Source organism: Thalassophryne amazonica, chromosome 11, assembly GCF_902500255.1.
Source record: "Thalassophryne amazonica chromosome 11, fThaAma1.1, whole genome shotgun sequence".
Classification (NCBI taxonomy): Eukaryota; Metazoa; Chordata; class Actinopteri; order Batrachoidiformes; family Batrachoididae; genus Thalassophryne; species Thalassophryne amazonica.
The window spans coordinates 79149982-79294160 of NC_047113.1; the positions used below are offsets into that span (position 1 = coordinate 79149982).

Here is a 144179-nt window from a genome sequence, read left to right on the forward strand (position 1 = left end):
TAAACTCTGTAAGGGAGATAGAGTATCTCGTCAATAGTTTTACATCCTCATTGAAGACAACTTTGGATGCTGTAGCTCCTCTGAAAAAGAGAGCTTTAAATCAGAAGTGTCTGACTCCGTGGTATAACTCACAAACTCGTAGCTTAAAGCAGATAACCCGTAAGTTGGAGAGGAAATGGCGTCTCACTAATTTAGAAGATCTTCATTTAGCCTGGAAAAAGAGTCTGTTGCTCTATAAAAAAGCCCTCCGTAAAGCTAGGACATCTTTCTACTCATCACTAATTGAAGAAAATAAGAACAACCCCAGGTTTCTTTTCAGCACTGTAGCCAGGCTGACAAAGAGTCAGAGCTCTATTGAGCTGAGTATTCCATTAACTTTAACTAGTAATGACTTCATGACTTTCTTTGCTAACAAAATTTTAACTATTAGAGAAAAAATTACTCATAACCATCCCAAAGACGTATCGTTATCTTTGGCTGCTTTTAGTGATGCCGGTATTTGGTTAGACTCTTTCTCTCCGATTGTTCTGTCTGAGTTATTCTCATTAGTTACTTCATCCAAACCATCAACATGTTTATTAGACCCCATTCCTACCAGGCTGCTCAAGGAAGCCCTACCATTATTTAATGCTTCGATCTTAAATATGATCAATCTATCTTTGTTAGTTGGCTATGTACCACAGGCTTTTAAGGTGGCAGTAATTAAACCATTACTCAAAAAGCCATCACTTGACCCAGCTATCTTAGCTAATTATAGGCCAATCTCCAACCTTCCTTTTCTCTCAAAAATTCTTGAAAGGGTAGTTGTAAAACAGCTAACTGATCATCTGCAGAGGAATGGTCTATTTGAAGAGTTTCAGTCAGGTTTTAGAATTCATCATAGTACAGAAACAGCATTAGTGAAGGTTACAAATGATCTTCTTATGGCCTCGGACAGTGGACTCATCTCTGTGCTTGTTCTGTTAGATCTCAGTGCTGCTTTTGATACTGTTGACCATAAAATTTTATTACAGAGATTAGAGCATGCCATAGGTATTAAAGGCACTGCACTGCGGTGGTTTGAATCATATTTGTCTAATAGATTACAATTTGTTCATGTAAATGGGGAATCTTCTTCACAGACTAAAGTTAATTATGGAGTTCCACAAGGTTCTGTGCTAGGACCAATTTTATTCACTTTATACATGCTTCCCTTAGGCAGTATTATTAGACGGTATTGCTTAAATTTTCATTGTTACGCAGATGATACCCAGCTTTATCTATCCATGAAGCCAGAGGACACACACCAATTAGCTAAACTGCAGGATTGTCTTACAGACATAAAGACATGGATGACCTCTAATTTCCTGCTTTTAAACTCAGATAAAACTGAAGTTATTGTACTTGGCCCCACAAATCTTAGAAACATGGTGTCTAACCAGATCCTTACTCTGGATGGCATTACCCTGACCTCTAGTAATACTGTGAGAAATCTTGGAGTCATTTTTGATCAGGATATGTCATTCAAAGCGCATATTAAACAAATTTGTAGGACTGCTTTTTTGCATTTACGCAATATCTCTAAAATCAGAAAGGTCTTGTCTCAGAGTGATGCTGAAAAACTAATTCATGCATTTATTTCCTCTAGGCTGGACTATTGTAATTCATTATTATCAGGTTGTCCTAAAAGTTCCCTAAAAAGCCTTCAGTTAATTCAAAATGCTGCAGCTAGAGTGCTGACGGGGACTAGAAGGAGAGAGCATATCTCACCCATATTGGCCTCTCTTCATTGGCTTCCTGTTAATTCTAGAATAGAATTTAAAATTCTTCTTCTTACTTATAAGGTTTGAATAATCAGGTCCCATCTTATCTTAGGGACCTCGTAGTACCATATTACCCCAATAGAGCGCTTCGCTCTCAGACTGCAGGCTTACTTGTAGTTCCTAGGGTTTGTAAGAGTAGAATGGGAGGCAGAGCCTTCAGCTTTCAGGCTCCTCTCCTGTGGAACCAGCTCCCAATTCAGATCAGGGAGACAGACACCCTCTCTACTTTTAAGATTAGGCTTAAAACTTTCCTTTTTGCTAAAGCTTATAGTTAGGGCTGGATCAGGTGACCCTGAACCATCCCTTAGTTATGCTGCTATAGACGTAGACTGCTGGGGGGTTCCCATGATGCACTGTTTCTTTTTCTTTCTGCTCTGTATGCACCACTCTGCATTTAATCATTAGTGATCGATCTCTGCTCCCCTCCACAGCATGTCTTTTTCCTGGTTCTCTCCCTCAGCCCCAACCAGTCCCAGCAGAAGACTGCCTCCCTGAGCCTGGTTCTGCTGGAGGTTTCTTCCTGTTAAAAGGGAGTTTTTCCTTCCCACTGTAGCCAAGTGCTTGCTCACAGGGGGTCGTTTTGACCGTTGGGGTTTTACATAATTATTGTATGGCCTTGCCTTACAATATAAAGCGCCTTGGGGCAACTGATTGTTGTGATTTGGCGCTATATAAAAAAAAAAAAAATTGATTGATTGATTGAAGCGAGCTGTGAGCTTTTCATCCGTGGTTTTCTGGAGCAGCTACGACTCGTCCTCACCTCTTAAAGCGCGGTGACAACAGCACACCTGCACTGAGCTTTACAAAGACATTTTTATGCTTTTTTTCTCCTTTATTTAGAATTCTGAGCTGAGCCGCTCCGTATCTGCTCGCTAAAAACAGCTGATCCTCTACAATGCGTCAACAACTAACACTATTTTCCACTCAAACACACCTAAACTATCTTTCTGAGGACCACATGATGTGAAAACGCAATAAAACTTTCTTACCTGTAAATCTGGTCATGTTTTCTGCATAAATAAATGTTATCCATTCTTTGTGCTCAAACGCCAAAGCAGGGACGAATCCAGATGGAATGGGGGCATGGGGCAAGGATGTGCCCCCCACAACACCCCTAGATTAAAGGTCCAGTTTTGAAGCCTTTTTTTTACTACAACTACTAATACTACTTATAATAATTTTGACAAGTAAAATGTTTAAAGAGAATTTAAATGTTAGACAAATGTTAGAAAGAATTTAATAGTTACATTTATAAACAATGTAGGTTAGAAATGGCAAGTTTTACTGTTACAGTGCTATCAACAGTTAAATATGAGGTCAAGAAAGAGGTCTTTATTTTACTTTTTATAAAACAAGTATTTATTTTCATTGAAGTCAAGAAAGGGTGACTATAAAGTCAGTTTTGGCAAAACAAGCATCATTGTCATGTTGAGGTGGCAGAAGGTTGTTGTTGGCAGTTGGGGAAAGTAACTAAAAAAGTAACTAATAATCTAACTTAGTTACTTTTCCAATTGACTAATCAGTAAAGTAACTAAGTTACTTTTTCAAGGAGTAATCAGTAATTGGATTACTTTTTCAAAGTAACTGTGGCAACACTGGTGGTACCAAATGTATGGAACCAAATTTGCACTCTAGATGGAACCAAACTGCATTCTAAATGTAATGCAACACAAATGGGATGAATTATGTGACATACAAAGCACGAATCAAATGACAAGAATCCACTCTGCTGTTATATAATCAGAAATATTCCATTTATTAACCCTATTAACACACCTCATAATTTTCATCATTTTCTTAAACCAAAATTGGAGTAATTTTGACCTTTGATGCCTGTACAAACTGAAATTGACCATTGTCCCCTAGTTGCTCACGGTGTGTAGTGAGCACCTTGTATGGCAGCAACCTGACATCGGGGTGAATGTGAGGCATTAGTGTAAAGCACTTTGAGCGTCTGATGCAAAAGCGCTATATAAATGCAGTCCATTTACCATTTTTTTAAAAAACATTGTCATATTTTTTTATGTTTTTACCCCATAACTCCAGAACATTCAGTCCCAGATTGTTGGGGAAAGTGGGGAACACGGACCCACAACAGGGGGCGCAAATGAACGGACAATGAAGAAAGTCAAATAACAAAGCTTTACTGTTGTGAACACGCACAACAAACACAACAGATCACAATTGTGGAAAGAAACCAATTCCAATGGTGTCGTGTGGGCAGGCTCGACGATAGGAGACGTCTGTCCGAGTCGAACCGGAACCACCCGATTTCCTCTGCCACCGAACCCCGGGAATACTGGAGCCGCCAAGTCCCGAACTCCCAGGTGGCCACTGCCTCCGCTCGTCGGATCCGGTACTGCTGGCGAGGAACAGAGACAGTCAGATGTGGGTGCGGCTGCACCCAGCAACACGTAGGGTGGAAAAACCACCTCCACCTCTCGTCAGAAAAACACTGGTTAGTGCAGGAATGTGTGTACTTATCAATAAGGTCCAATACAGTCTCCTGCTGTTCCACTCGCAATCTGCGCAAAAGTAACAAGGTATTATGTCAAGAAGACAACACAATTGGCTGAGTATATTACCTCCTTGGTAGAGCGATATCTCGGCAATGAGGTGGAGATGCCGTCCAGCTGATATACCCCTCCGCTGTTGTATGTCAGCTGTCTCAGTTGATAGGTGACGGCTGTCACCTTGGCTGCTCCTGTGAGGCGGCAGCGCCCTCTGGTGCCTGGAGCCCGCACTCCAGGCAGGGCGCCCTCTGGTGGTGGTGGGCCAGCAGTACCTCCTCTTCAGCGGCCCACACAACAGGACCCCCCCCTCAACGGGCGCCTCCTGGCGCCCGACCGGGCTTGTCCGGGTGGCGGCGGTAGAAGTCGGCCAGGAGGGCCGGGTCCAGGATGAAGCTCCTCTTCACCCAGGAGCGTTCTTCGGGGCCGTACCCCTCCCAGTCCACCAGGTATTGAAAGCCCCGGCCCATCCGTCGGACATCTAGAAGCCGGCGCACAGTCCAAGCCGGCTCGCCATCGATGATCCGGGCAGGAGGTGGCGCCGGACCGGGAGTGCAGAGGGGCGAGGTGTGATGCAGTTTGAGTCTTGACACATGGAACACGGGATGGATCCGCAGTGAGGCCGGAAGCTGAAGCCTCACTGCGGCGGGATTGATGATTTTGAGGATTTTGTACGGTCGTATGTATCGTTCTTTCAATTTCGGGGAGGCCACTTGCAGTGGAATGTCCTTGGTGGACAACCACACTTCCTGCCCGGGGCGATACGTAGGGGCCGGGGTCCGCCGCCGGTCTGCATGGGTCTTCGCCCTCGTCCGGGCCCTCAACAAAGCAGAACGGGCGGCACGCCACACCCGACGGCACTTCCGCAGGTGGGCCTGGACCGAGGGCACACCAACCTCTCCCTCAACCACCGGAAACAATGGGGGCTGATACCCCAAACACACCTCAAAAGGGGAGAGGCCGGTGGCTGACGACACTTGACTGTTGTGGGCGTACTCGATCCAGGCCAGATGAGCACTCCAGGCCGCCGGGTGCGCGGCTGTCACACAACGTAGTGTCTGCTCCATCTCTTGATTGGCCCGTTCTGCTTGCCCGTTGGTTTGGGGGTGATACCCGGACGAGAGACTGACCGTGGCCCCCAGTTCCCGGCAAAAGCTCCTCCAGACATGCGAGGAGAACTGGGGACCGCGATCGGAGACGATGTCTGATGGTATCCCATGCAGACGGACGACGTGGTGGACCAGGAGGTCCGCTGTCTCCTGGGCCGTTGGGAGCTTCGGGAGGGCCACGAAGTGGGCCGCCTTGGAGAATCGGTCCACTATCGTGAGGATGACGGTGTTTCCCTGGGACGGCGGGAGGCCCGTGACAAAATCCAGGCCGATGTGAGACCAGGGGCGATGAGGTACGGGCAGCGGCTGTAGCAATCCCGAGGACTTGCGGTGGTCGGCTTTGCCCCTGGCGCAGGTGGTACAGGCCTGGATATAATCCCGGACGTCGGTCTCCAGGGATGCCCACCAGAAGCGCTGCCGGACGACTGCCACGGTTCTTCGCACCCCAGGATGACAGGAGAGCTTAGAACCGTGACAGAAGTCCAGGACCGCAGCCCTTGCTTCTGGTGGGACGTAGAGCCTATTCTTTGGCCCGGTTCCGGGGTCCGGGTTTCGTGCCAGGGCCTCCCGGACGGTCTTCTCCACGTCCCAGGTGAGGGTGGCCACAATAGTGGACTCCGGGATGATGGGATCCGGGGGATCCGACGACTCCGTTCTGACTTCGTCTTCGTGTACCCGGGACAAAGCATCCGATCTTTGATTTTTGGTCCCGGGACGGTAGGTGATCCGGAAGTCAAAACGGCCGAAGAACAGTGACCAGCGGGCTTGCCTGGGATTCAGCCGCTAGGCGGTCCTGATATACTCCAGGTTCCGGTGGTCAGTGAAAACCGTGAATGGCACGGACGTTCCCTCCAACAGATGTCTCCACTCCTCAAGAGCCTCTTTCACCGCAAGGAGTTCTCCATTGCCGACGTCATAGTTCCATTCGCCCGGGGTCAACCTGCGGGAAAAATAGGCACACGGGTGAAGGACCTTACCGTCTTCCCGCTCTGGGACAGCACGGCTCCTATCCCTCAGTCCGAGGCGTCCACTTCAACCACTAACTGGCGACTAGGATCGGGCTGCACCAGAACGGGTGCAGACGAGAAGCGCCGTTTCAACTCCTTGAACGCGGCATCGCAACGATCCGACCAGGTGAAGGGGACTTTTGGTGAGGTCAGGGCTGTCAGGGGGCTAACTACCTGACTGTAGCCCTTAATGAACCTCCTGTAGAAATTAGCAAAGCCGAGGAACTGTTGCAGCTTCCTACGGCTTGTGGGTTGGGGCCAGTCTCTCACCGCCACAACCTTGGCCGGATCAGGAGCGACGGAGTTGGGGGAGATGATGAACCCCAGGAAGGACAAAGAGGTGCGGTGAAACTCACACTTCTCGCCCTTAACAAACAGCCGGTTCTCCAATAACCGCTGCAGGACCTGACGTACATGTCGAACATGGGTCTCAGGATCCGGAGAAAAGATGAGTATGTCGTCAAGATATACGAAGACGAATCGGTGCAGGAAGTCCCGCAAGACATCATTAACCAATGCTTGGAACATCGCGGGAGCGTTTGTAAGACCGAACGGCATGACCAGGTACTCAAAATGACCTAACGGGGTGTTAAATGCCGTCTTCCACTCGTCTCTCTTCCGGATCCGAACCAGATGATACGCATTCCTAAGATCAAGCTTGGTGAATATCTTAGCTCCATGCAGGGGCGTGAACACCGAATCCAACAAGGGTAAGGGGTATCGGTTATGAACCATGATTTCGTTCAGCCCCTTGTAATTGATGCATGGACGTAATCCGCCATCCTTTTTCCCCACAAAAAAGAAACCCGCACCCATCGGGGAGGTGGAATTCCGGATCAACCCGGCAGCCAAAGAGTCCCGGATGTAGGTCTCCATTGATTCGCGTTCAGGTCGTGAGAGGTTGTACAGCCTACTGGACGGGAACTCAACACCTGGAACCAAATCAATGGCACAATCATACGGGCAGTGCGGGGGAAGGGTGAGCGCCAGATCCTTGCTGAACACCTCCGCAAGGTCATGGTACTGCACCGGAACCGTCCCTAGATTGGGCGGGGCTCTGACCTCCTCCCTGGCCTGGGAACCGGGAGGAACCGAGGAACCTAAACATACCCGATGGCAGGTCTCGCTCCACTGAACCACTACCCCGGACGGCCAATCGATCCGGGGATTGTGTTTCAACATCCAAGGGAACCCTAAAATCACACGGGAGGTGGCCGGAGTCACAAAAAACTTGATCTCCTCCCGGTGATTCCCCGACACCACCAGAGTTACTGGTGGTGTCTTGTGAGTGATTGGAGGGAGTAGGGAGCCATCTAGCGCCCGTACCTGCACAGGCGAGGTAAGCACCACCAGAGGGAACCCTATCTCCCTGGCCCATTTGCTGTCTAGCAAATTCCCTTCTGAGCCCGTGTCCACCAGTGCTGGGGCCTTCAGGGTTAAATCCTCATACAGGATGGTAACTGGGAGTCGTGTGGCGATGTGGGTGTGTCCCACGTGAATGTCTCGGCCCACCCCTAGCCCAGTTTCTAGGGGCGGGCGTTGGTGTTTAACCGCTCGGGGCAGTCTCTTAATTGATGCTCAATCGAGCCACAAACAAAACACGCCCCGTGGGCCAGCCTCCTTTGTGTAACCGGTGCCCTAAATGTTGCCCTACTCGTGTCCATAGCTTCGTCAGCAGAGGGGGCTGTAACCGCACGGAGCGCAGGGGCCATGGAGCGTGGGGAGGGCGGAACGCGGTCGGAACCGGAAGGGAGAGGGACGACGCGTGCCCGGCCACGCCCTTCGTCTCGTTCCCGACGGCGCTCTTCTAACCGATTGTCTAATCGTATGACAAGATCGATGAGCCCATCTAAATCCCGCGGTTCGTCCTTAGCCACCAGGTGCTCCTTGAGGACCAACGACAGTCCGTTTACAAAGGCGGCACGGAGGGCAGTGCTATTCCAGCCGGACCCCGCAGCCGCGATGCGGAAGTCGACTGCATAGGCAGCTGCGCTCCGGCGCCCCTGTCTCATTGACAGCAGCACGGCTGAAGCGGTCTCTCCTCTATTAGGGTGATCGAACACTGTTCTGAACTCCCTCACAAACCCATCATATGTCTGAAGGAGCCGTGAATTTTGCTCCCAGAGCGCTGTAGCCCAAGCGCGTGCCTCACCACAAAGCAGATTTATCACATAAGCTACTTTGCTAGCGTCAGTGCGAAGACGAGCGAACACTGCATAAGGAAATCCGCGCACGTCTCCACACAGCCTCCGTACGGCTCTGGGGGGCTTATGTATGCTTCAGGGGAAGGTGGGAGGGGTCGTTGAACGACCAGTGGAACGTCACTGTTATGCACAGGGTCGACGGGAGGGAGAGCTGCAGCGGCGCCCGGAGGGCGCGCTTCCACCTGCGCGGCGAGAGCCTCCACCCTGCGGTTCAGGAGGACGTTCTGCTCGGTCATCAAATCCAACCGAGTCGTGAAAGCGGTGAGGATCCGCTGCAACTGACCGATCACCCCTCCCGCGGACGCCTGTGCGCCCTGTTCTTCCATTGGCCGTTCAACAGCCGGTTGACGCCCCTCGGGATCCATGACGCTGGCCGAGATATCCTGTTGGGGAAAGTGGGGAACACGGACCCACAACAGGGGGCGCAAATGAACGGACAATGAAGAAAGTCAAATAACAAAGCTTTACTGTTGTGAACATGCACAACAAACACAACAGATCACAATTGTGGAAAGAAACCAATTCCAATGGTGTCGTGTGGGCAGGCTCGACGATAGGAGACGTCTGTCCGAGTCGAACCGGAACCACCCGATTTCCTCTGCCACCGAACCCCGGGAATACTGGAGCCGCCAAGTCCCGAACTCCCAGGTGGCCACTGCCTCCGCTCGTCGGATCCGGTACTGCTGGCGAGGAACAGAGACAGTCAGATGTGGGTGCGGCTGCACCCAGCAACACGTAGGGTGGAAAAACCACCTCCACCTCTCGTCAGAAAAACACTGGTTAGTGCAGGAATGTGTGTACTTATCAATAAGGTCCAATACAGTCTCCTGCTGTTCCACTCGCTATCTGCGCAAAAGTAACAAGGTATTATGTCAAGAAGACAACACAATTGGCTGAGTATATTACCTCCTTGGTAGAGCGATATCTCGGCAATGAGGTGGAGATGCCGTCCAGCTGATATACCCCTCCACTGATGGATGTCAGCTGTCTCAGTTGATAGGTGACCGCTGTCACCTTGGCTGCTCCTGTGAGGCGGCAGCGCCCTCTGGTGCCTGGAGCCCGCACTCCAGGCAGGGCGCCCTCTGGTGGTGGTGGGCCAGCAGTACCTCCTCTTCAGTGGCCCACACAACACAGATACTCCAAACTATAGCTGTTTGGAATCTTTATGATCAGACAGATGTGGTGGTTGAGGTTCAGGAACCTGGAAAAGCAACAGGTCTGGTGTTGGCCGTCTGTGGAGCAGACAAGTAAAAACCACCTCAGCATGTCCACATGATCAAAGTCTCTTCTGAGACTGTTTGGCTGTGTTGGCACTGGTTCAGGGTCAGAGTCGGGATCAGGGTCAGAATTGGGATCAGGGTCAGAGTTGGGATCAGCTTCGGATCAGGGTCAGAGTCAGGATCACAGTCCGAGTCAGGATCAGTGTCGGATAAGGGTCAGCATCGGATCAGGGTCAGAGTGGGGATCAGGGTCAGAGTCTGGATCAGGATCAGCTTTGGATTAGGGTCAGAGTCGGGATCAGGGTCATTGTTGGGATCAGAGTCAGAGTCAGATCAGGGTCAGAATCAGGAACAGGGTCACTGTGTTCCTCTGTCACAGGAACTGAACTATGGTTACAGTAACCTGAACTGTTACAAGAACAGGATCAGCAACTTTTGAATCAGTCTTTCAAAATGAACAATAAGAATCTTCTTACATCATCCAGACTGCAGGTTTAAACTGACAGAATTGAACAGATTCTGAAGAAGAAATTGGCCGTTTGAAGCTTTAACAGGATTAATCATTAAAATATTAGTAGGGGTGGTGGCCAAGTGGTTAGTGCACTTGGTTTCAGTGCAGAAGGTTCTGGGTTCAAATCCCTGCCACAGGGGTGGGATTTGGAGTTGTGTCAGGAAAAGCATCCGGTGTAAAACCTGTGCCAAAAATCAACATGAACCCGACGACCCCGAGTGAAAACTAGAGAGCAGCCAAAGGGAACAAAAAAAATAAAAATCATGAAAATATTAAATTTATAGAGCATCAAGTGACAACAGCGACTCGACGGTGTGAGTCAGATAAACCATTGTGGCCTTTGATCAGAGATGACGCCTTAAAGAGACGAGAACTGTGCATCAATGACAACCAGAAATCAGAGCTCAGCAGTGAGCAGGAAAAACACAGGACATAATAAAAAGACACTTTGACTGTTTTCTTCAATCTTTATCAGTGTCATACTCCTCACTCTGTGAGGTCACAAAGGTGTGACAGCTTTGACTGTGGCTGCTGAAGCTGAATGAGCTCTGAGTGTCCCGAGGGTTGAAACAGCATTTATCACACTGTAAACAAACAAACAAACAAACAAAGAAAAGTCAGTGGTACACTGACCAGTCTTATTGAAAGGTATGTTTGGTGTTTTAGCTCTTTTACTTTCACTCGCTGTAAAAAAGTATATGGATATGTATATATCACAGTTAGAAACAGCTGTACTGCCTCAACAAAATCTCTGAAACACATTCAATTTATTGATTGAGTTGGATATACAAATGAAATGCCTAAAAGTTTAAGTTAATTTTACCTTAACTTTACATTTATTATTTAAGTTATTTCACTGAAATAAATGAGCATTTTGTTAAGAAATTATATTTTTGAAATATCCTTAATTTGTCTGGTAAATTTCATTCAGAATATGTGGAAAGGACGATTTATATCGATACAGCAGGGCTGCTCTGTGTCAGCCTGATCCTGTCAGGTCTCAGAAGCTAAGCAGTGCGGCGTCTGGTTAGTACTTCGATGGGAGACCTCTTCTGAACGGCTTATGACCCCCCTAAGTCCCTATGGCTGATCCTGGGATTGATCGAAAAATGATCAAATGCAAGGACGCCCTCTGGTGTTGAAAGTACTGAAGTCTTATTTACAGAAATGCCATGTATGTATAAGGCCCACTTTGAAATCCACTTATCAGCTTTTTTTCCCATTGTTTGCATAGTTTGAGTTTACGTAGACTGATGAGATCCACATAGTGAAGCAGAAAAGTGGACAATCATTGCATTTTTGGCAGAAACTATAAAGGCAGTACAAATCTATTCAGTACACTCTCACTGGGCCTCATGTATCAATGTTGCGCACTTGTGGCGTAAATTTACGGTGTAAACTTGAAATACACCAAGGTCGTTGTGACATGTATCAAGCAGTGCGCACCTGCCCATTTCTGGCGTACGCCTGACAAGATCTTGATAAATGCGGCGGGTGGAAACGATCGTAATTATAATAAACACACCTATAAATATTCAGACTCCGCTTCAGACACACCCTCAATTTACGACATGGAAGCCGGGAAGACGGCAATGAAAAAGAACTCCACCAATCACGACGCATGCCAATAGAGCGTCAAAAGCGGCTGTCGTATCAATTGTTTTGTAGTATATAATCAATAAAGTGTTACAGTGGTCCCTCATTAATCGCTGGAGTTACGTTCTAAAAAATAGCCCGTAATACGCGAAACCGCGACGTAGTCAGCGTTATTTTTTACAATTATTATAGACATTTCAAAGCTGTAAAACCCCTCACTGCACAGTTTATACACTTTCTCAATCAGGCATGAACATTTTCTCACTTTTCTCTCGTGTGTAAACACTCTCAAAGTTCAAACCTTAGTAGGAAAATAATACCAAACTGTTTTCAGGCCCAAACATTTGTTTGAGAAATAAAAATAGAACGTTTTCCTATAAATAATTATGATGGCATTTAGAACTAACAAATTAATTTTAACGATCAATGAACGAGGTCAGACACATAAGAAATTATTAATAGTGACTCACCAGTATTTCACAGATCGGGTCTCTGCATCCTGGCGCTGCGCCTTTTCCCACTCACATCTCGCTGCAGCAGGTGTTTGTTTCCGTGTGACAAACACAGTTATGAGTAGTTGTTGGTGCTCTTTTCTCTTCCGGGCAACAAGATTCTTATAAACAGATACGCAGAACACAGAACACTGTAAAAAAAAAGGCATGCAAAATTGGACTAAATACTCCGCGAGACTCCGAGGCCACGACAGGTGAACGGCGTTATAGCGAGGGACCACTGTATTCTCTTTTCACATGTCAATAATTCCTGACGTGGATATTTGCTCGCTCAATTAATAAGACACGCCTAATCTGTCAGATTTCTTTATTTTTTAAATGTATTTCTGTATTTATTTTATTGTGACAACGGAATGGAGACGACAAAACCTGGTTGCAGCACGGGTGAATTAAGGGAATGACGAAACTACAGTTGTTATTATCAATTTCATAGTCTAAAACGATCACACCACATGAAGTTAAGCTCAGCACTGCTCTGGCTCCAGACTCGAAGTCTGGAGAAAAAGGCGTGCAGCGCTTTCCTTCCTGTCAGTGCTGTGGCCACGGATCGCGCTCCATAACAATCCCCCAAAAGCGGGATTTGTATTTATTATTATGTAGTATAATCAGGAAAGTGTTATTTATGTAACATATGCATTGATTTGTATAATGGCACTGTTTATCATGTTGATCATCTTAATTTCTATGTGGATTCCAGCACTGGTTCATTTTGGTGTATATTTATGCCACCTCTCGACCTGGTGTATATTTTCAGCGCAGCGTATGCCAACGACCACATTGATAAATGCCAAGTAGCACAGCCGTTTTGGAGTACACCCCATATACGCTCAAATATCGCCGTACGCAACGTTGATACATGAGGCCCACTGTGTGTGGAAGACAGTCTGAGTACTTGTAGTGACCACCCACGGGTTGGAGACCGCAGCGCCAGAGCAGCGCAGGAGCCATAGCAGCGCTGAGCTTAACTGTATGTGGTGTGATCGTTTTAGACAATGAAAATGATCATTACAACTGTAGTGTTGTCATCCCCTTAATTCGCCCGTGCTGCAATCAGGTAGGCTATTGTCGTCTCCATTCATTTGTCACAATAAAATAAATAAAGAAATACATTTTAAAATAAAGAAATCAGACAAATTAGGTGTGTCTTATTGATTGAGCGAGCAAATATCCACATGTCAGGAATTATATGACGTGAAAAGAGAATACAGTGCGGTCCCTCGCTATAACGCGGCCTCGCAGTCCCGTGGATTATTTAGTCCAATTTTGCACGCTATTAATTTTTTTTACATTGTTCTGTGTTCTGCGTGTCTGTTTATAAGAATCCTCTCGCCCAGACGAAGAAAGAGCGCCAACAACTACTCATAACTGTGTTTGTCACACGGACACAGACCCCTGCTGCAGCGAGCGAGTGGAAAAAGGCGCGGCGGCCCGATCTGTGGAATACTGGTCAGACACTATTAATAATTTCTTATGTGTCCGACCTCGTACGTTGATTGTTAAAATTAAATTTGTTAGTTCTAAATGCCATCATTATTATTTATAGGTAAACGTTCTATTTTTATTTCTCAAACAAATGTTTGGGCCTGAAAACAGTCTGGTTTATTTTCCTACTAAGGTTTGAACTTTGAGAGTGTTTACACACGAGAGAAAAGTGAGAGAATGTTCATGCCTGATTGTGAAAGTGTATAAAGTGGTTTTACAAGGGTTTTACAGCATTAAAACGTCTATAATAATTGTAAAAAATAACGCTGACTACATCTCAGTTTCGCGTATTACGGGCTATTTTTTAGAACGTAACTCCAGCGATTAATGACGGACCACTGTAACACTTTATTGATTATATACTACAAAACAATAAATACGACGGCCGCTTTTGGTGCTCTATTGGCACGCGTCGTGATTGGTGAAGTTCTTATTCTTTGCCGTCTTCCTGGCTTCCATGTCGTAAAACGCGGGTGTGTCTGAGGTGGATTCTGAATAATTATGGGTGTGTTTATTATAATTACGATCATTTCCACCCGCCGCATTTATCAAGATCTTGTCAGGCGTATGCCAGGACTGGGCAGGTGCGCACTGCTTGATACATGTCACGGCAACTTTGGTGTATTTCAAATTTACACCGTAAATTTACGCCACAAGTGCGCAACTTTGATACGTGAGGCCCAGTGTGTATTGACACCCCTTTTCGTCTGGGAGAAGATACAAAGACTTCTAATTACTTTGATGTATTGCTTGCTATGTCCCACTCTTGCCCCCGTATAGTGGTTTTATACAGGTTAGAAGTGGATTTATTCCAATAACTCAGGTAAGTATTCATATTCATTGAACCTGAGGTCAGAGCTGCGTCAGTCACAGTCAGTCAGAGCTGCGTGTCGTCAGAGTGAGCTGCAAAAAGTTTGTACCTGAGTTTTCAGAGGTGGTGTTTGTAGTTGCCATCTGCCACGCCGGTGTTTGCCAACCCGGACAGTGGGAATACCACCTCAACCGGCAACTTAGCCCCGCGACTGGACAGCAACAACGTCCGAGGCCCAACGTGGTGAATTCACTGAGGCCGCGCGCTGCGTCATTAGAGCCGCGCGTCACGAGTGCCGCTTCCCCGAGGCCTCGTGCAGCCACCGCGGATCCATCAGCGCGGAAACACCGAGGCCGCGCGGCACCAGCGCAGTGCAGATCCATCCCGGTGACAAACAACGCAGGCTGTTAACATCGGCGATCGACAAGCTGCTCATAAGCCGACCATGGGGCCTAAGAAGGTTCTGACAGCGGAGGAAGGTGACGATATTAAAAAATCTCTGGACTTTCTATCAGAGGAGATTTCTGTTGTGAAGCAGCAACAGAAATCAATCATGGATCTGGTGGAGGAGGTGAAGGCATTACGGCTCCAGAATGCCGAGAAAGACCGGCATCTGGTGCAGCTGGAAAATAGAGTGGCTGAATTGGAGCAGTACACCAGAATTAACGACGTCATCATCACAGGTCTTCACATCAAACCACGGTCCTACGCACGGGCGGGTAACAGATGAGAGCGGAGGGGAGCCCAGTGAACAGGAGGTCAGCTCTGTGGAAAAACAGGTTGCTGATTTCCTCCTATCTAAAGGTATAGAAATGGATTTAAATAACATTGAAGCGTGCCACCCTCTGCCCCGGAGAAATGACGGTGATAAACGAACCGTCATCATGAGATTCATCAACAGAAAACACAAAACAGCACTGTTAAAACAAGGAAGAAAACTGAAAGGGACAAACGTATTCATCAATGAACATCTCACCAAACGGAATGCCGACATCGCCAGGAAAGCACGCTTCTTGAAGAAACAGGGAAAAATCCAGCACACATGGACTTCAAACTGTAAAATATTCATCAAACTGAACGGATCACCAGAACAAGCAAAAGTCATGGCAATAAGGAACATAGAGGAGCTGGACAAATATGAACAATAGTGTTTCTTAAAGCGAGGATCTGGACAAATATGACCAATAAGGTATGAGGACACAAACACATCACAACACCATGACACAGACCAGAGGAACCTATTCATCTACTACCTATTCATCTACATCTGGAGACAAGAAGGATATAACTCAAAGGATTGCTGATCATGGAAAAGTAGAACTGAGAACATTTAAATACACAGACCACAATGTACTGGACTTGGAGCACGATATAGACCCGGACAATAATTTCTTCTCAAATATCAATGACAGTTGTTGCTATTATACAGATGAACAGTTTAATCGGATCATTAGAACGGATAACAAATTATCAATAATCCATTTCAACAGCAGAAGTCTATATGCAAACTTTAACAACATTAAAGAATATTTAAGTCAGTTTAAAAAAATATTTAACATAATTGCTATATCAGAAACATGGATCAATGAAGATAAAGGAATGGATTTTGAACTGGATGGATATGAATTTAATTGTGTAAACAGAAAAAATAAGAGTGGAGGAGGAGTGGCTGTGTATGTGGATAAGAACATGGATTATAAAATAGTAGACAATATGACAACTGTGATTGATAACTTATTAGAATGTATAACTATTGAAATATGTGAAGAAAAAAGCAAAAATGTATTAGTCAGCTGTATATATAGAGCACCAGGATCTAGTATTGAAACATTCACTGACTGTATGGGAAAAATGTTCTCAAAAACTAATCAAAAAACTGTGTTCATTTGTGGTGACTTAAATATTGATCTGCTCAATCCAAATAAGCATAAAATAACAGATGAATTTATCAGTATAATGTACAGTATGAGTTTATATCCAAAAATCACCAGGCCAAGCAGAATTACATCCCATAGTGCCACCTTAATTGATAATATATTCAGCAATGATATTGAGAATAACACTGTGAGTGGATTATTAATCAATGACATTAGTGATCATCTACCAGTTTTCATCGTTTATAATAGAAACCATCGGCGGAATCAGCCAGAGGAGAAAATAAAATACAGGCGAGTGCGGACAGAGGAAAACATGAACACACTAAAGAAGGATTTACAGGAGCAAAACTGGGAAAAGGTATACAGTGAAAGTGATGTTGATAGTGCATATGAAACTTTTTTACAAATATTTACATCATTATATGATAAAAATTGTCCAATTAAACAAGACTACAGAAAACAAAAAATCCAAGCTCGACCATGGATGACGAAAGGGTTACGAAATGCATGTAATAAGAAAAATACACTGTATAGAGAATTCATAAAACTAAAGACTAAAGAGGCAGAAAATAGATATAAGAAATACAAAAATAGATTAACTAATATTATACGGGTATGTAGGAAGGAATATTATAGTAACATATTACATAATAACAAAAACAATATTAAAGGAATATGGGATATATTAAATAGCATTATCAAAAATGGTAATAAAAAACAGAGTTACCCTCAGTATTTCATTGATAATAATGTCAAGAAGGAAAATAAGGATGAGGTAGTCAACGGTTTTAATAATTTTTTGTAAATATTGGACCAAGCTTGGCAGAAAAAATTCCCGATTCCCAATCTGAGGATTGGGATAATAATCTTATAGAAAGAAATCCCTGTTCAATGTTCCTCACAGCAGTGGATGGAAATGAAATTATAGACATTGTGAATAATTGTAAATATAAAACATCTACCGATTTAAATGAAATTGATATGGTGGTGGTAAAACAGGTCATTGAATGGATTGTAGAACCATTAACATACATCTGTAACTTATCATTTCAAACCGGTAAATTTCCCAATCAAATGAAAATAGCTAAGGTTGTGCCGCTGTATAAGACTGGGGATAGACACCACTTCACAAATTATAGACCTGTTTCTTTGCTTCCACAATTTTCCAAATTATTAGAAAAGTTATTCAATAATAGATTAGACAAATTCATAAATAAACATAAATTACTTACTGATAGTCAATATGGATTCAGAGCACATAGTTCAACATCACTTGCATTAATAGAATCAGTTGAGGAGATTACAAACGCCATAGACCACAAATTACATTCAGTTGGAATATTTATAGACCTTAAAAAGGCTTTTGATACAATTAATCATGACATATTAATCAATAAACTTGAACAGTATGGGATTAGGGGGTTGGTGTTGCACTGGGTGAGAAGCTACTTAAGTAACAGAAAACAGTTTGTGAAGTTGGGGGAATATACATCATCATGCTTGGACAATGCTTGTGGCGTCCCACAGGGGTCAGTATTGGGTCCACAACTGTTTCTAATTTATATAAATGATATTGTCAATGTTTCCAAAATATTAAAATTAGTATTATTTGCAGATGACACAAGCATTTTTTGTTCAGGGGGGGATTTGCAGGAGTTACTGAGGAGGATCAGTATAGAAATGGGAAAATTGAAAATATGGTTTGACAGAAACAAATTATCATTAAACTTAAGTAAAACAAAATACATGTTATTTGGCTATTGTAATACAGACATACAGGTTCAGTTACAAGTCGAGGGGGTAGATATTGAAAGGGTACATGAAAATAAGTTTCTGGGGGTGATAATAGATGATAAGATAAACTGGAAGACTCATATAAAACATATACAAAGTAAACTGTCAAGAAGCATTTTAGTTCTAAACAAAGCAAAACATATTCTGGACCACAACTCACTCCGCATTCTTTACTGCTCACTGGTTTTACCATATTTACAGTACTGTGCAGAGGTATGGGGTAATACTTATAAAGGTACAACACAATCACTATCAGTAATGCAGAAAAGAGCTATAAGAATTATTCATAATACTGGCTATAGAGATCATACAAATCCACTATTTTTACAATCCAAATTCTTAAAATTCACAGACTTGGTTCATTTTCAAACAGTACAAATTGTGTATAAAGCAATAAACAATTTACTTCCAGCAAATATTAAAAATATGTTTTTTAACAGATCAGGGGATTACAGTCTGAGGGGGAAATTTAATTTAAAGCATCAGTGGGCACGAACAACATTAAAAGGTTTCTGTATTTCTGTCTGTGGGGTGAGGATGTGGAACAGATTGGGAGTGGGGCTCAAGCAATGTCCAAGCATGAACCAGTTCAAACAGCGGTACAAAAATATGGTTTTTTCTGGGTATAGGGAGGAGGAAGGGTAATGAGGGTTAGGGTGTTTTTGTTTTTTGCTTCGGCTTGTAAATATATAGTATTTTGTATGTAAGTAGGTATGTGAAGGTGTATACTTATGTTTGTGTATATATATGTGTATATATGTATATGTGTATGTATATGTGTATGTATGTTGATGTGTGTATGTATATATATATGTGTATGTATATGTATATATATATATATATATTGATATCGATTTAGGTGTGTAGGAATCTATGTGTATATGTGGCAAAGGGTATTACTGGTTGTGGGGAAGAAGGGGTAGAGATAAATAAGCTGATGCTTCACCCTACCCCTTTTCGGACATGTTGGGTACACAGTAGGAACTTTTTTGTTGTTGTCTTTACTGATCTATCTTGTAATTGTTGTTGTATCAAATGTTCGAAATAAACAGTTTTCATTCATTCATTCATTCATATAGCTCAGGTAAGTATTCATAGTTATTTACAGGTTTTTACTTGTGATCTTGTTACCAGGTTTGCCAGGTTGGCCCCAAGGAACTTTCTTGATGAATTTGGAGGCAATGAGGCATCATAGCCAAAGTTATGATGTGTTAGTACAGTTATGATTAAGTTAGTACTACTAAGAGTTTTTATTAATAGTGTAAAATTATATTGTAAATGTATCAACATGTAATTTCTAAATTATATAAATAATACGTTCATTCAATTATATGAATAAATTTATTTACAGCATTTATACAATTTTAAGGTATTATTATTTAAGGTATAATTATTTTTATTGATTATAGTAACTAAAATATGTCAATAACATTTATAAATGAAGCAATTTATAAATATAATTTATATATATGTACTCAACAAAAATTTAAACGCAACACTTTTGGTTTTGCTCCCATTTTGTATGAGATGAACTCAAAGATCTAAAACTTTTTCCACATACACAATATCACCATTTCCCTCAAATATTGTTCACAAACCCGTCGAAATCTGTGATAGTGAGCACTTCTCCTTTGCTGAGATAATCCATCCCACCTCACAGGTGTGCCATATCAAGATGCTGATTAGACACCATGATTAGTGCACAGGTGTGCCTTAGACTGCCCACAATAAAAGGCCACTTTTACTTTATTTTTAAAAGCAGGAATATTACATATTAATAAAAAAGCAACTTATAAATATAATTTATAAAAACAACAGTATTATATATATATATATATATATATATATATAATTTTTTTTATTTTATTATTATTATTTTATTATTTTTAAAAGCAGGAATAGCTTTTGAACACAGTAACAATAGTGCACTTCTTTTTAGCATCTCACACCTAAAGAGTGCAAAGTATCCAGGCATGAGATGAGCCAAGGGCACAGGAACAAGTATTAGAGGTACAGTATATGTCAATATTACATATTAATAAAAAAGCAACTTATAAATATAATTTATAAAAACAACATTATATATATATATATATATATATATATATATATATATATAAATTTTTTAAAAACAGGAATAGCATATGAACTAAAGTAACAATAGTGCACTTTTTTAGCATCTCGCGCCCAAAGTGCGCTAAGTATCCAGGCATGAAATGAGGCAAGGAACAGGAACAAATATTAGAGGTACAGTCAATTGTTTTTCCTCTTCTCCAGTTCCTTGTCCACCACACTTTTAAAGTGCTCATAAGAGTTATATAGTACGCCTTCAAAACCAGGCGTAATTGATTTGTTGGTAGCAGGGCAAAATGTGAAAATTTTCTGGCTGCTTCCAGACGCTTTCTCCTTTGAAGGCGTGTACCTCTTTCGTGGGCCACCACATTGAGGTACTTGGCAAGCCCCACAGGGCCTCTCGGATTTCTTGGGCATTATGGGTTTGACGGTGAGTGCAGGAGGTGGGAAAACAGGAACAAAGACCTGACTGCAGGATGGCCCAGTAAATCTGATGGATGGAGCCTGTGGCTGGGCTGGAACCACCAGGAGAACTGGTGCTGCTGAAATGGCGGGTGGCATGTGGGAGGCAGCGGTAGCAGCAGCTGGCTTCGGCTGGATGGGCCGGTGCGAAGGCCCTGGCTCTTCAAAGTTCAACCTACAAATGTATAAAACACACAGGAGATGAGTATATATGTGGGTGCACTAAACCTTTGCTCTCCACACAAAACACAAGTGAAGTGCTTAAACAGCTTACCTCTGCTTCTCAACACGCCTTTGTCACCGCTGCCAGTTCTCTACACGATGTACTGCGTGGTGCCCTGGCCATCACCGTAGATCTTCTTGAGAAGCTTTAGTGAAAGACAAAATCAAAATGTCATTAGAAAATCTAAATTCATTAAGTCGTCATAATTAACAATATTTTTTTTCTGTGATGTACAATGCGATAACTGTATACATGCCTTTCTTGTGCCAACAATGCTCAGGATTTCACCGGTCACACTGAGGATTTGGTTGCGGCAGACAGGCATCATTTCCATCTCCAGGATTTGTTGTGTGTTGGGGGGGTGTGGCTGGACATTTTGGTGTTCTTTTCTTTTCTTTGCTCTCCAGGTGGTATGAAAACTGATTTGTCTGTGGAGAAGGTGCTGGCTGAAGAGTCCTTCACCCTCATCAACGTTATGTGCAGCACCTGTGGATGGTGCTCACATGCAACCTTAAAGACTTTCAGCTGAAGCAGATAATTAGATGGCGTTCTGCATTTAAGCCATGTGTGATTCAAGCAGAATTGCCGGGAACTCGACCTTGTGGTGTTCGTTTGTGAGACGCTGAGGACCGCGCCTGGGTTTGACATCGTGCCTGTGAAGGAAGAAGGGTGAGGGACACATGCTGTCAGCACACATCAGAGGTGAATAATTGTTTGACTAATTGTTGATAGTAACTTGGTATTTTGTTACGCAGTATATTTGAATTGTGATGAGAATTGTGCAGCTCGCTTCTCACTGCCGTGGCGTGCGGACAACTGATCCTCCACCTGTTGTGAGAAGCTGCTCATTTACATAAAGCTTAAATACAGACCTGAATGTGTTGCTGATAGTATGTGCCTTTTGAAGGATATTGCTTGTAGCTGCTGACTTACCTCACCTCTTCTATCCTTCAGAGAGAGTCGGTTTGTCGTGTCCACCTGGGGGGTGTTTGGCGGTAAAAGTGAGTCCAGAAGCGCCGGGCCTCGATCCTTTTGGGCGCTGGAGAGCGTACCAGCCTTCACTCCACCAGACTGACGCTGTTTTAGTTTGTACACGTTGTTATGCACCAAAGGGTGGAAGAAATAAATTGTTTTGTTATTGGAACCGCTTTCTGGTTATTTTAGCGCTGGGTTCCGTCAGACGCAGGTCCGCTCCTCAACCCGCATCGACGCATAACAGTAGTTCCCGGCCATTCCATAATGGACCCAGCGGCAGAGGCGGTTCCTTTCGCCGAAAGAGTTTAAGAACACTTGGAGAAAATATGGGAGCAATTACTGCATCTCGCAAACCAAATTAAACCAACAGACGCCCGTGTTACGGAGCTTGCAGCGCAAGCCGTTCCGCTTCCTGCTGCTCCAGCTGCGGCACCATCGATACCGGTGCAGATAACTCCGTCTCCCAGAGATTCGGCATCCGAACTGATTATTTGTCATCCGGAGCCTTATGCGGGTTGAAGCCTGTGCTTCGTTTTTGATGCAATGTTCTCTGGTGATGTATCTCCAGGTGTTCTGGGACAGGCGAAATAATACACACACACACACACAAAAAAAAACTTGTATGGGTTAATGTTTTGTTTCTGTGAATAGGGGTTATAATTTGTTTGGGGAGTCAGAGGCGTGTCTGGTGGAGTGAACGATAGGCGGTTAGAAGCCCGTCTGGACTCACTTGATCGTTGTTTTTTTTATGTGTATTTAGGTATTTTCTGTTTGGGTCTGGGGTCGTTTTGTTTTGTTGTTTTTTATTTCCCTACTTCCCTAACCCCAACCTCACTTGCCCCAAGACCGTTCGTCTTGTGGGTTGTGGGGTGGTGCAGGTTGGTCACGCTGAGCATTCTCAGAAGACCTCTGCACCTAGGGGGGGGGGGGTTGTTAGGGGCGTTTTTCTTGGTTTGGTTAGGGCCCGGTTCCACTCCAGCCTCGGTGGGCCTTTGTACCATTCGTCATTGGTGTTGCCGGGGTGTGGTGCAGCGGGGACATACCTCAGTCGGAGGGGTGGGCCGATCTGTTGCCGTTCGCCATTTCGGTAGTTCCACCCCTCCCGAGAGGCTGGGGTATGGTCGAGTTGGGGCACCGGACGTATTTCCGGTTTTCCGCTGCACCTAGGGGTTGGGGCTGGGTTAGTTTTTCCTGTTCCCTTCCCCGGCTTGATGTTTTGTGCCGTTCGCCAAAATTGAGCCGCCGAGGGGCTCTGGGAGGGACCTGGGGTCTTTCGGGGTGCCGGGGAAGGTAACAGGGTTTGACGGTTGTTTTATTTGCCCCCGGGGTTGTTTAGGGTAGTCCTCCGGGGGTTGGACTTTGATTTTGTTTTGTTTCCTTCCGGGTTCCACCTCCAGGGTTGATGGGACGGTCCTCTGGGGGGGAACTGGTTTGTGGGGCCGACTAGCCAGGTGTGGCCGGGTCTGGGGTTCCGGGGTTGTGGGGAGGGTGCCTCCTGGGGTTTGATGGTACGGTCCTCTGGGGGGCGCCGTTTGTTCCATGTGTACCTGGGGACCTTTGTGGGATTCCGGTTCTTGCTATTCCTCCTGGAACCGGCGGTAAAGGCCTTCTGGGGGGTATTGGGCTCTGCAAGTCGTTCTGGGAGGGTTGTTATATTTCTTTTATGCATATATGTTTGTATTGTGTTTGTGGGGCTGCGTTGGGTTTTTGCATTTGGGAGTTTTTCTTTTCTTCCCGGGGTTGGATGGGACGGTCCCCTGGGGAGGTTTTGGGTGGGTTTTATGTTTTTTCTTGTATGTTGGATTGTATTAGGGACTGTTTTGGGGTTTTTGTTGATGCCAGCCGGCCTTCCAGCTGCGGTGCCCTGTCCTGCTGTCTGTGGTGGACCTTGGGAGCGTTATGCTGTCTGCTTCCTGACGAGGACCCAGGAGGGAGGTGCTATTCTCGGACCTGGTCTGTTCGGTCGCTGGGAGGCTTCCCGTTAAAGGGGGGGTACTGTTGTGTGTTGGGGGTGTGTGGCTGGACATTTTGGTGTTCTTTTCTTTTCTTTGCTCTCCAGGTGGTATGAAAACTGATTTGTCTGTGGAGAAGGTGCTGGCTGAAGAGTCCTTCACCCTCATCAACATTATGTGCAGCACCTGTGGATGGTGCTCACATGCAACCTTAAAGACTTTCAGCTGAAGCAGATAATTAGATGGCGTTCTGCATTTAAGCCATGTGTGATTCAAGCACAATTGCCGGGAACTCGACCTTGTGGTGTTCGTTTGTGAGACGCTGAGGACCGCGCCTGGGTTTGACATCGTGCCTGTGAAGGAAGAAGGGTGAGGGACACATGCTGTCAGCACACATCAGAGGTGAATAATTGTTTGACTAATTGTTGATAGTAACTTGGTATTTTGTTATGCAGTATATTTGAATTGTGATGAGAATTGTGCAGCTCGCTTCTCACTGCCGTGGCGTGCGGACAACTGATCCTCCACCTGTTGTGAGAAGCTGCTCATTTACATAAAGCTTAAATACAGACCTGAATGTGTTGCTGATAGTGTGTGCCTTTTGAAGGATATTGCTTGTAACTGCTGACTTACCTCACCTCTTCTATCCTTCGCAGAGAGTCGGTTTGTCGTGTCCACCTGGGGGGTGTTTGGCGGTAAAAGTGAGTCCAGAAGCACCGGGCCTCGATCCTTTTGGGCGCTGGATAGCGTGCCAGCCTTCACTCCACCAGACTGACGCTGTTTTAGTTTGTACACGTTGTTATGCACCAAAGGGTGGAAGAAATAAATTGTTTTGTTATTGGAACCGCTTTCTGGTTATTTTAGCGCTGGGTTCCGTCAGACGCAGGTCCGCTCCTCAACCCGCGTCGACACATAACAGTATTAGGTGAGCACGCCTCAGCACTGGAACAGATGGAAGAGGAGAATGGGAAATGGGTGCGGTGTAGGTGCCAGCAGGTTTCACCATGGACAGGATGCCCCTCTGAGATGTCGATGAAGTTGACGATTCAAAAGATCCAGCTGTGTGGGCCTCGTACGGCAGAGTCTGGTACAGGGCTGAGTCGGATACTGGTGCTGCTTTTGATGTAAGTGCAGTTGGGGTTTGGTGGTGGTGAAACTCTTCCCACAGATGTCACAGTCATGCTGCTTGGATCATGGATCTTCATATGACGAGTGAGGTTTGACTTCTTAGTGAACTTTTTATCGCACACATTGCATTGAAAGGTCTTGTGGTCCATATTGAAAATTAATGTTGGTTGTCTGGTACAACAAAACATATGAGTCATTGGGGTGAAGCAGATAGTCATCCTCTCTCCTAACAAATGCATGCATGTACACACACACACACACACACACACACACACACACACACACACACACACACACACACACACACACACACACACACACACACACACACACACACACCATAGAAGGATATCATACAAGACAGAGCAAATTTTTTTTGTCAGAAATGACGATACCAGGTTTTTAAAAATTGCTTTGACATAAACCTCAGACAGCCTAAACATAACACTGACAATTCATCTACACCATAGGCACCAACACACAAATACTGTTTCTAATTTGTGATTTCAAGATGACACTCACCTAAGCAGTCAGAGACAGATGCGTTTTTTATAATAACGACGGGATAACAATTATAACACCAGCTATAGCGTTTAATTTTCTGAAAGAGACGTAGCTGCTACTACAATAATCGTCTAAAAGACGATGCATTTTTGATCATAACGACGGGATAACAATTATAACACCAGCTATAGCGTTTAATTTTCTGGTGTTTGTTTTCATCTCGTTTTCACCGATCGCTATGCTAACTAGCCCAGGCAGCTTATTACACATGAACAAGCTAGTAAACAATAACACCGCTACTGCAAGGCTAAAATCATAGTTGATTGCCCTCAATTGAAATTATTTCGACATATGATGGATGATTTCTCTCTGACAATCTTGTCCCAAATGTCTGGGCACACAATCTATGGTGCTGTTTGTTTGTTTTCATCTCGTTTTCACCGATCGCTATGCTAACTAGCCCAGCAGCTTATTACAGATGAATAAGCTAGCAAACAACAGCAGCAGCTAGTCGAGAGTTTCCAGTCAAAATTAGCACAGGCATAGCATTTATCGTATGGCTTTAATACATGCCAAAATTCCATGTTTTGCTAACAGCGAGAGATCATGAAGAAGAAATTACTTACTTTAGCGAATGTGTGTATTCTCTCATCCGACAGACGAAACTCGCGCTGGTGACTGCTGCCGAATATAACGCCTTTTACCATTGGTCTACTAGAATGGGAACACGTTGGCTGTTAGAGCTGCGTCTCAGGATTGGTCTTCCTGAGGACGAGACGCTGAGATGATTGGCTGTTGAGTGCTCAGCTTCGCTCCGCCATTGGCCGTTTGAGCACAGGATAAGGACTTGGAAGAGAATTCACTTGGGAACACCAGCAGGTGTGTGTGTGTGTGTGTGTTTGTCCAGGTGAAACTGGAGTTGCGTCAGCAAGGGCATCCGGCGTAAACGTGCCAAATACTTATGCGGATCTGGCTGTGTCCGCTGTGGCGACCCTGAACAAACGGGAGCAGCTGAAAAAACAACTACTTGTACTGATCATTTTTACTTTGACTTACCAAAATCATCAAGTGTATTTAAATCATTTCACAGATTTTTAATTTACTCAATGTTTGTAAGTGTAAAAAAAGTTTCACCAAAAACAACTGAGCAGAGCACAGTTAAGGTTTTTTGGAGTGGATTGATATGCACTTGCCAGCCACCATAGCACCAGCACCACTAAGGTGCTTTACTCAGTGGCAGCTTCACCATCAGAGAGCCTCGACCACAACCACCACAACAAGACTCCAAACTGTCACTGATGTTAACACGGTATGAAGAACAGGAGGATGGAAACTTTTCATCAGGGTCATTTGGGTAGTTTCTCTTGTCATTATGACTTAGCAGTGTTGCCACAGTTACTTTGAAAAAGTAACTTAGTTACTTTACTGATTACTCAATTGTAAAAGTAACTAAGTTAGATTACTAGTTACTTTTTTAGTTACTTTTCCCAGCTGCCGACAACAACCCTCTGCCACCTCAACATGACAATGATACCTGTTTTGCCAAAACTCACTTGATAGTCACCCTTTCTTGACTTCAATGAAAATAAATACTTGTTTTATAAAAAGTAAAATAAAGACGTCTTTCTTGACCTCATATTTAACTGTTGACAGCACTGTAACAGTAAAACTTGCAATTTCGAGCCTACATTGTTTATAAAGGTAACTATTAAATTCTAACATTTTTCTAACATTTAAATTCTCTCTAAACATTTTACTTGTCGAAATTATTATTATTTTAAGCAATATTAGTTGTAGTAAAAAACGGCTTCAAAATTGCACCTTTAATCTAGGGGTGTTGTGAGGGGGGCACATCCTTGCCCCACGCCCCCATTCCATCTAGATTCGCCCCTGCTTTGGCGTTTGAGCACAAAGAATGGATAACATTTATTTATGCAGAAAACATGACCAGATTTACAGGTAAGAAAGTTTTATTGCGTTTTCACATCATGTGGTCCTCAGAAAGAGAGTTTAGGTGCATTTGAGTGGAAAATAGTGTTAGTTGTTGACGCGTCGCGGAGGATCAGCTGTTTTTAACGACCAGATACAGAGCGGCTCAGCTCAGAATTCTAAATAAAGGAGGAAAAAAAGTATAAAAATGTCTTTGTAAAGCTCAGTGCAGGTGTGCTGATCACCGCGCTTTAAGAGGTGAGGACGAGTCGAGCAGCTGCAAAAAACCGCGAATTAAAAGATCACAGCTCACTTAAAGTGGGCAGTTCAGTCGAACCCCGACCTCCTGCCCACAGACCAAGTTTAATGCTGCTATCGACCCACAATGAAAAATAATAGTAACGCACAGTGACATGGAGAAGTAACTTTAATCTGATTACTGATTTGGAAAGATTAACGCGTTAGATTACTCGTTACTAAAAAAAGTGGTCAGACCGGCATCACTGTGACTTAGGGCTCTGTCCCACTGTCGTTTAGGAGGATTTGCGTATGGATTGCGCACAAAATTGGCCCATATTGGCCAAACATCCGCAATATCCGTGTAACATGCCTGTATGAGTCGGCCGTCATCCGAACACGCCCGTGATCATCCGCAGAGGCACGCATGTCCGCAGCCAGGATTTTTGAGCTGTTCAAAAATCTGGATGCGGATGACATCCACCTTACATACTCCATATACGAGGTCTGTCCATAAAGTATGGGTCCTTTTTATTTTTTTCAAAAACTATATGGATTTCATTCATATGTTTTTACGTCAGACATGCTTGCACCCTCGTGCGCATGCGTGAGTTTTTCCACGCCTGTCGGTGACGTCATTCGCCTGTGAGCACTCCTTGTGGGAGGAGTCGTCCAGCCCCTCGTCGGAATTCCTTTGTCTGAGAAGTTGCTGAGAGACTGGCGCTTTGTTTGATCAAAATTTTTTCTAAACCTGTGAGACACATCGAAGTGGACATGGTTCGAAAAATTAAGCTGGTTTTCAGTGAAAATCTTAACGGCTGATGAGAGACTTTGAGGTGACACTGTCGCTTTAAGGACTTCCCACAGTGCGAGACGTCGCGCAGCGCTCTCAGCCGCCGTCGTCAGCCTGTTTCAAGCTGAAAACCTCCACATTTCAGGCTCTATTGATCCAGGACGTCGTGAGAGAACAGAGAAGTTTCAGAAGAAGTCGGTTTCAGCATTTTATCCGGATATTCCACTGTTAAAGGAGATTTTTTTAATGAAAGACGTGCGGACGGATTGCAGCGTCGGCTCGCAGCCGCCGCGACGCTCCGCCACAGGAAAAACACCTCTGTTGGAAGCCTTAAGGACAAGTTGGAACATGTCCAGCTGTTAAACAATTTCTCATATACTCACTCCACTGAAAGCCATCAAAAGCCGCCTGGATTTTACAAATGGTTATCAACACGGAGGTGTTTTTCCTGTGCCGCCGCTCCGCGCCGGCTGCGTCCCAACGCGCTGACCCGTCCGCACGTCTTTCATTAAAAAATCTCCTTTAACAGTGGAATATCCGGATAAAATGCTGAAACCGACTTCTTCTGAAACTTCTCTGTTCTCTCACGACGTCCTGGATCAATAGAGCCTGAAATGTGGAGGTTTTCAGCTTGAAACAGGCAGATGATGCCGCCTGAGAGCGCAGTGCGACGTCTCGCACCGTGGGAAGTCCTTAAAGTGACAGTGTCACCTCAAAATCTCTCATCAGCCGTTAAAATTTTCACTGAAAACCAGCTTAATTTTTCGAACCATGTCCACTTCGATGTGTCTCACAGGTTTAGAAAAAATTTTGATCAAACAAAGCGCCAGTCTCTCAGCAACTTCTCAGACAAAGGAATTCCGACGAGGGGCTGGACGACTCCTCCCACAAGGAGTGCTCAGAGGCGAATGACGTCACCGACAGGCGTGGAAAAACTCACACATGCGCACGAGGGTTCATGCATGTCTGACGTAAAAACATATGAATGAAATCCATATAGTTTTTGAAAAAAATAAAAAGGACCTATACTTTATGGACAGACCTCGTATACTCAAAAAAAGCCGATGTATTACCAGAAGGGGGGTGAACCTATGGAATGCATTACAGGATCATTTGAAAAATGCTACAAGTATATTACAATTTAAAAGACTATATAAAATGTATGTATTTAAAGAGTATGCTAAAGATCAATTTGTGTGAAACTTACTAAAAGATCTATGGACAGACACCTGCACACTGTGGAGTGCATGTGGCTGGGATGGACCTTACTGGTTTACTGAATGAAGTTGGTTACAGTAGTGTTGTTAATCACTCAAAAATGTAAGTATAAAATCAATAATGAAAATTATTGCAAGAGCTTTGCGCAAAAGAAGCAGCTTATAAACAATGATACTGTAGAGGGGTAGGCTCATATAAGCAATAGCTTCAGCCTACTCCTTTTGAGCTGTATGTTTTCTTTTCCCTATAAATGTATATGAATGTATTGTTTAATCTGCTCAATAAACTTCTAAACTACTAAAAAAAAATTCATACACAATACATACTCACTCTATGCGCTGTATATCTGCCGTTAACCGCTGATATCCGCAACTGACGGGGATTTGCGGCTTGGCAGCGGACTGGGACAGTGTGTAAAACAGATATATACTGTGCCTAACACGTCCACATCACAAACTAAAATATGTTGTAGCAACTGCATACAAATTAGCCACGAATAAAGCATTTTTATTACATCTGCTTTGCAGCTGATTTGCGGACAATCTGTGAATGCATAACAAACACGTCACGTAAACCCAAAGTACTATATGTGGCAGAAAGCGACATACCTGGCAGTCGTGCTGGTCCAGCTGTGTAAATCCACAAAGACGTAGCTGCTGCAATCCAGGACTTTTATTTAACACCAACAAAAGGAAGAGTTGCTGTTTACCCACAACTCACTCAAAAAAAAAAAAAAAAAAAACTAGAAGCACTCAGAGAGTGCAAACCTCCACCAAGGCCATGGGGTCACTGATGCCATAACATCTACACGCCGTGGAATCATTGAACCTAAAAAAGTCTAACAATGATGTTTGCTCAGTAGTAAAAAAGTTTCATCTGCTGTGACTGGATAGCATGTATCCTTAGCGCTTGGCATCACAGTTTGCAACTTTCACCTTTCCCAGAAGCTACTGTCATCTGAGCACTGATATTGATATTGCATTATAGACAAAAACAAATAAGAGGCAAAATTCAATTTATTATTCAACTAAACTGCAAATTTATGAATTTTTTAACATTTATGAAACACTTCTCTAAACAAGGCCATAGGGTTACTGACCCTAAAGAGATTCCCTCCTTGGCACAGTGATCTATTTCTTTTTGTCTCTTTCTTTAAAATTGTATATAATAATCATTAGATTATTAATATATAAAAAAAATAAATTTAAGAAATATTACAATTTGAAAACAAATGCACCCGAACGTGATGACAGCTGCAACTGCTTAATGCTAACTTTTAACATTGAAAATGCCATAGACATGCTAATGTGTTAGCATCGGGATCCAGATCGTGATCCAGATCACCACTAAAATTTAATCACTTGTTCCTCTTGTCATTTCCAACCACTCCACAAAATTTCATCAAAATCCGTTCAAAACTTTTTGAGTTATCCTGCTGACAGACAGACAAACAAACAAACGCGACCGAAAACATAACCTCCTTGGTGGAGGTAACAAAGAAAACACCGTCTCACACCCCGAGCGGCTTCCCCCCTCCCGCTCCCCAAACTCATGAACAGTTAACCCTTGCATGACAACACTCTATCAACTTGTCCAAGTCCAGCAAATGCTCCAGAGGCTGTATTGTTGGTGTGAATAGTGATGCCGACAGCCAGAGTGCACTTCTTTTATGACCACAATGCAGATGCCGTGCACGCACAACACGTGCGCGATGCATTCATAATACACCTATAATACTGCCGTGATAATCTCAATGTGTCGGATCAGTTTCCTCACTACATGCGTTATATAACCGTGATTGTTCATCATATATTCGCTATATATTATTAATATAGCCGTAATTCATACTGGGACATTTCTCATTTTTGGCCATTTTTGTTTGCAGACGACAACGAACGCCCGCAATTTGTATGAGGGCTGTCAATAAAGTATAGGTCCTTTTTATTTTTTTCAAAAACTATATGGATTTCATTCATATGTTTTTACGTCAGACATGCTTGAACCCTCGTGCGCATGCGTGAGTTTTTCCACGCCTGTCGGTGACGTCATCCGCCTGTGAGCACTCCTTGTGGGAGGAGTCGTCCAGCCCCTCGTCGGAATTCCTTTGTCTGAGAAGTTGCTGAGAGACTGGCGCTTTGTTTGATCAAAATTTTTTCTAAACCTGTAAGGCGCATTGAAGTGGACACGATTCGAAAAATTAAGCTGGTTTTCGGTGAAAATTTTAACGGCTGATGAGAGATTTTGAGGTGATACTGTCGCTTTAAGGACTTCCCATGGTGCAAGACGTCACGCAGCGCTCTCAGGCGCCGTCGTCAGCCTGTTTCAACCTGAAAACCTCCACATTTCAGGCTCTATTGATCCAGGACGTCGTGAGAGAACAGAGAAGTTTCAGAAGAAGTCGGTTTCAGCATTTTATCCGGATATTCCACTGTTAAAGGAGATTTTGTTTAATGAAAGACGTGCGGATGGGTCCGCGCGTCGGAACGAAGCCGGCGTGGTGCGGTGGCACATGAAAAACACCTCCGTGTTGATAACCATTTGTAAAATCCAGGCGGCTTTTGATGGCTTTCAGTGGAGTGAGTATATGAGAAATTGTTTAACAGCTGGACATGTTCCAACTTGTCCTTAAGGCTTCCAACGGAGGTGTTTTTCCTGTGGCGGAGCGTCGTGGCGGCTGCGAGCCGACGCTGCAATCCGTCCGCACGTCTTTCATTAAAAAAATCTCCTTTAACAGTGGAATATCCGGATAAAATGCTGAAACCGACTTCTTCTGAAACTTTTCTGTTCTCTCACGACGTCCTGGATCAATAGAGCCTGAAATGTGGAGGTTTTCAGCTTGAAACAGGCTGACGACGGCGCCTGGGCCCGCTGCGCGATGTCTCGCACCGTGGAAAGCCCTTAAAGCGACAGTATCACCTCAAAATCTCTCATCAGCCGTTAAAATTTTAACCGAAAACCAGCTTAATTTTTCGAACCGTGTCCACTTCAATGTGTTTCACAGGTTTAGAAAAAATTTTGATCAAACAAAGCGCCAGTCTCTCAGCAACTTCTCAGACAAAGGAATTCCGACGAGGGGCTGGACGACTCCTCCCACAAGGAGTGCTCACAGGCGAATGACGTCACCGACAGGCGTGGAAAAACTCACGCATGCGCACGAGGGTTCAAGCATGTCTGACATAAAAACATATGAATGAAATCCATATAGTTTTTGAAAAAAATTAAAAGGACCTATACTTTATTGACAGACCTCATATACTCAATTCATGTGCAATTAATCCTCTCCCCAGTGGGACACAGCCCTTAAAAAGAGGAAACACAGCTGTTTGACAAAAAATGGCTTCAATCAACCACTAGCCATGAGGGGAAAAAGTTACTGTGTTATCATTCATATTCTCTGAAAAATTGCCAAAAAACCTAAAATTCTGCCAGAGTGTGTAAACCTTTGAGCACAACTGTACATAAAACTGGAGTTACATCAGGAAGAGCATCTGGCGTAAAACTTGAGCCAAATACCAATGTGGATCTGGCTGCATCCACTGTGGCGATCCCGAACCAAAACGGGAGCAGCCAAAATGACAACACACAGCAGACAAACATATAAACCAAACAGTGTGTTTTTTTTTTTTTGCAGTGCAGTTTTGGTGATAAGTGACTGAATGTTTTGTATTTGTGGCATTCATGGCTTCCCAAATACAAAGGCTGTTTGGCATTTTTCTGTTCTCCTTCCTCACCCATCATATTTTAAAAGTTTTCATCAAGGCAGGAAAAGTCTGTAAATCTTCACAACTTCTCTTTCCCGTTTGCAGTTAGTCCAGAACGCTGCAGCCCGACTCTTAACAGGAGCCTGGAAGCGTGAGCACATAACCCAACATTCTTGCATCTTTGCACTGGCTTCCTATTAATTTTAGAATTGATTTTAAGATTTTATTGTTTGTCTTTAAAGCTTTGAATGGAATGGCCCCTCAATATATGACTGACCTCCTACAAATTTACTCTCCGGCGCGTGCTCTGAGGTCTGAGGGCCATTTCCAGCTCGTGGTGCCTAAGACAAGACTTAAAACTGGGGGGACAGGGCTTTCTCTGTGGCTGGCCCCAGACTTTGGAACGCTCTGCCCCTCCATGTCCGAACAGCCCCCACAGTGGAGTGTTTTAAGTCTCGTCTGACGACCCACTTTTATTCTCTGATTTTTAACACTGAGTGAGTTGTGTGGTCCTCTTGTTTTATTGGTTTCGTTTTTATTTTGGTAGATTTTATTGGTTTTATCTTTTGTATGCTGTATGTATTTATTTATTTATCTTGCACATTTTAGTTATTTTTATTGTTAATTTTGTTATTTTTAATTTATTTCTTGACTATTGGGGTTTCATCTATCGTGATTCTACTGTATGTGCAGCACTTTGGAATGTTTTTGTTGTTAAATGTGCTATATAAATAAAGTGGAATGGTTTGGATTGAACACGGAGTCGGAAAAAGACGTTGAAATGAGCTGCAAATGAATTTCTCAATTTCAATTTACTTTAATTTATATAGTGCCAAATTACAACAAGGTTGCCTCAACCTTACCAGCCCCCAGAGTAACAGTGGTAAGAAAAAACTCCCTCTGAGGAAGAAACCTCAAGCACACCAGACCAGAGTCAAAGGGGTGACCCTCTGCTTGGGCCATGCTACAGACACAAATTACAAAACAATTCACAGAACAAACGTACAGGAAATGTTGCCGGTGTACAGGACGGTTTCTGGAACAGATACCACACTAGGGATCGGTATCGAAAACTGGTTCTTTTCGGGTATCGTTAAGAAATTATTCGATCCATCGACATCAGTAGCCTTTTTGCTTAACAATTCCCTTATCGGTCCTTCAGAGTAGCCATTGTTTTTGGGGGTGCTTGTTGGGAAAACAATAATTTCTCTACATTGATCACAGACCCTGCAGCGGGTCTGTGATCAACCGTTTCTGCAGCGTGGCTTTGCTTTGAACCTTGAACCAATGAAGCAACGCTTTGATCTGCTGCTTCGTTGGTTCTTTGTTTTTTTTCCGCTTTATCTTAATTTTTCCCGGCTAAAACCCTAAAGAGTATATGTCTGTGAGTAATATTTATCTTTTTTTATGTTAAACCGACCTGTTATGGTCTTCTGAAACAGTTGATAGATGTATTTTATAACTTAAAAATGGGACAGATGCTAGCACATTAGCATGTCTATAGCGTTTTCAATGTTAAAGGTAGCATTAAGCTGTTCGCAACTCAGCATGTTTGTGTGCATTTGTTTTATGTATAATAATTAATGGCTCAGCATTTGTTGTCGTAAAAGAGTCGAATGTGTTAAAAATTGTATTTTTTTTAAATTTATTTTTATTTATATAATAATAATAATAATAATAGTAACAACAACAATAATAGTAATAATAACTAATAATGCTACAATGCAGTTTTAGAGAAAGAGACAAAAAGAACCTGATTAAAAACAACAGAAAAGATAAAACCAACTAACAATGAACATAAATAAATAACTAAATATAGAAATCAATAAGTGCTTCCTGTGACTCTTACACCTCCACTTCATCCCTGTTTTATTTAGTTTAATGACAGTTTGTTTTGGTCAAACCTTATCTTCAATTTATTAATTTCTTCAGTGATTTCTTCCAGAACTATCTGCCAAGCGAGAAAACTGCTGCATCCTAGTAAGAGCAGAATACTACTGGAATGAATTTGAATAAGGAAAGTTGTGTTTTTTTCTCACCAAAATGGATGCTGCACTCACTGCAGTTTATTGTCTGGAATAGCCCCAGATTGCATTTCAGAGCTTCTAGAATTCAAACATTTTCATGTGGGTGGTGTTTGGGGGTAATTTTGGGTTTCAGCTTTTTTTGTTTTTCACCACTTTCATCCCTGAATATGGCAGTCGTGAGTCACTATTATGCAGATTAAAGTTACTAACTGGGACACCTGTCTTGTTGCGAGAAAGAAACATGAATCGTCCTCCGTTCTGTTCACACAGCTCCAAACGCTGCGTGGCTCTCTGCCGACCCTTACCAAAAAGTAGTACATGCAACTATGTTTCAAGTATACTTCCAGTTTACTTTTTATATACTTATCAGTACTATTTTTTGGTAAGTGTTGTGTGGGCCGCCAGAAGAAGAGGTACTGCTGGCCCACCACCAAAGGGCGCCCTGCCTGAAGTGCGGGCTTCAGGCACGAGAGGGCGCTGCCGCCACGGACACAGCCGGGAGTGACAGCTGTCACTCATTAATTCCTGACAGCTGTCACTCATTCTTCATCATCGCACTCCATAAAACCCAGACGTCATCTCCACCTCATCGCTGAGATATCATACTTCATTGGAGGTAATATCCTCAGCCGTTTGTTTTACAATATATCTGTATATTGTGAGTGTTTGCAGGAGTACCAGTCCTTCTTTCTGAGGAAGCTGAGTGAGTGCAGGACGGCACTCTTTTTCCCTGAGGAATCACTGCGGTACTCTTCAGCATATTGAGTGAGAGGTGGAGGTGGCATTCCCACCATAATTGTTACTGGGTGTGCACACACCTACACTTGACTGTCTTTGTTCTCGCCAGCAGTACCAGATCCGACAGTCGGGGACGGTGATCACCTGGGAATTCGGGACTTGGCGGCTCCAGTATTCACCAGGTCCAGTGGCGGCGGAAATCGTGTGGTTCCGGCTCTTCTCAGGACAGACGTCTTCTATCCTCGAGCCTGCCCACACGTCACCTTTGTGGATTGACTGAAATCTTATTCTGAGATTGTCTGTATGTTCGTTGTGCTCCTTCACAACATTAAATTGTTAATTTTTGGCTCATCTATTGACCGTTCATTTGCGCCCCCTGTTGTGGGTCCGTGTCACTACACTTTCACAACAGGATATCTCGGCCAGCGTCATGGACTCCGAGGGGCATCACCCGGCTGTTGAACGACCAATGGAAGAGCAGGGAGCGCAGGCGTCTGCAGGAGGCGTGATTGGTGAGCTGCAGCACATTCTCACCGCCTTTACGGCTCGGTTGGATCAAATGACCGAGCAAAACATCCTCCTGAACCGCAGGGTGGAGGCTCTCTCCGCGCAGGTGGCGGCGAGCGCTCAGGGCGCTGCTGCAGCTCCTCCTCCTGCCGACCCTGTGCAGGATATGAACGTTCCAGTGGTGGTTCAACAACCCCTCCCACCATCCCCTGAAGCATACATAAGCCCTCCTGAGCCGTACAGAGGTTGTGTGGAGACGTACGTGGACTTTCTCATGCAGTGTTCGCTCGTCTTCGCACAACGTCCCGTCATGTACGCGTCAGATGCTAGTAAAATAGCTTATGTGATTGCTCTGCTTCGGGGTAAGGCACGCGCCTGGGCTACGGCGCTCTGGGAACAGAACTCACGGTTGTTATCAGCATACACTGGGTTTGTGGGGGAGTTCAGAACAGTGTTTGATCACCCTAACAGAGGAGAGACCGCTTCAACAATGCTGCTGTCAATGCAACAGGGGCGCTGGTGTGCAGCTGAATATGCAGTCGACTTCCGCATCGCGGCTGCGAGGTCCGGCTGGAATAACGTTGCGCTCCGCGCCACCTTCATAAACGGACTGTCGTTGGTCCTGAAGGAGCATCTGGTAGCTAAGGAGGAACCGCGGGATTTAGATGGGCTTATCGATCTCGTTATACGGTTAGACAATCGGTTGGAGGAACGCCGTCGGGAGCGAGGCGAAGGACGTGGCCGGATACGCGCCGTCCCTCTCCCTTCCGGGTTCGAAAAGGGGCCGCCCTCCCCACGCTCCACAGCCGCAGCGCTCTGTGGGGCAACAGCTCCCCCTGCTGACGTTGTTAGGGAAACGCACAGGGCAAAAATGAGGAGGCTGATCCGCGGGGAGTGTTTTCTCTGCAGCTCAAAGGAGCACACACAGAAAAACTGCCCCAAATGGCCACAACAACAACCGCTCTCAGAGACTGGGCTAAGGGGGGGTCAAAACATTCACGTGAGACACACACAGATTGCCACACGACTCCCAGTTACAATCCTGAGCGGGGATTTAACCCTTCAAGCCCCAGCACTGGTGGACACGGGGTCAGAAGGGAATTTGCTAGACAGCAGATGGGCAAGGGAGGTAGGGCTCCCTCTGGTGGCGCTTCCTTCGCCATTGCAGGTGCGGGCACTAGATGGCACCCTCCTCCCTTTAATCACACACAAGACACAACCAGTAACTCTGATGGCGTCTGGAAACCATCGGGAGGAGATCGAGTTTTTTGTAACTCCTTCTACCTCCCGCATGATTTTGGGTTTCCCATGGATGTTGAAGCACAATCCCCGGATTGATTGGCCGTCTGGGGTGGTGGTTCAGTGGAGCGAAACCTGCCATCGGGTGTGTTTAGGATCCTCGGTTCCTCCCGGTTTACAGGCTAAGGAGGAGGTCAAAGTCCCTCCCAATCTGACGGCAGTGCCGGTTGAGTACCACGATCTTGCTGACATCTTCAGCAAGGATCTGGCACTCACCCTTCCCCCGCACCGTCCCTACGATTGTGCCATTGATTTGGTTCCAGGCGCTGAGTTCCCGTCCAGCAGGCTGTACAACCTCTCACGACCTGAGCGCGAATCAATGGAGACCTACATCCGGGACTCATTAGCTGCCGGGCTGATCCGGAACTCCACCTCCCCGATGGGGGCAGGTTTCTTTTTTGTGGGCAAGAAAGATGGCGGACTCCGTCCATGCATTGATTACAGGGGGCTGAATGAGATTACGGTTCGCAACCGATACCCGCTGCCATTGTTGGATTCCATGTTCACCCCCCTGCATGGAGCCAAAATCTTTACTAAGCTGGATCTTAGAAATGCGTATCACCTGGTTCGGATCCGGAAGGGAGACGAATGGAAGACGGCATATAACACCCCGTTAGGTCACTTTGAGTACCTGGTCATGCCGTTCGGCCTCACCAACACCCCAGCGACGTTCCAAGCCTTGGTTAACGACGTCTTGCGGGACTTCCTGCACCGATTCGTCTTCGTATATCTGGACGATATTCTCATCTTTTCTCCGGATCCTGAGACCCATGTCCAGCATGTACGTCAGGTCCTGCAGCGGTTATTAGAGAACCGACTGTTTGTGAAGGGCGAGAAGTGCGAGTTTCTCCGCACGTCTTTGTCCTTCCTGGGGTTTATCATCTCTTCTAACTCCGTCGCCCCTGATCCGGCCAAGGTTGCAGCGGTGAGAGATTGGCCCCAACCAACAAGCCGTAGGAAGCTGCAACAGTTCCTCGGCTTCGCTAATTTCTATAGGAGGTTCATTAAGGGCTACAGTCAGGTAGTTAGCCCCCTGACAGCCCTGACCTCTCCAAAAGTCCCCTTCACCTGGTCGGATCGGTGCGAAGCCGCATTCAAGGAGTTGAAACGACGGTTCTCTACTGCGCCAGTTTTGGTGCAGCCCGACCCTAGCCGCCAGTTCGTGGTTGAAGTGGACGCCTCTGACTCAGGGATAGGAGCCGTGCTATCCCAGAGCGGAGAGACCGATAAGGTTCTTCACCCGTGTGCCTACCTTTCTCGCAGGTTGACCCCAGCTGAACAGAACTATGACGTCGGCAATCGAGAACTCCTTGCGGTGAAAGAGGCTCTTGAGGAGTGGAGACACCTTTTGGAGGGAGCGTCTGTGCCGTTCACGGTTTTCACTGACCATCGGAACCTGGAATATATCAGGACTGCCAAGCGGCTGAACCCCAGGCAAGCCAGCTGGTCACTGTTCTTCGGACGTTTTGACTTCCGGATCACCTATCGCCCTGGGACCAAGAACCAGAGATCGGATGCCTTGTCCCGGGTACACGAAGACGAAGTCAAAACAGTGCTGTCGGATCCACCGGTGCCCATCATTCCGGAGTCCACTATCGTGGCCACCCTCACCTGGGACGTGGAGAAGACCATCCGGGAGGCCCTGGCACGGAGCCCGGACCCCGGAACCGGTCCGTTAAACCGTCTATACGTCCCACTAGAGGCCAGAGCTGCAGTCTTGGACTTCTGTCATGGTTCCAAGCTCTCCTGTCATCCAGGGGTGCGAAGGACCGTGGCAGTTGTCTGGCAGCGCTTCTGGTGGGCGTCTATGGAGGCCGACGTCCGGGAGTACATCCAGGCCTGCACCACCTGTGCCAGGGGCAAGGCAGACCACAAGAGGTCCCAAGGGCTTCTCCAGCCACTTCCTGTGCCTCATCGCCCCTGGTCCCATATCGGCCTGGATTTCGTCACGGGCCTCCCGCCGTCCCAGGGCAACACCACCATCTTCACGATAGTGGACCGATTCTCCAAGGCGGCCCACTTCGTGGCCCTCCCGAAGCTCCCAACAGCCCAGGAGACAGCAGACCTCCTGGTCCACCACGTCGTCCGTCTGCATGGGATACCCACCAACATCGTCTCTGATCGTGGTCCCCAGTTCTCCTCACACGTCTAGAGGAGTTTCTGCCGGGAACTGGGGGCCACTGTGAGCCTCTCGTCCGGGTATCACCCGCAGACCAATGGACAGGCAGAACGGGCCAATCAGGAATTGGAGCAAGCCCTGCGCTGTGTATCGTCCGCACGCCCGACGGCCTGGAGTGAACATCTGGCCTGGATCGAGTATGCACATAACAGCCAGGTGTCCTCTGCCACCGGCCTCTCCCCGTTTGAGGTGTGTTTGGGGTATCAGCCCCCATTGTTTCCCATGGTGGAGGGAGAGGTCGGTGTGCCCTCGGTCCAGGCCCACCTGCGGAAGTGCCGTCGGGTGTGCCGCTCCACCAGTTCTGCCTTGTTGAAGGCCCGGACGAGGGCGAAGACCCATGTGGACCGCCGGCGGTCCCCGGCCCCTGCTTACCAGCCTGGGCAGGAGGTGTGGCTGTCCACGAAGGACATCCCCCTCCAAGTGGACTCCCCTAAGTTGAAGGACCGTTACATTGGACCATTCAAGATCCTCAAAATCCTCAGTCCTGCCGCAGTGAAGCTCCGACTCCCAGCTTCACTGCGGATCCACCCGGTTTTTCATGTGTCCAGAATCAAGCCTCACCACACCTCACCCCTCTGTGCTCCCGGTCCGGCGCCGCCTCTTGCCCGGATCATTGACGGGGAGTCGGCTTGGACAGTGCACCGGCTCCTGGACGTCTGTCGAATGGGCCGGGGGTTCCAGTATTTGGTGGACTGGGAGGGGTATGGACCCGAAGAACGCTCCTAGGTGAAGAGGAGCTTCATCCTGGATCCGGCCCTCCTGGCTGATTTCTACCGTCGACACCCGGACAAGCCTGGTCGGGCGCCAGGAGGCGGGCGTTGGGGGGGGGGGGGGTCCTGTTGTGTGGGCCGCCAGAAGAGGAGGTACTGCTGGCCCACCACCAAAGGGCGCCCTGCCTGAAGTGCGGGCTTCAGGCACGAGAGGGCGCTGCCGCCACGGACACAGCCGGGAGTGACAGCTGTTACTCATTCTTCATCATCGCACTCCATAAAACCCAGACGTCATCTCCACCTCATCGCCGAGATATCGTATTTCATTGGCGGTAATATCCTCAGCCGTTTGTTTTACAATATATCTGTATATTGTCAGTGTTTGCAGGAGTACCAGTCCTTCTTTCTGTGGAAGCTGAGTGAGTGCAGGACGGCACTCTTTTTCCCTGAGGAATCACTGCGGTACTCTTCAGCATATTGAGTGAGAGGTGGAGGTGGCATTCCCACCATAATTGTTACTGGGTGTGCACACACCTACACTTGACTTTGTTCTCGCCAGCAGTACCAGATCCGACAGTCGGGGACGGTGATCACCTGGGAATTCGGGACTTGGCGGCTCCAGTATTCACCAGGTCCGGTGGCGGCGGAAATTGTGTGGTTCCGGCTCTTCTCAGGACAGACGTCTTCTATCCTCAAGCCTGCCCACACGTCACCTTTGTGGATTGACTGAAATCTTATTCTGAGATTGTCTGTATGTTCGTTGTGCTCCTTCCCAACATTAAATTGTTAATTTTTGGCTTATCTATTGACCATTCATTTGCGTCCGCTGTTGTGGGTCCGTGTCACTACACTTTCACAACAGTAAGGGGAGTCAAGTTAGAACAATAGAGTCCAGTCGGAATTAATAAATTCAAAGCGAAACACCGTTTAAATCAAATGACACCTCTTTCCAAATGCTGTAATACAAACAAACTGCAATCGATCAAAACATTTTTTTCCTCCCAAAACACGACATCCTGCGCTGATGTGCATCAGCCAGCTGAGCTCAGCTCAGAGGTACGGAGAGACATTCATGCCAAAATGTCTGAAAGGAAATGCTTTTGACCAGAGATCAAGAATACAGTGACCAATTTAAAATGTTGTTGACATAGAAAACCTGTAAAGCCTACTTTTAGTACACAGAAAAATCACAAGAGGTATCGATAAGGAATCGATAATAGCATCAATATCGATAAAATCTTATCAATACCCATCCCTGGATGGAGCCTCACCTCAAACAGAGAGAAAAAAAACAGAATCAGGCAACAAATACAGTATAATTTGTCAGCATTAAGCAACACGAAATACAGAAGAAATACTAAGGTGAGTGGCCAGCTAAAAGACCCAGACTAAAAAGCATAGAAACATACTATGCCAGTATGCTAGCCATATGAAAGGGAAACTAAGTGCATCTTAAGTCAGGACTTGAAAGTCTCTGAATTTTATTGACGCAGGGAGATCATTCCACAGAACAGGGGCACGCTAGTAGTCCTGCATGCTGAGAACGTACAGCCTGGACCGGTACGTAGGGTTTAATTAGGTCAGCTAAGTAGGGAGGTGCCAGTCCAAGAACAATTTTATAGACTAGTAGCAGAACCTTAAAATCTGATCTCATTGGAACAGGAAGGCAGTGAAGAGATGCCAAAATGGGTGTAATGTGGTCAAACTTTCTGCTTCCTGTCAAATGTCTGGCTGCAGCATTTTGAACCAATTGGAGACCCCTAATGCTGGACTGTGGTAAACCAGAAAATAGAACATTGCAGTAGTCCAATCTAGAAGAGATAAATGCATGAATCAGGGTCTCAGCATCAGCCATAGACAGGATGGGACAAATCTTCGCTATATTTCACAGATGGAATAAAGCGCTAATTCATGGAGCACATTTGCTGAGTGGAGCAGGGTGCTCTGTCTGGGGCCAAAGTGCAGCACCTGTACCCGGGGACAGGACAACGACGGAGGCAATCAGAATAGTCACTGAAAAAAAAGCTTCTCTGCTTTTACTCTTAATAATGTAGTTACGACTGGCAGACTGAGTATTTGGCTTTTTCTTGACGGCTCACCACCAAACCAGACAAACTTCTCAAGTACTTTACGTGAACGGAAGCCTGTTGGAACGACAAGGAAACAGTGATTATTAACAAAATGCTGCTTGTTGCCTGCAGATGTAAGTTGGTGTGAAGTTTCACACAGATTCCTGGGTGTGACGAGGCAAAAAAAGAACCACTTTAGATCAGAGCCCCTCTCCCTGTGCTTTCAGTGTTTGCCACCAGGTGGCTTTTCGTTTATGTTCCAAAAAATGTGTGTTTGTGTGGTAACTTATGCACGCATAAGGAACAAAGTCACTCAACTGTATGAACCAGACCCTTCTTTATCTCTGTGTCGATGAACAGACATACTGTACATTGCGAGGGTAAAACATCACCGGACGGGCGGGTGAATAATAACTGAGCAACAACAAAGAACAGTCCTTCCATAAAACCTGCATCCCTTCCTAGGGTGCCTCCTGGTGGCCCAGTCACTGCATTACAGCATGTTCACAACACTTCTCCCTCCTTAAATTTCAACTTCCCCCCTTGGAGGCAATAACATGGACAACATTGCACCTGACGTGAATACAACTTCCACTATACTCAACAACAGACAATATATATCCAGGTTAACACACAAACATTCCCACTTTACATGCTCTATCACAGCGTCAGTCTCTCAGGAGGTTTTGTCACACGCTGCGACCCCCGCACCACCTCTGGTGATCCTGTGGGTGCAGCTGGTGTGGGTGGTTCTGCTGCAACTGGTGTGAGGGAGCGGCATGTTGTCTGGGCCTCAGTGTTAGAGTCCTCTGTTAGAGCCACAGCCACATCTTCCTGAGTGTCCCTCTCTGTAAGATCCACCTCTTTGGTTGGTGGTCCCACTGAACGCTCAGTGAACCTGTCTGTCTCAGCACCTGTGTCATGGTCTTAGTGTCTATGGAACGTACGCCCATCAGATAGTCTGACAACGTAAGACACTAGCCCGCTCTGCTTGAGAATCACCCCAGCTAGCCACTGCTGAGGGCTGTTACTGCTAAAAGTTTCTCACATAAACATAGACATTTGGGTTTGGGTGCCTTTCACGGCATGTTGATCATGTCGTTCTTTCTGTTTTTCCTGCTTTCCCACCACTTTCCCTTTCATGTCCGGATGCAGCAGGTCCAGTCTTGCCTTGGGCCTCCTCCCCATCAGCAGCTCTGTTGGTGTGCGTCCAGTTGAGGTCTGTGGCGTGAGGCGATATTTGAACAGGAACCGTGAAAGCTGTGTGTTGTGCGAGTCTGGTGTCATCCTCTTCAGGCCCTCCTTCACGGTCTGCACAGCCCACTTTGCCAACCCATTCGAGGCTGGGTGAAAAGGAGCTGTCCGAATGTGCTGAATGCCATTCTGTTGTATAAATTCACTGAACAGCTCACTGGTGAAAGTCGGGCCATTATCAGTGACCAGTGTGTCGGGCAACCCGTGGACAGCAAATACTTGCCTGAGCTTGTCAATTATTGTCGGGGCTGTGATGTTGCTCATGATGTGGGCCTCAATCCATTTCGAGTGTGCATCCACCATTATGAGAAAGATGTATCCTTTAAAAGGGCCAGCAAAGTCCAAATGTAACCAACACCAAGGGTGGTCTGGCCACTCCCATGGGTGCAAAGGATCAGATTGAGACATATTCTGATTGGTCTGACACTGTGTGCATGTCTTCACCTTGTTTTCTAACTCCTGATCCAGCCCCGGCCACCAGACATAGGATCTCGCTAGGCTTTTCATTCGAGACGCACCTGGATGAGTCTCATGTAATTCCTTCACAATCTGTGAACGGCCTGGTGGAGGCACAACAACCTTTGCCCCCCAGAAGATGCAGCTGTCCTACAGACTCAGTTCAGTTCGTCTTTTAGCATTAGGCCTCAGCTCCTATCTGTCCACCATGTTAGGCCAGCCTTGTAAGAGGAAAAGCTTGACTTGAGACAAAACAGGGTCCCTCTCTGTCCACTGCCTGATCTGGGATGCTTTTATCAGCGTCTCTGTCAGCCCTTCCATTGAAAACACAGTCTCTGGAGGCACATAGGTAACGACAGGTGTTTCCGGCAAAGGAAGCCGGCTTAGGGCATCAGCGTTGGCGTTATTGCTACCTGCTCTGTACACTATAGAATACCAGTAGGCTGACAGCAGGAGCGCACAGTGCTGTATCCTGGCTGATGCCAGCGGTGGGATGCATTTGTTTTCATTGAACAGACTCATCAGTAGTTTATGGTCTGTGTGGATTTTAAAAACACGGCCATAGAGGTACTGATGAAAATGTTTGACAGCAAAAACTATGGCCAGACCTTTATCGAGCTGTGAATATCCCTTTCCCGCTGCCGTCAGGGTACATGAAGCAAAACTGACTGGTTTCTCGGATCCGTACTCCATCACATGTGAAAGGACTGCCCCCACGCCGTAGGGTGAGGCATCGCATGAAAGGATTATCAACTTATTTGGGTCGTAGTGAACCAGAACTGTCTTTGAGTGGAGAAGCTCCTTTACATTTTTAAAAGCTTCCTCCTGCTCGGTACACCAGTGCCATTTAGTGTCATTGTGAAGCAGCTTGTACAGCAGGGCTAAGACCGTGGAGAGGTCGGGCAGGAATTTCCCATAATGATTTACTAAGCCCAAAAATGATCTGAGTTCAGCCACACACTTAGGACTTGGAGCTTCTTTAATAGTGCTCACCTTGTCTTCCACTGGGCAGAGTCCTTCAGCTGTGATCCTATGCCCCAGGTATGTCACTCTTGAAGCAAGAAACACACATTTGCTGTGCTTTAACCGCAGCCCGGCTTCCAAAAACCTCCTCAGCACCTGCTCCAAATTGGTCAGATGCTCTGCCTCTGTGGCCCCTGTGATCAAAATATCATCCAGGTACACTGCTACATGCGGAATCCCTTGCAGAAGAGTGTCCATAGTTCATTGGAAAATGGCCGGGCTGGATGCCACCCCAAACACCAGGTGATTGTATTTGAACAGCCCCTTATGCGTGTTGATGGTGACGTACTCTTTCGACTCCTCATCCAGCAGCAGCTGCTGATAAGCCTGGCTCATGTCCAACTTTGTGAAACGCTTACCCCCTGCCAAGGTTGCGAACAAATCCTCTATGCGTGGCAACGGGTACTCCTCCAGCTTGGAGACTTGATTGACTGTAAGCTTGTAGTCCCCACATATCTGTGCAGTTTTGTCTTCTTTCAAAACTGGAACAATGGGGGCTGCCAACCTTGAAAACTGGACAGGCTCAATTATGCCCAGCTTCTGCAGCCACTCCAACTCTTCTTCAACTTTGCCTTTCATGGCGTAAGGCACTGATCTGGGCTTGAAAAATCTGGGCGTGGCCTCAGGGTTCACCTGCAGCTTAAATTTAAGCCCCTTGAGTGTTCTCAGTTCTTCCTTGAACACTTCCTTGTAGCGCTGCAGAATGTCCTCTGTAGTACCTGCATATTTTATTTCATGCCAGTTAAGGTGGAGTTTGCGCAGCCAATCACTGCCTAGTAGACTGGGGCCATCACCAACCTGACGTTTGCCTTCTGACCCTCTGCTGATGCAACAACATACAGCACCCCCAGGTGCAGAATGGGCTGGCCTGTATAAGTTCTGAGTTTGAGGTTTGATGGTCTGAGGGGAGGCCGGTTAAGCCCCCATGTCCCTCTGTAGTTCTCCTCACTGATGACCGATGCAGTAGCCCCTGAATCAATTTCAAACTTAATGTCCTTCTCGTCGACAGTGACGGTGGCATATTAGGGCTCAGGGGGTTCATCTTCTGTTTCCACCCTGAACATGTTATAGGAGCATTCAGCCTCTTCCTCTAGGTGGTGTGTGGCTGCCTGAGACTGATTAGATTTTCCCAGCCCCAATTTCCCCCTCCCTTTTGACCCTCTACACTTTTTAGCTAAATTTCCCTTTTTGCTGCAGGTATGGCAAACCGCGTCTTTAAATTTACAGTCATTAGCATAGTGTGCCCCTCCACACCGGAAACATTCAACACGCTTGGCCTGCTTGCCAGTGTCTTTCTTGACTTGGTGCACTGCTGCTATCTGTGCTCCTCCATTTCCTTTTTGATATCTTTAGCATTATTAGCAGCCATCTCCATACCTTGGGAAATCTCCAGGGCTTTCTTGAACATCAGAGGTGGAGTTTCCCCCAGCAGGCGGCGCTGAATGGCATCATTATTGATCCCACTTACCAGTCTGTCTCGAAGCATATCATCCAACACAGTCCCAAAGTCACAATGCTCTGACAGCTGCCGTAACTCAGCAACAAAGTTGGATACAGACTGGCCTTGCTTCCTGAAATGGCTATGGAACTTGAACCTCTGGACTATCACAGAAGGTTTTGGATTGTGGTGGTTCCCCACGAGTGCGACCAGTTCATCATATGGGATTTCCCCTGGTTTCTGCAGTGTTGACAAGTTCCTGATCAGCTTATGTCTTTGCTCCACACGCACTCAGGAGACTAGAGTGCTTTTTAGCCTCGTCTGTAATCCTGTTGGCAGAGAAAAGTTTCCCAACCTTTCCTTGTACTCAGTCCAGTCCTCATTTTCCTCCAGGAATTCACTGACAGTCCCGTACTTCACCATCTGCATGAAAGCTGTGCTCCCCGGCAGCTCCTTGCACCACTCACTACGACCTGTGTCCTCCGACCGGCGCTGTCCGTCTGTGGTCTTGCCGCTCCTCGACAGCCGCCTAGCTCGCTTAGCCTAGCTATGCTAACAACAAAACAAAACGGAGGTGTTCACGCCAACACGGCTGCAAACCAGTTCACCTTGTCGCCAAAAATATGTGGTAACTTATGCACGCATAAGGAACAAAGTCACTCAACCGTGTGAAATAGAACCTCCTTTATCTCTGTGTCGATGAACAGACATACATTGCGAGGGCAAAACATTACTGGAGGGGTGGGTGAATAATAACTGAACAACAAAAAAGAACAGTCCTCCCATAAAACCCGGATCCCTTCATAGGGTGCCTCCTGGTGGCCCAATCACTGCATTACAGCATGTTCACAACAGTTTGACCCATTTATCAATGGTAAATATTATAGTCCAGTCATTTTATGGTTTGACCCAGAACAGATTGCAACAGAAATGATTTTGGTGGCATTTGAACCATGAAACTGTTTTATAAAACATACTAAAAGTCTAGAAAGATAAAAAAAATCGGGAACACTCCCAAAATCCAAGATGGCCACCCGACAACATGCAAAAATTTGTTTGTTTCCAAATAACTCAAAAAATATCAATATTTAAGCACATAAATGTATTGATGTTAAATATAAACTTGGGTATTGTGGACATTTTGACATCAAAATTAAGTCTCTATCTGTAACGGTTCTTGAGATGCAGTCTATTTGTAGTTTTACATACATTCAAGGAGGGCAATTTGGTTTGTGTCCTATTACGTTAAAAATATTGCAGTTAAGGCCCAGAAATGTATTGAAGTTGAATATAAACTTGTGTATTGTGGACATTTTAGCACCAAAAGAATGGCTGTAGCTCTTACACTTTTTGAGATACAGCACATAAGCCATCTACACTTGGCTAAAAATGGTGAAATTGTTATGTTGAAACCAAGTAACTGTTCTGAAATGTTCATTTAAAGAATGTAATAATAATTTTCTTAGTGCTTGTCAGCTGCACTAACTTTTTTAATGACACAGATGTAATCACACACTAATTTTACAGTAAAACCAATGAAGCATGATAATAAAAGTTCAGGTGAAATCAGTATTGTGTACATCATGACACTTGAAATTTTACTTGTTCAAATTTCAGTCTCATCATCCTGTTATCATTGAGTTGGCCTGCATTTGTACACCCTGTACCTCTGCAGTTGCCACACGCTGCTGAGCAATCTAAGTTAAGTTTGCGACATGTACATCGCAATGTACTACAGTCAGTACTGCAGTTACATCTCACAGCATGCAGAAGAGAATCTGGTGCTGCTTGCAAGTCAGTCATGATTGGGACAACCTGACTATCAGAAACTTTCCATCCCCATTCTTGCAATGGCATGTTGTCACCTTCATCTTCACCTTTCCATTCCTGAACTTGCAAGTAAACTCTCAGACTATGAAGCTTGGCAGCTGCCGAAGTAGGTGGCAAACACTGTGGCTGCACATGAGTTGTCTTTGTTGCAACCTTATCACAAAAGCGCCTGTATCTGAGAGAACTGAGGCTTTCTCCAGGTTGTACACACAGCAGTGGTGTCACCAGTGTGCCCTGGTTGTGCATTGACATCCACTCTATTATACATAATATATGAGTAACTTCTCTATTCATATTCCAGTGAAATATTGACTCAAAAAGATTATTATTACCTTCTTTAGATGAACATTTCAGAAATGGTACTTAGTTTTCAACATAACAATGCTCAATTTCATCAATTTTTGTCAAGTGTAGATGTATTTTTATACCATATCTCAAAAACTGTAATAGCTACAGCTATTTTTTGGTGGCAAAATGTCCACAATGCACAAGTTTATATTCAACTTCAATATATTTATGGTCCTTAACTGCAATATTTTTAACATAATAGGACACGAACCAAATTGCCATTCTTGAGTGTATGTAAACTACATATAGGCTGTATCTCAAGAACTGTTACAGATAGAGACCTAATTTTGGTGTCAAAATGTCCACAATACCCAAGTTTATATTTAACATCAATACATTTATGTGCTTAAATATTGATATTTTTTGAGTTATTTTGGAAAAACTAAATTTTTGCATGTTTTCGGACGGCCATCTTGGATTTTGGGAGTGTTCCTGATTTTTTATCTTTCTAGACTTTTAGTATGTTTTATAAAACAGTTTCAGGGTTCAAATGCCACCAAAATCATTTCTGTTGCAATTTGTTCCGGGTTGACCACTTTTTTTTCATAAAATTACTGGACTATTACTGCAACCACTCCAAAAAAACCCCACAAGTTGTACTTCCAGTTTGAAGCAAAACTCACAACAATAATAGCAAGTTGTACTTCTGATTTTTGCCAACAGGCGGCGCCATGTGATACCAGAAGGCTGTAATTCGGGTGTTTACCACCAGGTGACTTTTTGTTTATTTTCCCAAAATTTGTGAAGTTTGATCCACTTATCAGTGGTAAATATTATGGGAACCACTCCAAAAAACTTAGGCTAATAGACAGGACTGGTCTGCACGATTTGACCAAATTTCAAGTCAGTCACATGAAAAATGCTCCAGGTAAACAAACAGACAGGTTCAGCGCGCCCTCGTCAGCGAGGCGCTCAGCCTTGACGTGATGACGTCACGCGCGGACGTGGCCGCGCTGTGGAGGAATGTGCGGAAACTTGAGATGTGCACTTTGTTCGTCGACGGCAAAAAAACGCCTGAAAACGATTAAAAACCACCGAAAAGTGTCGGAGAAAAGTTTGGATTTGTGCCCTCGGCCAGTTCAGCGGCTCATTGGTGTCGAAGTTCGGCGGATCGCGGGTCCGGTTTTGGGATTCGAGTCCGCTGGAAAGTTGGTGAGTTGTTGGAAAATGGAGTCTGAAAAGAAGAAGGCGCTGTCCAGGGCTGATCCGGATCAGGACCATGGCTAACACACCACGGCTGATCCGGATCAGGACCTCGGCTCCTCGAACTTAACAACAACAACAAAAAAAACCTTTTTATTTTATTTTATTTTGTCGAGTGGAGTTTTAAAACTCAGGTGTTTTTTAACGTGTTTTTTGGTTTAAAACTCGCTTTCAGACGTTTACTGTAGACGCTGATTTTAACTTTAAAGTCAAATGTAAAGTTTAAGATTAGTCAAAAAGTAAAGGGAGTTTTTTATTATTTTTGTGTCCATCTGGAAATCAAACGGGCCATTTTAAAGCTACAAAAACCGTTCAGGAGTTTTTTTTTTTTATTTTTTTAACAAGAACAAATATTTATTTATTTACGTGTGAAACATTTTTGTAGTTTTTTTTAATGACGTAAGTAGTTTGTCAAAGTTTTTATTTATTTTTTTTGGGGGTGCTGGTTCGAAATGGCCGACAGACAGACCCGCAGATCCGGATTGGACCGCTTCTGGTTCTCCAACTGTGTGTGAAACTGTTGATGGATCAACAACCGTTAGTCTGTCAGTTTTTGAAAAAAAATGAAGATTTGTCAGTCTGAGAGGAACAGCTGCTTTCAAATAATCTGGATTAAACTGGTTGGGACTCTGTGGGCCCGGAGGTACCCGACCAACCTGTAGACCTGGGTTTGGGTCCAGATGTGCTTCAGGCTCCCTGTCTGGGTCCTGGATGAGTCCAGCCTGGGCAGAACCTGTGTCATACAGGGTTCCGGTCCAGGCGGAGCCGCAGAGTTCAGGCTGCGGTGTCCCAGGGTCAGCACCGACCAAACGAGCCTCAGGGCCTGAGATGATCTCAAAATGTTTCCTTCAGCAGATAAGAGACTTCAGATAAAAAAAAAAAAAAAACAGAACGAGAACTTAAAGATCAGAAACATAAAACCTGATCGAAGCTGACGACACTGAAGATACTGGAGCTTTAGTCTGTGAACCCAGCAAGTTCCTGGTACCACTTAAGGAACTAAACACTTACAGTCCAGCCTCAGTGTACCACGACCTACACAGGATGGTACGGTGGCCATCCAGGGTGGCAGCTGCAGCCAGGTAGAGGTCAACGTTTAAAAATGCTCTGATCATATTGAAAGAATCATAAAGATTCCAAAAAGGTGGAGTTTGGAGTGACTGTGATGGAACGTTTACGGAGCAAACACAGAGACAAAAGTCAGGGTCAGAGTCTACAGCGGTCAAAAGTTACAGCTGCTCCAGTTTCGGTAAAAAGTAAGTCCCTTCGGCTGCTCCCTTGTTTGCACTCGGGGTCGCCACAGCAAATCCAAGGTGGATCTGCATGTTGAATTGGCACAGGTTTTACGCCGGATGCCCTTCCTGACGCAACTCCACATTACATGGAGAAATGTGGCAGGGGTGGGATTCTGCACTGAAACCAAGCGCATTAACCACTTGGCCACCACCCCTGCCACCAGTTTTGGTAAAAAGTAATGAAAATTATTGGTTAATAGGATTAATAAGTGGAATAGTTTGCACCATCCACCATGCTTATTTAATTAGTTGCAGAGTTCTCAGAAATTTTTAGTATAGCGGTGCTGTTGGCAATTATCACGTTGCGAGTCATTTTGACTAGTTTTAGATGTATTGAAAGCAAGAATAATAGACAAAACTTAACTTTTTCTTTTTAACATTTTTGAGTGGGATTGCATACTTAAAAAAAACAAACAAAACAAAACAATATAACCCCTAATTGTCTTGTTTGAACAAGAGCTAAACCTGGACTGATCTGATTGTCAAATCAGAATCAGTTTTATTGCCAATTAAGTTCTCACAAACAAGTAATTTGATCTGGCATCATTGGTGCATAAACAACAATAATAAAAAGAAAAAAAAATTCTGGAAGAAGTAACAGGAGGAGGAGGAGGAGCTTTAATGCCGCGTTCACACCGGGCGCGACGCGAGCGACTGCAGCCACAGGTTGCCATGTAATCCCTATGTAAGGACACGTTTTGGCGCCAAACCGCGCGACGCGATGGATGCGAGTGAAGCGATTTTGAGCGTTTTGCGTGTTTGTGGCGCGATATTGCGTCGCGTCGCGTTGCCCTCCTCCCCAAGCTTTAGGGAGGCGAGCCCATGCACCACAAAATCCTCAATTCAGTTCCCAGCAGAGAGGGGAAACCTCACTAAAGTGCCCTGCAGCAAGTGTTTGGTTTAGCACCTTGCGTAGCTGTGAGCTTTGAATAATTGTTCACCATTTTAGTCGTAAAAGGTTTCAACATCCACAAGTGGTGATCACGTGACCCCTGGTGGCAGTAAAGAAGCAGCTCCTCCCCTTTGACAGGCTGATTTTTCTGATCGGCTGCTGTTGGTTGTTTCATTATTTTACCGACGCGCATTTCAGACGTGCGTCATCTTTAACAGACAATCCTCAGTTTTTAAATGTTTGATGGTTGACTAGCCGGCGGTAATGTACGGCCTGACGTTTTCACTCTTTCGGTCCAGGAGTGAAGACACGACCTTTGCATGGCGGCTCAGACGGTCTTCTCAGTGGGCGTGATGCCCGTCGGTGTGTCCCTGCTGGATGACATGCAGAACAGCGGCGACATGTCCAGGAACACGCTGGCTGCTCCGCAGCTGGTAATGCTAGCTAATGTGGCAGCAGTGACGGCGGCGGAAGGCGGTGGCTGTGACGTCAGTGTGACTGATGAGAAGGAGATGGTGGAGCTGAAGACTGTGGGATGCAGCGACTTGGACAGTGAGGATGAAAGCGCCGCCAGGTCAGGAAATCAGGTCTATCTGATACACGATCAGTAATCGATAAATGTCAAACAATGTTTCCACTGTGGAGCTACGATGGAATAATGATTAAAAAAAAAACAAAAACAAAAAAACCCAAAAGGATTCAAGTTTTACTTTAATCTGGATAATCTCAAAACAGACCGACAGGAGGTGGTCTGATTTCAGATTAGTTTATTAATCTGAAATCATAATAATAAATGAATACTTTAAATAAATGATGTTATTTCAGGCAGGTGATTATAATCATGATTTGGTACAAAAGCGGTATCCATGGAAGGCTGTTAGTCTTTGAGGAGCAACGATGGGCCTGAAATTTTTTTTTTTTTTAATATTCCTCATAGAAAGATCGGAAGGGATTTGCAGATTTTTCCCTCCAATTCAAGGAATCTGGAGGAATTTCAGTGTGCATATGGAACAGGTGCAAGCCGAACCTAAACATCCATTATCTTCAACAACTGTCATTCATCAATAGCTGATATAACCACATGAGCAAAAGATTACTCTTGGGAAGCTTTGTCAAGCACTGAAATACAGAGTTACATTCACAAACACCACTTAAAATTTTACTGTGCAAAAAAGAAGCATTTTGCTAACCTTGTCCAGAAGCAGTATGGAGTTCTCTGGACTTGGGAGCATCTGGGTTGGACCATCACACAGTGGAAGCGTGTTGTCAGACAACTCAGTATTCCAGATCTTTTTTGGAAGAAACAGGTTCTGTGTGTATGAAAAGGACCATCCAGAGTGTTATCAACAACAAGTCCAACAGCCAGGGTCTGTCCTGGTCTGGGGTTGTCAGTGTCCTTGTTAAAGGTCATTTACACTTTGTGACGCAGCATTAATACAGAAACATACACAGATTTTAGAACAACATATGCTGCCTTCAAGAAGACATCTTTTCCAGGGATGTCCATGAATTTTCAACAAGACAAAACCACATTCTGCATACATTACAAAGACATGGCTGCAGTAGAAGAAGGGACAGGTACTTGTCTGGACAGTCTCTAGTCCTGACCTATCCCCAACAGCAAAATGTACTGTGTTTGCAGGAAGAATTGGACAAAATAACACCTGAAACTCTTCATCACTTGGTGTCCTCAACGTTAAAACGTCTAAGTGTTTTACCTGAAATCCAAGCCCCGCAGGACTCGCGACAAATGTTAGCTGGTTGTTGGTCCAGTGAGACATCGGCATGAGTTTGACCAGTTAACACTTAGCCTAAGCTTGTGTGTCATACATCACACTGATAAACTGAGGAACCTTGGTGTAATTTTTGATCCTACGTTGTCCTTTGACCTCCACATTTGAGATGACGAGGACTGCTTTCTTCCACCTGCAAAATATAGCGAAGTTTCATCCCATCCTGTCTATGGCTGATGCTGAGACCCTGATTCATGCATTTGTCTCTTCTAGATTGGACTACTGCAATGTTCTATTTTCTGGTTTACCGCAGTCCAGCATTAGCGGTCTCCAATTGGTTCAAAATGCTGCAGCCAGACTTTTGACAGGAAGCAGAAAGTTTGACACATTACACCTATTCTGGTGTCTATTCACTGGCTTCCTGTCCCTGTGAGATCAGATTTTAAGGTTCTGTTACTAACCTATAAAATTGTTCACGGACTGGCACCTCCCTACTTAGCTGACCTAATTAAACCCTACATACCGGCCCGGGCCCCGGGTTCTCAGGGTGCAGGACTACTTAGTGTCCCTAGGGTGAATAAAAAGTCTGTGGGGTCACACAGCTTTCTCTTATCGTGCCCCTGTTCTGTGGAATGATCTCCCTGCATCAATAAAATAGATTCTGTGGAGACTTTCAAGTCCAGACCTCAGATGAACTTATTTTCCTTCGTATGGCTAGCATACTCTCATAGTATGTTACTATGCTTTTTACTCTTTTAAATTCATTTTATTAGGAAAGGGAGTGGAATGCGACCTCAACTTGATCTAAATTCTGGGTCTTTTAGTGATGCTTAGGGCTAGTTGCTGGCGATCACCTTAGTATTTCTTCAGTTTTTCTTGTTGCTTAATGCTGACAGATTAACCTCTATTTGTCTTTCTGATGCCTGATTGTTTTTTTTTTTTTCCTCCATCCAGAGATGGGTGTGGTGTCTGTTTCTGTTACCCTCCTGTCCTGTGCCCCGGCAACATTTCCTGTATATTCGTTTAATAAATTGTTTTGGTAGCATGGCCCAATCAGAGGGTCGCCCCTTTGAGTCTGGTCTGCTTGAGGTTTCTTCCTCAAATCATGAGAGGGAGTTTTTCCTTACCCCTGTCACCTGTGTGCTTTTTTTGGGCGGGGGGGCTTTTATTTAGGTTTTTTTTTTTTTCTCTTTTTTTTTCCCAAAACAGAATGCTACCTGAGACAAGTACTAAAAATATAATTAGATAACATAAAAATAGTATTAAAAGTACAATGTACGAGGTCTGTTAGAAAAGTATCCGACCTTTTTATTTTTTTCAAAAACCATATGGATTTGAATCACGTGTGACTGCATCAGCCAAGCTTGAACCTTTGTGCGCATGCGTGAGTTTTTTCAAGCCTGTTGGTTGCATCATTCGCCTGTGAGCAGGCTTTGTGTAAGCAGTGGTCCACCCCCCTCGTCGGATTTTTATAGTGAATAAAATGTCTGAACAATTTGGAGCTTTGCTGCATCAAATTTTTCCAGAAACTGTGAGAGACCTCCAGGTGGACACCATTCGGAAAATTCAGATGGCTTTCAGGGACGATTTTATGGGGATTACACAGATTAAGGAGTGCTCCAGCCGGTTTAAAGACCGCCCACAGCGTCTGAGAGCGCGGCGCACTCCGAGCGCCGATCGACAGGCTGAAACAACCAGATCATTTCCAACGTGACGGCTTTGTTGATCCGGGATGTCGTCTGACTTACACAACAATGGCAGAAGACGTGGACATCAGTACTTTTTCGGCACATTCCACTGTTACAGGAGTTTTTTCATGGAAAGAGGAGCGGAGGGATGCGCCACCGTGCCGCTCATGGCGCGGCACAAAGCCACCTCCGTGTTGGTCTCACAGGACGGCTTTGAGATGGCTTTTCAGTCGTGTGACTATCCGAGAAATTGTGCATGAACCGGACATGCCCCAACATGTCCTGTGAGGCTTCATCATGGCCGAATCAGTCTACAAATATTGCAGACTGACCGTCAACACAGAATCGCAGTTTTGCAGTTTTTCCAAGGAAACAATGTCCAATATTGATGCTCTCCACAATTGTAATGATGAAGGTTCATCTCCAACCCATTTGGTCATAATGGCTTTCTGTCCTATCATAAAAAGAAGCTGTACAGTATCTTTATAGTCTTTAAGTGATCCTGGTATAAGACACAATAGGCATAAAACTGGATTAGACGGTACTGGTTGTACAATTATTGCACTAACCTCACTACATACTGTTTCCCAGAATTGTCTGATTTTTTTCACATTCCCAAAGACAGTGAATTCTAGTTCCCAGATTGGTTTTATATTTGTGTGTTTTTAAGGACCTGTCTATGCATTTACACATTTTACAGCCTTTGTAAACATTTTAAACATTTTTAAAGAACTTTCTATTCTTCTAATTTTATCTTTTGTCATATTTTAAACATACAGTGGAACCTCGAGATACACTCAACAAAAATATAAACGCAACACTTTTGGTTTTGCTCCCATTTTGTATGAGATGAACTCAAAGATCTAAAACTTTTTCCACATACACAATATCACCATTTCCCTCAAATATTGTTCACAAACCAGTCTAAATCTGTGATAGTGAGCACTTCTCCTTTGCTGAGATAATCCATCCCACCTCACAGGTGTGCCATATCAAGATGCTGATTAGACACCATGATTAGTGCACAGGTGTGCCTTAGACTGCCCACAATAAAAGGCCACTCTGAAAGGTGCAGTTATGTTTTACTGGGGGGGGGGGGGGGGGGGGGAGATACCAGTCAGTATCTGGTGTGACCACCATTTGCCTCATGCAGTGCAACACATCTCCTTCACATAGAGTTGATCAGGTTGTCAATTGTGGCCTGTGGAATGTTGGTCCACTCCTCTTCAATGGCTGTGCGAAGTTGCTGGATATTGGCAGGAACTGGTACACGCTGTCGTATACGCCGGTCCAGAGCATCCCAAACATGCTCAATGGGTGACATGTCCGGTGAGTGTGCCGGCCATGCAAGAACTGGGACATTTTCAGCTTCCAAGAATTGTGTACAGATCCTTGCAACATGGGGCTGTGCATTATCCTGCTACAACATGAGGTGATGTTCTTGGATGTATGGCACAACAATGGGCCTCAGGATCTCTTCACGGTATCGCTGTGCATTCAAAATGCCATCAATAAAATGCACCTGTGTTCTTCGTCCATAACAGACGCCTGCCCATACCATAACCCCACCGCCACCATGGGCCACTCGATCCACAACATTGACATCAGAAAACCGCTCACCCACACGACGTCTGCCATCTGCCCTGGACAGTGTGAACCGGGATTCATCCATGAAGAGAACAACTCTCCAACGTGCCAAACGCCAGCGAATGTGAGCATTTGCCCACTCAAGTCGGTTACGACAATGAACTGGAGTCAGGTCGAGACCCCGATGAGGACGACGAGCATGCAGATGAACTTCCCTGAGACGGTTTCTGACAGTTTGTGCAGAAATTCTTTGGTTATGCAGATTGTTTCAGCAGCTGTGCGAGTGGCTGGTCTCAGACGATCTTGGAGGTGAACATGCTGGATGTGGAGGTCCTGGGCTGGTGTGGTTACACGTGGTCTGCGGTTGTGAGGCTGGTTGGATGTACTGCCAAATTCTCTAAAACGCCTTTGGAGACGGCTTATGGTAGAGAAATGAACATTCAATACACGAGCAACAGCTCTGGTTGACATTCCTGCTGTCAGCATGCCAATTGCACGCTCCCTCAAATCTTGCGACATCTGTGGCATTGTTCTGTGTGATAAAACTGCACCTTTCAGAGTGGCCTTTTATTGTGGACAGTCTAAGGCACACCTGTGCACTAATCATGGTGTCTAATCAGCATCTTGGTATGGCACACCTGTAAGGTGGGATGGATTATCTCAGCAAAGGAGAAGTGCTCACTATCACAGATTTAGACTGGTTTGTGAACAATATTTGAGGGAAATGGTGATATTGTGTATGTGGAAAAAGTTTTAGATCTTTGAGTTCATCTCATACAAAATGGGAGCAAAACCAAAAGTGTTGCGTTTATATTTTTGTTGAGTGTATGAGTTTAATTTGTTCCGTGACCAAGCTCATAAGCCAAATGAATTTTCCCCATTGAAAATAACTAAAATAATTTTAATCTGTTCCAGCCTTGTAAAACATCCCCAAATCACTCTAAATTATGAAAAAATACATTTTTTTTTATTAACAAATAGATGTGTACTTTACCAGTGCATAATGAAATATAGAAAAGAAAAAAGTTTTCTTAAGTGTTCTTACCTTAGAAACAGATGAATGCGGTTAACGGAGGTGGAGGAGGAGAGAGAGAGAGAGAGGGAGGGAGGCAGGGAGGGGAGGTTTACACACACTGAAAACACAAACTAAACTTAAACTAGATCCTTAAAAGGATCATACAGACGTAACTTTAATTGTAAACTTGCAGGTCATTTGGATAAAAACCTATCCAAGGAGGTTTGCTTCTGCCTGCCTTTCAAAATGTGGAAATGTGACGGACAAGTGTCATTAAAAAGTGCTGAAGCACGACCAGTGGACACTTTTTCTTTGTGTTTCTTTTCAGTGAAGCAGTTCTTCTCCTCTGTTATATACGTCCTCCGTGGCATTTCTTTTATCCAGAATAATCCAGTTTCATCACAGGTTAATCATTTGTTGCGAGCCTTCCTTCGCAACAAATGCAGCAAAATCCGCTGCCTTAACATCCGCACTAGAAGCTTCTCCCTTTCTTCTCTCCACTTTCCTTTTTGCTCCGGTGGCGTCCGGAAGCATGACTCATAACTCAGATTTCCGCTCGTATTCCAAACAAAAATATGGACCGAGCGACGGCTACTATTTCAAAAAACTCATATGTTGATCAGCTCTGGCAACTTGCTTCTGATGGATTGTTTGTTACTGTGATGCTACTCTGAACTTCACACGGTTGTATACGCTTCTTTTATTTCTGTTTAGCACTCTTCTGGTTATTAATTGTATCTACTCTGAACGTTATTTAACAAGAAGTTTGTTGTGAATCGCTAGCGGTGAGCATTCGCTAGCGGTTAGCTTTCGCTAGCTAGGTCGACTCCTCCCCTCCCCCCGTCATTACTTTTTATAGCCGTTTTCTTTTTACCCTTTTAATACTTCTGTTCGTTTTTCAGTTGAACTGCTGTGAATTTTAAGTAATTATTTTACTCCTGTGTAAAATCTTAGGAGCGGCTAGCATTTTCGCTAGCGGTTAGCTTGCGTTAGCTATTTCGAACCCCCGTCATCATTCTTTCATTTTTTTTTTTTTATACTTCTGTTAGTTAATTAACTGTTTAGTGTATTTTATAGCTGCTGCTTTTTTTACCTGTTTAATAAAAAACTGCTGTGAATTTTAATTCATTTATTTGCGTCTGTGTGAGAGTTAGGAGTGGTTAGCTTATCCATTATTGGTTAGCTCGTGTTTGCTTGGCTACATTCTTGAATTTCTTAGTGCACAAAGTACACTACAAATCATACTTTACACACTCTGTAAATCCTGCGTGATGATGGAAGATAGAGTGGCTCTCTTACAGAGCCGTGTCTGTAAGTTAGAGCAGCTTCTTAGCTCAGTGGAGTTAGATGTTACGGGCACTCCAGATGAGGTTAGTGTTGGGCCGGCTAGCGAGCCCATTAGCATCAGCTTAGAAACACCGGCTGTGGAGGATGGCTTTCGGACTGTGGCTAGGTGGAGGAAGCGCCATAGGGCTTGGTGCCCGGTTGTGGCACCCCGATCACACTCGCCAGTGCGAACTGAATCGGTTCTCCCCCTTGGATTTCCCTGATGTGAATTCTCTGAGCCCACAAGTGACATCCACTCCTGTCTCCAGGCCGAAACACCGGACTTTAGTGATAGGGGATTCTATCACCTGCAAAGTCAGGTTACAGACGCTGGCTGACGTTAAATGTATTCCTGGGGCCAGAGCTCCCGACATTGCATCTCATCTTAGGGTGCTGACGCTGCAGAAGGGAAGACAGATGAAGGAACATGACATGAGATATAGTCACATAGTTATTCACATCGGCACCAATGATATCAGGATGAAGCGCTCAGAGGTAACAAAAATGGACATAGACAGGACTTCTGACCTTGCCAGAAAGATGTCAGCATCAATTAATAGTCTTTGGTCCCTTCCCGGGGTACTGATGAGGGGTTTAGCAGGTTGATATCGTTAAATAGGTGGCTGGTGCAGTTTTGTAGACAGCAAGGCTTTAACTTTATTGATAACTGGCCTTCGTTCTGGGGCCACCGTGGCTTGCTGATGCCGGACAGCCTCCACCCTACTTGGGAAGGCGCCGCCATCTTGTCTGCGAACATAGATAGAGCTCTACAGGGAGGGTAACATTAGGAATCTACAGCAGGCCATGGAGCAGGTAATTAGAGACCCTGCAAGGCTTATTACAAATGTGGGTGTGGAATCCAATAGCTTAGCGGGTAATTTAGTGCAGAAAATCCACTATGGTGATAGTGCAGTTTATTTGCCAGGGAGGGAATTTCAACAAGTTGAGACTGTAGCCTGCTTCCGTAGTCATGTCCATAAAAATCATAGAGGGATATGCTTTCCAAACTTAATACCCATTACTATATTGGATGATGTTGAAATTGAGGATGGCCCAGTGGTTGTTCCAGCAATAGCAAAGATTTTGTGTCTGCTACCTACAACGCGCGTGGAATGTCTCAAACCTAAACCTACATCTGGGCATCTTATATATGCTACTCTGGTACCACCCCTAAACCCAAACAGTTCAACTGTCAACCCCACTGAGGTCCTTAGGCTGGGTCTCATTAACATAAGATCACTGTCCTCAAAATCATTGTTGATCAATGATCTAATTATTGATCATCACTAAAATATGATTGGGCTATGTGAAACCTGGCTTAAACCTACAGCTGTCCTCCCCTTAAATGAGGCCTGCCCACCAGCATATACATTTAGTCACGTCCCTCGTGATGCGAAGCAAGGCGGGGGTGTTGCTGTTATTTATAAATCTAGGTTTAGCTTATTAGTTGTTGGAGATCACAAATATAACTCGTTTGAGCATCTGATTCTCCGCTCTGCTCAGGATATTACACATTGCCAAGGTCAGAAGAATAAAAATCAGTCGTATTACTTTGTCACTGTATATAGGCCTCCTGGCCCATATTCTGAATTCTTAGATGAATTTGGTGCGTTCATCTCTAACTTGTCAACTAGTGTACATAACATTCTGATCATTGGTGACTTTAACATTCATATAAATAAGCCTTCTGATCCCCTCTGCAAATCATTTATGGAAATTGTGGATGCATAAGGATTTCGGCAATGCATTCGACGCACATTAGTGGAAATACCCTGGATCTGGTTCTCGCACATGGTATTGCTGTCACGAATATTGACATCATGCCTCTTACGTCAGTGGTGTCTAATCACTCACTTATTAAGTTTACAGTTTCGCTGCCGTGTTTCGTGGAACAACAACCTTATATATCATTACGGCGATGCATCAAATCCTCAACTAAGACTGAACTCGAAGCTAGACTGCCTGATGTCTTAGCTTCACATTTGACAAATACCCAATCAGTAGACAGACTTGTGGATAGTTTAAACTCAGTGCTCAAAACTACACTCGACATGATTGCACTACCTGTGTTAAAACCACGCTCCCCCAAATCACAGTCACCTTGGTTCATTGATTATCTGCGTGACCTCAAGCATAAAGCAAGAGGTCTAGAATGGAAATGGCATCGTTCAAAATTAGAAGTATTTCACCTTGCGTGGTGTGATGCTATCTTAGACTATAGGGCAATTCTACGGTAATGGAATTACAATCTGAGCTAATCTGTCGTGGTTAGATGCCATATGTCCAGATTTTGCTGCTGTTGTAATTCCGTTACCATAGAATTGCCCTATAAGCATGAATTATTGGCTACAAAGCAGACCCACTACTCTGATTTGATCAACGAAAATAAGCATAACTCAAAGTTCTTGTTCGACACGGTGGCAACACTTATGCATGGACAACCACCTGTAGTTCGCACTCCTTTTACAGCACAAGATTTCCTGGATTACTTTGGGAAGAAAATAGAAGACATCAGGTTAAACATGTCCCGGCATGCCTTAACCCAGACATTACACCCTGCTATTGAGGTGGGCACCATTACTGAGGTATTACCTACATTTAAAGAATTTGATAGTATCTCACTAGGCATGCTGACAAAACTCGTAATGTCCACAAAAAGCACAACCTGTTTATTTGATCCTATACCAACAAAACTGTTTAAGGACCTGTGGCCCACTCTTGGGCCGACTGTGCTGGAAATTATGAATCTAACTTGTGCATCTGTTCCTAAATGTTTCATATCTGCAGTGATTAAACCATTACTTAAGAAACTTAATCTTGACCCTGGTGTATTGAAAAACTATTGGCCGATATCAAATCTATCATTTTTCTCTAAAATTCTGGAAAAAGTGGTGTCACAGCAGCTCATAGACCATCTTACTGAGAATAATTTCTTTGAGCCACTGCAGTCTACTTTTAGAAAATATCATTCCACAGAGACGGCTCTCACTAAAGTGGTGAATGATCTTCTGCTTACAATGGATTCGGACACCACTACGGTTCTGTTGCTGTTAGATCTCAGTGCTGCATTTGATACAGTGGATCATCATATTCTACTTGATAGACTGGAAAATCATTTTGGGATTACTGGGAGTGCCCTTGCATGGCTGACGTCATACTTCACCAGTCGTTCTCACTGTTTTATACAGTAACACTACCTCTAACCTTAGTGACATGAAATTTGGGGTTCCACAGGGGTCTGTCTTAGGCCCCCTGCTTTTCTCCCTTTATATAGCCCCCCCTTGGGCATATATTGCGGCATTTTGGGATTACCCTTCACTGCTATGCAGATGATACTCGTACATGCCGATAACTGCTGGTAATCTCGTTCACATAAAATCCATAGAAGATTGCCTTGCAGCAGTGAGAAGTTGTATGTCTAGAAACTTCCTACTTTTAAACACTGATAAGACTGAAATGATGGTTCTTGGTCCAGTGAGACATCGGCATTAATTTGACCAGTTAACGCTCAGCCTCGGCTCGGGTGTCATACATCACACTGACAAAGTGAGGAACCTTGGGGTAATTTTTGATCCTTCGTTGTCCTTTGGCCTCCACATTAGAAATATTACTAACTCCAACTGCGAAGTATAGCGAAGATTCGTCACATCCTGTCTATGGCTGATGCTGAGACCCTGATCCATGCATTTATCTCTTCTAGATTGGATTACTGCAATGTTTTATTTTCTGGTTTACCGCAGTCTAGCATTAGGGGTCTCCAATTGGTTCAAAATGCTGCAGCCAGACTTTTGACATGAAGCAGAAAGTACAACCACATTACACCCATTTTGCCATCCCTTCACTGGCTTCCTGTCCCAGTAAGCTCAGATTTTAAGGTTCTGCTACTGACCTATAAAATTATTCATGGACTGGCACCTCCCTACCTAGCTGACCTAATTAAACCTTATGTACCGGCCCGGACTTTATGTTCTCAGGGTGCAGGACTACATTGTGTCCCTAAGGTGAATAAGAAGTCTGCGGGTCATAGAGCTTTCTCTTATCGTGCCTCTGTTCTGTGGAATGATCTCCCTGCGTCAATAAAACAGTCAGATTCTGTGGAGATTTTCAAGTCCAGACTTAAGACACACTTATTTTCTCTTTCATGTGGCTAGCATACTGGTACAGTTTTGTTTTATGCTTTTTACTCTTAATTCATTTATTAGTAATTGGAGCGGGCTGTGGCCTCAACTTTACCTAATTCTGGGTCTTTTAGTGAAGCTTAGGGCTGGTGGCCGGTGATCACCTTAGTATTTCTCTGTTTTTCTCCATCCAGCTCCATCCAGAGATGGGAGTTGTATTCGTGTTGGCGATCCTCCTGTCCTGTGCACCAATAGCATTTCTTTTATATTTGTCTGTGAATTGTTCTGTAATTTATGTTTGTAGCATGCCCCAAGGAGAGGGTCACCCCTTTGAGTCTGGTCTGCTTGAGGTTTCTTCCTCAGAGGGAGTTTTTCCTTACCACTGTTGCTCTGGTGGGTGGTAAGATTAGACCTTGCCTATGTGGCGTGCTTTGAGGCAACTCTGTTGTGATTTGGCGCTATATCAATGAAAATAAATTGAAACTGAAGTTGAGTCGCTCGTACGTCGACGTTCCACTGTAGTTTTTTAACATTTAAGCATCTCTGTGTGTTTTTAAATGTCTTTGGCATAACTAACACTTTTTAACATAAATTATATTAATTCAAACAGAGATGGGCATTGATAAGATTTTATCTATATTGATTCTGCTCATCGATCCGATTCCTTATTGATTCCCTTATTGATACCTCTTGTGAATTTTCTGTGTACTAAAAGTAGGCTTTACAGGTTTTCTATGTCAACAACATTTTATTAAGTCTTAAAGTAAATAAATATGAAATTGGTCACTGGATCCTTGATCTTTGGACATAAATAAAAACAGACAAAATCTGTAGTTTTCGTCAAAAGCATTTCCTTACAGACATTAATGGCATGAATGTTTTTCCGTAAATCTGAGCTGAGCTCAGCCGGCTGCGGCACGTCAGCATCACTGTAATTCATAAAGAATGCAGGATGTCTCATTTTGGGAGGAAAAAACATTTTAGTCATTGTAGTTTGTTGTCTTTGTTACAACGTTTGGGAAGAGGTGTCATTTGATTTAAATGGTGATTCGCTTTGAAGTTAATTCCGGCCGGGCTCTAACTTGACTCAGCAGAGAGCAGCGTAGCATTTGGAGCTGTGCCAACAGAACGGAGGACGATTATCATTTCTTGCTCGCAACAAGACAAGAGTTCCAGTTAGTAACTTTAATCTGCACAAAACTGACTCATGATTGACATTTTTAAATGGCTTTGAGAGGAGTTAAGAAGCGGACTTGCTGCTTCTGATAATCAGCGAAGCAAAGAACCAATGAAACAGCTTCATTGTTTCAAGCTTCAAAGCAGAGCCGTTACGGAAGCTGTTGATTGCAGACCCGCTGCAGGGGCTCACAGTTTGAAAACCACTGCCACATACAATCTCCGGTTAAAAAGATCCATTTTCATTTGTAATGGTGCAGTCATTTTTTTTCCATCATATATACCTGTTTTAACCTGTTTCCATTCAGTTACCATTGGTGACTTCACATTCTTCCAATTAACAGTAACTATTTTTTGGCAATCAACAGTAAAATGCATAAAATATATTTTTGGTCAGCAGTGAAAGCGTCAACTGATGTAACAGAATAAAAAAAAAATCAATATTTGAGGGGACTTCTCTTTTAACAAGTTTCTCAATCTCTTTAGTATTTTTCCAGTACTCAAAGATGACTAAACAGTCCCACAGTATGTGTGTATGATCCCCTATTTTGCCACATTGTCTCCACCATAAAGCTGCTGAGGAATCCTTTACAAAATTTGAAATAACCAAGGGTGTGTAGAAATATCGGATTTTAAGTTTACAGTCAAACTCCTTCCACTGCTGACCACTGAGTCCCTCATGACTGCTGTTACAAAGTTCATCCCCCACTTCATCTATTATCACCTGTGTCTCCCGTGTTCTCGCTCTGAGGGTTGGTAAGGTTAGACCTTACTTGTGTGAAACACCTTGAGGCAACTTTGTTGTGATTTGGCACTATATAAATGAAATAAATTAAACAAATTAAAATTAGGTCTGAGACGGTGCCGTCGTGGACAACAGAATTGTCTCAAACAAACCTGATGACAGAAACAGTCCCTGATTCAACTTTAATCTCTTCAGAGTTATTTCCGAATTTTTGTCAATAATTTTGAGTGAACTTTGTGTTTGGTCAGATACAGCTACAGCCAGGAGAACCACAGGGAGGTCTACATCATCGAATACCCTGACTGTCCAGCCCAGCACATCCAGACTGTGATCATCGGAAGCCACATGGCTGAGCACGACGAGACAGGAACTGCTGCTGAAGACTTGTCCTGTCTGTCTAAGCCCCGCCCCCAAACACCTCAGCCGGTAGCCAAATGCAAAGATGAGCACGGCGCCGCAGCTCCAGATGGCAGCAAGAAGAAGAACAAGAAGCCTCTGTTCTGTCGACCCTGCCGCTTCCAGGCGCAGAACGAGCAGGAGTTTGTGGAGCATCTGGGCACCCACGCCATCAGCAAGATGACTGTGGTGAACAAGGTGGAGGGGCGGAGTCAGAGCAAAGCCAAGGCCTCAGCTGAGTCCCAGGTATCCTCTGGGGGTGAGGCGGTGAGCAGCGGAGAGACGGCAGCCGCAGGGGACGGTAAAGGACTGATCCGCTGCCAGCGCTGCGGCTACAACACAAACCGCTATGACCACTACATCGCTCACCTCAAACACCACAACGCAGAGGGCGCCGACCACAGGTAGGCAGTAGCACGCCGTTAGCCTCTATTACACGTTATTACTGTCGCGAGGGACATCCAGGTGGGAGCGGGAGAGTGAGGGAGGGAGGGAGGGAGGGACATCAACCTAAGTACGGAACAAGAACATTCAGGAGGGCAAAACAAATAGGACATCCTTAAACTTGAAGATTTCATGTCATCTCCGAATGAGTAAAAATGTCATTAAAATGTCAGGCTGCAGTAAAGTCTCCAAAATAAACAAAGGTCATTTGTCTCGGCTAAGAAGTGCCGACACAAAACAGTCCAGAAGATCAAAGGATCTGAAGGATCGTGGACGACAAGTTCTCGTGAAAAAAGAAAAACCACAGTTAGGTTCAGGATCTAGATCCAAGAGTATGTTGACTGTTGCACATGTGGAACACACAGTGTCTCCGTGTGTCAGTCTCTCGGTGGGACTGAGACACTTTGACACACGTGGAACACATGGTGTCTCAATCTCACAGAGAGACTCGCCTTCAGAGTAGATTCAGCATTTAATCAGTAAAATCTTTAAATTGAAGTTATCACTCAGTAAAACTGATGCATCAAACTGCCATTCTGACTGACGCCTCTGTGTGTTTGTCTGTGTGTGTTGCAGGGTTTTTAAGTGCACGTTGTGTCCGTACACTACAGTCAGTCAGTACCACTGGAGGAAACACCTGAGGAATCACTTCCCCAGTAAACTTCACACCTGCAGCCAGTGTTCCTATTTCTCCGACCGCAAGAGCAACTACATCCAGCACATCCGCACCCACACGGGTAAGAGCCGCTCAGTGGTCATACTGCCACCTGCAGGTGGGGGCTCTGATTGTGTGTTGATCTGTGTGCATCCTCCAGGTGTGCGTCCTTTCCAGTGCACGTACTGTGACTACTCCAGCTCCCAGAAAACACACCTTACCCGACACATGAGGACTCACTCAGGTCAGTCACACCCCGAGCCCCTCCTTTCTGTAGTGTTTCTATGACGACCACGGGTACCAGATGTTGGTTGACTTGCAGCCTTTGAACGCCAACACCGAAGACACCAAACTGACTTTACTGTGTTCGGACAAAACCACGTCTCCACCCGGAATGCGACCACATTCTTCGGTCCAGTGAGGACGCGGCTCAGAGAGGATTCACTCCGAACATCAAACAACCGCTACGTCCTGGATGGCACCCACTCAGACGACCAGTCTGTCCCCCACCTCTCCAAATTAACTGCGTACCTGCTGTAGGCGGGTGAAATGTGGACATGTCCACAGACTCCTGGATCATGTCCAGAGAAACTCACCACATGGACACATCCTGAGCTGACGGCATCACGCGTGTGAACCCGTGTTCATGCTGTCATACCTTAAGGTTGACGGCATGAATTTAAGTTTAACACACTTGTGCAAGTTACAATGCGACAAGGTTTTGACCGTCTTCGTGTAAACATGAGGCGTGTGTGTGCGAAGATGAGTTTTATGATGTCATAAGGCATAAATACTGGAGACAAGACTCTGAAGCAGATCAAACCCCCGAGTCCTCGTCAACATGAAGCAGCCGGACTCCGCCCCCTTGAGTATGGAGACAGTTTTTTTCCCATGCTGATCGCATGACGTTCACTGCTGTAAGAGCATCACAATAAAAGCATCAGCTCTCTGAACACAGAAAAGAACTTTATTTTGAAAGGGTAAAATGGACATCAGAAGGTAACATACGTGATGTCTGTCGCCCCCTACAGGCTGCTTTCTGTAAGTTAACAGTTTGCACAATTCCAGAACACCTCTGATTCTATTGGTAAATGTACATGTGCTGCCTGGTCATAGTATTTGTAGTACTAGTAGAAGTACCAAGCAGTATTAGCATGTTGTTCGAATGAGGTAAATACTGATTGTTGTTTTTGTGTCTTTTGTTGCCGTCTGGAGTCGCTCTGGGATCAGTTTGGTAAAAAGCTTCACTGTTCGTGTGTTGGTGTCTTTGTTTGTTTCCTACAGTGAGGTTCATAAGTATTTGGACAGTACTTGGCCTCTGTTCACAGTCACAGTGGAGTTCAAATGAAACCGCCCAGAGTGATGTCGACATTAATTTGTTTATAAATTAGACATTTTTATTTGCGGTCTCACATTTTCAGAGAACAAACTAACCTGAAAAGCTTTAATGTAAATCACTTTTATAGCCAGTTTTCATTCAGAAATACAAACTGTGTGATAGTTTGCAGTAAAACTGAGCGACTTTGCAAGAAAAACGAGTGAGGGAAGCCACCAAAACACCCAGACAGCTCTGTGGCTGTAAACGGTGCAGCTCTCATCTGTTCATCAGTTACACAACTTAACAATGGAGCACAAAAGGATTTTCTTGGAAGAAAAGCGATCAGAACGAGGCTTGCATCTCCCATGTGACTTCTGGCAAAGTGTAGCTAAAATCCCTTTTTAAAAAAATCTGTGTAACTGCTGATGAACAGAGAGAAGTCACACCAGGCAGCATCATCATACTGTATGCTCGCATGTTCATGGCCTGACTCATCAGATGGAAACTGGCTGTAAAAGTGATGATTTGTTAGATTTTAACTCCACCAACAGCGTAAAGAGGCATCATGCTGTCCAAAAACTTATGGACCTGACTGACACGCAGCTGTTAGACGCCATACAAATGGTGTTAATGACGTTTCTCTCTGCAGGTGAGCGACCTTTCAAATGTGAGAGCTGTTCCTACTTGGCAGCCAACCAGCATGAGGTGACCCGGCATGCACGCCAGGTCCACAACGGGCCCAAGCCCCTGGGCTGCCCGTACTGCACGTACAAGACCGCTGACCGCAGCAACTTCAAAAAGCATGTGGAGCTGCACCTCAACCCGCGCCAGTTCATCTGCCCGCTGTGTAAGTACGCTGCCTCCAAGAAGTGCAACCTGCAGTACCACATCAAGTCCAGGCACTCGGGCTGTGAGGTCGCCCTGGACGTGTCCAAGGTCAAACTGCGCAACAAGAAACCTGGTCCTGGCCATACAGAGAAAAACCCAGAAACCATGTCCGGCAGGTTTGGAAATGCTTCTAATATTGACGAGGGATTTGAGGTGGACAACGGAGAGGATGAAGGATCGTGCCCCATCAATTTATCAATCAGAAAAAGCAACCGGCCCAGCGTGAACCAACCTGGACAGAGTGATGCAGCGGACAAGACCGAGAAGAAAGGTGATGTTCCTTCTGTCAAAGAGAAACCACCAAAGACGAAGGAAGAACTGGAGAACAAGGTCACCAAAAGACAGAAGAAGGCAGACAAGGTCACTGAGAACAAATCCAGTAAAGACAACCCGGGAGAGACATCTGCCAGAGAAAATAAGGCAAAGAGACGACTCAAGAAACCGCCTGCAGGGAAAACGACTGAGAGTATGGAAACTGTGGAGAGTGCTGCCATGGAGACTTCAGGAAAAGATCAACTACGAGAAAACTCAGAGACAAGAGAGAAGCGAGAGAGCAAAAACCAGAAGACGAAGAAATCTGGATCAAAGAAGTCAGAAAAAAGTGCCAGTAAAGAAGAAACTCCACACAGAAGCCAGAGTCAAGAGAAAACTCCAAAGATCCATGTCACCAAGGCAAAGGCAGCCAAGAGGAAAGCTGCCAAAGCCTCACCATCTGAGCTGCCTTCAAAGGTCAGGCGGCTCAAAGCCGACAATACAGACAAACCCCAATCAAAGTCCAGTCTAGAAAGCACCGAGACAACCAGAGAGCCCAGTGCAGGTCCTTTTAGGGACTGCAAGACCAAAGGCACAGAGACTGCATACGCACCACGCAAGAAAACCAGGAACTCTAGTCAGGAAACACCAAGTCTTCAACAGTCTGCTGCTGCAGCTGAAGAGACAAGTTCCTTCGGCAGTGACTCTTCAGAACAGAATCCATCTGCTGAGTTCCAAGAAGCATGTGGCCAAATGACTGATCCAACCCACAGCACAAACTCAGGGGACGCTGCTCGAGACGAAGCCCACCCAGAGAAACCCGCTTCATTCCAGCCACAACCAGCTTTGGTTGATCCATCTGAGACGATGGACGTTTCACCATCCTGCAGCTCAGCTGAACCGACACGGCGTCCAACCAGAAACCACCAGGCGCCGTTTGCCAAACCCACATCACCGCCTTCTCTGGTGCTTTCAAGTCAGCGCAGCAAACCTGGAGAGGCAGAGGACGACGAGGGCATTCACAGCAGCCACGACGGCGGCAGCGACATCAGTGACAGCGCTTCGGTGGGCAGTGATGACTCTGGCCTCAACAGCGCCACTGCGCCTTCAGGGAAAACACCAAATGGACCTGAAACACCAATTGATGAAATTCCAACCCCAACTAAGCTCAAGAGTCACACGTGCATCTTCTGCGACCGCACGTTTCCTCAGGAGGGTGACTACCGTCGCCACCTAAACCGTCACCTCGTCCACGTCTATTACATGGACAATACAGCCAACAGCCAAAAATAAGGATCTGGATCCAGGAGCCAAAACAATCTACCAGCAAACAAAACGTGAAACCAAAGGTGCTTGTCCCTCAACAAACAACCAACAAAAAAACACCCCCTACATTCTCTTTGCGGGTTTTTTTTTAAATCGCAGAGCCGATCGCAGTCCGACTTCTTCAGTTATGCAATAGTTACTATGTTGTGAGGGTGGAGCCAATTGTGCGAAGATACCTGTGTGGTTAAATTTTGTAAAATCAAAAACGTAATCGGGCATTTAAAAACAGAATTCGTATCACCACCGATGAGTTCAACAAGCTTGATTTTGAATGTTACCTGCATTTGCAAGGCAGCGCAGCTCCTAGAATGCGCTAGCAAGCTAGCTGTCTTTCTCTGGTGTGGTTGTTAGCCACTGTGACTACGGACTCTGTCTAGTTTGTTCTGCTCGCTGCCTTTATGTTGGACCCTCGTTCGCACAGTTGGGCCTGGCTGGCTCCTGATTGGCTGCTGCAGCAGATGTTTGAACATTCACCAAAGCTGGACGGTCTTCAAAACCCTGCACAATTTATTTTATTCCAGTCACTGAACTCATGATTCAGAGCTGTTACACTGGAATTAATAATCTGAATTTTGTTCGTTTATTTTTATTTTTTTAAAGCCCTGACTGCCCCCACGAGACACAAACATGCATCACTTTCAGTTCATGACAAAACCGTGTCACTGAAGGATTAAAAGGTGTGTCCACCAGGGGGCAGAATGTTAACAGAATATTTGTGCCTTCAAACATTTTGCCACAGAAAAGTTTTATTTTGATATTCTGGGTTTAACATGTCAAAAAAAAATATTTTTTTTCCTCCTCACAATCATTTTCAATGTTTGTATTATTTTTAAGTGCAGTTTTTTTTTGTATGAATTGTGTAACTTTTCTATATGACTCATGTATTGACAATTTTCTTCATTTTTTACAAAATACTGTTTTCTGGTTTCTTCAGCCTCAGATGGACTTTGACATGAAAATAATCAAATTTAACATAATTTCAACATAAATTTTGTAAGAAAGATGATATCAGATTTACACCTTTAAAAACATAATTTTGTTCACAACTTTCTATAAAAGTGTTCATATTTTTTAAGTTTTGATGCTTTTGACAATCAGTCGCATTTAAAACATTTTTAAAAATTGTCTCCTAACGTTCTGTTCAAGACGCCGAGTTTAACGTCACTTCAGACTAACAGTGTTTCACGATGACATTTTAGGTTTCTCAAAACACATTAAAAGGAAATTAGCCTGTCAGATGAACGCCAAAACATCCAAAACCAGTCTTCCAGTTCCTGTTGAGTATCTGAACCTGGGGGTGTGGCTTAACAAATGTCAACAAAGCAAAACCCTGTTTTCAAGTGGACCAAAAAAAGGAAAAAAAAAAAAATCTTGTACTTTAAAGTAGATATCCTCGTTCTCACTCAGAGGGCACCGTCTCAGAACAACTAATCCTGGAATGAGGAAGTTTTTTTTTTTGTTTTTTTTACAAGAAATAAAAGCAGACTGCCTTCAAGAGTTAGAGATTAACATGTAAATATGAAAAAGATTTATGTCTTCATCAATCACTGACTTTTTTTAAATGTAACATTTTGTTGTATTTTACAGTTGGAGGATCTTGGGAGAGAAACTTTTTTTAGCTTCAGAAAAATACAAGTCACTTTGTAAAAGTTAATTTTTTTCTTCTGTTTTTTAATTTCATGTGCATTAAAAAATTCTCGCACTTTGATTGTTTTGAAGATGCCAATTAAATTCATGCCACAGTAAATAATTACGTTCTTCAAGCAGTGAAGTCCTGCAGCTACGACAAAATATCAAAACTGTGTTCACTTCTCACAGTATGAGTATTGAATGCAAGTAACCTGCTGAAAATAGTAACAGTGCCCCCTGTGGCCCTTAGGATGTCCAAAAGCTGTTTATTTTTAAATGTTACAAAGTAAAACCATGAGGATTTAATCACAATTATATTTTTTAATTTGCATATTAATGTTTGACAACAGAAATATATATTAAAATACAGAGTACAACAAAAATAATGAAATCTGTTTCCGCTGTTTACTTCTTAATTACAAGAACCACATAGTTTGAAATACGTCTAAATTCAAAACTCCCTAAAATCAGCATCTGCTCCACTGTCAGCTGTGTCTTGGTGGCTTCCCTCACTCGTCTCCTCCGGACAGATTTAGCGGACAGGAGTTCGTATTTCTCAACGACTGATGGAAATTATGTCCAAGAAAGTGTGCATGTGTTCATCCCCTGATCTGGAGGGAAAAGTTACTTAACTTTCTAGGAAACATCTGGGGTGTGTTGTTCTATCAGCTGATCACAGCAAGTCTTTCCGGGCAACAGACGTGGACCTGAAACAACCGGACTGTGACCTGACGACCTCTGGGTGAAGACATCTGAGATCCACAACTTGCCCTATTGTTTTCTACTCTTGAAAGTTATGATTTTAAATGGCAGCATTTCAACTCGTCTGGATCCTGATCGGTCCGGCCCACTCTGAGGCTGTGCATTGGGTTTGTCGGTTTGTAGTTGTTCAGTTGTTTGGCTTCAGTTCTTCTTCCTGCTATTCTTGGTTCCTTGGGCTAACAGCACAGACATTTTTAGTGGCTTGTAGGCGGGAGATCTTTTGATCCGTTTGCCTTTAAGAGTGACAACGTTTGGCAGCAGCGGCGGCATCCTCACCGTGAAGCCTGAGGGCTCCGGGCTGTGAACCCTCAGCAACAGCTGGTCTCCTTCCACCGCCGTCACAGCCACCCAACCTGCAGACAGACGCACCAAAACTTAGGGCCACAGACACACCAGAACATAAGACCACAGATGCACCGGAATGCAGGACCACAGCATGATGCTGCCACTACGATGCTTCACTGTAGGCATGGTGCCTGGTTTCTTCCAAACATGACGCCAAAGAGTTCAATCTTTGTCTCATCAGACCAGAGAACTTTGTTTCTCCTGGTCTGAGAATTCTTCAGGTGTCTCTTGTCAAACTCCTGGTGGGCTGCCATGTGCTTTTTACTAAGGAGTAGCTTCCGTCTGGCCACTCTACCATACAGGCCTGATTGGTGGATTGCTGCAGAGATGGTTGTCCTTCTGGAAGGTTCTCCACAGACGAATGCTGGAGCTCTGACAGAGGGACCAGCAGGTTCTTGGTCACCTCCCTGACTAAGGTCCTTCTCCCCTGATCACTCAGTTTAGATGGGCGGCCAGCTCTAGGAAAAGTCCTGGTAGATCTGAACAACTTCCATTTACAGATGGTTGAGGCCACTGAGCTCATTGGGACCTTCAAAGCAACAGAAATGTTTCTGTACCCTTCCCCAAATTAGTACCTCCTGACAATCCTGTCTTGGATATCTACAGACAATTCGTTTGACTTCATGTTTGGTTTGTGCGCTGACTGTCAACTGTGGGACCTTATACAGTAGTGTTCAGAATAATAGTAGTGCTATGTGACTAAAAAGATTAATCCAGGTTTTGAGTATATTTCTTATTGTTACATGGGAAACAAGGTACCAGTAGATTCTCACAAATCCAACAACACCAAGCATTTATGATATGCACACTCTTAAGGCTATGAAATTGGGCTATTAGTAAAAAAACAAAAACAAAAAAAAAAAATAGAAAAGGGGGTGTTCACAATAATAGTAGTGTGGCATTCAGTCAGTGAGTTCGTCAATTTTGTGGAACAAACGTGTGAATCAGGTGTCCCCTATTTAAGGATGAAGCCAGCACCTGTTGAACATGCTTTTCTCTTTGAAAGCTTGAGGAAAATGGGACATTCAAGACATTGTTCAGAAGAACAGCGTAGTTTGATTAAAAAGTTGATTGGAGAGGGGAAAACTTATACGCAGGTGCAAAAAATTACAGGCTGTTCATCTACAATGATTTCCAATGCTTTAAAATGGTCAAAAAACCAGCAACGCGTGGAAGAAAACAGAAAACAACCATCAAATGGATAGAAGAATAACTAGAATGGCAAAGGCTCACCCATTGATCAGATCCAGGATGATCAAAGACAGTCTGGAGTTACCTGTAAGTGCTGTGACAGAAGACGCCTGTGTGAAGCTAATTTATTTGCAAGAATCCCCCCGCAAAGTCCCTCTGTTAAATAAAAGACGTGCAGAAGAGGTTACAATTTGCCAAAGAACACATCAACTGGCTTAAAGAGAAATGGAGGAATATTTTGTGGACTGATTAGAGTAAAATTGTTCCTTTTTGGGTCCAAGAGCCGCAGACAGTTTGTGAGACGACCCCCAAACTCTGAATTCAAGCCACAGTTCACAGTGAAGACAGTGACGCATGGTGGTGCAAGCATCATGATATGGGCATGTTTCTCCTACTATGGTGTTGGGCCTATATATCGCATACCAGGTGTCATGGATCAGTTTGGATATGTCAAAATACTTGAAGAGGTCATATTGCCTTATGCTGAAGAGGACATGCCCTTGAAATGGGTGTTTCAACAAGACAATGACCCCAAGCACACTAGTAAATGAGCAAAATCTTGGTTCCAAACAAACAAAATTAATGCCTCGCAGATGTGAAGAAATAATGAAAAACTGGTTATACAACTAAATATTAGTTTAGTGATTCACAGGACCGCTAAAAAAGCAGTTTGAACATAATAGTTTTGAGGTTGTGTCAAAAGCAGATGCTACTATTATTGTGAACACCCCCTTTTCTACATTTTTTTTTTTTTTACTAATAGCCCAATTTCATAGCCTTAACAGTGTGCATATCATGAATGCTTGGTCTTGTTGGATTTGTGAGAAGCTACTGAATCTACTGGTACCTTGTTTTCCATGTAACAATAAGAAATATACTCAAAACCTGGATTAATCTTCTTAGTCACATAGCACTACTATTATTCTGAACACTACTGTATGTAGACAGGTGTGTCTTTCCAAATCATGTCCAGTCAACTGAATTTACCCCAGGTGGACTTCAATTAAGCTGTAGAAACATCTCAAGGATGATCAGTGGAAACAGGAGGCACCTGAGCTCAATTTTGAGCTTCATGGCAAAGGCTGTGAATACTTAAGTACATGTGATTTCTTAGGTTTCTATTTTAAATAAATTTGCATTATGGGGTATTGTGAGTACAATTTTGGGGGTAAAAAATAATTCCATCCATTTTGAAATAAGGCTGTAACAAACTGTGAATACTTTCTGGATGCACTGTATTCTTCATACTGATCCATTCCACTGGGTGGAGACGTGTAGCTGCTGCACACAACATCACAACCTTCATCCTCTATATCAATTTCAACAAGTTTCCTTTTCCAAACAATCTCAGTTTCAATTTCTGCTTGTTGTTCTTCTAGTTCACCCTTAGGAGGGTTGGTTCTTATTTTTCCCAAGAATCAGGTGAGGATCCTGAACCTCACTTCCAGGGAAAACCATCACATACATTCACCTGCCAGCGATCAAAAATACATCCAATAAGACGAGGGTTCAGGTGCCTGAACCTTCGTCTTATTGAAGCGTGTTCAAGAGCAAACCAGATGAGACAAACTACATCATCAAGATTAACTCCACATCCTCAGACAACTGCATCCTGCTGATTTTACTCCTCCAGCAACGGCACAAAGCATTGAGAATGGAGAATCATGGAGAATATTGTCCTGCTGTCCAACGCCGTTCCACCAAATCCACGTCCTGGTCAGTTAACATCCAACAGCCATCATTGCATTTGTGTTTCTGAATTCTTCCATTTGCCTGACTGCGGTCAACAAGCAGAGATTTCACCAACCCAAAGCCGCGGTAACCATTTTACGTCTGTGAATGGAGCCAACATTTCGCTCCGACTGGAGTTTTTACCTGCAGATGACAGTTTGATGTCAGCGGCAGCCTCCAGGTGACCTCGACCCTCCAGCTTAACCTCCAGAGGAACCAACGGCGGAAAGTCCTTCATACGCTCAGGTCCACCCAGCGGCACCTAACCACATCACAAAGTCTCATGCATTGTAAACTACACATTGTTAAGTGAAGCTAACATTTCATTCATTCATTCACCACAACACAAATATTGGCTGGATGGTGTTGATGCGTCTCACCCCCAGCAAGATGTTTCCGGCATGTTTCTGGTAAATGGCATCTGCCTTCTCCAGGGTGGTAATGTGAACCGGGATTTGCCTGGAGGCAACAACTGAAAACCAGCAGGAGTTCTCACCCTGGACAAATCCAGCAAATACAGAAACCAGGACTACAACTACCATGGAGCTTGTGTTTATAGAACATCATTGTCATTCAACGACTAGCTACACAGAAATGGGCGGGGCTTGAAGTCTGCTGGCATAGCAGTTTGTCATTCAAAGCATTATGCATTTTGTTCAATAGCTTGGTGACTCTGTGGCACATTGCTTTAAATTCTGTCCACAGCACTAAACAGGGGACAAAAACACACTGAGGTTAGCTTGTTGTTATCCACATTAGCTACTTCATTAATGAAGCGAGTCTTGAAGTTTAATAGTATCTTCAATCCAGCTGCGAGTGCTGTGAAGTCATTTGTCCTCTTTCAGGCACGCTTCAAAAATGTGCTTTGCATGTTCAGTCGCTTTCCGCCCCTAAGTTATGGCCATCTTTTTTTAAAGACGCCTACAGATGTACGGTTGAGATCACGGTACATAGACGTCACTAAACTGTACTGAATAGTTCTTATGCCCTTAGGAAACCAGGATGTTTGTGTCCTGTGGCGTCATAGTTTAACCTTTAGCAGTGAAGTTTCTGGAAAACAGCATTCAGACTGTCAGAGAAGAAACTCCTAAATTTAGGAATGTCGGGACTCACTCTGAAATCTGAAAATCACCTGACGCCCACGCAAAAATTTAATTGCAATTTTGATGAACATAAGACGAAGATGACATATTTCCACTAGTTTGGACAAATGAAGAATTGGTGTTCGTCTTTTGGCTGACCCTGTTTTGTGTCTGTCGCCACAGTGGATCCAGTACAGAACAGGTTTGACACACATTTACTGGATGCCCTTCCTGATACCAACTCCAGTTTTACCTGGAGAAACACACACAGCACTAAGCCAGCCAAAGAGATCTCCCATCCAAGCAGTAACTAGGACCTAACTGCCCTAGTTTCTGAGATGTAACAAGACCAAGCACGGATTAAAGAAGGATAATTAAAATAACCCTTTTTTTTATTTTTTACTTTTATTATTATTATTATTATTAATATTTTGAGGTAATTTTAAAACCCATTACAAAATTTCCAAGCTGCAAAACTTGAAGGAATTCTCAGGGTGAATATAAGCAGCGCAATGTTACACAGAAGTCACAGTTTGTAACGACGGCATTTTCTGCCTGGGTCCAGTGATTTGTGCATGTTGTGATGGCATCGCTCCTCTCAGGGCAGCGTGAGTGGATATGAGAGAGGCTCTACAAACAAACAAACAGAGCCACCAAACACAAATCCTGCTAGACTAAACCAAACTATAAGAAAACTATGTGACGCACTGAGAAAAAAAAAAAAAAAATCAACCAAAAACCGGAGTAAATGGAATCCTGTTTTCCGAAAACAGACAGAACTCGGTGGCACAATACCTGAGCACTGTGACCAACCCAAAGCTCAGTAAAACTTTGACCATGCACAGACTCAGTGAGCACAGCCTGGCTGTGGAGAAAGGCCGGCACAGATAGACCTGGCTCCCCAGAGAAGACAGACTGTGCACCCACTGCTCACACCACCAGGTGGAGACCGAGCTGCACTTCCTGACCACCTTCCCGCTGCACCAAGACATCAGAGACACGAACAGAGACAGACCACAAACACCCAAACAGACTCAAAGCAACATCAACAAACTTCACTATCTGTTGGCTGAAGGACAACAAACAGCAGCAAAGTTTGTGACACAAAAAGAAGGAGCAACAGACACAAACCATTGTGAAACCAAAACAGGAGATTAAACTGCTACGTGACTTTATCTACGTCATACAATACATTTTATAGGGTAGTATATTTTTACACTGAAAACTTATTTCAATTCCACATCTCCCGTTTATACATTTACAGTAGTGTTCAGAATAGTAGTGCTATGTGACTAAAAAGATTAATCCAGGCTTTGAGTATATTTCTTATTGTTACATGGGAAACAAGGTACCAGTAGATTCAGTAGATTCTCACAAATCCAACAAGACCAAGCATTCATGATATGCACACTGTTAAGGCTATGAAATTGGGCTATTAGTAAAAAAAAAAAAGTAGAAAAGGGGGTGTTCAAAATAATAGTAGCATCTGCTGTTGACGCTACAAACTCAAATTATGTTCAAACTGCTTTTTTAGCAATCCTATGAATCACTAAACTAGTATTTAGTTGTATAACCACAGTTTTTCATGATTTCTTCACATATGCAAGGCATTAGTTTTGTTGGTTTGGAACCAAGATTTTACTTGTTTACTAGTGTGCTTGGGGTCATTGTCTTGTTGAAACACCAATTTCAAGGGCATGTCCTCTTCAGCATAAGGCAATATGACCTCTTCAAGTATTTTGACATATCCAAACTGATCCATGATACCTGGTATGTGATATATAGGCCCAACACCATAGTAGGGGAAACATGCCCATATCATGATGCTTGCACCACCATGCTTCACTGTCTTCACTGTGAACTGTGGCTTGAATTCAGAGTTTGGGGGTCGTCTCACAAACTGTCTGGGGCCCTTGGACCCAAAAAGAACAATTTTACTCTCATCAGTCCACAAAATATTCCTCCATTTCTCTTTAGGCCAGTTGATGTGTTCTTTGGCAAACTGTAACCTCTTCTGCACGTCTTTTATTTAACAGAGGGACTTTGCGGGGGATTCTTGTAAATAAATTAGTTTCACACAGGCATCTAACTGTCACAGCACTTACAGGTAACTCCAGACTGTCTTTGATCATCCTGGAGCTGATCAATGGGTGAATCTTTGCCATTCTGGTTATTCTTCTATCCATTTGATGGTTGTTTTCCATTTTCTTCCATGCGTTTTTTTTTTTTTTTTTGTCCGTTTTAAAGCATTGAAGATCATTGTAGATGAACAGCCTATAATTTTTTGCACCTGTGTATAAGTTTCCCCTCTCCAATCAACTTTTTAATCAAACTACGCTGTTCTTCTGAACAATGTCTTGAACGTCCCATTTTCCTCAGGCTTTCAAAGAGAAAAACATGTTCAACAGGTGCTGGCTTCATCCTTAAATAGGGGACACCTGATTCACACCTGTTTGTTCCACAAAATTGACGAACTCACTGACTGAATGCCACACTACTATTATTGTGAACACCCCCTTTTATACTTTTTTTTTTTACTAATAGCCCAATTTCATAGCCTTAAGAGTGTGCATATCATGAATGCTTGGTCTTGTTGGATTTGTGAGAATCTACTGGTACCTTGTTTCCCATGTAACAGTAAGAAATATACTCAAAACCTGGATTAATCTTTTTAGTCACATGGCACTATTATTCTGAACACTACTGTATTTACTAAAGAATATAGTTAACTGTATGTACATCATCTTAATTTTTATTTTTATTTGTTGCTTGATCTAACACTTGCTTTGACAATGTAAACATATGTTTCCCATGTCAATGAAGCTCCACTGAAATTTAATCTGAATTGAGAGAGAGAGATTTACAACTGACAGTGAATGCATCAGGAAGGTTGTGAGCAATGACATTAAAGTAGCAGATGATTTGTTGGGACCACTCACATAAACTAACCACTGATCGACAGTGTCCTCGTCCGATTCACCACTCGGTCATCGTTGCTTGTGGTTGATTTAAACAAGTTGGTGGGTCCTGTTTAGCTCATTTTTGTTTTCATTACTTTCCATTCACAGTCGTCGTGTCAGCAAGTGTGACCGACTCGGACGTGTCCGGAAACAATTCACAACAATTCATGACATTTTTACACCCCGTGTCCTCTGTATGACTACTTGCACTGAACCGCGACAGCCGTACTGTGATGATCAGGTTCAAATAAACATCGCGTTCCAGCCAGTACAGAAAAGAAAAAAAAAAAAGTACTTTTTATGTCCACAAATCTGTGATTCTGTACATGAAGGTAAAAACAGAACCACGTACAGCAGCTCTGATCAAAAATCCAGAGAAGAAAACAACAGAGTGCACCTGAAAATAAAGTAAAACGTAAACTGGTTGAAAAAGGTTCCATTAATAAACAGAAAAGGTAATAATGAAATATAGAAACACGTTTTGGTCACTTTGAAAACATTCTGTTTCAGTACGTTGTTGGTTCGTGTGTTTTATTAACACAAATTTTGTGCGGCCTGGGCATCGGTTTTCGTGATGCACTGTACAGGTGACCGCGGCACAGCAATGGAGCTAATGTCACCAAGCTAACGCTACACACAGATGTCTTTGATGGTCCGCTCGAACAACGTCGCACACAGGAAGTCTTATTATCAAACATATCTGTAAGAAAAAACTCAGGAAGGACAGACAACAGCTAGTAGCCACGGCTAGCGCTCTGTCAGTGAGGCTCTGGACGCGGCTAGAATGAGGTGCTGTGATTAGTTGAAATTGCACATTTGTTACCGTTTGTTTTGTGTACTTCTGAGTGACAAATTTGATGTTAAATGCTTTATTTAATGAGCCGTCATGGCTGACCTGCAGTACCCTTGTGACCCACCAGGGAGGTTGCAGCCCACACTTGACTGAGCTAAACCGTGTCAAGAACCAACCCAGAACCTCATAAATGAAAAACCTGCTGGAAACTTGCGTTTAGCGTCGGCTGACCTGCAGGAAGTCAATCCTGCTCAGCGCTCCGATGAACAGGCTCATGGCGGGTTTCAGGACAAAAGTCCGCGGAACGATGGCCTGAGTGGGAACCACCAGCTTCACCTCGTCTTCGGTCAGCAGGTTGAGGACCTGAGGGACACAGACAGACAAACATGAAGGGGGGGACTCCGCTTCAAATGTATAGCCGAAAGAACATCCGTGGTGCTCACGTCGTGCTCCTTCATGATTCCGGGCGTGTCGTGCAGCCAGCGCGCATACTTCAGCTCGTTGATGGTGAACTCCACGTCAGCAGACACACGAGGAGCTGAGGTCAAAGGCGAAAGTTCAGCTTGGACACAAACAAGAAATCTTTACCCCTGATTGAAGAAAAACGTGAAGTTGATCTCCAGTGTCAGAGACCCAGACTTCAACGCTCTCACCCTATGCACGTTAGCTACAAGCAACAGCTCGCGTTCAGCTTCAAACAGAGTGGACACTACACCGCCAGCTAGGTGGAGCCAAAATACACAAGAATGTGGGAGGAAGCTGCGCATTCCCGGCAAAAGAGGGATGGCTTCTGTGTTGGTAAAGCACGCTTTTATGCTTTCTCCCAATTTTTTTTAAGTTTGCAGGTGTAAAAGTGGTTAAAACAGTCTAAAACTGCATAATAACATAACGTGAGTTTATTGTGAGTCTGCGTGTGGCTTTAACAGTTGGTTTTGTTTGATGAAAAAGATGTTCATGGATTTTGCCTCATTATTGTTTCACTTGCTGCAGGGGAGAGTCCATGCGGTCATCGGCAGTGGTGGGCACAGATAACCAAAAAATTAACTTCAATAACAGATAATCAGATACCTGAAAAGTTATCTTTGATAAAGATAAACCGATGAACCATCCAAAAATGTATCGGAAGTTACAGATAACCGATAAATTCCAGTATCGTCTCTGATACATTTGCAACTGCTAACAAGCTGAATTTGAGTTTTAACACCATGATCGCTTTTGGAAGCATAAAAAGCGACATAAGACCCAAATAATGAATCAGCACTTATATGTTTCTGTGTAGGCTCTCAGTTGTCCAGGTGGTTTCCATAGTAGAGAAGCTTGAATCTTCGACTGGACTGGGTTGCTTGACGCAAGGACGTTTCGCTTCAAATCGCAGAAGCTTCCTCAGCTAAAATTCTTGCTCTGGTGGTCTGACTTCTGTCTTGACTCTTGTAGAGAAGAATAATCAAGAAGTCACAAAAGCTGGAGTTTTAAACCTAACCAGACCCCTCCTACCGAGAGGCAGACTGCTATAGGCTAGGGGAGCCATCAGGAGAGGGACAGCTGCCCTGTAATTAGGAGGGTGCTAACTAGAGCACAATAGGTGCTAATTAGAGCTATTGTTTAGTCACTAGCCTATAGCAGTCTGCCTCTTGGTAGGAGGGGTCTGGTTAGGTTTAAAACTCCAGCTTTTGTGACTTCTTGATTATTCTTCTCTACAAGAGTCAAGACAGAAGTCAGACCACCAGAGCAAGAATTTTAGCTGAGGAAGCTTCTGCGATTTGAAGCGAAACATCCTTGCGTCAAGCAACCCAGTCCAGTCGAAGATTCAAGCTTCTCTACTCAGCACTTCTATGTTTGAACATGCTGCCCCCTTTTGGAAGCTACACGGCTACAGCACCCTGAAAGCAGCCACAAAGCCTAGCTCTCTACCAATCACAATGCTCCGGTCAGGCGGAGGTCTTGAAAAATAAAGGCATCCTGACTTATGGTTTTGTGTGAATACTGATAGAATAACTCCATTAATGTTAATTCTGTCATTTGTACAAAGTTAAAATATAACATATATCTTATAATGTTGAATAATGCACTAATTCTGAGATTTTGTAATAAAAACAGACAGATCGCAAAGGATTCTGGGTAAATGTGCCTCTGCTAAACACTGATTGGTTCAGTCATTCATTATGTAAACTAACACGTTAATGTGACGTGTGTCGTGTGTTGGTGTTTACAGATAAATGTGCTTTTGTAAAATATTCCATTTTTTATTTGTAAAAACAGGCATTTTTACGGAGCCCTGGAAGTGTCACTGCAAAATGTTTTGCATGTGGAGAGAATGTGCGCTCTTATTAGTGCCGTGCGCACGTTTTATGATGTCTTGTCAATATTGTCTTGACACATAAATGTTGGTTTTACACTGTGCGAGTTTTGGCACTTTTTCAGATGATTTTTCATTTGTGTGAGAAATTTTTGGACTGAGTTTCAGGTTAATCGCGCGTCCTGCATCGTGTAGTGTACATGGAGTAACAAGCTGCATTCAACATCTGACGACCACCTCCTGATCGCCGATCCTATGGTCGAATGAAAATCAAAAATCATGTTCAATATTATTCTGGTCTGGCTGCTGAAGAGCTACAAACATCCAACCTCTCGCACTGTGCCTGTGCAAACACCGCAGAGCTGTCTTGTAATGTTTTTTGTTGTTTTGTTTTTAAACTTAATTTGTAAAAAACAAACAAACAAACAAACAAAAAAGCCATTTGCAAAGCCAAAACGTTGATCTGACAACCATCTGATATAACCGGGGTCAAAATAAATAGAACACTGTCATCTACTGGTGCCCAGACGCTTAGTACTTAGGGCGAATACTGCCATGAACACTACTGGCCAGTAGATGGCAGTAGAGGCCTTGAAACTTGCCAAAACAAAATTCCAGATAATCCGTTTCTGCTACATTTAAGATGTGTGGAATTTAACAAACGCAAATACAATAACGGCTATAAACCCAGAGAATATATTCACGAGAGTTTTAGGCACTAGAGTTTAATGCTGCTGTCCGTGGAGCCTGAACACAGTGTCTGAAATGCATTTGTCCTGTCATGAATGTACTGAGATTACCCATAATGCACTGCTGGGCACAGCATGTGCTCACAAAACCTTAAAAATTAGCACATTACTTTAAAACTAAAACATATATCTGATGTTTTCACTTTATAAAACTTCAGGCATGACAGTAATTTTAAATAACTTGTCCAAAATTAGTTTGGTTAAAATTTGAACCATAAGTTAAAAATGTATGCCTCTGGATGACTTGGGTGATATTGCCAAAGTAAAAGAAATTATTTTATTTTTTTGGTCACCAATTCTCCTTTGTCTGCAGAGGGTAGAGTCGTTTCTCCTGAAACTAGCTCGCATCTGTTTGCAGAGGATAGAACAATACATCTCTTAAGAAACTTTCAACAGGTAGGTCTCAACTGATTTTAAATTTTAAAAATGCTTGCTGCTGTTCAGCTTCGTTTGCTACGTTATCGGGTGACAATTCATGGAAAGATAATTAGTCCGATAATGGTTTTTAAAGTTATCTAAAAAGATAATCCGATAATGAAAACATTATCTTCGATAATTATCTGTTATCGGAAGTGTGCCCACCACTGGTCATCGGTGTGTGTGTGTGTGTGTGTGTATGTGTGTGTGAGAGAGTGAGAGTGAGAGAGCGAGACGTATTCTATTTGAGTTCTGATTGGCTGAGAAATGTACATAATGTCAGAAGTATCCTACGAAAACCAATCAAAGCCACCAAAACAAAAATAACCCCTCGTCGTCTTCTTTCGAGTTTACTGGTGGCTTGCAAACCAACACGGTGCATTACCGCCACCAACTGGAACATGAATGAATTACGTATGTTATCAAAAAGAACATGGAAATATTCACCATGCAAGTAAAAACCCGGATTTCCAGGAATATCCGGGAAACTTTCATCATTTTAAAATATAATACAAAATATAGATCAAAAAGAATTTTCAATGTTAAAATCAAATATCTGCAAAATCTGCAATTTGGATCAGATGCAGCTCAAACTTAGTCTTTTCAATGAGAGTGACAGTTTGTACCTCAGTGTCACTAATGAGAGTGATTGAGACACTTTTGATTGAGATATAATGCAAAATCTACATCAAATGTGCCTTGTAATATTAAATTCAAACATACAAAAATCTGTAACAGCTGACCATCAGTTGCTGTCTGACAATCAGGCCAAATGGAGAGCCTCTGTGCACAAACACATCATGGTCTTTGAGGCTAGACGGCACCGAAAGGAATGACCAAAAGTCCTTTTCCATGGTTATTCCGAACTCCTCCCACACCCGCTGCTTTGCCCTCCCACAGCAGAAGCTGCTGCCCTTCAAGCCTGTCGGTAGCTTGCAACTGTCTCCAGAGTCCTCAGAGATTATATATCCTGGAAGGACTCCTAATTCAGTCAGCTTCCCTGACCACCGGTGTCCACCACGGTGTTCGAGGATTGCTGTCTCTTGAGGCACCTAAGACCTTCAGGCCACAGCTCCCCACTACAGCTTCAGCAATGGAAGCTTTGAACATTGCCCATTCTGGTTCAATGCCCCCAAGCTCCACAGGGATGCTAGAGATGCTTCGCCAGAGGTGTGAGTTGAAGATCTGTCAGACAGTGGGCTCTTCCTTCCCAGTTCACCCGCACTATCCGTTTGGGCTTACCAGGTCTGTCCAAAGTCCTCCCCCACCCTCTGATCCAACTCACCACCAGATGGTGATCAGTTGACAGCTCTGCCCCTCTCATCACCCCAGTGTGAAGAACATGCGGCCTCAGATCAGATGATACAATCACAAAATCGATCATCGATCTTCGGCCTAGGGTGCTCCATGTACATGAGCATCCTTATGTTCGAACATTTTTTTTTTTTTTTTTTTTTTTGATCAGTGTCTTTTTATTGTTTTTACAAGTTCAGAAAATGACAAACACCCACCCCGTACTATACCGGTTCAAGAAACATACCATATTTCCATCTGGTACAAAATTGTAAAATAAGGATTTGCATACAAAATACAGAATTGAGCAATTTAAATCAAAATTATTAGCAGACACGCTGTCAAAATAAATAAAAGGCAGCCATTGGTCATAAAATTTCCCGGAGGAACCTGTAAGTGTATATCTTATCTTTTCCAAATGTATATGTGCCATAACATTTTTCATCCAATGAGCTAATGTTGGAGGGCACGCCTCCTTCCATTTGAACAAAATTAATCTATGAGCCAATAAAGAACAAAAAGCAATAGTTTTTAATAATAATAATAATTTTTAATAAATAATAATACATTTTTAATAAATTTCGGGGATACTACCCCAAACAAAGCAATCCAAGGACAGGGATAAACAGTTTTTCCGCAAATCCTGGAAAAGGCCTTAAAAATGGAATGCCAATATCCACAGAGTTTGGGGCAGGTCCAAAACATGTGCCCAAGTGTAGCAGGTGTTTGTTTGCAACGATCACATGATGGGTCCAGATCTGGTTTGATCTTGGACAACTTGTCTTTAGACCAGTGAAGACGGTGAACAACTTTGAATTGGGCCACCGCACGTCTGAGCAAGACCGAAGACGAATGAATGTTATGTATTGCCCTTTGCCACACAGGGTCCGATATAGTCTCATTCAAGTCCGTTTCCCATTTCCGCTTAAGGTCCTCCAGACTGGGCTCATGATATGATGTAAGGTGTAAATCCTGCTCAAAACCTTTTTAGCGTCAGTTTGATAAACCAAAAGTTTGTCCAACAGTGACCGGGAGGGACACAAAGGAAAACAGCCAGAATTTGACCGGACAAAATTTCTCAATTGCAGATATCTAAAAAAAGTGTGACTTTGGAATATTATTTCTTTACCAGCTGATCAAATGAAGCGAAATTGTTATCTATGTATAGATTATACAAAGAATGTATCCCACGCCCCTCCCAGACATCAAAGACCTCATCAGTCACCGATGTGACAAACATATGGTTCTTTGTAACTGGTGCTGTGAATAATAAATTATTACATTTAGATTACCTTCTACACTGATTCCAAATTTTAAGTGTGTGTATCACTACTGGGTTGGAAGAGTAAAATGAGATAGGCTGTTTGAAGGGTAATTCAGAACAGAGCAATGCAACAGGAGAGCTATACTGTATTGAGCCTCTTTCCAAAATTACCCAGCTAGGTGCTACATTATCTCCTCCAAGCCAGTACAATGCCGCTCTATTATTAGCGGCCCAGTAATAATACATGAAGTTAGGGAGTGACATGCCACCCAAATCCTGGGGCATCTGCAGTATTTTCTTACCCAATCTTGGGTGTTGTTTATTCCAAATAAAAGATATCTGACTATACAATTTAGAGAAGAAAGATTTGGAAAGGAAAATAGGTAAGCTTTGAAATAAGTAGAGAAATTTAGGCAGAACAGTCATTTTAATCGAATTAATCCTAGCCCCCAGCAAAACAGGCATTAATTCCCAACGGGCTATGTCCTGTTTAAGACTGGATAACAATGGTAAATAATTAGTGTTGTATAGCTCTTTATAGTCATGGGTCACCCAGATACCAAGATACTTGAACTTTTTAAAATTGCATTTAAAAGGGGCTATTTTAGAAAGATTCTCATCCTGTGATCTTAGGGGATCATTTCACTTTTTTGAAAATTAACTTTATAGCCGGATATCTTTCCAAAATAGCCGGATATCTTTCCAAACCTGTCAAGCATGTCCAACAACACAGAAATGCTAGACATAGGATTTGAAACAAACAATACTGCATCATCTGCATAAAGAGACACCCTGTGTTCTGAGCCCATACGCTTTATTCCCTTGATGACTAAACTCTGCCGTACTGCCAAGGCTAATGGTTCGATGACCACTAAAAATAAAAGTGACGAGAGAGAGCACCCTTGCCTTGTGCCACATTGTAATAAGAAATAGGATGAGAGATTTTTGTTGGTCTGAACTGCTGCCATTGGAGAGCAATAAAGCAGTCTGATCCAAGATAGAAATTTGGGCCGAATTTAAACATATCCACCATTTTAAAAAGGTAATCCCACTCCATCCGGTCAAAAACTTTTTCAGCATCTAGAGAGATAATAATTTCAGTATCTTTATGACCAGGTGGAGTGGGGGAGTAAAGAATATTAAACAATCATCTAATGTTAAAAAAGGACTGGCAATTTTTCACAGATCCTGTCTGGTCAGGTGAAACAATCGTAGGAATAACTCTTTTGAGGCACTGCGCCAGTACTTTTGTCAATATTTTAGCATCTGTATTTAGAAGTGAAACTGGGAGATAAGAACTACAATTTAAGGGTTTTTTATCTTTTTTAAGTAGCAGAGTGATGACAGCTTGGTGTGTAGACAGTGGAAGTAATGATGAATTCAGGGACTCTGTAAACATAGATAGTAATACTGGAGACAGCAAATCTGCAAACCTCTTAAAGTAATCTGCCGAAAAACGTCTCCTCCTGGAGATTTTCCACTTTGCAAGTCCTTTATTGCAAGGCTTATCTCATTTACGGAAAAATCCCTCATCTCTAAGTCATTGACTAAATCAGAATCTATTACAGGTATGTTGAGATCTTTGAAAAAGTTATTGAAAACAAGTGTCTTTGATATATTGTCTGAGGAGTACAGTGACTGAAAAAAATTGGTGAAAAATTTATTAATTTCTCCACTGCCTGAACAACTAGAACCTTGGTCATTACTAATTGCTGAAATATTTTGATAGGCAGATCTCTGTCGCAGCTGGTGTGCAAGCAGACGTCCCGCCTTTTCCCCATGTTCATAATATCCACATTTTGACTTGGAGATCAGATATTCAGCCTGCTGGGTAGATAAAATATTATATTCAGTTTGTAAAAGAACATGTTTCTTCACCAGTTCTGGCAAAGGGCTATGGCTAAGTTCCCTGTCCAGCAGCAAAATTGCTTCATTTAGATCTTTTAGTCATTCTAAGTTCTTCCTCTTCTTATGAGCGCAATATGAAATAATTTTACCTCTTAAATAGGCTTTTAGGGAGTCCCAGATGGTACAAAATATCATACCTGGGGTTTGATTAGTTTTAAGAAAAAAGAGTATCTCTGTATTAATAAATTTAACAAAGCTGTCATCTGATAGGAGCAAAGAGTTAAATCACCATGGACGAAACGTTGATAGCGTGTCTGGAATTATCAATTTCATACTTAGTGGGGCGTGATCTGAAATGACCATAGCACCATAATCACACTCCTTCACAAGGTGTAAAATTGTATTGTCAATGAAGAAATAATCGATTCGGGAATATGTCGTATGAACAGGAGAAGAGAAGGAATAAGCCCCTGTAGTAGGATTATAACGGCGTCATACATCGGTCACACCATAGGTCTCTAGAAATGATTTTATTAATTGGGACGATTTTGTGAGATTCGAACATGGTTTTTGTTATGGACAGTCCATGACAAGCACAGAAGTCCAATAACAAACGACCATTCGGGTTTAGATCAGGGAGGCCGTTCCTCCCAATCACGCCTCTCCAGGTGTCTCTGTCACTGCCCACGTGTGTGTTGAAGTCCCCCACCGGAGCCCCATACAGGACTCCATTCAGGAACTCCAAAAAGGCCGAATACTCCAAACTGTTATTCGGTGCATACGCACAAACAACAGTGAGTGTTTTACCCCCTGCCACCCGAAAGCACAGGGACGCGACCCTCTCATCTACCAGGGTAAACTCCAACGTAACGGCGCTCAGCCGGCGAATCGTATCTTGGTGTCTTGTGAACCATTCTTAATCTGGCACCTCGCCTCAGACCAATTTGCCATGGGAGACCCTACCAGGAGCACAAAGGCTCCAGACAGCACAGCTCTCAGGTTCATAGCAGCACACAAACCTCTCCACCATGATACGGTCATGGTTCCCAGGCTCTGCTGTGGGGGAGGCAAAGCAGTGGGTGTGGGAGGATTTCAGAGCAACCATGGAGAAGGACTTGCGGTCGGCACCAAGATGCTTCGGGCGGACCATGAGGCACCTCAAAAGGGGAAAACAGGGAACCATCCAAGCTGTCTACAGTAAGGATGGGACTCTGTTGACCTCAACTGAGGATGTAATCCGGCGCTGGAAAGAACACTTTGAGGAACTCCTGCATCTGACCGGAGCGCCCTCTACAGTAGGGGCAGAGCTGGAAGCTGATGGAGGATTATCATCAATTTACCTGGTGGAAGTCACTGAGGTAGTCAAACAATTCTGCAGAGGCAAGGCCCTGGGGGTTGATGAGATCCATCCAGAAATGCTGAAGGCTCTGGGTGTGGAGGGACTGTCTTGGATGAGACGTCTCTTCAACATTGCGTTGAGATCTGGGACAGTGCCTAAGGAGTGGCAAACAGGGGTGATGGTCCCCATATTTAAAAAGGGGACCAGAGAGTGTGTGCCAATGACAGGGGCATCACACTACTCAGCCTCCCTGGTCAAGTCTATTCCAGGGTGCTGGAAAGGAGGGTTTGGCTGAAAGTTGAACCTCTGATTGAAGAGGAACAATGCGGGTTCTGTCGTGGTCATGGAATAACCGACCAGCTCTTCACTTTCACAAGGGTCCTGGAGGGTGCCTGGCAGTATGCCTACCCAGTCTACATGTGTTTTGTGGACTTGGAGAAGGAATATGATCAGGTACCCTGGGAGATACTGTGGGAGGTGCTGAGCGAGTATGGAGTGAGGGGGTCCCTTCTCAGGGCCATCCAATTTCTGTACTGACAAAGCAAGAGCTGTGTTCAGGTTCTCGGCAGTAAGTGGGGGTTGGCCTCTGCCAGGGCTGCGCCTTGTCACCAATCCTGTTTGTGATATTCATGGACAGGATATCGAGGTGTAGTCGGGGAGAGGAGGGTTTCCGGTTTGGTGGGATCAGGGTCTCATCACTGCTTTTTGCAGATGATGTGGTCCTGTTGGCTTCATCAGCCTGTGATCTCCAACACTCACTGGATCAGTTTGCAGCCGAGTGTGAAGCGGCTGGGATGAGGATCAGCACCTCTAAATCTGAGGACATGGACTGAGGACAGAGGAGGAAACCGATGGATTACCTGCTCTGGGGAGGGAATTTGGTCTTGCCCCAAGTGAAGGAGTTCAAGTACCTCAGAGTCTTGTTCACAAGTGAGGGGACAACGGAGCAAGACTGACAGAGTCAGACTGGATGGACAATCAGCGCAGCAGGGGCGTTGTTGCATTCACTCTACCGTACTGTTGTGATGAAAAGGGAGTTGAGCCAAAAGGTGAAGCTCTCGATCTGCTGGTCAATCTTCATTCATACTTTCACCTATGGTCATGAGGGTTGGGTCATGACCAAAAGAAGTAGACTGCGGGTACAAGCGGCCGAAATGGGCTTCCTTAGGAGGGTGGCTGGTGTCAACCCTTAGAGACAGGGTGAGAAGCTCGGTCATTTGCGGGGAGCTTGGCATAGAGCCACTGCTCCTTCATGTTGAAAGGAGCCAGCTGAGGTGGTTCGGGCATCTGGTAAGGTGCCCTCTGGGCACCTTCCTAGCCAGGTGTTCTAGACATATCCACCTGGGAGGAGACCCTGGGGAAGACCCAGGACTGGGTGGAGATATATCTCCACACTGGCCTGAGAACATCTCGGGACCCCCAGTCAGAAGTAGATAATGTGGCACGGACAGGGAAGTCTGGGGCCCCCTGCTGGAGCTGTTGCCCCTGCGACCCAAACCCGGATAAGCAGTTGAAGATGAGTGATGAAAAATTGTGGGTTACAGTCTGTTCACAAATAGACGCGAGTGCAAATGTAAGTGGTGGTCAAACTTTGCAGCTCAGCTGTGGCTGATAGATGAAAACGACTTCAGTGAGTTTAATTATCGTAACTCGTTGCATTTTGTTGTCGGTAATGATTTGTAATGATGGAAACAGTAATTAGTTAGATTACCTGTTACTGAAAAACTAATGCTGTTTGTACTGAATGAATGAATGAATGAACAGAGCCTTTCCTGTCATTGTACATATACATACAACGAAATTTGTCCTCTGCATTTAACCATCCTAGTTACTGTTAGACACAATCCAACCACTAGGGGCAGTGGGCAGCCACAGTACGTCACATGGGCGTTTATTTTAAAGGCTTCCCATCAGTGCTGACAACAGTAAAAATTTTGACTTGAAATGTTTTAATACATTTGAGTTGCATAGCGCTTTTAACAATGCCCAAAGACGCTTTCCAGGTTTAAAAACAAACAAACAAATAAACAAAAAACATTTTTTATTTCAAATCTGGAAAAAAACCCGAGCAGGTTCTCTTCAGACAGTTCGACAAAAGGGTCTCTGTGTTTTGGGAGAAGCTGTTTGGAATTTTAAAGCGTTCCTTGGATTTTGCTGAACTCATTGTAAACTTTACCCGGTTAACCACAAATTAAAACTCACAAACAAGGTTTAGTAAATCTCTGGTTTCACCAGATCCCCAAAAACCCTGGACTGAAGGTTCCTCACCTGGTCTCAGCACAGAACCTTCGTCATTCTCTCCAAAAGCTAGACTGTCAGCGTCAAACTCGATCACATCCTCCTGGGACTTGGTTCTGGACCGGAACGTTCTGCCTATGTGGCCTGAACAACAACAGAAGGAACAGCTGAGAAGCCGGATGTCAGACTGAAAGGTGGGACAGAAGCCAGACTTACCCACGAGGTATCCGTGCCGGCTGAAGAACTTCAGCTTCTTCAGCTCCACAGGGGAAAGTTCATCCTCCGTCTGCTGGGACGCTTCCTTCAAACGCTGCTGCCGCAGGAACATCCTGTAGGGTGTCGGGCTGATGATGGGGAACTTCAGCAGGTTCAGCGTCGTCCCTGAACGCAGCACAATCACATGAAAAACATACCGCTACCGTGTGGCTGTTCTGACCTCGGTAACAGATATTTAAGGTGTCAGTGAATGCATCATCTCACACATTCAGACTATCCATTCATTGATGACGAAGTAGACGCGTTTGGCTCCAAGTCTTTAAACGTCTTCAGAGAATAATTTCATCCATTATTACCGCCGTCCATCTCAAAAGAACGTGAACAAGAGGTCAGCCTGAGGTCACAAAAATCCCCCAAATACCTTCAGTTATGAATTCAAGTCAACGTTCAGCCTTTGAGCTTGAAGAATGACGGCTGCCCATGAGCAAGCACACCGGTCACAGCAGTAACGAAAAACTCTCTCAGTCTCCTGACTACAGAAAAACCTCCAGCAGACCGGATTCAGCAGGGGGACCTTCCGCTCTATCTTTGACAGGTATCCCGCATCCTGGAAGCAGGACTGCTTTGAGCTCCCAGAGTCAACAGGCAAAAACAAAACACCAGACTGGAAATCACAGCAGATTACACCAAATCCCAAAATACTCCAAATTCAAATGCCTAGTTTACGACAGAAAGTGGAGCCATATGGTTTTCCCGCTAATATTCTTGATGAGCGATCCAAAGTCTGATCTGAGGGAAATCGTTTACAGACTGACCACTTAACAAAAGAGCTTAACGGGACTTTCTTTAAATTTATGTTTTTCACAAAAAAACTAAAAGAAACAAATTCAGTCGACTGTTATTTATTCAATCTACAAAATTAATTTCAGTCTGATTTAACCAACAATCAATGATTTTATCCTTCACAATGGGACAAATAGATACATCCGGAGAGGAATTTTTGAATCTGCTGGATTTAAGAGCTCCAAAGGGGAGCAGCAGGTGGTTTGATATCAACGCACAGAGAAAACCAGGATTAACAAATCCCATAACCACCTTCAATAACAAAGATCAAAGTTCAGCAAAGAATTTTCAAACATGCAAAACGGGAAGACAAAAAGACTTGGATGATATTATCATCCATCAGCAGCTGTCACAAGTGGTGAAGATCTTAAGCAAACAACATCAAGATGCCCCCCCAAAAAATATTCCTACTGCTTCCTCTGATTTAATTCTTAACTGTTTTATTATTATTAATTGTTGTATTACTGGACTTTATCATGTTTCATGCTTTGATTCCTGGGAAAGCCTGATATGAATTTTTCCTGTTCTAGTTGAAACGCAAAATTCAGTAAAAAAAAAGAAAAAAAAAAGACATTCATAAATGTCAGAAATGTATGATTTTTTTTTTTTTGTAAGGCAGAACTTTGACCTCCCAGTATTCATGTATAAACATTTAGATTTTGAGATTTTGAGTTTTGCGGTTCTTGAGTTTTAAGATGTGAAAGATTGTCAGAAGGATGGAAACTCTCCTGACAAACACAACTTACAGTTGTGAAATAACAATGAATTCACAGTTTTCCTGTATATAAGTCATCGGTTGACCTGCCAAATTAGTTAAACAAAAATAACAAAAATGCAACTTATTCTCTAGAAAATATGTTTTTGATAAAAACATTTGTGGGTTCACTCCAGAAAAATAAGAGCAAAGGCACCGAGACACTTCCACATATTTGATCCCCACACTGCCGCACCATTCGTCATGCCAATGCGTCCCGCTTGACACCACACTATATAAAATAATTATGTCATAGCCGATGTCACGTTGGCTCTCAAAACTTGGCTGATGAAACCATCTCTCATCGCTCCCAGAATCACAAAGAAATCATCTACAGCATCTACAGTTGCAAGTTGTCTTGTGCGCGTCGTGCGGTGCAGAACTGCCTCAAAGATAATTATTCATTCATATATATATATATATATATATATATATATATATATATATATATACAGAGAGAGAGAGAGAGAGAGAGAGAGTGTAATGGATTGGTAAAACAGTTGCATTTTCATTCCTTCTTATGCATTAGACAATGTATCTGTAAGGTTATGTTTATTATAGATGTAACATCTCTTCATAATTGTTCAGATGAGCTGCACGCAGTGATGCAGTGTTTTTGAATAGGCTGCGCAATGCTCACAACTAGACGAAATTAATGTGTGCCAGGAGTTTTGAACATTTCAATTTTTTTTTTTTTTTAATGCACTGGCATGCAGCCGCACACAGTTCACGCACAGTTTACGACATTTACTCACCAGCACGTGAGATCGTGTACCAGTGCGAGGATCAAACTTGTACAAGTGTGAAGATGGCTTAAATTCATTCAGCTTCTCCTAACACCCCCCCACCCCCAATCGCCATTCGGGGTCACCGACATGAAGCTGCATATTGATTTGGTACAATGATTACAACGGATGCCCTTCCTGACGCAACTCTACATTACATGGAAATTTGGTGTTTACTGTAATGTGGAGTCTTCATGGTGCCACAGAAATGTGTGTCTTAAAACAGGAACCTTCTGCGTGGCCACCACACTGCCCTCATTCCAGGAAACTATTCCACACTAATAAAGGTCAGTCAACTCAAATTCCTAAAGTAACAATACTTTAATGACAGAATCTCAAAACCGTTCTGATGAATCAAACAATTTAAGTACCCGTTGTTCAGCGGGTCAGTGTTAAATAAATCATTACCAGAACAATCAACAGTTAATGATTTTGACATTGGATCACCGTTTAGACCTTGTTGTGTGAGACGATGGGCGTAGTCTCACCAGGCCATGGCGATATGGTGGCCCTGTGGATGAGGTCGGAGGCTTTGGATTTGGAGTAGTCAGACTCCAGCAGTGTGTTGAAGAGTGTCGACTTCCCTGCGTTGGCACTTCCCACCAGGTATACGTCACCTTTGTATTTCCAGGACTTCTGCATGTTGGAGATCAGATGCTCTATGCCGTACCCTGTTCTGGCGCTGATCAAGTGGATGTCCCTGACCTGATCGCCGATACCAGCCTGCATGCAGTAGTAGGACAGCTGGCGTTTGATTCGCTGCAGGTAGTTGGGTGAATCTCTGGGCAGAAGGTCAATCTTATTCCCCAAGACGATGATGTCTTTGTTGTCACCAACCAGCTGGGGCAGGTCTTGGATGATGGAGTCCGGGATGTCCATCAGGTCAATGATGAGGAGCACCAAAGCCTTCTTGGACTTTATCTGATGCACCACTTTCCTGTACTCGTCCTTGGACATCTGGATGTTCAGGGCCTTTTGATGGTAGGTGAGCAGGTGGCAGCGCTGGCAGGTGGCGCTGCTGAGTTTCCCCTCCTGCAGGAGGGCCTTGAATTTTTCACTGGGCAGGTATCCGGGGATTTCGGTGGCGATGCAGTGCAGGAAGGCGCCGCAGCCGGAACAGGCAGTGTCACTGACGGGTTCGTTCTCATCTGCTGTGCCAACAACCTTGTGTGCACCTTTGCTCACTGTCTTCTCCCTCGTCACCGCACTGACAACGCTCTCATCCAGAGGGAAGTCGATGTCGTGGAACTGAATGAGGGACTCGGCAGTCTGCGGGGCAATGCTCTTCATGGCCTGCAGCTGGCGCTCCAGCACCCTCTGGTGCTTTTCATGGGCCAACACACCAGAAGGCTTCTGCTCTTTAGGAGATGCAGAGTGGGTGGAGCTAAGGTGGAGCAGAAAGTCCTCCTCTTTGTGAGGTAACTCCTCCTCTGGATCTGGGGGGAAGGGAAAAAAGAAGTGTGCTGAGTAAAACAAACCTTGCTAAGACACCTAGACACTTTGATACCCGCACTGCCACACAATTCGTCATGCCAATGCGTCCTGCTTTGTCCTGCTTGATGCCACACTATATAAGACAAGAGCAATCAGAGATTTCTGATGTCCGCCAAACCGGATCACCTCCAAAATTCAGAGTCTTCCATGGCCTAATATCTATCCACGCTTCTCCCCAGACAATGGAACATCGGTACCATGCCGTTATACTGCCATCTAGCACCACTATAGTGTAGTGTCATCTCATGATGTTTTAGCAGGAGACTTGGTGGGAATCTATCGGCGCGCAAACCTGCTTTCGCGGGAAATTTCACACAAACAACTTCAGCTCTGTATTTTATCCTGTTTACATCCAGATGACACAAACCATGACAAAATGCAAGCGTTACACAAAGCCAGATGATCAGAGGACGATCTCTGCATTTTTTGTTTCGTCTCGGTGGGACCACAGCCCGTGCGGGGCGCAGCGATTGCTGGGCTCTCTGGGGAGGAGGCACGCTGGCGCCCAGTGTACGGAGGCGGGTGCACATCCGACTCAATCAACGCAGTCTGCTGTGGGATCGATCAGAGGCTAAGAACGATGCAGCCTCTGTGACAGTGAACAGGGAGGCTTTTTAAGAAGAAAACAGCAGAACGGAATTCAAAATTCTTCAGGTATCGAGATACACTTGCAGATTTTGGTGTTGGATAGCGGGGTGCATTATTTCCATTCTCCTATGTTTTAAAGGACACACTGCCGAGTGTTTCCGACAGCGATTCGTAGAAGAAAACATCTCAGAGCGCACTTAGAATGAAATGCTGCTCACGTTAAAAATGGAACCACAGATTAGTTACAAAGTTTACATAAGTGTGATATGGTGTTATGATGACTTGTTTTTTAAGTGATAACTGTTCATTTTGATGCAGTCACGGTAAAAGCAGCCGCTTTCCACTGTGCAAAAACTTAGTGTGCGTGTACACTGCGCGAGTGCGGTGTGTGCTGCTCCGTTACAGAACGGTCTCATGTCAAGACAGACACTCAAAGTAAAATAAAAATAAACCCTACGAGCTCCACTGAGAAGAAGAAATAAAAAAAACCTGAACAGTCATCCATTTGTGATTTCCAAAGTCCACTCCACCAAAAAAAACTGATTCCGCATGCATGTTCACGGCAGGGCTAAAATCATGTCCAGCAGCGTCACCACGTTAGAATCCAAAATCCAACAGACTCTGAAAAAAGTAAGAGTTTTGGGATGAAGTGTGTCACCTCCTGTTTCTCTGTACAGCCTCTGTAAATCCGAACCTTCACTTTCGAATAAAAGCTCAGAAGCTTCGTTATCAAACAAAAGTCGTCATCTTCAAGGTTTAATTTCTCACAATATCTCTTTCAATATTTGGGATCAAGAGTTGACACATAGTTTGAAATCATCTTCCCGTGCTTTTTCTCACCACACCTGCTTAGAGTCTGGAGTTTTCTGACTACCAGTCTATGTATGCATATGCGGGAAAGGCGGAAGTAAACAACAACAGCAATCCCTTCTATAGTACCTGTAGTACTGCAGTACCCCCTTTAGTTCCCACCTCTGTTACTGGAACAATATCTGTAGTAGGGCTGAAACGATTAGTCGAGTAACTCGATTAATTCAATTACAAAAAATGTTCGAGGCAAATTCTGTGCCTGGAAACTCATATGCCAAGTACATATGCTGAGCCTGTGTGGTGCTGTAACGTCCCCAGAAAAAAACAAAAAAAAAAAACAGAAGAAGACAAGAGCATGCACATACACCATGTAAGAGCCCCAATTCCAATGAAGTTGGGATGTTGTGTAAAATGTAAATAAAAACAGAATATAATGATTTGCAAATCCTCTTCAACCTATATTCAATTGAATACACCACAAAGACAAGATATTTAATGTTCAAACTGATAATTTTTTGTTTTTGTGCAAATATTTACTCATTTTGAAATGGATGCCTGCAACACATTTCAAAAAAGCTGGGGCAGTGGTATGTTTACCACTGTGTTACATCACCTTTCCTTCTAACAACACTCAATAAGCATTTGGGAACTGAGGACACTAATTGTTGAAGCTTTGTAGATGGAGTTCTTTCCCATTCTTGCTTGATGTACGACTTCAGTTGTTCAACAGTCCGGGGTCTCCGTTGTCGTATTTTGCGTTTCATAATTCGCCACACATTTTCAATGGGCAACAGCTCTGGACTGCAGTGTGGAAAATAAAATGATAAATATTGCTTTTCTTTTAAAGTAAATGTTCTTTCTTCTATTAAATGTTTGACCAAATGTTTAAAGTTCTGTTTGTTTGATCGACTGTAACCCTTCTGTTACTTAAATGCTAAAGACTTGCTTGGTGTGAAAGATACTGATCAACAGCCTTTTGTGACACATTTGATAAAAACCATTCCTTAGGCTGCCTCCTCAGCCAAATGGCTCCGTGTTACCCTGCTAAAACCCTGATCAATCACAATGCAAGAAGAAGCACTGTAGACAGTCTCACAGTGGGACATGGCTTCGGGACCCCCAAGAACTCCCGATCCACATAGACAGTCTCACAGTGGGACGTGGCTCCAAGACCCCCAAAGACTTGTAAATGAAAAGGACCCTTTGATCATCACAGCCCTGTCACTCTCATAGATAGAACAACCACTACTTCCTTTTCCTCTAAAGCCCATTTCACACCGGGGGTGTTCCCAGTTGCGCCGTGCGTCATTATAATGATGCCGTGTGGAAGCAACTCAGTGCCGAGACGATGCAGCTCGGCACCACAACAGCGCGAGGGGCGCAAAGGAGGAAGCAAGTCGGGCGCCGAAAAATTAAACCCGTTTAATTTTTTTGGTGTCCTGTGCTTGACGCAGAAAGGAAATGGTTCCAGCGCAAGTCGGGGCAAAGAGGCGTTACTCGGAAGCCACACCCTCGAAAGACCATGCCACCCGACGCCAATTTATGATTTCTGCTGTGTTCTGTTGTTCCCGAAGTATAAATCACGCAGGATTGTTTTTGTACCGTGTACTCAATGCAGTAAAAACAAAAACAAAAAAAAGACCACAGTTAAAAAAAAAAAAAAAAATGCTGACTGCAGCTGCTGCTCCTCTCTGTGTGGAGCTGTCTGGTGAAGAGAGGCACTGTGAAGCAGCTTCTTCTCTCACGCACACACATGTGAACAATTAAAAGAAAAAAAATTGTCTGCAGGCAGTTAGTTCCTTTCTCTCCTCAAACTCTCTCATCACAGTTAAAAAAGGACATAAGTCCAGGACATGTCAACATCAAGTAGAACACACATCTCCACATTTGCTCAAGGACGGTTTGTTCGCGCGTGTGCATCTCGTGGTCAAAGGAGGAAAGATAAACTTTAACAGAACTCAGAGTTCAGCCCTGCAGTTCAGCACAACAACAAGTAGAAGAGAAGTCAGAGTGCACAGTCTGTCTGCAGCCAAACTGTGCACTCTGACTTCTCTGTGCAGAGAACCTGCAGGCTGCATTCTCACCTCCTCTCTGCCCCCTGCTGCGCGCACCTGACGCAGAAATTCCTGCGTCGTCATGACACCACAGGAAGCAACTGGGAGCAGCCCCAGTGTGAAAGGGGCTTAACTCTGTGTTTATGTGTGAACAAATGTATTGTGTTAACACTGTATGCATAATTTCTTCCTGCCCTGATGTGGATAAAAGCTGTGCTCAGAAAGCCACACTTTACACTGTTCCAATCAGAGCACACTCTCTGGTTGAAATAGCGTCCAAAGTTTTGTATTAAAGCCTGTTATTTGACAAACAGTCAATGTCCTGACTCTTTCTTCTTCCAGACAAGCCTGAAAATCCTTCGGCCTCAACAGCAGGCAAGCCAGTCTAGTACCCGCACTCTTTTACAATGAAGCCACGCTGTTGTAACACGTGCAGAATGTGGCTTGGCATTGTCTTGCTGAAATAAGCAGGGATGTCCCTGAAAAAGACGTTGTTTGGATGGCAGCATGTGTTGCAGCATGTGTTGTTTCCAAAAACAATTTGAAATGTGGACTCATCAGACCACATCACACTTTTCCACAAGGCGTCTGTCCATTTCAAATGAGCTCAGGCCCAGAGAAGGTGGTGGCGTTTCTGGATATTGTTGATGTATGGCTTTCGCTTTGCATGGTAGAGTTTTAACTTCCACTTGTAGATGTAGCAACGAAGTGTGTTAACTGACAATGGCTTTCTGAAGTGTTCCTGAGCCCACATGGTAAGATCCTTTACACCAGGGGTGGCCAAGTTCGGTCCTCGAGAGCCACCTTCCTGACACTCTTAGTTGTCTCCCTGCTCCAACACACCTGAATCCAAAGAAAGGCTCATTAAAAGTCTGCTAACGAGTCTTTCATTGGATTCAGGTGTGTTGGAGCAGGGAGACAACTAAGTGGCTCTCGAGGACCGAACTTGGCCACCCCTGCTTTACACAATGATGTCAGTTTTTAATGTAATGCCGCTTGAGGGATCGAAGGTCACAGGCATTCAATGTTGGTTTTCGGGCTTGCCGCTTACGTGTAGAAAGTTCTCCAGATTCTCTGAATCTTCTGATTATATTATGGACTGTAGATGAAGGAATCCCTAAATTTCTTGCAATTAAACATTGAGAGACATTGTTCTTAAAACTGTTGGACTATTATTTCATGCAGTTGTTCACAAAGTGGTGATCTTCGCCCCATCTTTGCTTGTGAACGGCTGAGCCTTTTGAGGATGCTCCTTTTATACCCAATCATGACATTCACCTGTTTCCAATTAACCTGTTCACCTGTGGAATGTTCTAAACAGGTGTTCTTTGAGCATTCATCAACTTTCCCAGTCATTTGTTGCCCCTGTCCCAGCTTTTTTGAAATGCGCTGCAGGCATCCATTTCAAAATGAGCAAATCTTTGCGCAAAAACAAAAAAGTCTAGCAGTTTGAAAAGGAAGTAGTGGTTGTTCTATCTATGACAGTGATAGGGCTGTGATGATCAAAGGGTCCTTTTCATTTACAAGTCCTTGGGGGTCTCGGAGCCATTTCCCACTATGAGACTGTCTATGTGGATCAGGAGTTCTTGGGGGTCCCGAAGCCATGTCCCACTGTGAGACTGTCTACAGTGCTGCTTCTTGCATTGTGATTGATCAGGGTTTTAGCAGGGTAACACGGAGCCATACGGCTGAGGAGGCAGCCTAAAGCCCCTTTCACACTGGGGCTGCTCCCAGTTGCTTCCTGTGGTGTTATGACGACGCAGGAATTTCTGCGTCAGGTGCGTGCAGCAGGGGGCAGAGAGGAGGTGAGAATGCAGCCTGCAGGTTCTCTGCACAGACAAGTCAGAGATTACAGTTTGACTGCAGACAGACTGTGCACTCTGACTTCTCTTCTACTTGTTGTTGTGCTGAGCAGCAAGGCTGCGCTCTGAGTTCTGTTATAGTTTATCTTTCCTCCTTTGACCACAAGATGCGCGCGCGCATGAACCGTCCTTGAGCAAATGTGGAGATGTCTGGAGTTCTATTTGATGTTGACGTCCTGGACTTATGTCCTTTTTTAACTGTGATGAGAGAGTCTGAGGAGAGAAAGGAACTAATTGCCCGCAGACAATCTTTTTTCTTTTCTTTCCTCCATTGACCGCGAGATGCGTGCACGGGAATGAACCATCAAGCAAATGTGAAGATGTCTGGAGTTCTACTTGATGTTGACATGTCCTGTCTCAGGACTTATGTCCTTTTTTGTCCTTTGTTTTTAAACTGTGATGTGAGAGTTTGAGCAGAGAACAAGGAACTAATGCCTGCAGCCAGACTGTTTTTCTTTTAATTGTTCACATGTGCGCACGTGAACAAACGTCCATGAGTGGACTAGAGATGTCCGGACTTTTTACTGGATATTTCTGGCAATCAGTCTGCATTTTTGTTTCTGTGGTCTTTCATAAATTGGCTTCCGAGTCACGCCGGGTAACGCCTCTTTGCCCCGACTTGCGCTGGAACCACTTCCTTTCTGCGTCGAGCACAGGACACCAAAAAAATTAAACAGGTTTAATTTTTCGGCGCCTGACTTGCTTCCTCCTTTGTGCCCCTCATGCTGTTGTGGCACCGAGCTGCATCATCTCAGCACTGAGTTGCTTTCACGCGGCAGCGTCATAAAACTGGGAGGAACCAGGAGCACCTCCGGTGTGAAAGGGGCTTAAGAAATGGTTTTTATCAAATGTGTCATAAAAGGCTGTTGATCAGTATCTTTCACACCAAGCACGTCTTTAGCATTTAAGTAACAGAAGGGTTACAGTCGATCAAACAAACAGAACTTTAAACATTTGGTCAAACATTTAATAGAAGAAAGAACATTTACTTTAATAGAAAAGCAATATTTATCATTTTAGTTTCCACAGTCCCCTCTTTTGATCATACTTGATCAATTAATTCATAATAAAATAACAAACAAATTAAGTATTATATACAAATTAGAACATAACATGGCATCTGCTTTGTCACACTTTTGCATGTTTAAGACAACACGTCATAGAGTTACATTCTTCAGAAGGTTGCTGTTGTTTTTTTTGTTCTGTTTTGTTTTTTTAGAACATTGGCATTTAGAAAACAGCATGGGGTGTGCAGCCAGTACATTCTGAGTGCCGGTCCCAAGCCCGGATAAATGAGGAGAGTTGCGTCAATAAGGGCATCTGGCGTAAAACAAGCCAACCCAACTATGCAGACTAAGAATCAAATTTCCATACCGGCTCGGTCGTGGCCCGGGTTAACAACATCCGCCACTGGTGCTGTTGCCCAACAGGGTGCCGGTGGAAATTGGGCTACTGCTGGGCGAAGATGACGAAGAAGAGGAGGAGAACATTTCCACAAACAGCGGGAGGAGAAGAAAACTAGAAGGGTGGAAATCAGAGTAGGGACTTTGAATGCTGGTAGTATGACTGGTAAACGGAGAGAGCTGGCTGATATGATGGAGAGGAGAAAGGTAGACATACTGTGTGTGCAAGAGACCAAGTGGAAGGGAAGTAAGAGCAAGAGCATCAGCGGTGGGTACAAGTTGTTGTACCATGGTGAGGACAGGAAGAGAAATGGTGTTGGGGTCATTTTAAAGGAAGAGTATGTTAAAAGTGTGTTGGAGGTTAAGTGAGTGTCTGACAGGGTGATGAGTGTGGAGTTGGAAATTGAAGGGGTGATGATGAATATCATCAGTGCATGTGCCCCACAGGTAGGCTGTGAGATGAAGGAGAAAGAAGATTTCTGGAGTGTGTTAGATGAGGTGGTAGAGAGTGTGCCCAAGCATAAAAGAGTGGTGATAGGAGCGGACTTCAATGGGCATGTTGGTGAAGGGAACAGAGGTGATGAGGAAGTAATGGGTAGATATGGTATCAAGGATAGGAATGGGAAGGACAGATGGTAGTTGATTTTGCAAAAAGGATGGAAATGGCTGTGGTGAATACCTAATTTAAGAAAAGGGAGGTGCACAGGGTAACATATAAGAGTGGAGGAAGGCGCACACAGGTGGACTACATTCTTTATAGGAGATGCAAGCTAAAAGAAATCAGAGACTGTAAGGTGGTGGCAGGAGAGAGTGTCATTAGACAGCATAGGATGGTTGTTTGTAGGATGACTTTAGAGATAAAGAAGAAGAAGAGAGTGAGAGCTCAACAAAGGATCAGATGGTGGAAGCTGAAGGAGGAAGACTGTTGTGTGAAATTTAGCGAGCAGGTGAGAGAAGCACCGGTTGGAGGGGAAGCAATTTTGGACAACTGGAAAAGTACTGCAGATGTGGTGAGGGAGACAGCTAGGACAGTACTGGGTACGACAAGGAAACCTGGTGGAGGAATGAAGAGGTCCAAAAAGCATAAGGAGAAAGAGGTTGGCAAAAAAGTTTTGGGAAAGTCGGAGAGATGAAGAAAGTAGACAGGAATAGGGCAGTCACAATTATTACAATATTTGCCAATCGCGATTATTTTTCATATTTGCAAATATTTTTCATAATAGCGATTACCGTGAATTACTTATTTTAGCCACAAAGTTGCATAAAACAACTCAGAATCTGACATCGTGTTGCAGCAGCCACACGCAGCCTCAATGCCTCACTCACTCTGTTTCCTCTCGTCTTGGTCGGATGGTTAGCGAGGCTCGGATAACATGGAGCATGAGGAGATTCTGGTTCCAAAGCCACGTACCACGGCACCGCTGTGAATACATTTCGGTTTTAAGTAGGGCTGCCACGACTAGTCGACTAGTCACGACTATGCTGACGATTGAAATCATTAACAACTAATTTAGTAGTTGACGAGTCATTTATTTTATTTAAGTCTTTGTTTTTCCTCTCAATTCATAGTTTTAGGCAGCCGTCCTGCCGTCATTTGGACGTTCAAATTTTGAATGAGACGGCAGATTAAAACAGTGGCCGTCTTACTCAAAGCCGTTTAAAATGGGTAGTTTACCGAAGGAGCCGCGTGTGTGTGTGTGTGTGTATGCGCTCGCGCAGAGTCAACTCGCTACAGACTGCGAGGGAGGGAGCAGGTGAGGGAGTGAGATTCCTGAACGGAGGCACAAGACGTTACGTTCTGCTGAGAACCATCAGTGCACTTAAGACAGCGAGCGCGGAGCAGAGAGAGAGGATTTTAACCCGAGTGAACATGTAAAAAAAAACCAAACAAACAAACCTTGGGGCTGCCTTTACTTTCTGTAACTTTCTCTACATGTGTGGTTCTGATGGCACCGACCTGTTCACACCATGTGCGTGTCATATACTGAATTTATGAGATCACGAGATGAGATAAATGGTCAAATATCCTTAAAACATCCTTAAAAATGACAATATATAAATGAACTGAGCAAAAATTACACACACACGGGTTTAAAAAAACCCTGTGGAGAAGCTGTGCAGAGGCACAGATCACAAAAAGCTGAACTTTAACAGATGTTTATTTTCCAAAGGTATGTATTTGTTCAATCTTGAGCTTAATGTAGTGTTCAAGCACAAAACGTGACTGATAAGAAAAAAAAGATGACTTCATCACACTAAAATGAACTAGAGTCAGAATAAAAATACAAACTGCTGATTTCTGTTGTTTTTCAGTTATTAAGCTGTAGCGATATGTTTTAACTATTTCAAACTGAGTTGCCTCTTATTGTATTCTGATTTATTTATATATATATATATATATATATATATATATATATATATATATATATATATATATATATATATATATATGGGGAGTGTAATCAGCCTGCATTGTTCTGTTAAGTTTATATCAGTTTTCCTGAACATGTCCAGGTGTCTTTCCTTCTTTATAAGAGTTTGGTGTTTGGTCCACAAAGTTTTAAAACACAATAAAATGTTCACACTGTTCTTTATAGCAGTTCTGTAATTTCAGAAATTCAACAGGAACAACCACAAATCATAAAAAGTTGGGACAATATGTAAAATTAAGATAAAAATGAAAATGTTGCACTATTCCCAGTTTCTCCACTTACAAATGCCAAATGTTCTTCCAGAGTTGTGTAATCATACTATGATAGTAGAATATAAAGAAGGGAAAAAAGAAAAAAATAGACAATATAATCGTCAATCGCAATTATATGCCTGACAATTAATCGTCTCCAGAAATTCCTAATCGTGACAGCCCTAGACAGGAGTACAAGGAAATGCGGTGTAAGGTGAAAAGAGAAGTGGCAAAAGCGAAGGAAAAGGCATATTGCGAGCTGTACAAGAAGTTGAATAGTAAGGAAGGAGAAAAGGACTTGTACCGATTGGCCAGACAAAGGGACAGAGCTGGAAAGGATGTGCAGCAAGTTAGGGTGGTAAAAGATGCACATGTGTGCTGACAAGTGAGGAGTGTGTGCTGAGAAGGTAGAGGAAATATTTTGAAGAGCTGATGAATAAAGAAAATGAGCGAGAGAAAAGGCTGGATGATGTGGTGAGAGTAAATCAGGAAGCACAAGAGATTAGTAAGGAAGAAGTGAGTGCTGCTATGAAGAGGATGAAGACAGTGGAAAGGCAGAGATGGCAGTAGAGTTTCTAACCAGATTGTTTAATAAAATCTTGGAAAGTGAGAGGATACCTGAGGAGTGGAGACGAAGTGTGCTGGTTCCTATTTTCAAGAACAAGGGTGATGTGCAGAGCTGCAGTAACTACAGAGGAATGAAGTTGATCAGCCACAGCATGAAGTTATGGGAAAGAGTAGCAGAAGCTAGGCTTAGAAAACAGGTGAAGATCTGTGAGCAGCAATATGGTTTCATGCCGAGAAAGAGCACTACAGATGCAATGTTTGCTCTGAGAATACTGTTGGAGAAGTACAGAGAAGGCCAGAAAGAGTTACACTGTGTGATTGTGGACTTATGATGGGGTGCCAAGAGAAGAGCTGTGGTATTATATGAGGAAGTCTGGAGTGGCAGAGAAGTATCTTAGGGTAGTGCAGGACATGTACATATTAGAATAGTGTGACAGCGGTGAGATGCACAGTCGGAATGACTCATTCAAGGTGAAGGTGGGATTACACCAAGGATCAGCTCTGAGTCCTTTCTTGTTTGCAGTGGTAATGGACAGGTTGACGGATGAGATCAGACAGGAGTCCCCATGGACTATGATGTTTGCAGATGACATTGTGATCTGTAGTGAGAGTAGAGAGCAAGTTGAGTCTAGTCTGGAGAGGTGGAGATATGCTTTGGAGAGAAGGGGAATGAAAGTCAGCAGAAACAAGACTGAGTACATGTGTGTGAATGGGAGGGAGCCCAGTGGAATAGTGCAGTTACAAGGAGTAGAAGTGGTGAAAGTAGATGAGTTTAAATATTTGGGGTCAACTGTTCAAAGTAATGGAGAGTGTGGTAGAGAGGTGAAGAAGAGAGTGCAGGCAGGGTGGAGTGGGTGGAGAAAGGTGGCAGGAGTGATTTGTGACCGAAGAATATCAGCAAAAGTGAAGGGGAAAGTTTACAATACAGTAGTGAGACCAGCTATGTTGTACGGCTTAGAGACAGTGGCACTAACAAAAAGACAGGAGGCAGAGCTGGAGGTGGTAGAGCTGAAGATGTTGAGATTCTCTTGGGGAGTGACAAGAATGGACAAGATTAGGAATGAACATATCAGAGGGACAGCTCAGGTGGGACGGTTTGGAGACAAAGTCAGACAGGCGAGCTTGAGATGGTTTGGACATGTGCAGAGGAGGGACCCAGGGTATATAGGGAGAAGGATGCTGAGGATGGAGCCACCAGGCAGGAGGACAAGAGGGAGGCCAAAGAGGAGGTTTATGTATGTGCTGAGGGAGGACATACAGGTGGTTGGTGTGACAGAGGAAGATACAGAGGACAGGGTGAGATGGAAACGATTGATCTGCTGTGGCGACCCCTAACGGGAACAGCCGAAAGACAAAGAAGTCTGAACATTAAAAATCTTGTCTTTGAGGTGTATTCAATTGAATATATGTTGAAAAGGATTTGCAAAACATTATATTCTGTTTTTATTTACATTTTACACAGTGTCCCAACTTCAATTTAAAAAACACATGGTTAGAACTCTCAAGGTGAGATACACTCAAGAGTTATTTTCCGCCGAATCTTGTCTTGCGGTCATAGGCGTGAAATGTTTCAGAATGTCATGCATTAGCATGAGAGCGTGACAACATGTTGAGTTTCACTCTGAATGCATGAGACCTGCCAGGACCGCTTTTAAGTGTGAGTCTCACTCCAAATGAGACGTGAGAGTTCTGCACCCCCCCAGCTCTACGTGCATTTTAGGTCAGTCAAGTTTATTAAAAAACTGCCTTTATTTAGGACTGAGTTTTTCCAGCAGCGGGGACATTCGATACTATTGATCATACTCTGCTAATGGACAAATTAAAGATGTATGGTATCAGGGGATTGGCACATGACTGGATAATGAGCTACTTACAGAATAGGTATCAGTGTGTCCACACTGGTGGAGCAAATTCTGAGTTTTTGAGGCTTACATGTGGGGTGACCCAGGGTTCAGTCCTTGGGCCATTGTTGTTTCTTTTGTACATTAATGATATACGTATATTTGGTTTCCAAGTCCACAAGGTGTATTTTGTTTGCTGATGATACAACTGTGTTTTGTAGTGGGGATCATTTCAGACAGCTCCTGGACACAAAGGAGAATGAATTACATAAATTTAAACTGTGGTTTGATTCAAACAAATTATCGCCCCATTTTGGTAAAACTAAGTGTATCATATTTGCTAATAAATCCAGGAACTTAAGCAGGAATTTATTCTTATATGATATCAAAACTGAAATTGTGACAGATACAAAATTTCTTGGTGTTTATATTGATGATAAATTAAGCTGGAAAACGCACATTACCTATGTTAAATCTAAAATGTCAAAAGTCATTGCAATTCCGCATAAAGCACAAGACTTCCTCTCCCAACATTCTTTCACCATTTTGGATCATACATTACTTGTTCCATATATGACATACTGTGTTGGGGTTTGGGGAAATACATATACAACTAATACTAAACCAATATTTCTGTTGCAAACGAAAGCTATGAGAATGATCAGTAATGAGCCATATCCTGAGCCAACAAATCCATTATTTGCTGGTTTGCAAATCTTTAAATTCTGGGACTTAGTTGATTATATCACAATACAAATTATGTAGAAAGTCAAAAATAAACATTTGCCTAAACATGTCCAGGATCTGTTTAAAATGCGGGATTCCAGATACAATTTAAGAGGGACATCATTATTTGAGAAACTAAAGATCCGAACGACTGTGTTTCCATTAAGGGTGTTAGTGTTTGGAATAATTGTCCTGATAATATTAAGTTACTTGGTACCTCAGTCGGCTTTGAAAGGCTTTACAAAATAATACACTTACCCGTTATAGTATGAAGAATTATGTTTACCCTTTTGTTGTTGTGCTTGGGTTTGTGCACTGTTTGTTTGGTTGCGTTTTAAAATTCTGGTGAACTGACTGACTTGTTTTGTTTGTGCACATTTATTTTATATTGTTGTTATGAATATACAGGTGCTGGTTATATAATTAGAATATCATGAAAAAGTTGATTTATTTCAGTAATTCCACTCAAAAAGTGAAACTTGTATATTATATTAATTCACGTACACACAGACACATATATTTCAAATGTTTATTTTAATTTTGATGATTATAACTGAAAATTAACAAAAATTCCAAATACAGTATCTCAGAAAATTTGAATATTACTTAAGATCAATACAAAAAAAGGATATTTAAAAATGTTGGCCAACTGAAAAGTATGAACATGAAAAGTATGAGCATGTATAGCACTCAATACGTAGTTGGGGCTCCTTTTGCCTAAATGACTGCAGCAATGCGACGTGGCATGGAGTCAATCAGTCTGTGGCACTGCTCAGGTGGTATGAGAGCCCAGGTTGCTCTGATAGTGGCCCTCAGCTCTTCTGCATTGTTGGGTCTGGCATGTCGCATCTTCCTCTTCACAATACTCCATAGATTTTCTATGGGGTTAAGGTCAGGTGAGTTTGCTGATCAATTAAGAAGAGGGATACCATGGTCCTTAAACCAGGTACCAGTAGCTTTGGCACTGTGTGCAGGTGCCAAGTCCTGTTGGAAAATGAAATCTGCATCTCCATAAAGTTGGCCAGCAGCAGGGAGCATGAAGTGCTCTACAACTTCCTGGTAGACAGCTGCGTTGACCTTGGACCTCAGAAAACACAGTGGACCAACACCAGCAGATGGCATGGCACCCCAAACCATCACTGACTGTGGAAACTTTACACTGGACCTCAAGCAATGTGGATTCTGTGCCTCTCCTCTCTTCCTCCAGACTCTGGGACCTTGATTTCCAAAGGAAATGCAACATTTACCTTCATCAGAGAACATAACTTTGGACCACTCAGTAGCAGTCCATTCCTTTTTTGTCTTTAGCCCAGGCAAGACGTCAAGTCAGCAGTCTTCCCCATGATTGTGTAGCCTACAGAACTAGACTGAGAGACCAGTTAAAGGCCTTTGCAGGTGTTTTGAGTTAATTAGCGGATTAGAGTGTGACACCAGGTGTCTTCAATATTCAGCCTTTTCACAATATTCTAATTTTATGAGATACTGAATTTAGGATTTTCATTAGTTTTTAGTTATAATCATCCATCTTCTACCGCTTAGTCCAATCAAGGGTCACGGGGGGCTGGAGCCTATCCCAGCAGTCATCAAAATTAAAAATAAACATCTGAAATATATCAGTCTGTGGGTAATGAATATAATATACAAGTTTCACTTTTTGAATGGAATTACTAAAATAAATCAACTTTTTCATGATATTCTAATTATCTGACCAGCACCTGTATATATTTATACTCTATATATATATATATTCTTTACTTTCTTTATTTTTTATGGTATAAGGGGAGGGTATCTATAAGCTTTGCTTCTGACTTCACCCTTTCGGCCACACAGGTTCATTGTACGTTGTTCTTTAGTTTTGTTATTGTTTGTGTTGTTATTCTGTGTGCTGAATAAATAAAATTCATTCATTCATTCGGATTTGATCAGAGTTTTCATCGACAGAGTGCAGAGCGGATTTGTCAATGTGTCTTATGTGGAAAAGCTGCACTCCAGAGCCCAGTTTTTTCACAGGCTGTGCTCGTGTTCACGTGCAGCCTGACGGACTGAGGATTACACCGACCGGCTGCGATTACGGTCCGGTGTCAGGGGAGTACTGAGCTTCTGACACCGGGAAAGATCCAAAACTTGTAAAGATGTGAAAAAAATAACTACCTTGGAAAACAGAAAATTTGACAATCTGCTTGATGGCACAGTGACATTGTGCCTTTGCTTAGGGAGAGCCCTGGACTATTGATGTTATTTAAAAACACAAAAGTACTTTTTGTCCAACTACTCGATTAATCGATTACGTAATTGCTAGAATACTCGATTTCAAAAACATTCTATAGAGGGTTTTCAATCACGTGACCGATTTGCAGGTACCGTCTCCATTCTGGATTACAAGGAGGCTGGCGCGTGATAGAAAAATGGAGAGAATGTCCGGTTATTACGATGCTTTAAATCCTCGAGATAAAGCTATTTATCGTGACAGATGTGTAGCAGTTGGTTCAGTGGATCCGTATCTTATACCAGATAGTGAATTTAGTGTTGATGTAACGAACTGGCCGACAGTGTCACACTGCGATATTGTGAACTAGGAAGCTGCCGACCAGGTCAGCCTCGCCGGCCTCCTGCAGAGCATCACAGTGGAGCTCTGAAAGCGGAGGTCGTCTTGAAGTCCTGAGCGATTTCTCTCACCAGGCGCTGGAAGGGCAGCTTGCGGATCAGCAGCTCGGTGCTCGAGGACCACAATGTAAATAAGAATTCGTACTGGAAGCGTTCTTGTGTTATCCTCAGCGGTATTTTTTATGTATTCTTATATAATTTTATTGCTGAATAAAATAAAATAAAATTCTGGGAGCAGTGGATTTCTGGTAGTGGCGGATCTCTCACAGCGCCACGGTGCCGTGAGGCTTCTTCACACCGACGTTAAAGCTTCTGCAATTGTTCGACAAATGCACGTAGCGTATCACAGCGGCCACCGCGTCGTAATCCAGAATGGCCGCGGGACACAAAATGACGTGACCGATACGTCACATGAAAACCCTCTATAGGTGCAGCCCTAACCTGTCGTACTGTACTGCTGTAGTACCTCCTACAATTCCTACACAGTACTGCTGTTGTACCCGCTTTAGTTCCCGGCTCGGAGTCTCACCTACGCAGTCCAGGAACACGAACTCTTCCTCCGGGTTCGGGTATCCGGCAGACTCGGGTCCCGGGTTCGGTTCTACGGTTCTGACGCTCTTCCAGCGCCTAACGTCACAGCGGGCCGGAAAACCAGAAGCTCTTCTGCCAAAGTGCCGTAAAGAAAACCGAACCAGCGCCAACATGTCGGTTCCGACAAAAATAAAACAAATAAATTAATAATAATAATAATAAAAACTTCAAACGTGACTAACTGCAGCCGCCATTACTTTGTGGACGGACGTGACGCAATTCACTTCCGGGCCGACTGTTCTTTTTTCAAAACTTTATTTGCACAAATACAATGACAAACAGTTAACGAAAAAGAAACAGAAAAGAAAAAATAAATAACAAAAGTAAAGGGACTCTAACATTAATCCTCTTTAAAAAGGTCCTTATACCAGACGTAATTTCTGGTGTCCGCCATATTGGTAGACAAGTGCGCTTCTGCTATTTGTACATATAATAGAGCATAGGTCCTGGCCAATTTATGGGCAATGATAAGACTAAGTAAACGAAATACACAAGAAAGGTTGTTCATTTCAATTCATCAACAAACAGTAGTTCTTAACTTCTACATAAAAACATTTTGAACCAAAATATCATGCACAGTAAAAACACAACTTGTATATAAATAGCAGAAATCAATGTCTAATAATTCAGTAGCAACATTGAGAACAGTGGCATGATTGCATCAACTAATCATCAGACAGTTTTTTTTTTTCTTATAGGCACCAGATTCAAGATCAATTGGTCTAAATTGTGCACACAAATCCTAATTGAATGGCACCACTGAATCGCACAGGTTTGTCAGTCCGCAGCATACACTTACAATTTTGTCTAATGTAATGTTTCCGTCTTGGCTGGACTGGAAAAAATCATGAGGAATTCTTGCTGCCAACACAGAATACTTCTGACAAACCAGACCAATAACGCATTCGACGTGTATTCTGCTGTTTGCTATTCTTCTGGTTTTTTCAACGTCGAGGGCACCAAGCTGGGATTTTCCTTTAGTGAAAGCTGGGATGTACACTTTGGCACTCATGGTTCCAACACTGTCCTGTATGTCGAAACCATGATCGGCCAAAACTACATCCCCTGGGAGGAAATTGTCCAGCAGCCCACATGTCTCAGTGATATATTTGTCACTGGCACGACCACCAAATGCATGAGAGATGTAGGATATCACACCGTGTGGGGTAATACTTATCAGGTACTTGGCTATGTTTGAGTTCTTGTAATTCGACCAAGTTTCTCCACGAGCCACGAGATTGGAAGGCTTCTCGCAACTGATTTCAAAGCAGTCGATGATCACTGCCACCTTGGATCCGAAGTGGGTACTGAAGCTCATTGGCATTGTTTTCCTCAGTTCTTTGCGGGAAGGCCAGTAAATTGCTGACTTCAGCGTCACATACAATGTCTCCAGCACATTATGAAATGTACATGAAATCGTTGAGTCGGATGCTCCAAACTGAACACCCAAGTCATGATTGGACGAGCCCAGTCTTAGTTTCACCAGTCATAACGAGCTGCTGAAATTTATTTAATACATTCTTGTGCGTTTCTGAAATGTCAGGCTCAACGTAGTCATATAACGCCTGTAACACCTCAAAGTTACTCAGTCCAGTGTAGTATTTCACATTGTATGATGGTCCGGATCAGTATTTTTAGAGTCAGCGGGTTTGAGAGCATCGGAGGCTAGGACAATTAGCCGGGAAGTGCACTGCTGCTCAGGTTCGGGTTTCCACAATGCTCGCCTTTATTACAAACGCAAAATGTAACCACACAATGCCAGGTTACACGGCTACTTAACATGCAAACCAAGTACAAATCCATACATCACTTGTGAGTCGAGTGGCAAAATATGAAGACGGGAGCTCGGCTTAAAACATACGTCCATAACGAAAGCGCCACATAGACTGGTAAATAATATTAACTGTTGCGCCCTCTGGTGGCGCAGCATAGTCTCTCTTAAAGGTACATCACATGACCTTGACTGTTACATATTCCCCCCTGGTAAGACAAAGGCTGACCTCAGCCGTCCGCTCTGAGACAGTCCATACTTAAAATACTCCCATACATGGTAAAGCACTTAAGGTGTCCGAACCAAACAGGGTTATACACAGTGAAGCACCACAATATCTAACATACATGTCAGCACCGAATACCATGTATGTCCATTAAGTTGTCGCAAGTGAAAAAATGTAAATAAACATGTTCAATACAGGCGACCAAAGTGAATTAACCCCCCTTTTTTTTTTACATGCAAATCTCCAACAAAACAAATCCTTAACTCAACACAAATCAGGCAGTGGGCTCAAAACAAAACAACATCCACTAACTCCCTAGTATGTTGCAAAAAAACAAAATCAGTGATATTATCATGGAAGCATAACACACGAACATTTGATGAAGAACCCCAAAAGCATTACTTCAAGTAAAGTCGGTCGGTGTGGAAAGTGTTAGTCCACCTGGTGTCTGACCATCCCGAGGTTACTCGGGGGACACGTCTTGGTCTCAAGTTGTAGCGTTCAGTAGGCACAGGAACCAAGTCAGTCAATATGAAGTTGTCTGTTTGAGCGTTATGAGTCGCTGTGGCAGCCTCATTCACAGGAGTCAGTGTAGAGTGGGTCTGGTCAGAGTCAGTGTTACAGATTCATAGTCATGGAGAGACATGGGGACGGCAGATGTTGAAGAGACGTCGATGTTCGAACTGCTCGGTTCTGGTAAGTCCAGGTCAGGAAGCAGGTCGTTGGTCGCGGACTCAGGGCTCTGACAAACAGCAGGCACGTGACTTGTCTGTTGGGGAGAGGCTGTGTTCCATGTGTGAAATGGCAACAGGTTCACCACATGAAAAACTCCTGCATCTGCTCCGGTGTCAGTTCTGGTAAGTCTGTAGTTCACGTCTGACAACTTCTGGGAGATGCGGTAGGGGCCAGTGTAGAGTGGGGCTAACTTTGCAGTAAAGTTGCTCAGTGCATCAGATCTGTGGTGGGACTTAGCTCTAACAAGATTACCGATGTTGTAGGAGGCATGGCGGAGTTTCAGATCGTAATAGCGTTTCTGACGTTTGTGGCTCTGTCAGCACAGCTCGAACGTGATCATGTGCTTCCTGAAGCGAGGTCCTCAGGCCTTCAGGATAAGGGACTCCAGGGTCATCAACACCATCACAGGAGGGTTGAATGACCAGGTCAAGGGGTGTGTCCAACTCTGGGCCATACAGCATCATAGATGGGCTTAGACCTGTGCTTTCATGATGTGCAGTGCATAGAGCAAAACAGATTTGGGGAATGTACTTGTCCCATGCAGTATGTTTGGCTCCCACATATGAACAAATGGCTGTTTTGAGAGTTCTGTTCACTCGTTCAGTGGCGTTTGTTTGTGGATGATAAGCTGTCGTGAGTCTGTGCTCGGTACCAAGTGTAGAAACGACATGCTCAAAGAGTTCACCAACAAATGGTGCTCCCCTGTCAGAGATGAGGAACGAGGGGGCCCCATGTCTAGCAAAGACATCACTGATGAACTTGTTAGCTGCTACTTGTGCCATAGCTTCTCTCACTGCACTTACTTCGATCCATTTCGAGAAGTAATCCACAAACACAGTGATGTAGGCATTACCACTTGCTGTGCGTGGGAGAGGGCCAACATAGTCCACGCCAGTGTACTCCCATGGTCTTTGTGGTTGGATCGGGACCATGAGGCCAGTTGGCTTTCTTTGTCTTGGCTTAGTGGTCTGGCACACTGAACAAGAGACCACATACCTTTTGACATCAGAGGCCATGTGTTGGAGTTATTCTGTAGATACACTTTTATTTTATCATGCATGTTTTGTGTTCTCTGCTCTGGTAGAATGTAGTTCTCTCTGCTCTGATAAAGTGTATTGTACTGATGTGATAGGTGAAGGTTACTTAAGATATGTGACATGACGTGTTTCTGCAAGTTGTGGTATCTCTGTGTGCACGCTAAGCTCTTTTTAGGACATGTGAAGATGACTCATGCAGGACGCAGCCGAAGCTGAGCAGTAAGATAAAGAATAGAGAATTGAATGTTCCAACCACAGTGTGATTGTGATACATCAGTCCTTTTGTCAGAAGAAGTGTGATTAATCGTTAGATGTCTTAAACACATCTTAACCGAGCCCAAGATTAAAAAGGTTCTGAACATCCTGAATGTATTGTGCAATCAGCAGTTCTGCGGCAACAGCTCACGCGCTATCACTCTTCCCCTCAGGAGCTGTACCGCCCATGTATGTAGGGAAGTCCTAAATAAAAAGAGCGGGAGCGCAGGTCAGACTTTAGTGTAGCTTTGGTGTACAGCCTGACTGCACTCCTCGCGAGCTTAAATTGAATTCTATCTCTCACTTGTTTTATTGCCTGCTTGTCTCTTCCTCTTATCAAAGGTACAGTATTCTAAACCCGACAAAGACTGGGGGCTCGTCCGGGATCCCAACAGACCTGACGGATCCAGCGAGCGTGATCGACACCAGAGAAATCCTTGGCCAAGGTAACTCAGACCCTTTGACGGGACTGGCTCAATCCGTTGGCTGGGATCTGAAAGGTTGACGGGATCACCGAGAGGGAAAGAGACCGACGGAGTGTGAGTATAGAATTTGATTCTGATAAAATTGTTGTTGTGAATGGTGGCAGTAGGCTGCGTAAAATAGAAATGTTGAAATAGTGAAATAGTGACAGAAAGTCACGGTTAAACAGGGAAATAAGTGCACAGTGAAAAGGCAGTTAAACCTCGCAGGGATGGTGGAGTCCCCTAATGCAGGACATTAGTTAAATTCCACGGGAGGGCGAGCTCCCCTGACCTAAGAATACGCGTACGGTTATTAAAAGTGTTTCTATGTATTTGTGTAAATAAAATAACTGTGTGTGAGTGTAATAAAAGTGACTGAGTGAGAGTGTGGAGTCACTTCGACTCCCCTCTATGAAAATCTCACAGGAAAGTAAGTAGTAAGTTTTGAGAAGAAGCAAAGGCAAGGCCTTCCCGTGCCCTCCGGGGTGGCGAAAGGGAACGCACTTCTCAGAATAGTTGATTACTACCCTGTGATTGTAACACCAGTGGATTAGGACCCTGTAGGGGCAAAACCATCACTGGTCTAAAACGTTCTGAAAACACAAAATGGGAAAATCTAACAGTAAAAATGAGAGACCTAAGTCCCGGGACGATCTAAAAACAAAAGATTGGATATACATGAATAAAAGTGATCCAAATTCAACAAAACACTTAGATAAGTGGATAAAAGATCATGGATTTGATGGACACCTGCAAAAAGAGTCATTAACTAAACTAAAGAACAGTATTGAGAAAAAGTGTGGAACAAGTGAGAAAAAGAAAGAAAAAGAAGGTCAAGGTGAAATTGTAGCATGGGAAAGAGAAGTTGAGAAACGAAAGAAGGGCCTTAGAGAAGCAAAGGAAAGACAGAAAGAAACAGTAAATGATAAGAAGGAGCAGGGGAACGTGATGTTTCACAGACAAGAAGATAATGAGACAGGGCCTGCGGCTCCAAAAGTAGAAATGGTAGTAAAATGGGATACTACAAAACACAGTCAGCCAGAAGCTGAAATAAAGGAGAATAAACTCTATCCAGATTTACCGCAGGGACAACCCCCATCATATGTAGACCCTACACAACACGTCATGAGAACACGATCCAAAACACTAAAAGATGAAGAAAATCAACCTGGACCATCAGCCCCACCGGCTGATCAGGAACCAGGTGGATCAGGAGTCTATCCAATGATTCATGTGGCAAATCCACATACGTCAGGACCAAGAACTATTCTTGTGTACCGAACTTGGACACAAGCAGACGTTAAGGCAGCTGTGGAAGGTGTAACTCCCCCACGAGAAGATGTAGCCCAGTACATTATTGACATAACCGCTTTGGTTAAATCCTACAATCTTAGAGGGGATGAAGTTCAACAAGTCATAATGGCAACTGTGACAAAGGATTGGGCTGATGTAAAAGGAGATTGGGATCCTGCAGAGGCAGACCACACTCCATTAGCCCATGATAGTCAGGAACTGGAAGATCGACTGGCCGCACTACTGCTGAGAATTAAGCAGAAATACCAGCAGAAGTCAAATTACACAGAAATAAATCGCACAAAACAGAAAGATGATGAACCATTCGAAGACTATCGACATCGAATGGAAAAAGTTTTTAAAGTGCACAGTGGTCTTCTACCACTGAAAAATGATAGCGTGTATGAACAACAATTGAAAAATGCACTCCATGCCAACTCCAGATCAGATATCCGAGCATGGGTAGACAAACACATGATAACGCTCCCAACAGCTGGGTTACAAGAGTATGTAGACCACGCCATACACGCAGAAAGAAATCTGAAAACAAAAAAGGCAGCCCCAAAAAGGAAACAGGTGACTACCTTCTATTCTGATGAGTCTGAATGGCAGGAAGGCCAAGTCTTTTTTCAAGGCAGAAAATTCGGACCACCTCGTGGGCAGGGCCGTTTTAGAGGCCCGCCCCGAGGACGTTTTCAATCAAACCCACAGAGGCAATGGAAGCAGGACAGGCAAGGAAATTGGCAGGGCCAAGGCCAGTCAGCTCCCCCAAAGCCCTGGGCTGGAAGGTCAAATGAGTGTTGGGTTTGCGGCAAATTAGGACATTTCGCCAAGGACTGCCCACAAAGAACACAGAATCCGCAATGACTAACCGCCCGACAAGCAACATCAACGGGACCTTTAGTCCCTGAGGCAGATCTAAACCTTCAAGATCTGCTGATGAGTGATGTACCTAAACCGGAAGTGACTTTAATGATGAATAGGAAGCATGTTGTTTTCCTGTGCGATTCGGGCGCATGTAAAACAACATGTTGCTCATGGCCGGTAGGGTTACAGCCCAGTGATGAAACATTTTGGGTAAGAGCAGCCAATGGGAAGACATGTGCTGTCCCTGTGTCCCAACCCGTGTGGATTCGGGACGCAGAAGGGAAGTCATGTTGCATCTCTGTATTGATGATGCCCCAATGTCCGGTTAATCTTCTCGGACGAGATGGTCTAACTGCATTGGGACTGTCTCTAGTGTCGGACAATGGACTGTTGCGAGTAAAACGACAACATCAGCTGCAGGTCTTTACTTTAGGCTCAAATTACGCCCTAAACTGCTACTATTATTATTTTCTGAAACTACGAGATGCTAGCCCCACCTCTTTTGGTGCATCTGTTCTGTTGTTTGCTAAAACATTGTTGTCTCATCCTGAACAAACACATGAACCGGAAGATCTCCATGTCACATTGTGGTTCAAGGGTACTCCAGGACCGGACGGTAACTATGAGAGCCTCTTGGAGGAAGTAACCCCAACATCTGCAGTAGCAGACTGTATTTACCATGATGGGAAAAATAGAGCTGCAATTGCGGTCTCTTATGTTCCTCCAGAAATTCAGAGATTACATAGGACTGGGACTCCCTTCCATGTGTCCCTCTTCAAACCATATCTTGTGACTTGGCAAAGCCTAGGGTTTATGGTCAAAGAGGGCATAAATGCAACCGATTGGGTTGAATCCCATCCAGGGAGTGGAGAATTTTTCAGTCCTTCCACCGGTCTATTCCGTGTACTCCTTCTGCATAGAACGGATTTGGAAGCAGGGAGTAGTGTTGACCATTGCGATAATCCTCAACAGACAGCATGATCATATTTATTGAATCCAGAGGATGAGCAGAGGTTGGTGGAAGTTCCACCTACCCTCTGGTCCCAAGGACCCTCTGATGTAGGGCTAGTAAAAGGAGCCCTACCAGTGCAAATTAGACCAAAAACGGAATATCGCCCATGTGTCCGGCAGTACCCTTTGAGACCCAATGCGACGGAAGGGATCCGACCGGTAATACAAGATCTATTGAAGGCAGGAGTCTTGATCCCCTGCCCCGATTCACCATGTAACACACCTATCTTTCCGGTAAAAAAGGCTCCTCCCTCCGTAGGTTGGAGAATGGTGCAAGACCTACAAGCTGTCAACAATGCTGTTGTTCAAAGAGCTCCTTGTGTCCCGGATCCGTACACGTTGTTAAATTCGTTGCAACCAGATGCTAAAGTATTTACTGTCGTTGATATTAGTAATGCTTTCTTTTCTGTCCCGGTTGATCCAGACAGCCAGTTCTGGTTCGCTTTCACATACGCAGGACAAAGGTATACATACACACGATTGCCACAAGGATATGCTGAAAGCCCAACCATTTATTTGCAAGTAATGTCAGCTAGTATGGCCAAATTTGTACCACCAGGTGGTAGCCAGATTTTCTTGTACGTAGACGACATTCTGATAGCCTCTCATGACAAAGATACCTGCATCACAGACACTTTGGCCACCTTACATCACCTAGCCAGGGAAGGACATAAGGTCAGCAAGAACAAATTACAGTTGTGGTCCCCGACAGTAAAGTATTTGGGACATGAATTGAGTGCACAAGGACGCACTATTGTTCAAGACAGGAAGATGGCTATTCTCCAGGCACCCAAGCCATTGACAAAAAAGCAGATGATGTCCTTTTTAGGCATCACTGGCTACTGCCGTAGCTGGATTCCAGATTATGTGCAAATTATGTCTCCTCTCTTGAAATTAATGTATGACGAAAGTATATCCATGTCAACAGCATTGAAGTGGACCCCAGAGGCGGAAGCGGCATTTGTGCAAATCAAACAAAGTCTGATGTCTAGCTCGGCTCTAGCCCTACCAAATTATGACAAACCATTTGTTCAAACTGTCGATTGCAAAGGTCATTTTATGACTTCTGTATTGACGCAGCAATATGGAGAAAGGCTTCGCCCGGTTGCCTACTATTCTTCCAAATTAGACAGTGTTGCTTGTGCACTTCCTCCGTGCGTACGTGCAGTAATAGCAGCCTCTATGGCTATAGAGAGTTCTGCCGGAGTTGTGCTTTTCCATTCATTAATACTAAAAGTACCCCATGCAGTGTCAGCATTGCTGCTACAAACAAATATGACATTTCTGTCTCCACCACGTCATCTTTCTTGTATGGCTACGCTCCTATCTCAACCCCATTTGACTATTGAACGCTGCACAACATTAAATCCTGCCACATTCTTGCCCATCCCAGTGGATGGAGAACCACATGACTGTGTGGAGGAAGCCCAACGAGTATCTAAATGTAGACCCGATTTAAAAGATACATCTCTTTCAGAGGGCACAGTGGTATTTGTGGACGGCTCCTCAAAGAAAAATCATCTAGGAGAAACGATGACTGGGTACGCGGTAGTGACACATGATAGTGTCCTACAAGCTGTCAAGCTACCTGCTAACATGTCGGCACAAGCGGCTGAACTGGTAGCTCTCACCGTAGCCTGCCAAATTTTCAGAGATCAATCTGTCACAATCTATACTGATAGCCAATACGCATTTTCCACGGTGCATGTGTTCGCTCAACAGTGGAAAAATCGTGGAATGGTCACTTCAACAGGGAAGCCTGTCACACATGCCACTCTGCTCACCAAATTATTAGAAGCAGTCCAGCTACCCAGTCAATTGGCTATTTGTAAATGTGCAGCGCATACAAAAGGGATTGATCTTATTTCCCAAGGTAATGCGTTCGCTGATGAATCTGCAAAAGCTGCTGCTGAAGGCCATCTTCATGTGGTTGCTGATCCTAACACACTTACAATTGATAAAGCAACTGAAGTAACACCTGATCTCTTGGTAGAAATGCAAAATCAAAGCCCGGACAGTGAGAGGAAATTATGGGGAAAAACATGGAGCCGTCAAAAACAAGGACGGTCTCTACATGTGACCCCTTAACAAACCTGTGTTGCCCAAAAATTTGTATAAATGGGCAGCTATTTCAAGCCATGGTGTTTCCCATGTCTCGACAGGGGGGATGATTAAACAAATCGAAACAGTGTATACAACATTTGGATTTAATAATTTTTCAAAACAATTTTGTAAAGCATGCATGATATGTGCAAAACACAACGTGCAAGGGAATTTGAGACCTCTACGAGGAAAGTTCCCTGAACCACAATATCCATTTCAGACCATACACATGGATTATATTCAATTGAACAAAAGTGAAGGGAAAGAATTTTGTTTGGTCATTATTGATGCATTTTCAAAATGGGTCGAGATCTTCCCCACAAAACATGCAGATGCATTAACAGTGGCAAAAGCACTGTGCAAAGACATAGTACCTAGGTATGGTATACCAGAAAAAATATATAGTGACAATGGACCGCATTTTGTAAACCAAGTTGTGAGAAACATTGGACAACTGTTTTGCATAAACCTAAAAAACCACTGTGCATATCACCCGCAAAGCGCAGGACTAGTGGAAAGAATGAATGGGACAATTAAAAATAGGCTAAAGAAGGCGATGGAAGAAACAAACAGACCATGGACACAGTGCGTGGACTTAGTAAAAATGTATATAAACATCACAAGTACAGCAGGATTAACACCATATGAGACCCTTTTTGGCCGACCGTACAGATTACCTCAGTTCAGAAATCCATGGGAAATACCAAAAGAAGCAAACCTAGCTGATTATATGAGAAAGATGCTGGAAAAGCAAAAGGACAGGACCTCAAACATTGATGATCCCATCTCTCCACAGGATGACCCTAAAGTGGTACCTGGAGACTGGGTACTGATAAGAAGCATCAAGAGGAAACACTGGCACTCACCTAAGTGGGAAGGTCCATTCCAAGTACTGCTCACTACACCCACAGCCTTAAAAATAGGAGAAAGACAAACGTGGATACATTTAACACATTGTAAGAAAGTGATCTCTGTAAACCCAGTGTAAGTACGGAAAGTGAGCAAGTCTGATAATAGTGTGTGGCTCTGGTGTTAAGATCCAGAGCAGACACGAAAATCAGCAGAAGAAATTACAAGCCACTGACCAGAAACTTAGGACACTGACTTTAGGGAGATCCTGACTATGTCGCGCCATACATCATTATGGATGAAAACAGCATTGTGCTGCTGGGCATTAGTGTTAGGAGCCATAACAGTCACTATATGGGGAATGCACGTGTGGACACCATTAATGAAAAAGGGAATTGACTTTGGGGAAGTAGAGAACATCACAACCAGAACAGACGAAACTACAAGTGGAAATTCAATCCGCCGCGTTAAACGATATGTGGTTACCTAAAAGGGAGTAACTTGCTACAATCATGGGAGGCAGATAGTATGCGGACTAAATCCTTGTGAAGACCAGGAAACATCCTACCAATGGTTTTATGCCTGTTACACCACGCCCAGGATCTATTATGTTGTACAGATACCCATTTTGGCCCTCAGACAAGATAGCTGGATTGGTGATCCTGGACAATGGCTGACTTATGATTTCTACATGACTACGGGTTTTCCCCGTGCCAGTCATTGGTGGGGAAATACCTTTCTGACGAATGGCTACCCGTCCGCCTGGCCACAAAATTCCTATGGGTGGACAGACGAAGCGTATAGTTGGAAAAATATCATATCAAACCTAACAGTCAGCGGCCGAACCAAAACGGTGACATTCACAATAAACTCGTTAAAATTCCCGATAAGCAGACCAATCGAACGGATATGTCACACGTTTGCACTGTGTGCATACAAAGCGGGGTATGATCCTTGCTGGAAGATTGTGCTATGCCCAAAGACACCAAATACAAATGCCTCAAGAGACACCACGAATCAAACAATACTGGGTGACCTTCTCCCCGGACCGGGGTCTGTAAGAGCCAAGCAGGCCCGCTTGCATAAAGGGCCTCTGTCAGCAGATGATTGGTTTTTTGGTAACTACGGGAATTAGCGGACAAAATAACAATTGGCTCCTGATGGCAGAGCAAGCAGTAAAATCCACAAAACAGGATTGCGTAGTATGTATGGGGCCCCGACCAATTTTACAGGTGATTCCAGCAGCGATATCGGACGACTGCCTATTGGTGGTAATGAAAAATACAACAATACACCAAAACCACAATTGTTCAGTATGGGACCACATTTACCCCGTTGCGGCTGCGGTAAAAAACAAACCAATATTCTCAGAAAAGGTAGCTTTGGGAAATTTCTCCTGTATCAAACTGCCCGGAACAGGGAAACCACTGGGAAATCTGAACGAGACTAAGTGGTGTAGTCGAATAATACAGATAAACGGTTCATTTGTACCAGTCAGCCGAAGTGACGTGTGGTGGTGGTGTGGAGATAATAGAATTTTTGACAGATTGCCTAGGAATGTGTCAGGCTACTGTGCTTTAGTGTCCCTACTCCTCCCAGTAAAAGCCATTCCCATTTTAGCCAAGGACTTGCTGACGCACCTAAAGTCTGTGGTGCCTGAAAATTGGCATAGAGTAAAAAGAGATTGGAAAGGAGTGGGAGATCCAACATATATTAACGCAATAGGAGTCCCCAGAGGAGTGCCTGATGAGTACAAACTGGCTGATCAGATAGCAGCTGGATTTGAATCCTCCATCTGTTGGTGGTGCTCAATTAATAAGAACGTAGACAGAATAAACTACATCCACTACAACGTGCAGAAATTGGGAAATTGCACAGAGGAAGGTTTTAAAGCAGTACATTCCCAACTGGCAGCCACCTCACTGATGGCCTTCCAGAACCGCATAGCCCTGGACATGCTACTCACTGAGAAAGGAGGAGTCTGTGCAATGTTTGGAGAACAGTGTTGCACATTCATACCGAACAACACAGCAGCCGATGGAAGCCTGACCCAGGCCATTGAGGGCCTGCGGACACTGAACAAGAAGATGAAGGATCACAGCGGCGTTAATGCCGAATTCTGGGATTCGTGGCTGGACGTGTTTGGGAAGTATCGCACTTTGGTCTCCTCTGCGCTTATATCTATAGCAGTTTTTGCTACAATTCTGACCTTGGGTGGATGCTGTTGTATTCCTTGTCTACGTGGTCTAGTCAATAGAATGATAACCACTGCTATCTCACCAGCCAGACAGGATTCAGCTCAGGCATACCCCCTTCTGGGTAACCATCCAGGCGATGACGATGATGAAACTGATGAAGAAGACGACTACGACCACTATCTTCCAGATCTGTTCCCTGATCCAGGTGATTATGGTGAACCTGACGATGACCTCAACACCAACGATAAGACCTCCCGAGTGTAAATGTATTCTTACCATTGTTTAATGACCCTGCAGCTGAAAATCTGAATAAGAAGTGGTTGCTTAGTAACAATTGTTTACTTTTAGGTGAAGATGTAATACCGTTGGAATGCATGATAAACAGGGGGGAAATGTTGAAGTTATTCTGTAGATACACTGTTTTATTTTATCATGCATGTTTTGTGTTCTCTGCTCTGGTAGAATGTAGTTCTCTCTGCTCTGATAAAGTGTATTGTACTGATGTGATGGGTGAAGGTTACTTAAGATATGTGACATGACGTGTTTCTGCAAGTTGTGGTATCTCTGTGTGCACGCTAAGCTCTTTTTAGGACATGTGAAGATGACTCATGCAGGACGCAGCTGAAGCTGAGCAGTAAGATAAAGAATAGAGAATTGAATGTTCCAACCACAGTGTGATTGTGATACATCAGTCCTTTTGTCAGAAGAAGTGTGATTAATCGTTAGATGTCTTAAACACATCTTAACCGAGCCCAAGATTAAAAAGGTTCTGAACATCCTGAATGTATTGTGCAATCAGCAGTTCTGCGGCAACAGCTCACGCGCTATCAGTCTTCCCCTCAGGAGCTGTACCGCCCATGTATGTAGGGAAGTCCTAAATAAAAAGAGCGGGAGCGCAGGCCAGACTTTAGTGTAGCTTTGGTGTACAGCCTGACTGCACTCCTCGTGAGCTTAAATTGAATTCTATCTCTCACTTGTTTTATTGCCTGGTTGTCTCTTCCTCTTATCAAAGGTACAGTATTCTAAACCCGACACCATGTTTGGCCAGAAGAACCTGAGTCTCAGGCGAGCCAGTGTTTTTGAGGCACCCAGGTGCCCTGCTGTTGGGTGGTCGTGGTATTACCTCAGCAGACTACCACAGATGGCAGTGGGGGTGTAGAGCTTCATTTGCTTGAGTGGATGCAGACCACATTTAGTTTTTGGGTCATGAAAGTAAAGCAGTCCATCCAGAGCAGCATACTGGGAGAGATCGCTATTGTCCTTATTCTGGCTGCCTTCTTCCATTCTCCTGAGCAACTTTCCAGTTACAGGGTCATCCAGTTGCAGCTGTCATACCTGCGAGCGGTCTGCCAACACTACCAAGGGCAGAGTACGAAGATCAAGGCCGCCAATGACACCATGAGTAGGTAGGAGGTCCATCGGAGCACCTGTTGCTGGGAGAGGGTTGCGTGAGAGTGCATCAGGAACTTTGTTACGCTCAACAGGCTTGTGAACTATGATAAAATCAAAGTCCTGGAGGTGAAGGGACCATCTGGCAAGCCTGCCAGAGGGGTTTGGGCGAGCCATCTCAGGCTGCTGTGGTCTGAGTAGATGGTGACATGTAGACCTTCAATGTATGGCCTGAAGTGCTCTAAGGCCCAAATAACAGCCAAGCACTCCTTTTCTGGAGTGGAGTATGGCTTTTCTGACTTGTGTTGCGCACAACTGGCAAACGCCACAGCAGCATCTCTCCCCTCATCATATTTCTGCATTAGTGCAGCACCAAGTCCAGTGTCACACGCATCTGTGTGAATGAAGAAGGGATGTTCAAAGTTGGGGAACCTTAACACTGGTGTGGAGGTGATGCAGTTTTTCAGCAGATCCAAGGCTGCTTGACACGTGCTGGTCCAGTTGAAAGGAGCCTCCTTTTTAGTAAGTGCAAAAAGTGGTTCTGCATGACGAGCGTAGTCCTTCACGAAGCGCCTATAATAGCCTGACAGGCCAAGGAACTGTCGTACTTGCTTTGCAGAGGTTGGCACTTTAAAGTCCATTACGGCTTTGACTTTGTCAGGGTCAGGGTATATGCCAGATGGAGTGACACGATAACCCAGGAAAGTGAGCTCACTGAGGCAGAACTGGCATTTACTTGGTTTTAGGGACAGGCCAGCTGATTTTAATCTCACCAAGACCTCCTCCAGATCTGCTAGATGTTCAAATGCTGGCGAGGCGACAACTATGTCATCCAGGTAAACTGCACAGGATTTGTAAATAAGACCAGCCAGGACAGTGTTCATGAGCCTCTGAAAGGTTGCTGGTGCATTGCAGAGGCCAAAGGGGATGACTTTGAACTGGAATAGTCCACAGTGTGTGACAAAAGCTGTCTTTGGTCTTGACTCCTCAGCAACGGCGACTTGCCAATAACCTCAAGCAAGATCTAAGGTGGAAATGTACTTTCCTCTGGACAGAAAGTCTAGTGATTCATCCACACTTGGGAGTGGATATGAGTCTTTCACAGTCAGCTGATTGAGACCTCGAAAGTCTTCACAAAATCTTGGATCTCGTGGGGGTTTGTTCATGATGACCACAGGAGCTGACCATGGCCCTGATGCTGGCTCAATGATGCCCTCTAACATTTTTTTGAACCTGCTCCTCAATTATTTATTTTATTTTTTTTTACGGGTGAAGTGCAGTAGGGAGGGAGATTGACAGGTTTTGCTTCCCCTGTGTCAATTACATGTTCAGCTAATGACGTGCGGCCCAAGTGACCATCAAACAGACCACTGTAGCTCTTGTGCAATCTTAACAGTTCAGCTTTTTCCTCCCTTTCTAAACAAGCATCCTCTACTTTGTCACTCAGAGCTGATGGTGAAACATCAAGAAACATCATAGTTCCACCTTCAAAGTCATAGGCATCTGACCTGTCATCCTCAAGATCATCAGGGAAGGGTTGGTTCTCATCCATCGTTACTGTTCTGGTAGGCACATGTATGGACAGGGAGGTACGTATCATAAAGTCCATTCCCAGAACAATAGGGGAGCAGAGCTCAGAGATTACAATGAATCTCTGGTAGACACGCTTGCCCATAAATCCGATGGTAAGCCAGGTGACTCCCAGTGGGTTACAATATGTGTTATTTGCGAGGAGAAGGGGCAAACCTGACCAGGCTGTAGTAACAGGTTGATCTTGGTTGTCCTCCAAAATCAAGTCCGCCCTCATAGCTGAAAGTGAGGCTCCTGTGTCAAGTGTCCGTCCAGTGCTGCACCTTTAAAGTTCACTTTGACTTTAAATGGGGTGTTCCATGAAGACAGCAAAGTTACGTCCTCAATGTGATTGAGCACAGGCTGCTCATTTGGGACAGGAGAGAGTGGGGGAGGTGGAGTTATTGTCTGGGGGGAGGGTTGCCTCTGCGAAATGACCTCCCCCCTTGGAAGTTTCCCTGCCTCCTACCAGGGGGCCTCGGCTCTGATGCTGAGCCACCCCCGGCAGTGCTTGTACCATCAGTGTTGAAGTTTAGACCTTGAAGCTCAGTTTGTTGGAGTTCAGGTGTGGACTTGGGAGGACTCGGGGCATCCTTCTGAGTGATAGAGCAGTTAGGGCAGGTGCGGGATGTAAAACCAGGCATGGAGCATTTGAAGCAGTGAGTGCCACCATCATTTCTACGTTTTGCTTGAAAGCGGGGAATCTGCATGATACTGGGGCCAAGGACAGAATGGAGATTGTGTGCTCTCAGCATTAGTTCAGTGACTGAATCGACAGGTGTGCCAAAAAGAGCGACTCTGTATTTCTCCTGAGCGTGCTTACAGATCAGCTCTATCTGCTCTGTCTCAGATGGGGGATTCCTCAGTTTCTTGAACTCACCAAGCATGTGGGCTACAAATGTGGGTAGGGGCTCCTCAGGACCCTGGAAGCAGTCAAGAATGCCTCTCATTACACGCTCTTGGTTATCAGAGGGGAGGAAGACTGTCCTGAACAGCACACAAAAATCACTCCAACTGGCAACGTTGTTATTAAGCACACTGAACCATTTCTTTGCTTCACCAGACAGAAAGCGTGGCAGCTCCCTGAGGATCTGAGCATCTGACAGTTCAAAGGAAGACCTGTAAGTACTAACAGATTGTAGCCAGTCTTCTGGGTGGATTACACCAGTGCCAGGGAACACAGGAGGCTCGAGTTTTGCTTGGTGTAACGCAGCTGCTAGAACCCTTGTAGTATTTGCAAGTTCAAGAGAATATGACTGGTGATGTTTCGTATACTCCGCAGCTTTAGCATGTGATGGCATCGCCACATTGGAGTATGTAGTTCTCCTGGAAAGAGGAGCAGGCACAAAGGGGGTCGAGGTAGCCACTGGGACGTGGTTGGAGGGGTCAGCAGGGGGGCATGCAGTGGCTAACTTGTCATCTCTGTCCCAATGTTCCAGAATTTTTCCTTGTAGATTAAGGGATTCATGTAGGCACTGCTGAAGCATGTCGACTGTGGCCTGTAAGTTCACTACTTTGCATTCAAGGTCCACATTTTCGTGTGTGGGAGCAGACAGTCTTGGGAGAGCTGCAAAGTTGGTGTCATCGTGGAGGTCTTCAAAGTCGAAGTACTCAGGATACTTAGCCATGCCTTTAACTCAACAACTCAGTTTGAGGTCTCTAAAACTTTTCCTTTTCTCAAATATGTCATCTTATAACCAAGTTTAAAGGAAAACTGAAATTTGACTCACTATGCAGTATAGCAGGTAAGACAAAAATGAAAATCTTTTGAGTGAAAGAAACTGTAAGTCTTATAATCATCTGCAGAGAAACAAAAAGTAAAACTGAAACAATATATATCAACAAAAGGTATGCAGGTGCTGCATGCAGTAGAATGTGGCCACAGGGTAGTAATAGACTTCACAATTTTTTTCCTCTCTCTTTTTTTGTCTTTTTTATTCGTTTAAATTTGTTTTTCTTTTTTCTCTCTTTTTATTTTTTTTATTATTTATTTATTTCTGTGCTAATCACTTTCAATTCTCAAATAGCTGTGATATCAAGATATGCATTATAGTTATTGCTCACAGTCCATAAGTGACTCTTTTCTGCTGTTTCTCCCCAACATTTCAGTTCAGTTTCAAGAATCTTCACGGTCTCGTGGTTTATCTAAAGCCAGTAACGGCGGAGCAAGAACGCAGGACGTGAATCCACACTTGTTCAAACGTGTCCGTCTGGACCTTTGATGTTGCCGACACGCAAGGCTAACCAGCGCGGGCTGCTAACCACTCCACGGTGCTTATCCACTTGTTGAGTTCTGATAACGGCTCGTAGACTCTGGTTTTTCAGAATGGTCCAAGGAAGAGTTGTTCGGGCGCCAATTGTGATGGTCCGGATCCGTATTTTTAGAGTCAGCGGGTTTGAGAGCATCGGAGGCTAGGACAATTAGCCAGGAAGTGCACTGCTGTTTGGGTTTCCACAATGCTCGCCTTTATTACAAATGCAAAATATAACCATACAATGCCAGGTTACACGGCTACTTAACATGCGAACCAAGTACGAATCCATACATCACTTGTGAGTCGAGTGGCAAAATATGAAGACGGGAGCTCGGCTTAAAACATACATCCATAATGAAAGCGCCACATAGACTGGTAAATAATATTAACTGTTGCGCCCTCTGGTGGCGCGGCATAGTCTCTCTTAAAGGTACATCACACAACCTTGACTGTTACAATTGGTATCACTGTCTTTAAAGAAAGCACATCAAACTTTTGAGAGTCCACAATACTTCTCAAAGCAGCATTTTCTGTAACAAGTCTTTGCATTTCACTTTCCATTGCACTGTACAAACTCATATCTACCTCTGTCTGTGAAGACACGCCAGTGTCCTCGTCCTGTTCTGTGGATGGGGTTGAACACCGAAGTTCAAGCAGAGCTGTGGCTGCGGCTGTGTCCTTCTTCTTTTCAGTCCGGCATTTCAACCTCTTGTATCTGGACTTGGTTGGTGATGGCGTTTACAAAAAAAAGTGTTTTAAATCGAACAATAACTGACTTATGTAGATCACTCAACATTTATTGGCAGTAACTTCAAAGTAATGTTTCATTTCATCTCATTCTAATGCACATAAACAATGATGTGGCATTTATTCTTCTGTCATTGACGTTTTGACTAAAAAATGACACACTCGAAAATCTCCAGAAGGGCAGATTGTTAGGCCTACAGTACAGTATACATACTAAGATTCATGTTACAAGTTATGAAAATAATTTAATACAGCATTAAATAATTTAAAGCAGGTATAAAAAGCAGGTATTGTCTGTTGTATAATACTACGTCAAATTACACAATATTACGTCAATGATTTTACACTTCGTTGAATACTTTGTTTTGTCTACCAAGATGGCGGCGCACAGTGCGTGTGACGTCACGCGGATGCGCTCTATAGAGATGAACAGTTTTAATATAATTAAGGCAAAGCCTTTGACCAAGCAGCGTTTTTCTCTGTGGAAAATAAGTTGTTTGTTTGACATACTGTAAAAAAACTGAAGATTCAATTGGACAATATTATTTTAATAATTTTCTTCAGGGGTTGATGATTTCATTAAAAAAGTGATGTTTACATAATAAAAGATATTCATTCTCCTGACTTATGTGGCACTGACAACTAGAGCTGGGTATTGATTCAAATTTCAAAAATTCATTCGATTCTTAAGATTCAGAATTGATTATTTCAATTCGATCCGATATTGATTTCGGTTAGTGTTATTAAAACCAGTTTTTGAGCTGTTACCTAATTGTCTACTTATGCAATATGTTAATACTAGTATATATTGACATTTGACAGCAAATTAATGAAGTATTGGTAGTTAATAATGATCAATTTCAATCAATCAATCAATTTTTTTTTTATATAGCGCCAAATCACAACAAACAGTTGCCCCAAGGCGCTTTATATTGTAAGGCAAGGCCATACAATAATTATGTAAAACCCCAACGGTCAAAACGACCCCCTGTGAGCAAGCACTTGGCTACAGTGGGAAGGAAAAACTCCCTTTTAACAGGAAGAAACCTCCAGCAGAACCAGGCTCAGGGAGGGGCAGTCTTCTGCTGGGACTGGTTGGGGCTGAGGGAGAGAACCAGGAAAAAGACATGCTGTGGAGGGGAGCAGAGATCGATCACTAATGATTAAATGCAGAGTGGTGCATACAGAGCAAAAAGAGAAAGAAACAGTGCATCATGGGAACCCCCCAGCAGTCTACGTCTATAGCAGCATAACTAAGGGATGGTTCAGGGTCACCTGATCCAGCCCTAACTATAAGCTTTAGCAAAAAGGAAAGTTTTAAGCCTAATCTTAAAAGTAGAGAGGGTGTCTGTCTCCCTGATCTGAATTGGGAGCTGGTTCCACAGGAGAGGAGCCTGAAAGCTGAAGGCTCTGCCTCCCATTCTACTCTTACAAACCCTAGGAACTACAAGTAAGCCTGCAGTCTGAGAGCGAAGCGCTCTATTGGGGTGATATGGTACTACGAGGTCCCTAAGATAAGATGGGACCTGATTATTCAAAACCTTATAAGTAAGAAGAAGAATTTTAAATTCTATTCTAGAATTAACAGGAAGCCAATGAAGAGAGGCCAATATGGGTGAGATATGCTCTCTCCTTCTAGTCCCCGTCAGTACTCTAGCTGCAGCATTTTGAATTAACTGAAGGCTTTTTAGGGAACTTTTAGGACAACCTGATAATAATGAATTACAATAGTCCAGCCTAGAGGAAATAAATGCATGAATTAGTTTTTCAGCATCACTCTGAGACAAGACCTTTCTAATTTTAGAGATATTGCGTAAATGCAAAAAAGCAGTCCTACATATTTGTTTAACATGCGCTTTGAATGACATATCCTGATCAAAAATGACACCAAGATTTCTCACAGTATTACCAGAGGTCAGGGTAATGCCATCCAGAGTAAGGATCTGGTTAGACACCATGTTTCTAAGATTTGTGGGGCCAAGTACAATGATGGCTATAAGACTGATGACACAGACCAATCCCCTTACCAGAATGATAGACTAATATTTTTATTTTACAAACAGGCTGAATGGCAGCCAAAAGAGGACGCCAGAGGTACTTGGCTCATTGGCCCTGACCCAGGCTTCCATGTTTTGGCTTGGTGCCTCATTTCTTTTGGGTTTAAAGTAAGGCTATAACAAAGGTTAAAAAACAAACTATGGCTTTACGTCACAAAATGTGGCCCTCAAAATGCAGGCAACAGTGTTTCAGAGAGTTATAAATTTTTCAATTTTCCCGGGGAAAACGGTCCCGGTCTCCCCTACAGTGCTGGCTGTGTGGTGCGCTGCAGGAGAACTCCCACAGCCACGCAGACTGACGCGACACACACAGATGCCACAGGAAGTGCTGAGACAAGATGCCGCTGCCGCAAAATGCACCTGCCCTTGCTGGGTTCAGTCAGTCTTTTCCACCAGCACTTGCTGCGTGGCTGAAAAGTCAGTCCACACCACAGAACCTTAGCGCTCTCTCCCACGGAAAAGGCACGTTATGAGGAACGAACGCAAAACAAAACAAAACCACTGTGTGAATTAAACGGCGGACTTTTCTTTTTTCTTGCCCGCAACATACAAGAGTCCAGGTCATCATGATTGACATCTTTAATGCTGCGTTTACACATAAGTATACATTCTTGGCTGCTGATCACGAATGTGATGATTTGGGGCAGAGGCATCAAGTGTCCTCAGGAACTGCTGCAATATAGCAAGCCAACAGTGCCACAATTACGAAAGACGGAGATCGGTGTCCTGGTACAAACAGAACAAGCTGGAGCTCAGCACCCTCAAGACAGTGAAGATGGTTGTTGACTTCAGAAAGAACCCAGTCCTACTCCCCAGTTGCCATTGTGGAGTCCTTCTGCTACCTGTGGATCACCATCCCCAGGACCTCAAGTAGGAGCTGAACGTCAGCTCTCTCATCAAGAGAGCAAAACAGAGCATGTACTTTCTGTATGTACTTTCTGTATGTACTTGTGGGCTGAGGAAGTTTAACCTGCCACAAACAATGATGGTGAACTTCTACACCACCATCACTGAGTCCATCATCTTTGTCTGTCACCACTAATAACCTAAACAGCCACAGAAATTTTGGAAAGTTATTAAATCTCTCTCTGTGAGGAAAAACTCTCGATGACATGTTATGTTTCTGTGTACCTTGTGTCTTCAACGTAGCAGGAAAGAAAGCCTTTAGTTTGTCAGCTCCCTCTGATTGGAACGTTCTCCAGTCTGAACTGAAACTGTCCAGACTGACTTCCTTGAACACCTTCCAGTTTATTTAATGAGATCACAAATGGGATTCATTTGTGCAGTGCCTATGTTTCTAAAACTAAATCTGCCTGATACTTTACACCATGTGCAATGTTATTATGACCAAGTGGATAGTATTTTATTGATCACCATCGTTCTCCTGTTGATGTTAAACTGTCCATGATGACGTGTGCTGCTGCCTTTCTTGGCCAGGTCTTTGTTGCAAAAGAGGCTTCAATCTCAGTGGAAATCTACCCGGTTAAATAAAGGTTATTATTTTTAAATCTGATGGTCTGTGTTCTGAATTTGTTTCTGTCCACAAGGGGGTGCCGCAGGGTTCTGTTTTGGGTCCCCTTTTATTTATTAACCATGCCAAATTTTGGGCTCTAATGTGTCAGATGCTAATTTGCATTTTTATGCTGATGGCACAGTTATTTATTGCTGTGGTTCAACTCTGTTCCATGTGCCCGGACAAAAGAGGGCTTTTGTCCACTCCACAGCTTTTGCCTGGAATAAATTACAAGAGGAGTGGAAATTAAAAGTATTAATTTCACTGAGCGCTTTTAAATCCACACTGAGAGCACTTGAGGCCAACTCCATAATATGCACTTGTTTTTTTATAGTATGCTTGTAATTTAAATTTTTATCATCTTTTTATTTGCCTTTTGCTTGTGTTGGTGTAAATGTATAACTGTGCTTTGTATTTGCTGCTGTTTATCTTGGCCAAGACTCCCTTGGAAAAGATGTTCTTAATCTCAAAGTGAGTTTTTCTGGTTTAAAAGAAAAAACAACAAAAAAATGCCACTCGCGGGATTTGAACCTGAAAAGAGCTGACCAATAGACAGGAGTCTTACCACTGCACCATGACCACAGTTGCAAAATGCATATGTAAAATCCTTCAAATAAATAAGGAGGGAAACGTATTTAATAAAAAAAAAACCCCACAATAAAACGATGTATAAAAGAGGATATTAATTTATGACATATTTTCCTGCCTAATCCCCAAAATATTAGCCAATATTAAATGACACAACAGGTAAGTTGGAGCAAACTTTGCCACAAAGACATCTGTGCTGGACTGATTCTGTCTGCTCATCTTGATCAGCGATTGGACACAAACACTTCAAGTTCAGTGACTGAGAGAAAAGGAGGCTGGAGATAATTATCGTACCGCACAAACGCCGTTTTTTACACGCGTCCTGAAGTGCACAGACGTGCGTATTTTACGCGCGTTGTGGGCATCTGAACTGCATTTTTTAAGGGCTCCATTGCGGCGTGAAAAATGGCATATTTTTGGACAAATTACGGCGCATTTAACGCTGTCGTCTTTAATTACGGCGTAAAAAACGGCGTAATAACCGACAAAACTGTTGTCGGACCCACAACAGGGGGCATTAATGAACGGACAATGGATAAGCCAAAAGTAACAATTTAATGTTGTGAATCGCACAACGACGTACAGACAATAACAATATGGTGGACTGTCAATCATACACCAGGTGACGTGTGGGCAGGCTCGACGGTAGAAGACGCCTGGCGAGAGAAGAGCCGGATCCCACACAGCTTCCACCACCAACGGATCTGAAGAACACCGGAGCCGCCAAGTCCTGCGCCCCAGGTGGCCGCTGTCTTCAGCAGTCAGACCCGGTACTGCTGGCAGAGAACAGAGACAGTACTGATGAGTGTGAGCTCGCACACTCAGTAATCCCACAGTCTGTATACAGTTAGGAGGGAAAACCTCCACCTCCAATCACACGCTCGTGCAGCTCTTGTTTCACCACTTATCTGGTTTGGGGTGTGAGGCGAAGCCGTCGCTGATCACACCAAACACCAAACGCCAATCCCACAGATAAGGACACACCAGGAAAACGGCTGCAAAGAAGTTCAGATTAATACTCAATGTTTTGAGTCAGCAGAGAAAATTACCTGAATGGTAGCTGATTTCTCGGCGGGGAGGTGGAGTTGCAGTCCGGCCTTTAAGGTGGTGGTGATGATGTGGATGAGTGACAGCTGATGCTGATGACGAGTAACAGCTGTCACTCCCGGTTGCTATGACACCCTCTCGTGCTTGAAGCCCGCACTTCAAGCAGGGCGCCATCTGGTGGTGGTGGGCCAGCAGTACCTCCTCTTCAGCGGCCCACACAACAAAAACGGCATTTTTACGGCGTATTTTTGGCAAAACGTGTCTGAAAGTGGCGTAATTGTGGCACTGTTGCCATACTGCAACCTGTTACCACATGTTATGATTAATGGCAGATATATATATATATATATATATATATATATATATATATATATATATATATATATATATATATGTATGTGTATATATGTGTGTGTGTGTATATAATCGATCTTTGAATGCATGAATTGATCTAAAAATAAATCGATATTAAAATCAATTAAAAAAATTGGTGAATTGATCTTTTCAACCCAGCACTACTGACAACATATTAAATTGCAATTACAAAAACTTTTCCCCCACTTTCCTGTTACACTGAGGCTTGTACACAGTTTGTAGTTTCTAAACAGTTCCAATGAAAACTATTAACTTTTCATTGTGAAAATGAGTGAAGCCCCCCCCCCCCCCATCTCACCGAGCAAACGGAGCGTTTTGGAAACACGAAACCTTTACCATACATACACCAAACATTTCTGCATCTACGCGACACAGAAGTAACTGGATTATAATGAAAGATTCTGAAGGGAGTTTTTTTTTTTTCCCTTTCAGCTCAGAGCGGAGAACGACGCTTCACAATTTGCTGATGGAAGTTACGGCAGTAATGTGGCTCGCTCAGTGTATTCCGACACCAGCCTGTCGCTGGTGTCTGACAGACAGACCTGGAATGGACGTGCGCGCCGCTCAGGACAGGAAGGCGCCATTACTAAGGGTGCATCATCTGACCGCTTTTTTTTTTTTTTTTTTTGCACTAGCGTCGCCATTTCTTAACAGATTTTAATAAATGTAGGCTTGTTTTAAAGCCATTTAATTGCTCTTTCAAATGAACCCATACATGCCTGGGTAGGAAAAAAATGTTTTATGTAAAGTGTGGAAATTTGGGGAAAATATGCCATATGCCATTTACTGTGATGTTTTCAAGCTGATTAAAAGCTCTAATAAACCCATACATGCCTGGATAAACAATCCTTATGTACTAAACTATAAATCTGAAGTATGCCTTGCCATTGGGTCATTTACCTTGCTGCTTTTTCCACTGTAATATTATTGCTTGTCTTTTAATGACAACAACATATACGAGGTCTGTTAGAAAAGTATTGTACCCTTTTATTTTTTTCAAAAACTATATGGATTTGATTCATATGTTTTTACGTCAGCCAAGCTTGAACCTTCGTGCGCATGCGTGAGTTTTTCCACGCCTGTCGGTTGCATCATTCGCCTGTGGGCAGGCTTTGAGTGAGCACTGCTCCACCCCTCTCGTCGTTGTTTCATTGTCAGGAAATGGCGGAATGATTTGGGCTTTTTTTCCATCAGAATTTTTTCAGAAACTGTTAGAGACAGGCAGCTGGAAACCTGGAATTTTTCGAATGGTTTCCAGCTGCCTGTCTCTAAGAGTTTCTGAAAAAATTCTGATGGAAAAAAGCCCAAATCATTCCGCCATTTCCTCGCAATGAAACAACGACGAGAGGGGTGGACCAGTGCTCACTCAAAGCCTGCCCACAGGCGAATGACGCAACCGACAGGCGTGGAAAAACTCACGCATGCGCACGAAGGTTCAAGCATGGCTGACGTAAAAACATATGAATCAAATCCATATAGTTTTTGAAAAAAATAAAAGGTACGATACTTTTCTAACAGACCTCGTATACTTTTTACTAGCATTTTATTCCAAATAGATATAAAGCCATTCAGAATTTATGACTTTTGACCCTCAGTCAGGGTAAAAAGTACCTCCTCCATCCCCCCCAACCACACTGTTAGGGTTTTCAATCACGTGACCGATTTGCTGCAGGACAGGTGCCGTCTCCATTCTGGATTAAAAGGAGGCTGGTGCGTGATACAAAAATGAAGGTTATTACGATGCTTTAAATCCTCGAGATAAAGCTATTTATCATGATCGATGTGTAGCAGTTGGTTCAGTGGATCCGTATCTTATACCAGATAGTGAATTTAGTGTTGATGTAAAGAACTGGCCGACAGTGTCACACTGCGATATTATGAACTAGGAAGCTGCCGACCAGGTCAGCCTCGCCGGCCTCCTGCAGAGCATCACGGCGGAGCTCTGAAAGCGGAGGTCGTCTTGAAGTCCTGAGCGATTTCTCTCACCAGGCGCTGGAAGGGCAGCTTGCGGATCAGCAGCTTGGTGCTGGAGGAACACAATGTAAATAAGCATCTGTACTGGAAGCGTTCTTGTGTTATCCTCAGCGGTATTTTTATGTATTCTTATATAATTTTATTGCCGAATAAAATAAGATAAAATTCTGGTAACAGTGGATTTCTGTTAGCGGCGGATCTCTCTCAGCGCCACGGTGCCGTGGGGTTTCTTCACACCAACGTTGAAGCTTCTGCAATTGTTCGCCAAATGCACGAAGTGTAATCACAGCGGCCACCGCGTCGTAATCCAGAATGGCCACGGGACACAAAATGACGTGACCGATACGTCACATGAAAACCCTCTATAGTCTCGGTATTACAATATTAAATTGCGACATAACAACTTTAAAATCGACATTTGTTATACATAACTACATTAAGGCTCTTGTACAGTTCATTTTAGTCTTAAAGAATTTGTTTTTGTAGTTGGTACAGTTGATGGTGAAGCACTGGCTGCCTTTTTTCCCCTCATTTCGCTTCTGTTTAAATGGCCGCCGTGCAGCACACCGCTAGTCATGTGACGTCCATTCCAGGTTTTTTAAATTTTTATTTAAGAATTAAATGTATAAAACATCTTGGCATTTAACTGAAACATTCTAGTGCGGATTACAAGGCACTGGTAACTTAACAAAAGAAGAAAAGAAGAGAGTGTTGGGAGAGTGTAGGTACACGGACCCACAACAGGGGGCGCAAATGAACGGACAATGGAGGAAGTCAAATACAACACTTTACTGTTGTGAAAGGGCACAACAAACACAACAGATTACAATAATAGACAAAAGGTCAAATCACAACAGGTGTCGTGTGGGCAGGCTCGAAGATAGGAGACGTCTGTCCAAAGTAGAACCGGAACCACACGATTTCCTCCGCCACCAGACCCCGGGAATACTGGAGCCGCCAAGTCCCGAACTCCCAGGTGGCCACTGCCTCCGCGTGTCGGATCTGGTACTGCTGGTGAGGAACAAAAAAACAATTAAAGGTGGGCGCGTAAGCACCCAGCAATTCACACGGCAGGAAAACCAACTCCACCTCTTGTTGGAAAAAGAGTCTGTTACACGATACACAAAAAGTCACAAAAGGTTACTGTCGAATAAATCTCACAGCCAGCTGAGAACGTTACCTTCCTGGTAAAGCGATATCTCGGCAAAGAGGTGGAGATGACGTCTTGCTGATATACTGATGCTGATCAGATGAGTGGTGACAGCTGTCATAGGTGATGAGTGTCAGCTGTCAGCCCGGCTACTCCTGTTAGGCGGCAGCGCCCTCTGGTGCCTGGAGCCTGCACTCCAGGCAGGGTGCCCTCTGGTGGTGGTGGGCCAGCAGTACCTCCTCTTCAGCGGCCCACACAACAGAGAGAGAAAAAAGGGGGGATACACACACACACACACACACACACACACACAAAAGATATGCATCCATATATTGTATAGACACTAGAGGACAGCAAAAAGTTGTAGATCTTCTATGGCTTCCATCAGAGAGAGTGCATTTTTACATGTCATCTGTTTCAGGGATTTTACATAGTTATCTTACATTTGTTTTTTAAAAACTGTGAAAATGAGCTTTACTTTCTTACATTTACATGTATGTATAAAATATTTTGCTAACAGTAAGGTATTGTTCAGCACAATTCTTGTTTCAGTGTCTCTTGAAGAGATACCAAAGACAATATCATCCCATTTCAAATCACTTTGTAGTTGTATTCTTGAAGATAGCCAGTTCCACAAGTCGTCCCAAAATGTCCTGGAATATATGCACTGGTAAAATAAATGTTCGGTTGTTTCAGTGTTGTTATCACAGAATATACAGTTGTTTGGTTCAATATTAAATCTTTTTCTAAGCAGTTCCCTGGATTGATAAATTTCATTTTAAATTTTAAAGTGTGTTTCTTTTGTTTTGGGACTAATGGGAAATTTTAGATTTCAGTTCTAATTTTTTTAATTTCACCTTCAGAAAAATTTTAGATGATTGTGTTTCTATTTGGTTTTATGGGGAATAATTGATTATTTAGACATTTTCTGAGAGTTTTGTTGGGTATATTTTCTTCTAAAAAAATTTTGTTAATAGATTTGCAGGTTTGGGAGGTTAGGAGCAGGCAGATTTTCCAGTTCCATGTTCTCTATTAGGCGTTTGAGAGCTTGAGGAATTGCTTTGGAGATTTTTTTTAAATTCTGCTCTTCGACATATAATATTGTGGAGGGTGCAGAAGTTTTCAAACGATAGCCAGTTCCCTTGGTCATCCATTAGATGGCGTATTGACCACACTCCTTTATCCATCCAGTTCTGCAAGAAAGTAGATTTTCTATTGCAAATATATATATATATATATATATATATATATATATATATATATATATATATATATATATATATATATATATATATAACAGGACTTGTTTGTAAAAGGACGATAGTTTAACTGGTCAAACATCAACAATATCAACATTAAAATCACATCTAAGGATGAATTCAGTACCTCCCATTTTATCAAATAGGCCTTTGGAGAGGCAGAACCAGATGCTATTTTTTTCAGTTAGGAAAGATTTTAGCCATTTTATTTTTAGCACAGTATTTAAACACTCAAAGTCAATTACTCAAAGTCCACCTTCCTCGTATTCTCTTATGGTTTCAGATTTTTTAATATAGTGAACTTTGTTTTTCCAGACAAAGTTAAAGTTGAGCTTGTTTATGGCTTTTATTGATTTGTAGGCTGGATAAATACATCTTGCTAGAGAGTTCATTTTAGTTAAATATGTTCTTCCAAAAACTGTTAGGTCTCATTGTAGCCAAGAATGTTGTGTGTTGGGGGGTGTGGCTGGATGTTTTGGTGTTCTTTTCTTTTCTTTGCTCCTCAGGTGGCATGGAAACTGATTTGTCTGTGGAGAAGGTGCTGGCTGAAGAATCCTCACCCTCATCAACATCATGTGAAGCACCTGTGACTGGTGCTCACATGCAACCTTAAAGACTTTCAGCTGAAGCAGATAATTGGATGGCGTTCTGCTTTTAAGGCATGTGTGATTCAAGCAGAACTGCCGGGAACTCGACCTTGTGATGTTCGTTTGTGAGACGCTGAGGACCGCACCTGGATTTGACACATCGAGCCCGTGAAGCAAGGAAGGGTGAGGACACATGCTGTCAGCACACATTAAAGGTGATTAAGTGTTTGGCTAATTGTTGATAGTGACTTGGTGTTTTGTTGCACAGTATACTTGGATTGTGATGAGAATTGTGCAGTTTGCTTCTCACTGCTGTGGTGTGCAGGATAAGTGATCCTCCACTTGTTGTGAGAGGCTGCTCATTTACATAAAGATAAAAAGTACAGACCTGAATGTGTTGCTGATAGCGTGTGTCTTTTGAAGGATATTGTTGTAGCTGCTGACTTGCCTCGCCTCTTCTTTGCTTCGCGGGGGGTCGGTTTGTCGTGTCCACCTGGGGGGTGTTTGTCTGGTGGTAGTGGGTCCAGGAGCGCCGGACTTCTCTCCTTGCGGGCGCTGGAGAGCGCGCCAACAGTCACTCCTCCAGAAGGACGTTGGTTTTGGTTTTGTACATTTTATTTAGGCACAGGTGAAAAATAAATTGTTTTTGTTGTTGGAACAGCTTTCTGGTTATTTTTAGCGCTGGGTTCTGTCTGACGCAGGTTTGCTCCTCAATCCGCGTCGACACATAACAAAGAATTCAACTTAGATTTACACTGATTAATTTTTGGGTGTATATTTAATGAGTCACTTGCAGCTGCATCTTTAGTTAGGCTAATGCCCAGATATTTTACACAAGATTTTATTGGAATATTATAAGCTTCTAAATGGTTACAATCGTGTATGGCCATAAGTTCACATTTATTATGATTAAGTGTCAAACCAGATGCTTCAGAGAAGAGGTCAATTAAGTTTAATACTACAGGAATTTGTTCTAAAATTTTGAGGAAGACAGTTGTGTCATCTGCAAGTTGACTAATTACAAGCTGTTCACTAAAAATGTTCAGTTTTTCTATACTTGAATTTTTAAGCATAATGGCCAGCATTTCAACTGCCATTATGAGTAGGAATGGTGAAATATTGCATCCTTGTTTTACTCCTATATTTAAAGAGCAATGTGGTGTGGTACCAGTTGGAAGTGTCACTGTACTAGCAGTATCTCTATAGAATGTTTAAATTACATTACAAAATTTAGGTCCAAAGCCATATGCCCGCAGCACTTGAAAAAGAAATTGATGCTCTAGTTTATCATAGGCCTTATGAAAGTTAAGGAATAGAATGAATCCTTTGTCTTCAATTACGTTACTATAATCTAATAGGTCTTTTATCAATCTAATGTTATTATGTATAGATCTTTTATTCACAAAGCCTGATTGTGTTTCATTAATAATAGTGTCTATTATTAATCTAGTCCAGTGCATATTAAACAAATATGTAGGACTGCTTTTTTGCATTTACGCAATCTCTCTAAAATTAGAAAGGTCTTGTCTGAGTGATG

The 144179-nt window shown here is 43.8% G+C and overlaps 2 protein-coding genes and 1 pseudogene across 4 annotated transcripts; 1 reads left to right on the forward strand and 2 right to left on the reverse strand.

Moving 5' to 3' along the window:
• Positions 1–43819: 43819 nt before the first annotated feature.
• On the reverse strand, positions 43820–51826 carry LOC117519703 (annotated as a pseudogene).
• rest (RE1-silencing transcription factor) lies at positions 50463–73214 on the forward strand. Of its 2 annotated transcripts, none has more exons than XM_034182258.1 (6): positions 50463–50660; positions 53198–53472; positions 66535–67086; positions 67703–67863; positions 67942–68025; positions 69749–73214. In XM_034182258.1, exons 2-6 carry the CDS (start codon positions 53219–53221, stop codon positions 71530–71532), a joined length of 2835 nt encoding a protein of 944 aa, XP_034038149.1. In that variant the 5' UTR covers positions 50463–50660; positions 53198–53218; the 3' UTR covers positions 71533–73214. The 2 variants fall into 2 exon arrangements, with proteins under 2 accessions (XP_034038149.1, XP_034038150.1); XM_034182259.1 differs by having other exon boundaries at positions 66541–67086.
• A 286-nt stretch (positions 73215–73500) lies between these two features.
• On the reverse strand, positions 73501–113546 carry noa1 (nitric oxide associated 1). 2 transcript variants are annotated; one of them, XM_034182261.1, is made up of 9 exons: positions 113262–113546; positions 96589–97536; positions 93719–93883; positions 93533–93646; positions 82502–82596; positions 82290–82421; positions 77604–77720; positions 77375–77485; positions 73501–74316 (listed from the first exon to the last, which is right to left on the reverse strand). In XM_034182261.1, the coding sequence occupies exons 1-9, from the start codon at positions 113434–113436 to the stop codon at positions 74098–74100; spliced, it is 2076 nt and encodes a 691-aa protein (XP_034038152.1). In that variant the 5' UTR covers positions 113437–113546; the 3' UTR covers positions 73501–74097. The 2 variants fall into 2 exon arrangements, with proteins under 2 accessions (XP_034038152.1, XP_034038151.1); XM_034182260.1 differs by having other exon boundaries at positions 73501–74309; positions 77368–77485.
• Positions 113547–144179: the final 30633 nt, after the last annotated feature.

Bases quoted from the DNA above. Each gene is read 5' to 3' on its own strand.
- rest (XM_034182258.1), top strand. From the start codon at position 53,219: ATGGCGGCTCAGACGGTCTTCTCAGTGGGCGTGATGCCCGTCGGTGTG. The intron at 67,087-67,702 runs GTAGGCAGTAGC...TGTGTGTTGCAG, and splicing joins GCAGAGGGCGCCGACCACAG to GGTTTTTAAGTGCACGTTGT. The intron at 68,026-69,748 runs GTCAGTCACACC...TTCTCTCTGCAG, and splicing joins ACACATGAGGACTCACTCAG to GTGAGCGACCTTTCAAATGT.
- noa1 (XM_034182261.1), bottom strand. From the start codon at position 113,436: ATGTTGGCGCTGGTTCGGTTTTCTTTACGGCACTTTGGCAGAAGAGCT. The intron at 93,884-96,588 runs GTGAGACTACGC...TGCTGCGTTCAG, and splicing joins CACCATATCGCCATGGCCTG to GGACGACGCTGAACCTGCTG. The intron at 74,317-77,374 runs TCTGCAGGTAAA...TTGGTGCGTCTG, and splicing joins CCGCTGACATCAAACTGTCA to TCTGCAGGTTGGGTGGCTGT.